We start from the raw sequence: 114696 nt of genomic DNA, 5'->3' as shown, positions 1-114696 counted from the left end.
CCACAAGAGGGGGCAATGTGCAAACTTATGTGGAAAGCAACACTCTGTAAATCACTTTCTAATTGTTTTTGGTTTATTTTTTCTAACTTATATTTTTATTTATTTGTTCATTTATAAGTATTATTGATTGTGCCCTTATTTTTGCCAGTCACGTTTCTCAGTTTGTGAGAAGATAATGACATACTGTATCATTGCAGTAGCTTCAGTTATGAATAAATAAAAAAAAAGAAATGTTGCGTTATCTAAAGTTAAATTAATTTGGAAGCAGCCATAGCACTATATTATACTACAGTGGTTGAGTAAAAGTGTATACTCTTCCAGTAACATACTAACTGCATACCTACATGCGGTACATGTTTCAAGATTGTGCACTTAAACCCCTTCTGATGAGTCTTTCGATTGCTTAAGCACCCTACCATTGATGTACACACATACAAGAAAGTGGGGGAAAACCTTTTGATATAGACATGCTCTATGTCTCTAACCTACATCTCTGTAAAGGCATTGGATTAAAAAAATCAAATGTCCAAAGCTTAGATAAAACACCAATAGTATTCAGTGTGGTTGCATGTTCGGAGCCAAGCAAAGCAAGATGGCCATAGTTCCCATGTGAGTCCTTTGAGTCAAAAGCAGGTTCACTTGAGTTGAAAGTTTTAAGGCAGCAGTTATTTACACCTGGACCCTGAACTCCTTATGTCACATCTTCTTTTAACTGTCCAAGTTAAAATCCAAGGATAATAGAACATTTTCCATTGTTTCCCCCAGCTGTGGAACAGTTTCCCTCTCACTGTCAGGGTTTCCCTCACTGTGAAGAGCTTGATAGTACTCACCTTATGTAATGTGATCAAACTCGTGAGTCAAGAGAGATGAGGTTTTGATTCATTTCCCATATGAAAGTATGTTTTTGTGATATTTGTCAGTATGAAAGCAGGTTACTTGAAAAACACCCACTCAGACTTCATACATGCACAGATACACCTATTGGCAATGTTCAAGACCACATGTTCCTTATGTCCTTATGTTTAAAATTTGGCATTGAGGAGATTTTATATAATCAGCTCGACAGAAGTGTCGATAAGCTAACCCTCTCAGTGGTGGAGATAAGTCATATATCTGTGTGTACTGTACACAACACATTCCACATTAGCTTCAGTTATGAGGCAAGCAGCCTGAGTGTCACTTATGACAGGCTCCTCCCTTTAGATAAAAGTCTTTCCAACAGGCCAGCTTGCTGAAATTTGTAAGAAATTAGATAAGTTTTTCATACAGGGTCTAATGCAATGCTGATGACACAATATCGATCACTGAGAGGAAATTTTCTTTTTGTTTCTATCTTTCACAACGTGACATTTTTATATACCGTCTATGGTAGAGAATTGATACCCTTGTGGGTTTTGGGGATTTTCCAGTAAAGGGGTGTGAAACCAGCCTCTTTAAAAGATGCTCCATCCAAAACACCTACTGATGTTTTTATTATCAGTGATTGATGCATCAACAATGAATGAAAACAAATATATTTTCAAATTAGAGTTTAATCGTTTAATCTAAAACAAGACTAAAAGTCTACTGCCATGCTAGCAGCTCTGAGACTGCTAACAGCGGTGCTTTAAGCTAAATGCTACCGTCAACATGCAAACATGTTCACGATGACATGCTAACATGTTGATGTTTAATATATATCGAGAGCCTAAGTCTCTCCCTTTCCGGTGGACCACCATAGGACCTTATTTCGGAAAAATATTATACGGTAGTCAATGGCAAGGGACAACAAATATTTTGATCCCGTTTGAATTGTGCCCTGAATTACACATATGATGTTTGTCGATTTAAAAGATAATTTTTAAAGTCAAGAACGTCGCACTTTGTTGTAATACTGTTGAGGACTGTGAAAATACATAATTACAAAGAACACAAACCCAAAAGTCGGTATGTGTAGTCGTAACTGTTTCTGTCAATGACTGAAGCTAATGTTACTGAAGCTAATGTAAAAAAACTGACATGAGAGGATGATGTATGGACCAAAGTGGTGTACTGGCTGACATTGCCATGTGTAAAAAAAAAAAAAAGAAAAGAAAAAAGAAGTCAATTAAAGGACAGTTTTTCCCTACCCGTCATCCCATTCTCTAATAAATTTAGCCCAATCAGTCTTGGCTCTGAGAGGGCCTGAAGGCCTCTCTCAACAGACCAAGCACGTCGTCTCCAGTAAATCCCGTGATATACAAAAACTCCCTCGCAACATCAACAACTATTTCTATTCTCTCAGATTTCCTTTCTGCCTCAGCAGCACAGTTAATCACCCTGGCCAGCTATAGCATACAATAGCATAACTATAGCAAAAGCTGTGACCAAAGTTCCAACAATGTCAGCACTGAAAGGATTTGGGAACAAAAGCCTTTACTTGGCGATCCAAGAATACTTTGTCAGATTCAAAACGCAACATAACAGAACTTTTTTGCGCACCTTTCTCCGTCAACAACTCTTCTATTACGTGGGAAACATGACACTTGGTAACCATCTGACTGAAGTTATGTTCAATGCCTTCTTCAGTTGTGCCTGTGACACACATCCAACAAAGATTAATCCACTTCTTTTAACATCAAATAGATGGACATTGCCAAGTTTGCCCTTAGTCGTTAGCTGCTCATATCTTTACCATCAGAATTGCACTGACTGGCCATAGTGTGGCACTACAACCCTTGTATAACTATCTGTGGAAGGCTAATGGGGACTATATTAAAATGATAATGTAAACAAAAAAATAAAAAAACTGTAATTCCACAAAAACATAATACTTTTCAATGTATGTATCTGTTATTTTAGTAAAAATCTGAATTAATAAGCAAAAATCCAAACATTTCATTTTCACATGCTCGTATAGGTGTTCTATGACCATATTAAAGTCAAAATAGAACAGCTGTTTCATATTTTGACATGTTAATGGACCAAGTGTACATTGCCATTTTAATATGGTCCACTACATGCTTCCATAGCTGTCTGTACGTCACACATAAATACCACTGCTCTGTTGTTTCTGAATAACGCTGACCCAGAGGGAGGGGCAACACATCATTTGTTGCTCAGCCATGTGTCACATACCAAACCTGACATCAAACACTGGTCAATAACATGTCTCGCCACCACATTCCTGAGTTACACTGACTGGACCGAGGGTAAATTATGCTTACAGCTCAAAATATAGAGATCTATTTGATACTGCTGCCCTGGCAAAGTCTTTGTGCCTTTTGGGGAGTAAATGTATTTACTTTTTACCTTGTAATGTATTAAAATATGTTCAAACCTCTGGAATATGTGGAATATAAAAAATCCATCCAATACTCAGTCTACTGTCTCAGTGTCAGAAAACATTTCCACCTGTTGTCATGTCTTTGTAGCCAACATCTCTCGCTGCTTTTTTCAGCTGCTTTAGAAACCAGCCTTTGTGGCCTAAACTAAACCCTGACCACTAATCCGAGAGTCACTGAGTAAACTGGAGGCTGCAGACTCACAGCACTGAACACCCACAAGGAGTGAATCTGTATTTTGCTTTTCACTGCTGCAAAACCTCTTCATTGTGTCTTTTGTCATTCCCATCTTGTTTGACTTGCCATAAAGAGCTGATTTGCTGTGTTTGGTTCCCCCTCCTATGAGGCATTTATTTAATATGTTGATTCTCAGTTGCTGTTGGCAGGCTCTCTGACACGTGTCGCTGAGTGTTTATATGAACGCTGGGAAAGAGGTTATTTGCTTCCTGCCTGTGTGTTTCTGTGTCAGCGGACATTTGTTTGCTCTATCCAGCCATCAGTTGAGGTTTCATAGCACATTACTGGTTACTTGAATGTTGAATCTGATGCCTTCACATTTATTTCCAACAATTCCACCTCTGTTTAGTCTCCCTGTTTAATCCACTGTCAGCTTCATAGCTGCTCTGCACATCTTGTCACTTCCTCCTAGTGAGGTATTTGCTCCATTGTTCATTTCCTCCCCTTTAGAGGTGGTGGTGTTTGGTTTTATGGACATTCATGACTCAAAACAGGAAGGCTGGTGAATGTTTCAGACACGTAAAAAAACGTCACACACTCAGCATTGAAAGGTGTTCTTCTTAGTCAAGGGTTTCAGGCGTATGCAAAGAGGAGGGAAATCGAGGTCTTTGAGTTAAGCTATAATGAAAGCTTATAGGAGTAGTGTGACATTTTTAGAAATACATTTTATCGCTTTGTTATTGAGTTGGATCAAAAAAAGTATACATCTCATGTCTTTACAATAAATTAGCTTTGTTTTTCATGAAGACAGGAAACGTGGAAGCAGCTAGCTTGATATGTCTGATGGTTTAAAAAAATTTAATTACTGCTCTGTGGTTGTATGCCTCTGCCAACTACTCAAGTTGCAGTTTACATCCATGTCTGTCCTGACTAATATAAAATATGTAGTGAATACTGGGAAGGAATTAAATAAAAAGTGTTGTTTGTTTGTTTGTTTTTTGCTAAATGGAAGTTATCACTATATTAATGATACACATTCCAGGACTTAATTACTATGTATAGATGGGTTCTTGTAGAGTTTAGCTGCACAAAATGTGGTGCTTTTGTTCTCACAATGCATTTTTAGATATGAAGCTTCTCTATAAAGCTCACTCACAGGGCTCACAGGCACTCTTCAATACATTGTTTGTAGTCACATGATTCTGATGATGCTCAAAATTCAGAGTGAGACGGGAAGGTGAAGGGCAGAATGCAATATTATGGCTAACATGCTATTTTGGGATCACAATGACCTTTGACTTTTGAATCATCAGTGTCTGACCAGCTGTCAAATATGGTCCCAATCTCCCTTCTGTTCCTGAGTTATGGTGTTGAATAAAGACCAAAGTGTTGATCTTTGACCTTTTGGGTAAAAAATGCCATCACTTCAATATTAGCTGTGTCTCAATTCAATACTATAGGACTTTAGCCGACAGTAATGTTAACATTAGCTGATTAACAATGTAGTTTATATGACTAATGTTATTTATCTTTGACAATAGATGTCACTACTACTGCAGGATAAACCTGAGTTTTCTTGTGCTGGACAGGTTTGTAACTGGCAGGACACACGGCCTGAGCACAGACGCTCTGTCAGCTGGACTTTCTCAACCAGGAACTGAGACACGGATGGGGTGCCACAGTTAGTTGAGATCCTGGTATTTCTCTTCTGGCTGGCAAGTGGGGCATCACAGCAATGCCTTGTTCCACTGTCCACCGCATCGTCCACCGAGTCACTGAGGAGATGGTAGCCATTCGCCAAAAGATCATCCACCTAGCGAGCACCCTGGACGAGCTGGAGGCCGCGTCCAGTGTGTTTGCAGGGCTCCCGATCGCTGAGCCTGGAGCAATAGACACATTAAGTCATGCTCTCTTCCCTGGATCTCTCTGCACTCTGCAACCTCATGTCTTCCTTAAACAGCTGAAGAAGCTCATCCTCTCTCGCTCTCTTTCTCGTCTCTGGCTGGCTTTCCTCCTCCTTTCCTCCTCCTCCTCCTCCTCCTCCTCCTCCTCCTCCTCCTGGTCACCCACTGCTGTACTCAGCCCTGGTGTGTCCTCAGGGATGGAGGCAATTACTACAGGCGGGATGGTGGAATGCCTCTGTCCCATGGCCAAGTTTCAGCAGTAGGTTTCCCACTCACACCTTCTCCTGACCCTGGACACTTCAAATCCATCATGACAGAACAACAACAAAATGATTAACTTGCATGATTAAAACAAACATAATTTCCTTTCCAAAATCACATGTACATACTTAAAATATTCCCATTTTATTAACAGGGGGAAAAGGGAAACAATTGTCAGTCGTGTTAACACACTGATGCACACTTCAGAATATTGGAAAAGGTGACACAGCATGACAGACACAAAATCCCCCAGAAATCATTTACTTAGATGCCCTGTTTTGGGTTATATAAAGGAATGAAAAAAGGTGACAGTCACAGCTTACATCCCTGTGACAGCACTACAATACAAATACAAAAAGGACATTGCCCCATCTACTAGAGTTCTCATTATGGGCTTTCTATAGGCTCAGGGCTAATTTAACTGTAACCATAAGTACAAGATGGTCAGATGGAGATATTACAAATGAGCTATTGTTGCTTTAGCTCAGAGCTGCGTACGTTGGCCAAATATTTGAAGAGGTTGTCCAAATATTTGAAGAGGTTGTCACCCCCCCACACCCCGGTACGGTAACATATATAAAAAAAAACAATATATACAGTTATTTATGTACATATCATATACACATACACGTATACACCTTGAACATTCTGCAGTGCATTTTTTTGAATTTGCATCTCGGGGTGAATGTAAACAGCAGCGACCAGGTAATAATTGTAAAGTCACAGTGACCTTGACCTTTGGCCGCCAAAGTCTAATCAGTAGTTTATCCATGAATCCAAGTGGAATTAGTGTTTAATTTGTAGATATTCCATCAAGGCGTTCCTGAGATATCGGGTTCATGAGGATGGACAACCCGAAAATATAGTGAATCTGACCATGGGCATTGGCTGCATGGAGGCATACAAATCTGCCTACTGGCACCATTCAAAGCAATATCATGCACATTAGGAAATACAATTCACTTTCTTGCCAAGAGTTAGAGGAAACGATAGATACCACTCTCTCAGGTAAATATTAAGATAGCTTCAGCAGCCAGCTAACTTAGCTTAGCATAAAATCGGGAAAATAACTAGCATGGCACTTCGAAGCTCACGAATTAGCAATTTGTATCTGGTTTGTTTAATCCGTAATAAGCTTTGGAGGTTGTTACCTTTAGACAGAGCTAGGCTAGCTGTTTGTTCCTGATTCCTGAGTTTTTATGCAAAGCTAAGGTCTACCGTCTGTTGCTTCATATTTAGCGTACAGATAGGGGCGTGGTATGGATCTTCTCATCTATCTCAAAATGTCGGACTATGCCTGTTAACATGGCTGACCCCTACGTGCTTCAGCAGGAGCCCCCAAAGACCCACAAATGTCAGCTATAATTAAATACGCACTTTTTAAATGTTGACTCCTCACAATGAACTTTTACTTCATAGAATGTGTCTTCTAAGAGCCTTGGGTTTCCCTCCTCCTTCATGACTCTGTTGACCTATATCAGGTATGTGTTGATTGTGACTGCTGATCTGCTTCAGTGGTCCGTGTCTGTCCAGTTGCTGGGTCAGATTTATGTCATATGATCTTATGTCAGTGAAGGTGTTCTTTCTAACATCTCTATTTTTATCACAGTTACTTCTTACATTGTTAGTAGCTGTACCAAATGGGGAATCAGCCTTACTTGTAATGCTCCACACGTTTAAGTAGCATTTTTCTCTGCAGGCACCTCACACACAAAAGCCCATTCTCCTGTCCTATACACAGTAAATCTCCTTACTGCTCTTAATCAGTGCAGTTTGTGTTATACAAGGTTTTTTGACATGCTTCTGAGATACAGCTGGAATTGGCTTCCTGTCAGTATGTAGTTGAAAGCTTTCCCCTTGGCAAGATTGATGTTTCTTTATTTGCACATGTTTGATTTCCCATCCAGAGTTTGTCGCTTTCATAGTGAATGACAGAAAGGAAATTCTCTCCTAAAAAGCCCAACCATTGAAGTAAGAGAGCATTTAAAACGCTATGGTTTAAATGCTATTTTACCTCACCTCTGTCCATTCTGACTTTAATGCCTGCTGGTCTCTTGGCACAAGTTGAATAACGTCTGTCACTACTACTACCACCTGTTGCACGATTTGATCAAAGATGTGGTCATCCACAGTGGATATGTTGTAACAAAGACACTTTTTCATGCATTATTTGTAACATCTGTCATGTGTAGTCCAACTCACGTGAAGCTCAGACGTACGCCAGCCAAAATGGTTCACACTAATGTTCTCCACATTCTCTAACCTTGAAATGAGCGAGTAAACATAGCCTCTGGCATTGTAGGGAAAAAACAGCACTGATCAGCACCCGGATTACCCGCATGGTTGGCCATGTGGCGTTTGGTTGTATATTTGCTGTTGAATCTTTTTGCACTCTCAGGTGAAGCAAGCCAGTATTGACTGTACACAAAATTTTCCAAGTATGAAGATTTCCTTCTGTTCACCTAAAGCCAGATCTCCCAGAGAATCTCCCAGGCATTGTGAATTTTATATTATTTTTACTTTCCTGGAATAAAACACATCTATTTATTCATGCAGACTTCTTAACACTGATAATGTTTACTACATAAAAAAACAGTGTATTGTATTAGTCTTAATAAAAATCTAAACATGCATCATTTGTCTCTTTGATGCTTCAAAATGTGTCAAAAATACAACTGAAGCAAATGCAAAAATCAAAAGATGTTCCTTTAAATAAGTCAAATAGATTGTCCTCTCTCCAAAACTAAAAATTCTAATTGGATGAGCACAACTGAAAATTTTACTAAATTCTCATGGACTGCAAGATTAAATTTCAGCCCTCCACATAAATACATGGTGCACATTGTGTATGGAAGAGTTGAGGAAACTATTTAAAGGATATTATGGTTCTAAGGTCTACAGTAGATTTGTAATCTTAATTTGAGGTCCTTGAAGTCTAGATGTGTAATCTACCATCTGTCCTATTACACTAATGGCTCTGAACTAGAGCTTAAAGGCAGTCAGAAAGAGCTTGTGTCAGACCCAAGACTCCTGGGCTAGATAAAGGTGTCTGATTGTCAAAGGACAAACACAGCTGGGGAACTGAGCAAGTGGAGATAGCCTTATCTTTCATTGTCTTGCTCTTGCTATGTCCAAGGCCAGACACAGTAATAGAACGCTTGCTATGGCTCTTCTGGCACTGGAGTACTTTTCCATTACACACTGCCAGAGGGGAATCTCAGTGCCACTTGTAAATATGCCAGAGACAGGCGGGGAAGATTCAGAGTGCACCTGTAGATGAAAATTTGTCTCACAGTTTTATCCATAAATTAATAAAAGTGAGAGAAATATTTGTATCATTATTCAGTGTTTTCTCAAATCCTCTCCCAGCGATGTGATTCAAGTGCTACTGAACACAGGGGGGGGGGGGGGGGGGGAGTCCGAGATGGAGGACACTGGCAATCAGCGCAGTTTGTCAAGAAAAACGAGTTTTGCTGCACACAGCCCAGTGTGGATGATGATGTAAGAGCCCACAATCACCGTTCTGCTTATGTCACCACTTTTGCTTATCCGTCAGTGCTTTGTTGTCTGGCTGGCTAAGAGCGACTGACATTTTACAGGTATTTACAGCAAACTGGCTGTGATACAACCTGTGAGCTTGTTCCTTCACAAGCCTTAAAACCCCCTGTGTTCTTTTCGTGAAGGGGGAGCTCAACAAATCTAAAGGCTACATGGTCTTCAAACAAACCCATAATAGTAGAAGTACAGGCAAGACTGTTGAACACCCAGCTGTACAAAAGAAAGACAATATAAAAACGAACTCAGATGCACTGGTAATGCCTGATTTCTCATGGTGCACTTACACACCTTAGTATTTATTAACCAAACTAATTAGACAACTTTGACAGTTAATGAATCTAAATTTAAAGGTTCAGTGTGTAGGTTTTAGTGGCATCTTGTGGTGAGGGTTGCGAATTGCAACCTTATTGCAACCAACTGCTCACTCACCGCTCACCCCTCCCTTTGCAAGCGCATACGATAAACTACGATGGCCGACACACTCAGTGTCAGCTCTTGTGCTAAATAATGCGTGTGGGCCTCCATTTGTCCAAATTTCACTTCTCTTCTTACTTCTAACAAACCAGACGACTTCTTCTTCCTTCTTCTGTATTCAATGTAGTGATGAAACGCACTCCATAAAACAGTTTGTACGTTTGGGTTACTCTAGAAACATGGCAGAGCAACATGGTGACTTCCATGTGGTTGTTACTGCATACTTACTAGTGCACAGTGATGAGACTACTGGTCTTCTAATCTAGCTCTTGGCATTCCCTTGAAGGTGTGGTAGTTATTTAGTTTTGCAGCAGAAGGCAAGATCTGTACTGGAATTCTGCTTCTCCAAGCTGCATCTAAGCGAACATGCAATGGCCCGCTTGGATATATTGGCATAGCAGTTTCTCTTTCTCTTGTATGTCGTACATTTACGTTTGTTGTTGTCTCTGTTTCAGCCCCGACTCCTGACAGGAGTTGAATCAACCATCAGCTTGCTTGACGTGCAGAATGGCACAATGCGTTGTAGACCCTTTTCTGCATCGGTTCACAGAGAGAAACATAAACCCAGCTTTAGTCACCAGTATGCGTCAAGCAATAATGTATCCTACACTTTCCATGCCCAGTTCTCATTTTGATTTACATATTTGACTTGCATACAGTAGTATAAGTGGATGTGGTTAATGGACAAACACGAAAAACTGGCATGTCAAAAATGTCAGCGTGCATCCTGTGAGCTCTCTTCTGTACCTTGTGATGTATTTTCTATATCCTGAGAAACTCCAGGAGTGTATCTAAACTCTGAGTCTCTGTTGGGGTTCACACAACTAAGACACGAGCACATGCTCGATGGTGTGAGAAGAGCCTGTTTTGTGTAACACAATACTGTTAGAGTCCTGCTCTTCTCTGCCTGGGCCTCTGGCCAACAGACCGATTAACATGCTGACAAGCCTCAGAACATCTTTTACACTCACAGCCTTGACCTTTCACCTGCAGGGAGATCCAGTAAAATCACAGAATAAACCTTTTAAAACAAAGACTTTCTCTGTGGCGCCATTTGTTTCTTTCTCAGATATCAACGGAAATGCAGCCACAAGCTCATCACGGCTAATGAGAGAGACAAAATGAGTGGAAACATCCGCTGCTGGCTTACTTGTCATGGATCCATTCAACTCTCTCCATCACAGGCCATAAACTGTCTAATTTATTCTGCGGTCTTTCACTACCAAGAATTCACCAATGACGAACCCAAGAGCAATAATGATGCTTTTGTCTGTAGGTGCACTGCAAGCAAAGAAAGTGAGAAAGCCAAAGGCAAGGCTGGGAACCAGTAGGTCACTGAGCTCACCTTACACCTCTTGTTCCCACAATGCTCTGGCTGCCTTCCCAAATCAAATCCCAAACTTTTTGCTCCACAGACCCAGAGGGGAAAAAGTGAGTAAGCTGTTGTTCTTAACTTTAAATCTCAACCAGCTTCTATTATCTGACACCATCATTTTGTGATCACAGGACGAACACGAGTTGACTGTGTAAACACAAGCGCAGAGCTCCCTCCTGAGTACTCAATGCAAAGAATCTTTCCCAAGAGCCAGCAACTGGGAACTGTAACACTTGGGAAGTAGAGGATTCCCATCATCTTATTTTTTATGTTTATTTCCACAAAATTACTGTTAGTTAGTTTCATCAAGGAATCCACTTGTGGAAGTCTGTTGTTTTTCTCAGTACATCAGCTGAAGAGATTCTTCTGAATGGTTTATAGAGTGGGACTAGATGTGATTGAGCTCTTATAGAAAATCTTAAAGTGCTGTCATCTTGAAAGCCAGATGAATACTCAAAATAACATTTTCATTTGTAAATGAATATGACAAAATCACAGCTGAAGACACACCCCATGCTATTAACCTGTGCCGGCTTGCCACATGTTTCTTTGTGTCTCGAACCCTCTCACAAATAACAACCTGTGAATGTTGATCACACACCTGTACAGACTGTACTGCACATGCTGCCGCAAGTGTGCCACAGGTGTGCCAGGTGAGACTGAGGTAGGCTGTCAGCTTTCTGATGCAGTGAAGTTTAAAATGAAACCCATGTTGGTGGGTCCTATGGCAGCTAACTTTTGAAGAAGAAATAATACAATCGTCCTCTTACAAATTAAAATCTGAATTCATAAGCAATCAAAAACACTCACACTAACTAGGGGTTCGCTGCCACAGGATGACTGGGTTTGGTATGACCAGTAGCTAAAGGTGGCTAAAGTTACGTGTGAAGTGTATAATTGGCATTACTCAATGTCAGTTTGCTGACTTTTAGACTTCAGTACATACTGTTACACTACAATGACGTTGCTACAGATTAACATGAAAATAAATTAAAACTGAAAGTAAACACACTGTACCTCACATGGAGACATGTTTGTTGTTTCCTTCTTGCGGTCCCATCCCTCTCACTCTCAGTCAGGTCCCTTAATGATGACTTTAAAGCAACCGAATCTTTGCGTAATGAAGGAAAATTCACTGTGCCATTATCATGTTATTATCTTGTTTTTCAGCAGAACATCCACAGTCTTGCTTTAATGATGTGAACACCAATTAAATCTGTAGGAAATCCAGCTTTTAAGGGATTGGTTAACCAAGAAATAAACCAAAACACATGTTCTTACTTACCCATAGTGTTATCTAGTCATGTGGAAATGGTACTTTATACTGAAAAAATAGACCCTATTAAAATTCCTTAGGGTCAGATCTGTTAAAGTCCTTTTTCAGTTATACTGTATATTAATATATAAACACTGCATGCAAAATTCCATTCACCTCAATTTAAGTGAAGGCTTAAATCAAAGGTACGGATATTTTGACTGAATCAACCCTTTAAATTGCTTCCCAATAGTATACATGTACTATGCATTCACACCATTATAACTCATGTCTTCTCAGAAAAGTGGTACAGTCCTGTATGTAACAAAGAGTTGGTCAAACTGAGTTGTGATGGGTCTACCGTGCACTGCAGCCCTTGTTGTCTGACATGAAATGAGGCAGCTGTTTTTTTCTTCAAGTGAGCGCAGTGGGAGCGGGCAGAGGCTCCCCAAAATAAACAGGCTATCTGTGCAGCCCCGGGGCTGGGCCAGGGTCACGCTCCACAGTGCTCACTCACTTTGGGCTCTCCCTGCCAACATCCAAACACAGCCCCTCACTTCTTCACCAGTTGAGGACAGAGCATTTTTTTTAAATTAAAACAGCATGTTAGGAAAATTATCAGACACAACTGTGCCTGATGTAATGTCTCTGAATGAGTCACTGTGAGCTGGAAATAGCTTCAAATTAGTTACATTTCCTCCCATCTGATTTAATGGTCAGCTAATTCATTTGGAAGGTAAATATTTTAATGTAAGCACTTAAGTGAAGTTGGTACTAATGCTTGATTTCCAACTGGCGTAAGTACTGTGTTATTCTCTTACTCCAGGATATCCTCACTGTAAAATAACCTTCCAACAAAAGTTGTCCCTTATGAATGGTGCCGCCCTCCTGTGGGTCAGTCAAGAGTTAATTATAAAAATATTTTATTTTTCAATACTGAACTGAGATATAGAGCTATATATATATATACTCGGTCAGGATGTTAACCAAGGATTACTTTGTACACATGCAAAAAAACTACAACTCTCATGAAAATCATTATAACTTGGTTTCATCCATATCTGTAATATTATATTATTAATATTATATAACACTCTCTTCAAAAAGAATTTCCCCCATTCATAGCTACAGACATAATTACATCTTTATTAAAAAAATGATAATCCTAAACATATGGAGTGAATGACATGAGGTTCTACTGAGAATGTTCCAAGGCTGTATTATTACTATTATTACTACATTTCAGTCTAGTCCAAAGTGGTGGACTGACAACCAAATAACATTACCACTGCATTCCATTCTGGGGTAACAGCACAGGTGCGACACAAACGATGGTTCTGTTTTCAGCTTTTAATTTATGTTTTTAATTTCACCTATGGCTGGTCAACTCACACTGTCTGCAGCTATACATCCTGGGCATCAAGCTACTTCTTCTAGATCTAGATAAGCTAGTTTTGGTACATTTTAAAACATTTTGAAGAAAACTACAAATTATTAGTATTAATTAATTCAAATTTATTTATTAGGATAAACCCCTTGAGATGCACCATCTCGTTTTCGAGGCGGTCCTAAAAGCCAGTAGCTAGTAATATTACTTTTACAGAAACATAGGTAACGTATTGACACCAGTTGGAACTAATATTGAAATACATACAATCCTCAGCTCTGCACTAGTAGTAGAGTAAACAAACTTGTTTTGGAGCACTTTCATTCTTAGCTCTGGCTGCACAGAAGCCTCAGGATCAGGCTAATAAACTCAGGCATTAACAGGACCAGCTTGCTTGTCAGTGGCAAGAAGTACTTAGGGATTGGCTGTGAGCAGGAAAACATCACATGCTCTTTTTATTCAGAGAATATTGGTGCTTGATTAAAGAGGCATTATGGTGTGTGTTCTTGTTGATCATTCTTAAGTTCAAGTGCTTTTCTTTGTCTCATCATGAAGTGACTGTTCTGTGGTGTATTGTGACATTTTACAGTAATCAGAGATAAGTTTAAGGTTCACTCATTTCATTGTATCCCTACTTTCCGTTTAGTGCAGTACTACTGTATACTTTATAAAATGTAAATGCTCCATATTTGTGTAGCACCTTTCTAGTTTTTTTGACCATTTAAAGTGCTTTTACATTACATATGCATTCACCATTCAAGGGCACTTTGACATGCAGCCTGGAGGAGCCAGGGATTGAACCACCGACCTTCCGATTAACATGCAACCCACTCTAACTCCTGAGCCACCACTATAAAGCTGCCCCTATAAAGACTCAGTAATGTATTTATATAACCATGGCTCTAGGGATGGTACTCTTTATTGGTCGGTCCACTACTTTGGTCATACTGAAAGTATCGCAACACCTATTGGACGGGTTGCTGTTTTGTACATACATTCATTGTCCCCAGAGTCCACCTGGCTTTGGTGATCTCCTGACTCCTGTCAGCATGAGGTTAGCGTATGTGGTTTTAAGTGAAATGTCTCGACAACTGTTGGATAGTTTGCCATAAAATTTAAGACATTCATCTTCCCCTCATGGTGAACCTTTAATCTAGCATCATCGTCTGGTACAATTTAGAATTTGTCCAGAATTGTTTGGACCAAATTCCTGCAAACTAATGACATTCCCACCAACGTCATCTGTTCTTTGTTTATTGCTAATTAGCTAACCTCAGATGGTGACCATGGTAAATAATACTTGCTAAACATCAGCACGCTAGCTTTGATATTGTGAGCATGTTAGCATGTTGAAATGATGTTAGCATTTAGCTCAAAGCTAAGGACAACTGTACAGTGCTGCTGGCATGGTAGACACTTAAGCTAGGTTTATGCTCGATGTCATTTTCTTGGCGCAAGGGTCTGCATGCCAAAATGACATCATTGTGTCACACCAAGACCCGTTTGAGTATAAACAAAGCTTAAGGACACATTCAGACCGACTTGAAAAGATGCAGTCCTCTTATTCATTGAAAGGAGTCGGTCCATCAGCACAGCGGCAACTTTTTCTCACCAGCTCCTTTAACAACACGCCCCACCAATGCAGCCCCCTGTGTTGCCCCCTATTGATTATGAAGCTAGTTTATTCTTTTCTATGTGCTGTAAATTAAATGTAGCATAGGGTGACTAGACGTCCCCATTTACTGGGGACAGTCCCTGGTTTTGGTGGCCTGTCCCCGTTTGGAGCTGTCCTCGTAAATTGCTGACAGCACAGCATACAGGTGTCATGCCAAAAAGTGATCGTCCGCAGAAAACTGATTGCCGTCAACGGGAGCGTTTGCAGCATATTGAAGCTATGTCGCCAAGTCCCTTTACAGCTGCTTTTATATGGATCAAACAAACATAACGTGCAAATAAACATCACTTTATGCCCGTGGTAATAGCAAAGGTATGTCTTTGCAATACTTTAATGTTTCTTTTAACGGAATAAATACAATTGTGGCCAAATAAGTGTTTGCAGTTTATAGCGTCCAGGCCTGACATTTACATGATTATAGGCAATAATAGAAGCCTGTTGTTGCTGATAGATTGTGATTGGTAGGCTTATGTCTAATACCCTTGTTTATATTTGGAAAATGGAATTTAGCCTATAATTAACATGACTTATGGCTGAGTTACAGTATATATAAAATAAAGACATGATCTATTTTGCAGTTATCCTTATGATTCCTTATAACTTGCTGTGCACCAACCAATCCAGTTCTTTTTACCTGTTGATATACCTTTAAATGGCCAATACAACCCATAACATGCAGTATTCCACTTGCCTGAAAGTGATTGCAGCCTCTGTCACTAGCCTGATTTTATTCAGAAGTTATATTTGACAAATTATAACTCAGCAAGTACTTTTTACTTCTTAAAATACCTTTAAATGGCCAAAACAACAAATAAAATGCAGTATTCTACTTACCAGAAAGTGATTGCAGCCTCTACTTATTGACTGAAAGGTAGATTCTGCAAAATGACTTGATTTCATTCAGAAGAGTTATATTTGACAGATGACAAAATCGTCCGCCTTTTTTATTTCATGTATAATAACATTATATTTTTGAATGACATATTGACCACCAAACCGAAAATGTCCTCAGTTTTCATATCAGAAATCTGGTCACCTTAATGTAATTATTTTAATTTGTATGCATATTCGTAATCATTATGTTTTGCCAAATGCTATTTGTGTCACGGTTTGTGCAAGCACAGGGAACACACGGAATCTGACCCAAATGCAGATTCAGAGGCAGAGTAGGTGCAGTTCAAAGATTCATTAACAAACAAAGTGTACAGCAGGTTTCTGGCCATGATGAGGCAGGCAAATTCAGAGCAGCCCAGCATTGCCAAACAAATACAAAGGAGCAGGCAGAAAATCCTATCTATAAACAAGTCTATAAACAGGTGAGGTCCAAGACAAGTCCACCCAACATTGGGAAACACCAGGAAACTGGCTGGACTGCTTGACATACAGACAAAGACAAAGTGAGACAAAAGAAAACAGACAAAATACACTAGTGAGGGGAGGAAAAGTAGACACATGTGAAAATGATCAGGGCAGGGCAGACAATCAGAACTGGCGAGAAACACACAAAAGCATGACGTAAAGTGAGTGAAACAAGAGGAGGTGAGTGTTACAAAATGAAACGGGAAACACTGACTGAATAACATGAAATGGAGAAGCACATGAAGTAGAGAGCATTGTGTACCATTTGCTAAGTTGTCCAACGGGTGATTACTTATGTTTTGTTATGTGTGTAATTTAATATCCTTATGTACTTGTTTCATACCAACTGTGCATCTTGATTTAGAAATGTTAAAAACAGTTAGTAGTTAAATCCCTTTTTTCTCTGGGACTTTGTTGCCATAAATGTATACTTAGCTCTTAATTATATGGCAGCTAACTACAGATTCCAAAAGTGATTGCAGTAAGGAGACTTTAATAGCTTTGTGGCTCCTCCCATAATTACAACCAATGTGAATATTGTTTTGAAAGGATTGCTTTTCATCCAGCTGTAATGAAATGTGTTGGAGGGAGGAGAGCATAGTGCAGGACAATATATCCCCCTGTCTTTCCCAGATCAGGAAGGAGGCTTCCACCACAGGGACAGTGAGTCTCTCGGGGCAGGAGGCCTCTGCAGGCGTGTGGCTCGCCACCGTCCACAGGCTCAGGGGACAGCTGTGTCGCGCTGTGGTGCTTGGCCCTGTGCCCTGAGACAGCAGTTGCCATAAACAAACAGTGCTGAAAGCTACTGGCCCAGTCCCCAGCTCTTTACAAGACGGTGTAGTGAGCTGGCTGACCTTCACCCAGCTCACTCCGTTCATTTCAAATAGATTTATACAGCACTTTGGAGAGTTGGTAAAGAAATGCCACTTGTCCCGTTCAAAACAAGTGGAATGAGAATGAGGAAAAAAGTGTCTGCCAGGCACTTTATTTTTCCAGATTTGCTGTTTTACTACTTACCTTGAATTCACATGCTATTAGATGTTTTGGGGAGAAAACACATTTCTTACTTGGAAAGGTCACAGGAACATTAAGTTGGATGATGAAGTGGAGAAGTTGGAGAACAATTTGCTACACAAGCTCTCAATGGTACAGGATAAAAGTTTAATGTGAGTCAATGGTACGAAAACAGCATACGTGCAAACATGTTTGACAAAACAAATGTAAACATGTGTTTTTTACTCAAGGTTCAGTTTCAGTACTGTATTTTTCTGAAACCTTCAACCATATTACATGATCTTTATCAGCGAATGCCGTTTTATCAGTTATTATGCAGAACGATCTGTTGACTTTCAAGCTTAGTAGGTTTTATGATGTCATCCATATCACTTTTAGGACTTCCTATATTGGCTGAAGCATTAAACTCCATACTACATGATATGATGGAAAGCTCTAGAAAAAGCAAATAAACTGAACCTGAGTTGGGATTATTTCATGCCTCAATGTAAACATGCTTTTTCATTCATTTGTAGTTGATTAACCCTCATGACTAAAAGTTCCTTAAAGGAATAGTTCAACATTTTGGGAAATATGCTTATTCCCTTTCTCAGATGAGAAGATTGATACCACTCTCTTATCCCTCGGTAATTATGAAGTTGGGGCCAGTAGACGGATAGCATAACATAAAGACTGAAAGCAGCAGGAACAATCCCCCCAGCCAGGAAATAATCCTGCACATAAGCCATAAGTAAAACTGCAACTTGTTGTTTTTACAGTTTGGTTTTTGTACAGATTAAAGAAAGAACAACTTATTACTTAGTTAACTTTAGAAGTGCATTTATTTTGTAACCGTCTGACAGAGCCAGGCTAGCTATTTCTAGCTGTTTTGAGGAGAGGACATCTATGTTCCCAGGATCCCAACCCCCTAACCCAAACCTTAGAACTGGGGGACATAGGACCCTGGGATTGGACACGTACAGTAGGTCTAACTAACTATTCCTTTGACTTTTTTAATAACTTCTTTAAGTTGCAAGATTATACATTTGTTTATATCTTTTCCTCCACTCTATCAAAGAAAACTATCCCATGAATAAAAAACAGATTGTCTGTTGATATGGTGATCCCTGAAGTCAGACCCTTGCAGCAGCATGTTATGGCAATATAAAACAGTGCTGAGTTTTCTTTCAGCCAAGTTGAGCCCAAATGAGCTGTTGATATGGTCATGGCTGAGTTCATCCCCTCTGTGCTTTTTGAAGGCTTATGCTTTCACATAGCTAGATTATCCGTTCTCCCACAAGAACTTTGTTTGTATTCACTTACTGTAATTCTCAGGAGATTTTAATTCATGTTCTTATGTTAAATGTCAATTTTTCAACATGAAAAAACAGAGTTCTTTTGCATTATGTTAAACACACTGTATAGTTCCAGTACAGTGTACTGTAGAGCTGGAACTGCCAAACTGAACAAAACACTTTAATAAAGGAGCGATGTGAAGTCAATTGAAAGCAGGTGGGACACCTTTTGTTGCATGCAAAGCTCATCTGGCCAATGATTCTGAAAGAGCTTAACATTTCTTCCAACACAAACAAATTGTTCCAAGACATACTTCCAAGATAATATCCCTATCAGCCACACCCAACAACTCACTGAATGCTTTGACCATATAAATGTTGTGTTTGGCCATCACTGTCACGTGACCTCAACTAAGAGATCTTGGAGCAGAGGCTGACGCACTGTTTTCCACCACTATGAACACAGCATCAAATAATTGAGTTTGTTTTTTTTGGAAAACCACTTTCACATACTGCTGAAGAACTTCCAGTTCCTCCCGCAACTAAATGAAAAACACTTAAGATGCGTCCGGTGGAGCCCGAATCCCCTGTAGACCCTCTGTGTTTATGTTTTTTTAACAGTTACCTTTTATGAGCAGTCATTTTTCATGCCAGAGTAAACATGTGGGGTTATACAGGCATACATCACACGCCTGTGGTCCATCCATTCATCAAAAGTAAATACATGAATGAAAACATAAATCATATCAGTTCTGTGAAATGTCAGTATTATTTTTTTGTTTATATGTGAGAGTAAATATGTATTTTTAGTTCAAACTGTTTGGTAAAAAAAAAAAAAAAAATGCTGCTTACAATCTATAAATTTTCAAATTCACAGTCAAAGTCTGTCATCCTGCACAGGATGTACTTCCACTGCCGATCTCTGAAACAAAGTAGACAAAGACAAAATCATGTCAGTTCCACCATCATAAATGACCAAACTTTATTGTTTTTGTTTGGTCTGCCAATAAATCCTGGTCCCATAGGCATAACTAGGGAGATATTTCCTTCCAACGCAGCCACTAGAGGATTTCAACTATTTTGGGATAGATTCTCCAAACTGCTGCTTCATGGGATCAGAAGTTATTAGGGAAAAAAACAGATGTTGTGAGCAAACCTTAGCACTCCACTGAATGTGGTCTGGGCACCTCGGATGAAGTACCCATAACTAGGGATCACCAGCTCTCCCTCTTCTCTGTAGTGTTCAGGAATGTCACTGGTCTTCCTGCAGAAAGCAACAAACGTTTGTGCAATGTTTTGGCGAGTTATTAACATTAACACCTTTTTCAAAAGAAAAGTTTTGGGAAACACGATTATTCGCTTTCTTGTCCCTATTTAGATGAGAAGATCAATACCATTCTCATTTCTGTACACTAAATACGTCTGAAGCTACAGCCAGGATATGATTAGCTTAGCTTAACACAAAATCTAATGCAGGGCCAAACAGCTAACCAGGCTCTGTCCAAATGTGACCAGATCTGCCACACAGCACCTCTAAAGCTCACTAATTGTTACTGTATATCTTGTTAAATCTGTACAAAAACTTATGTGTATGTTTTATGGGTGGTTATGTGCGGGACTATTTCTTGGCTAGGAGCAGTGACTTCCTCAAGTCTCCATTAGCAACCTCATAATTAAGAAATAGTCTGGCACATTGCATCTGTGGAACCCCCATGAGGTTGTCACTTTTATAGTTCTGTTTGTGTATGAACTAAACAAAAGAGATAAAATGTAATTAGTGAGCTCTGGAGATTTTGATAACCTTAGACAGTGCCTGGTTAGCTGCTTCATAATTAAAGCATCTACTGGCTTCTGCTTCATATTTAACAGACAAATATAAGAGTGATATTAATCTTCTTATCTAACTCCAAGTAAGAAAAGGGAATAAACCTACTTCCCAAAATGTCAAACTATTACTTTAGCATGCCCATGGCCCTGTGTGAACGTACATGCAGGAGTAGGGACAGCGTCGTTTGTAATAGCAGCAGTAGAACTGCCATTCCCGGTCAAGAACGGATTCAAAGTACTTGCTTTGTACGCCCGCTACCAGGCCATTGCGAGTGCATGTTGAAGTCCTGCAAAGACATAAAAGAGTTATTCCGTTATTTAAAAAAAAAAGGAAACAAAAAAGATTTAATTCATGACAGTGAAGGATATGGTACAAGATCTAAAATGACACCCCCATACTCTAACGCCATTCTTTTCAAACACAAAGTTTAATTTGTAGGTTTATACTATATTTAAAGTAAATACTGGTTTGTTGACAGTGCATTTTGTTTATGGTCCATAGGCCTACACTTTGTTGTCACCACAACACATCGAAGAATACCCGGGCCAAGCAACAGGAGATGCACGATGTGTAGACATTGTCATGACAACATGGGCACAGCCGTCGGCCATTCAGCCAATAGGGGGTAGTTCCCCAGCAGGATAATGTCCTAGCTGATATATTTCAAACAGACAGCTGTGTTAAAGGGAGGTAGGCGTACACAGTGTTTGTCTTTGAATGAGTGAATGAGCTTAACTTGGAAAAAATCTGAAGAGTTCTGCTCTCCAACCTAGAAAAAGAAATCTGAAACAGATATAGTTGAGTCTGCATTGTGTTTCGTGGTATGAGTCAAGCTGCTGTTTACACAGAGATGTCAGGCTACAATTCTCCCACCAAAGAAGCTGATCCAAGTCATTTAATTAGATCAACCTTTCTATGCAGTTGATGTTTAGTTGAACATGTTTATGTGAGGTTGTGGCATTTGTGCAGTGAAATAAAAAGATTACCTGACCTGTAAAGGAAGTCATTCATAAGTAAATTAACAGCAGGGACAATATTTTTTTCTTCACCTCCTTCAGTGGATAAAACAGATTCATGTGTCTGGCTAAACCTGCTGCATAGTCTGTTTGTACAATCTAGTTTTTTTTAATGGAACATTGAAGAGGTTCAGGAAGATGCTGTAACATGTGACCAATAAAATACAATGTATTATCTCTGAAGGGCCTTTGACGCAGCCTGTTGCATGAATCTAGTTGATGTAGTCATGTTCCCAGGAACTGTCAATTGAAGACACATATGGCTGTTCTGGAGTGAGCTGATGATTCATAACAGCCCAGGAGGACATGGCTTTGCTCCTCTAAATGAGAAAATAGTGGACAGAACTCAGTTCTTTTTTTTTAGTGAAAGGTTACCAAAAGATACATGTGGAAAGTCTGAGTTAAAATATGTGTTAATCTGGTACTGTATCAGAGACAAACTATTAAGTTTAGCTTGCTATAAAGATGGAGTTGCACTATGTGTAAGTCCATTACAAAGTTTGTGGAATTGTTCTTAGTAACAACTAGCTAGTTTAGAACTAGAGATTTCCTAGATTTGCTTGCTAATTAAAACACGGGTGCAGCTACAATCAAAAAGTATCAAATATGGAAACAAGAAGTCACTGCTGTAACAAGCTGTGACATCCAAAAAGGAGTCAGTCCTTTTGTAAATGTGTATGAATGTGTTTTATTTGTGCATACTTGGAGAACATTTCAGAGTTAGCATTTTCACTATTTCTGAAGTTTAGAATGAGTGAAAAATATCCGATCGTGCTAACCAAGCTAACATTTTGTTATATGATGTCTGCTGTGTTATTTTGTTAAATGTCATTTAAATTTTCCCAGGTTACACCATTATTAGACGGCCTTTAATCAAGTGGTCAATGTGTGGACCCACATCTCCTCACTCTAACTGGGCCATATGTTAGCAAGCTAGTGTTTTAGTTTTGTCCATTAAGCTCAGTCAGTGATCATCTCTATGTTCTCAGGGCCCTATGAGCATGTGTGTCTCTTGATGTAAATTAATATTTTTATTATATTAATTTATATTAATAAGAGATAAAGATAAAGAAATAAAATTGCAAAAGAACGTCAGGGAGATGGGTGTTTCAAGTTTCAAGTTGCAGTTTGAATGGTAAAAATCTCTTCAGCCACTGTGGAGATATTAATGTCTGAAGTCAAGAAAACCATCTTGCCCACAAATGTGAAGGCATCGGTTTCAGGGACTATAACACCAGTAATCTGTATAAGCTGTAGGTGGGTGATTTCAACACACTGACCCAGGGAAACATACATTGAACATTTGACCAAGGGATAAAAATGTTGCTCAGAACATAAAACCCTTTGAAAGGTCTCCTAAGAAGAGAGGATTATCAAGAGGATATTGAGCTGGGGAACATTGGACCCTGGGAACGTAGATACGTTCCTGTTCAGTTACACAGTAGTTACTGTTTGCAAATATATTTATTTATTTAAAAATCTTTTCATAAGAAAAGTTTTTGTGGCACACCTTGTTTTTAATTTAACACCGATAGTAGTGTTTAAATGCCCACCCACGACACACTTGCGTTATTACAAGATTAAGTGTGAGCTTGCAAAGAGTTGGTGCAACCTGGTCTTTCAATAACCAAAGACAGCTGTATCTTATGCTCTAGATGAAGACTGGAGGTCTTCCACATGTGTGTGTGTCACCCACCCACCAACAATACTTGTGGTTTTGTTCATACAACAGTTTCAGCTCCACTCTAGCCTCGGATGGGCCTTTGCTGTCTGTAGTGACCTGAAACAAGTATATCCTACACCTACAGTGAAGAGACACACATTAGTAATTAAGGCATTTTTAACCAATAAAGGAGGCCTGCCTGTTACATGGCTTTCATGTGGATTTGTCTAACTATCCTGCTAAAGATAAAGAAATGAACAAATCCAAACATATTCACAGCTGCTGTTCAGAGTAAAAAAAGAGAAGCTGCAGAAAACTGATGATTTACTCATCTCCTTTCAGTGCATTTCTGAATTACTGTACTCAGAAATCAATCTGCATTATTTATTTATACCACGGCTGGTTAAATCCCTGTTGACTAAGACACTTAGACTAATGTTGTTTGCAGTAAGATTGTGAATGGGAGAGGAATCTGCAGCGAACCGTTCATTAGAGTGAACTCTGTGCATCTCTGTGCCATATGCTAGACGTCCCGCCAAGAAAACGACTGAAATTAAACTTACCTGGATTCCTAACAATCGAATCAGTCCAACTAATGTGGTATTTAAACTTTTAACACACTCTAAATTCTATACCTGCAAGCAACAAACTTAATTTAACTGTAAAGCCTGAACAAATGTGACTTTCCAGCATAATTCAGCAACTGTAAAAGTCAAAGAAAGTAGAAAGAAGGCTTTCAAAAAATAAATACATCACTTATATACAGCAGAGGACCCACCACTCCATCCCAGCACGGTTGATGTCGTCCCACCAGCAGTCACTGGGCTCCCCCAGACCCTCAGGTGTGGCCTGGCACTCAAACGACCACAGGCGGTCCATGCCATCTTGCTCGCTGAAGTAGCTCCTGGTGGCCACAAGGACCTCTCCGTGGGGACACTGGAAGTTGAAGCCCTGGCGGTAGCCATTAACCCACCCCATGTCATGATGGTCGTGAGACTGAGCTGCCACTGTGGCCAGCAAAGACGACACCAACACCACCAGAGCAGGATTCATGTTGAAGAAATCAGTCCCACTGCTGCGCTTCCTCACAGCTGCCTCAGTTTAAACTCCTCCAAGTCTTTTGTTGTGCAGATGTTTTGTATCCAGGAGTGATGTGTGATTTGCTGCTCATGGGACAAATCCAAAAGTGGACCTCACTTGACATTTTAAGGTGGACTCAGAGACAGAGCTTTAACAAAGTCTCACCATAGATGAGGGTTTACCTTAAAAGAGAGCCCTTTCAGATTACACGTAAGTCAGATATTTATGCGACGCTTTATTTGACTCTGGAGAACGTATTCATGTGTTTACCATCTAATTTCTCAGGTTGTTAACTTTGCAGTGTGATGATCATCAGCTGGTGAGGATGATGACTTTTTCCCTGGGAAATGCAGCTTTAGCCTCAGTCCCAGTCTTTTAGCAGGAAATTATGTATGTAGCCATCAAATGCATATTTAAGATCTCTTTACAAAATCAGCTGGAAACATTAAAAAGCCAGAGATGGCCTTTTGAATCAACCCATGGGGCTAACTTAATAGGCATCATTGAGAAACTCATCATTTGCAGCTAGTCTTCTTTTGTCTATCTCAAAGACAAATTGTTTCTCAAATTTATTTCCTGTGGTAAATCTGCCATCACTGTAAACCGCAAATGTACTGTGCGAAAATGGAAAGCTTGACAGGCATAGTAACAACACACCAGAGAGCCACAGCCTTGCACTGGGTGACATGTTCCTTCCTATGAAATGTAGTTCATTTAATTCTCACAAACACTGTCCTGTGCTGTAAATACTCAGGAGCACACCAAATGTGTTTAAATCCACAATGGAAAGAAGTCCCTAACAAAAAAACTACAGTAACCAGCTGTTTCAGGAAATCACAGAGCCTTGAGAAAACTATGTATTTGAGACCTGTCACAGACCTGACCTGTAAGGTTTTTATCTGAAGTATAGGAAATACTTTCTGGGAGCTGAAGGAAGTCAGAGACGGGTTGAGAGACGGACTGGATTTGTTGAAAATAAGAAAATTATAAAACAACAACCATAGCCCTAAACGTTAATTTAACATTCAATACCAAAAAAAGACACATAAAAAGCAACATTACATAACAAACATCGAAGACAAAATCTAGTCTTCTTATCTTCTTTCACATCAGGACTTCATCAATACATCAATAATGCTAAATTAAGGTAATTGAATACAAGGTTCACAAAGGTCGTGCTTCTTGGCTTGGTGCAAAACCACTGATCCATTTTCTTCACGCCATCACAAGATAACAGCTATTAGTGTTTTTCCACAGCTTCCTCCTGTTCCTGTGAAACAGTGTTCTGTTAAAAGCTGACTGGCAGACAAATTAGGCTCTGTTAGAAATGAGCTCATATTATTTATGGGGTGTGGTGTTATGAGTAGTTTGCTAATGTAAAAGTTGCTTTGTTCATGCTTACATATTTTATGTCCTAATACATTTTTGTCCCTGGGGTTTTATTAGTCCCAGGACAAGATGTCAGAGAGGCTCATAATGAAATTTAGATTTTTAATTTGTGCAGGATGTGTGAGTCCCACGTCACACTGAGACATAGTACGTTACTACATTAGTGATATATTATATCACCTTTCACATACAGTGGAATAGACAAAAAACGTCTGGCAATGGCCAAAACAGGTGTTGTTAATAGATTTAAATTATTATTATATATTATTATTATTTAAATATGATTCAAGATTGAAAGTCACATGTGTATTCAATATGTGTAATTTAATGCAGGACTGCATACTCTTGAACTTATGCCAAAAGGCTAAAATTGTGCAATAAAGAATAATTATTAGAATACGAGTAAAAATAATATTTGGAAAGAGAAAAATTCTAACTAAAATGTATAAATTAAATTAGAACAGTGTTAAGGGAGGCTGTATAGCTTTTCAGTAAATAAAACATTTAATATGAACAAATGTTATAGTTGTAAGGCAAATCATACAATATGTCTTTCAGAATCTACATTTATGTTCCACATAAAAATACTGTTTCTATATCTACTAGAATAAAATTTACAATAGATTATTTTTGCAGAACTCAGAGAAAATCCTATTTCATTTAGTATAAACAATACAGACATATTGATTATACTGTATAATATATACACCAACACAGCCACCCTACGTTTACAATGTACATCCACATACATGTTTTCTGGCCATTAAGACAACCAAAAATTTTCTTGGCTTTAATTAGTGAGGAGAGAACTCCATTTGATCACTGTGGGCCTGAGAATCTGATCCCATGTGAGAGATCATCCTCAAAGCATCTAAAAATAAATAACAGCACATGTTCAGGAATAGTGTGTGAGTCACTGCAGGAGGAGTTCCACAAAAGTCAAAATGGAGCAGAAGCGGGAGGTATTTATAGGCACTATTGTCTATTTAAAAATCCCTATTTAGAGCAGTGCTGTTGGCACTTAGAATGTAGGGCTTCATTCACAATACTTTGATCTGACTGTGACATACAGACTGCACTGTGTCAAAGGTCACAAGGTGGAAGCAGCCATGCCTATGATTGAGGGGCCTGTCCACGCAATATCTTTGTTCAAATCACCCAACTAAGATCTTAACTGTTTGTACATAATTTGCATACAGATGCTGCAGAAGGCCTTTATAATTTAGGAAGCATAGAGAACCATTAAAAATGCAAGTCCCAAGTAAAGTGAAGATTAACTTCACCCTTCGCTGCCCGCAACAGCAATCATGAGGAGTTACATCTCTCGTTCATTTGAAAGAGAGGTTAGTAGTTGAGGCATAATGGTAGTGTAGAAAGTAAAGCTATAAAGTTTTAAACATCTTAAACCAGTGTTATCTGACACAGAAACACTTTAATGAACAGGAACATTCTCTTTATATTTGAGGGAAAATATAATGGCTTAATGCCTTGTCTGAAGACACTTTGGCATCAAGCAACACTTCTGATAAACTCATTGGTCGTTTTAAAGATTGAAACAGTGTTTTTTTTTATGAACGTCCCCTAAGCTCTCTGCCATTCAAAAGCGCCCTATTATGGGATGTCCGATGATAAGGAATAAAGAAACCCCACTGTGGCTGACCGTCACATTGAAACGTCCTTTGAGACCACAAGAGAAATGCTCTACTGTATTTATTATGATGGGAAATATAAAAGCTCAATCCAAACATCCTAACACAGCTGTTTATACATACACACTCAAAATCACTCATCTCCTTCTTACAGAGCTTGCTAGGGCAGCTCTGGTCTCTCAGCATCAGGACAGACTTTCATTGTCCCTGTAGGCAGAATGAAGTTTGTATTCAAATCAGGGGGCATCATTAGCTGCCAAGTAGATGGCATAGAAACAACCTGTGATTCTGCAATCAAACTCTCATTCTCAGTTTGGCGCGCTTCATTACTCAGCATGAAACTGTCATCTCGTCAATTATCACCACATAGAAGGCCTTGTTTAAAAATGGAGTGAAACGTTTGCCTGTAACAAATAGAGAAGTGTGAGAATTTGAACAGTATTAAAGGGAAATTAGCGGGCCGAGCTCTTCATAACCTCTCTGGTCAAAACAGACATTTAATGTTCAAATCAGGTCACTCGCTAGACAAACTCAGCATATACTAAACATCTTATCCTGCAAGTAATGTGCATGTCTGTCAAAAGCATGTTTAAATGTGATGCCACATGATGATGTCATGAATATACATGCAGGCGGTGCAATATCATAAAGTGCCCTGCCTGTATGTGTATGTGATACTCAATACTATTGAGTATCACATACACATACAGTAGTAGTAAAAAGTGTGTCCATCCTGATGTACTGATGCTAGTCAACTTACTGTCTGCCTGTTTCAGATGCAGTGGCCTTTAAAACTCCTACGCGTCTTCTCAAAATGACATTTTTGGTTCAATGTATCATGTGATCTTACAAAATAGCATGCAACAAAGCGCCAACAGCAAGACCTAGTCTCACATAAAACGTCACTTTCACACATGAAGGTCAGTTTATACTGACGGTAAAATCCATTGTGTTACGTCTTCTGTTGCTCTGAAGTTCAAGAAAATAACCCTGGTGACGTCATCAGGCGAGAACAACAGCGTCAGTCTTTTCAGTAAGTGACTCAAACACTCAGTGTGTTTACATTCAAGCCCTCTGGTGGCTGTAGGAATTATGACTTGCCTGTCTGTCTAAATGAGGAAGTCAGATGATAGAACCACAAAGAGGAAGGTGGTTAGGGTGGATGGACCAGCAACATGTTGGGAGACATCTTGCTGGTCCATCAGCATGTTACCTGCTTCCTACCTACAGTCAGTGTTTCTTTTAGGTATAATCACGATCATTCCCTAACCAAGTAGTTTTTATTTGAACCATGATGACGAAATTCCCCTAAGAAGTTGCTTTAAATCAAACCTACTGTGTTTCCCTTAACCATATCGGTGTGTCAAATCAGAAATTGTAACAGTGATTTGTAATGGTTTTGGAAGGCACTGATTGAATAATGATGTTGGCTTGCCAGAAAACATTTTGTTATTTAATTTGAAGGGCTTATTCCAACCAGGTTAACCGTCGCCGCTTGGGCTTCGAGATGAGACATTTACAACAGAAAGCCTGTTTTAGAAACTGGGTGTGGAGTTTGAAAGACGTGGTCATTTACCCAGCAGGAAGGATTTCATGACATATCAGGCACCGAGGTAGGGGTTAAAGGTGCCAATCATGTACCACAATGTCCCTGGTTAAGGTCTGGTCGGTGACCTGTCTTGTATGTCTATTGACAAGAGCGTCACTTTGTGTTGAAAAGTGGTGGGGACATAAGGGCTCAGATTAGTAGATCAGTTTCCACAATTTGAGTTTATGAACTCAAAAGTCAGAAGTTTCCAGAGCTTAAATATTTGGAGTTTGCGTTAAATGTACTTTTTGATTACTATTAGATAAAATTACTGATTAACATAACTCAAATATTTTTTAGTTAAAGCAACTCAAAAATATTAATTTGATAGATCATTAAGTATAAAACCCAGTGTTTCATGTTCAATAAACTCAATATTTTTTAATTTCTATTAATTCAAAAACACTGACTTACTGAAACTCAATTTACTAGAACTTAACACACTTGTGACAACTGATTTCCTTAATTACAATGAATACTACTAACTTATAAAAAGTGAAATTAAAAGTACAAGTCAATATTTTGTTTTCCACATATTTTTGGGACAGATTGAAACAAGAAAAAAACAAAACAAAAAAAAAATTGCAATTGTGAAGGCACACTTTGGGCCATCTTTTAACCTGCTGTTTATTTATTTCACCTCTATTTAACCAGATGATCTCATTTAGATTTAAATCTTTTCTCAATAGAGACATGGCCAAAATAGCAGCATATTGACAGCACAGCTACAAATACAAACACCAAGCACACGGCCAATGACAAAACCCGAACTCTGCTGCAAACCCAAATGCTCAGTAATTCTCAAATACAAGTACAACTCCATTATATTTCACAGAAACAAAATTTGTCAGTGAAACTTTTTCCATCAGACTGAATTAATCATAAAACCATTAGTTGCAGAACTAATCTCAGAAGCGCCGCCATTAAAATGAGAAACAAAATGATGTCAGTCTAATTTTAAACACAAGAACCCTGTTCCTTAACACTCCTGTAAAAACCTATGTTTTGAAAATTCCACGCTGTAGGCTTGTAGTAAACATACTGAGTACATGGACACAGTTCAGAGCTGCTTTTAGGAGTTTGTAATAGACACATCCATCCCCAGCCACCATTCAGTTAAAGCAGTATTACACAGACTTTGACAGAAGCACATAACGTGGATGTACCATTTATGTACTTGTGTGCATTCAAACTTCTTGTTTTCTATCATTAAGACATCATTATTTTCTGGACAAAAGTGAGCGTGTAAATTTGTTTCTTTGGATAGTCTAAATGCAAAGGATAGATCAAGCCAGACAGTACAAATGCATCTTTGAACCTGGGGAGATCACTCGGTTTCATCGTCGACTATGGACTGAGGAGAGCCACAGGTGTGTCAGCAGTGTCTGTTTCATGTTTGCATTGCAAAATACAAACAATCCAATTATGAGGATAATTTTTAAGGTCATTGTGCTTTTTGGGTTTTTATTGAGTTAAACTTTTGTGCATCTAATAAGTTTGCAAAGTGAAAAAGCCCAAAGTCCACCCCAAAGGGAGCGCCCATCTCCCATAGAAAACTCTGCTCTGAACTGCCTGAAAACAGGTCATTTGTAGTCCAGACATATCCCCTTCATCTCTGTGACGTCACAACAAAATGTGCATCATAATGCCTGAACCTGAAAATGAGCATAATAAGACCTCTTTAGAAAGTTTGCAAGTCATGCACTGTATGCTCATCAGTGCCCCCCACAAATTGAAAGCATAGGTTAATATTTTTCCAAATCTATCTTGATACAGCACTGTGTTACTGCTGCCTGTAAAGATTCCTTCTGTTTATACTGGTTCTCTTCCTAATCTGGCTCAACTGTAAGAGATTGAGGATGATGAATGCACTGTTATGAGGTCTCTGCATTTATTACAGTAGGATCAACAGGAATGATAACAACCACCAATAACTCTTTTATCGTACAAATCACATTTTAGCATTGTATTGAGATAAACTAGAAAAAAAACCCTATGAATTAGGGTTGGGCAGATAGACGATGACTGACAACATCTGCACCCTCACTGCTGCTTTACCTGGTCCGGCTTGTAAAATATCCACAGCGATTTGTAATGTAATAGGCTACCAAGTTTTTTACTAAGTGAAGTCTGTCAGTCTATGCTGGAAGAGGCATTAAAGTTGGTTTCCCATAGTACATTTCATTGATATTGAGGTTGTGTGTGAGTACGTGAGTACGCGTGATATGTGAGTACTCACATTGTGGGTCTTGAAGAAATCAGTCATTCTCTCGCAGGTCCACTGGCAGAGCACGAAGGGCCACAATGCATCTGATATGTACATCATGTTGTTCCTACAGTTGAATTGGCTCTATAGGTTCAAGATTAGTAATGATGATGATGGAACTCAGCAAACACCTGCAGACATGCAATCACAAACACATAAATGTATGTAGATTAATGCTGTTACTGCTGAGGGAAGAAGAGACACTTAATTTTTGTTTTAATAAGGAAACATCCTAGTAAGATCAAATGATGCCCATATGTTCCTTTAAATACCTTAACTCAAGTCTTTCAAAACTATGCAGCATAAAATGCATCAAGTCCATATAATCTTGAATAATTCAAAAGAAATATACTAACTCTTATGCAGAGATGTGCAAATTGAAAAAATAGATAGCTGTAGTCATTCGATACTCAGTTTAATCCTGCAGGAGCAGATTTAAAAAACAACAACATAAAGAATTCCCATTAGTCCAGTCAACAAGAATGTCATCAATTGCTGATTTTAAAAAAAATACTATATTTTATCATTTCACTTACTCAGCAATACAAGAGCTGCTTTCACAAGTCAGGTGATTATGTACATGATGAAATTCCTTCAGCAGCACTCTCTATAGTCCTTAATGGGCACACAATCCATGAACACCAACTTTTTATTAGTTTACAAAATAATGGCCATGTAAACACTTCACACAAACATGTGATACTGGCACAGTTTACTGTTGTGAGAAGACTAAGTTATCAGTTTATTAAAGACACTCTTTAGTGTAATAATGCAACACAGGTCACAACATATTTCAAAATGAACAAATGATAAAATAGTTTCAATAAAAACTGAGCGTTCTTCACCAGTTAAAAGGTTTCATTACAAAAAAAAGTCCTTTACAAATACATATTAATGTTACAGCCACTTCAGACAAGGCAACTAGTCTCTGCATTAGAAGGGCTGATGGGAATCATTAGGTTCACAGCTAAAACAATGAAACTTCTGGCCATGCATCAACACTAGTGACGTGCGGATCGATACTAAAGTATCGATATTTCTTATACCGACGTTTCCTGCTCTAGGATTGAAACACATATAAAAGGATCAATAGCTAAACACAGCCATTTGGAGTGGGTATGTATTTTATCCTAAGTATCTTACTGTCACCAGGATGGTCTAATTGTACTCTTTCAATAGGAACTACTTCTCCTTCCGCCTGTCAAAGTCATGCTTGCGCTACGGCTCTGAGATGGAGCTTCTTTGAAGTGAGCTGCTGTGTGTGCAAAGACAGTGAAATACTTTGGCAACACCGCAAACTTTGTTATACATCTGAGATTAAGTCACAATAATATGATGATATTATAAAGCAGCATTTCTGAGTAGGATATTTTTATTGTAATTAAAGAAAATAATAGTTTGATGTCTTGTCATTATGCAGCTATTATTTGGAAATGGTAACCCTACAGCCTACTCTTTATTTCCCTAATAAATACAGAAATGGGAGGGGGGAGGTCACATTAAACTAGAAATAAAATATGTAAAAATCATTGGTATCGGGATCAAGTCAACATTTACTAATCCTTTCAAACCCAAACCACAAGGTGATGAATCTTCTGTTGAATTATTAGACTACTATATTACTATACATCTGCCGTTATTTCATTGGAAGCGCACATACTTACTGCTTTTGAAAAAGCATGCCGTAAAATGTGACAATCGCTGTCAATATTTTATAGTAATAGTAGTAATTTCCCCGTTTATCAAAATAAAAACAAAGGACTTGCAGTGTGTTTTTGCTTTATGAGGTCCTTTTACACTCTTCCAAGTATGAGGAATCATAGACACAATTCTATTTGAAGATATGAACGAAGAGCACCTTTTTATCAAAACAAACGGTCAAAACAAATTCAATCTAGACATCTTAGGTTCTAATTACGAATGAATAGCGAGATACTTCACTTCACAACTATCTCTGGTATGCGGGGTTACGCAACTGCCACTGTGAGGATGTCAAAAGGTCCCTCAGCAGGGTCCATCTTCCCATAAGACCTTTGCTGTTTAATAGTGCTTCACTGATGAAATTAAGGGGCCAGCCAAAAGGCCACCATAATAACGTCTACAAAACAAATCACTTTGCTTCAGGCTGTAACCTCATTAGAACAATGCGTCGTGGTTGCTTGGAGGATGTGTCTGAGCCATGGCTGGCGAGGCAGGCGGGCAGAGATAAGCCTCACTGACAGTAGTGATAATGGAAGAGCAGGGATGATTGCCTGGAAAATAATCACGCCCAAAATATTCCAGGCGCAATGATACCCTGTTCTCATTTATTTGGCTACACTCCCAGGCCTCAAGGTTATCTGGGGGATGATATGCAAGGGGCAAAATGTTCAGCTAGATGAGAGCAAGGTGCACTTATATATTTTATTTTCAGTAAATGAACAGAAACGACCCACAAACACCACACAGTGACCTTGTTGACCTTGTTGTTATGATGTTTAACTGCACATATCTACATTTCATGTTTTGACACTGTCGCTCACAAACTCAGTGAATGTATTAGTACTGCTTGGAAAACCCGAACAATTCAATAACTCTGTCTCATCTCCTCTGACAGATCCCCAAAGGTTGGGCTACCAGACAGAGAACAAACTCATTTCCTGTGGCTCAACACCACTGCAGTGATCTCAGTAATTATTATGAAAGTCGGACTAAAATTTGAATTCCGTTTTTGGGAGAGGAAACATAAACTAAATTGTTACTGCAGCTATATCAAAGAAGGGTAAAACTGTATATAACTGGATACATTTGGCGTCTAAGCGGCATCTGAGATCTGGTAGGAAACATGCTGCCAACTTCCATGGTACGCTACTGACACACAGAGTACATCATATTGTAAACTCTGAACATTGATAAAACACATTTTCCCCCCTCCTTTTCAATAAGCCCTCATAGTGTTTAAATGTATTTAATTACTTTTAAGGCCAGGCTTGGTCTGGCACCTTCATATATCTCTGAGCTTTTATCATACTATGACCCAGGACACAGAGTGAGATCCTCTGGTAGTGGGTTGCTTGCTATTCTGAGGTCTAGGCTAAAACCCAAAAGGGCCCCTGCACTCTGTAACAGTCTATAAGATAAGATCAGGCTCTTTCAGTATGTCAGAAGCTTGATGCATATTTTATTTTTTCCAATATTTGTATATTGACTTGTTTATGTTTTATTACTTGATTATAAACCACTTTGTGATGCACAGTTTATTTCCCCCTTAACTGAACATTGACTTGTTCTTGTTCAAATTGTCTATGTTTTTCATTTTATTTTTATTTTTTGGGCTTTAAGATGCCTGTCCTCTACAACATTTAACACTTGGTAGAACCCATTGTGCTAGGTTAGGGTTAGGACCAACAGCTGGTATCAACAGCTAAATTGATAGTTAAGTTTGTAGGCTATTTCACATGGAAACCAGGCTAACTAGCTTCCACTCAAAAAGCGTAAGATGATTAACCTAGCTTACCAACATTAGCAGTGACTCACACAAGACGCTGTTTTTCTATTTTATTGTCACTGTGCTGCAAGAATAAATCACACAGTGGAGTGGAAAATGTGGTAAGTGACAATGAATCTGCTAATGCCGTATTGTTTTTCAGCCTCTGATGTTATTCAAGTGACAGAAAGAGAGACCATAAGCCATTTCACTAATCAGTGTATTTATTTTTCTTCCAAAGTCTCAGTTCAGCTTCTGTAGCATTTTCTAATAAAAACTGATGTTAGTTTCAAAGGTGAACCATGTCCAAGGCCAGTTTTCATGTCTGGGCATGGCAGGCCCGTAGGTAATATAAACAGTTTCTCCATCATTAAAAACTATATTTACTCCAACTTATTCACAGTTTCATGCAAAGAAAACATACTTGGGTTGATTCATAAATTTATTTTGTCCACATTACTATTTATGGAAGAAACAACTGAGTTATGTGATGTTTCATCAGTCCAGATACTGATGAAACATCAGTTGTCAGATAACATATAATCACTAAGAAACATGATTGCTTTCAATGAATCAAACCCATGTAGAATCAATAACTGTCTAGATTCTAGGTTGGTGCTCAAATCCAGCCTACAGTGAACTCATTGTCATGTTCAAGAAACCAATTTGAAATGATTCAAGCTTTGTGACATGGTGCATTATCCTGCTGGAAGTAGCCATCAGAGGATGGGTACATGGTGGCCATAAAGGGATGGACATAGTCAGAAACAATGCTCAGGTAGGCCGTGGCATTTAAACGATGCCCAATTGGCACTAAGGGGCCTAAAGTGTGCCAAGAAAACATCCCCCACACCATTACACCACCACCAGCAGCCTGCACAGTGGTAACAAGGCATGATGGATCCATGTTCTCATTCTGTTTAGGCCAAAATCTGACTCTACCATCTGAATGTCTCAACAGAAATCCAGACTCATCAGACCAGGCAACATTTTTCCAGTCTTCAACTGTCAAATTTTGGTGAGCTCTTGCAAATTGTAGCCTCTTTTTCCTATTTGTAGTGGAGATGAGTGGTACCCGGTGGGGTTTTCTGCTGTTGTAGCCCATCCGCCTCAAGGTTGTGCGTGTTGTGGCTTCACAAATGCTTTGCTGCATACCTCGGTTGTAATGAGTGGTTATTTCAGGCAAAGTTGCTCTTCTATCAGCTTGAATCGGTCGGCCCATTCTCCTCTGACCTCTAGCATCAACAAGGCATTTTCGCCCACAGGACTGCCGCATACTGGATGTTTTTCCCTTTTCACACCATTCTTTGTAAACCCTAGAAATGGTTGTGCGTGAAAATCCCAGTAACTGAGCAGATTGTGAAATACTCAGACCGGCCCGTCTGGCACCAACAACCATGCCACGCTCAAAATTGCTTAAATCACCTTTCTTTCCCATTCTGACATTCAGTTTGGATTTCAGGAGATTGTCTTGACCAGGACCACACCCCTAAATGCATTGAAGCAACTGCCATATGATTGGTTGATTAGATAATTGCATTAATGAGAAATTGAACAGGTGTTCCTAATAATCCTTTAGGTGAGTGTATATCACGGCCTGAAGTGTATGAACCACTCAGATTGCTTGATTTGAGCTACCCGTTTTTTAAATGGTAGCATAACAGCTAAATTCATAGTTCGACATTTTGGGAAATACATTTATTCACTTTCATGCCAAGAGTTGCTAGTAGACTGCCACTCTCATGTTTGTGAGCTAACTATGAAGTTGAAGCCAGCAGGTGGTTGGCTAGCTTAGCATAAAGACTGAAAACAGCAAACAGCTATGGGTATCTATCAGCACCTTTAAAACACATTATTAACCCTGATTTTCCTTGTTTGTTTGGACCCATTTGCACAAGAAACCCTTTGCTTTGCATGAACAACAATTTGTGGTTTTGGGGGGGGGGGGGGGGGGGCTGTTAAACTACAAATGGTTGTTTTTACTTTATCATTTTTATGCATTAAAAACCCCAGATACATCATGTTTATTAGTGAGCCTTCGAGGTGCTGGTGCAAATTTATTTCACCAGTTGGAGCGAACCAGGCTAGCTCTTTCTTCCAGCTTTCAGTTATTATGTCTTTGTAGTCTTTATGCTTTCTATCTAAGCTCACAGGCTACTGGCTCCATTGTTAGTGTACAGCCATGACAGTGGTAATCTTCTTATCTAACATTTTCCACTATAGCAAGTAAGCATATTTCCCAAATGTTGAACTAATTCTTTAATAAATAGGCATACATCAGTACATCATGCTGCCCACACTGCATGCCAGAGCCACAATCTTGGAAAACCCTGTGTGTGAATGGCTCATGTCCACAACCATGTTTATATGCAGGTTTGTCACAGTTCAGTTTTGGTATGTTACAGTAAACATGAGTTACCGTTATGTTATGTATGGATGGCTGAAAACAAAAGAAACAAAAAGTCTATGGATGACTAACCAACCGATACATCACATGTATTATGTTGATTCTCCAATATAAAAATAACATCAACTGTTTTCCATTAAGATTACTAGTTAAATATGCACATTTTAATCTACAATGTTGAAACCAAACAAAAAACATATTTTTCATTTTTTTGTATTAATAACAGAATTATTACACTTTATCCCATAATAAACATTACGGAGAATAAGTACAGTGGAGCTAGACTGGGTAATGCTGCAGAACTGAACTATATCGGTAATACTTATGATAAAAAACAGACCTGAAAAAAAAGAGAGGATGCACTTTTGCTGTAGTCACTATATGGAAAATAATGTGACGTGTAGTGTATTGATTTGGCCATGTAACGCAGACAACTGCCCTAACCCTGCAGGGTAAATGGGGGAGCATCCTCTCCACTGGCACACTCCATAGCAAATATCCTACTCTGCCTCAGTCTCTGTAATTGAATTGTCCATCTCTGTAGCACAGAACCCTACTGATCAAATGGAATTTTTTTCTGTCCATTATGCTGCAAATAATTTTGTATAAAGGAGTAATACATTTTAAACTTTAACATATCAGACCGTTTCAGAACGTTCTCATCTCAGGGTTTCCAATACCAGCGCTTTCAGAAAAAGTGACAAAGCGTAGTTAATTAGCGTAGTTATGCATTCAGTTTAAAATGAGAGGGAAATATCTGATTATGCTAACCTAACTGGTGCTGTCATAAAAGTTAAGATTTTTGATATAACTTTTCTTTAATTTGAACAGATTTTTGTGAAATCTAAGTTAAATCTTCCTAGTTCACATCATTATTTAACAGAATTTTAATCAGGTCATATATGTTGACCATATTCTTCTACCTATTTTACTCTTTAATCTCAACGGGGACCTAGCTAATGTTACTTTTGTCAGTTCAGGTAGCTACGCAACAGTTACACCTGGCAGTTGCAGGGTGTCAATATTTAATAACAACTAATGTGCACTACTTGTGTGGTACAACCACACATGCTAGTTTTAATTTAGTGGTGTGTAAATCGCCAATTAGCACTTACATTAACTAGGCTAAGCTAAATTTGAACTTGGGAACAGCTGATGCAACCGACTCCTGATGAGCTGGAAATAAAAACCAAGTCAAAGAGAGAGATAAGCTGCAAAAAAGAATGAAATTGAACAGCCTCAGACATAAATTTGTTCTTTTTTTTTAACTCTCATGAGTGGACAGCCTATAATACTGGATGAGCAAAAATGTGTTCAGTTTTGAATCTGCTACAAGTGTATTAAACATCTACAATAAATTTAGGATTTTTACTCTAACACTGACTTCACATTATCAGCAACTTGGTGAAGAAGTCTCTGACATTATGTAGTGGTATGTTTCGATCTCCTGTTGCATACATTTAAATATAGATATTTATAATCACCCTATAATGTTCAGGTGTGGTCAGCTCTATCAGATAATATTGGAAAAAACTGTTTCTTGTTGATCTTTTTGTGCAGTGTGATCGCGTGGTAAGGCCTGCTTATTCACCTGTGACACAGCATAACGGGCAGGGCTGCACACAGCGAGAGTGCTGCCCCACACATGTCAAGGTCAAACCATATGCCCTCAGAGGGTCCACTTGTGGTTCAGGAAGCTAAGAAGGAGTGGATGTAAAGGCCCCTCTTGGAATAATCCTTAAAAATCAAAAGTCAACTTTTCCAGGCAGTACCAAAACAAAACAAGGTGTGTAATTTGAAGCCAAGTAACAAATACATGCTTGTATGTGAATACAGCACAGGATACCAAGACAGTCAACCCAGTTAATGTATATAAAATTGGTTTTCTTCCACTAAAAGCTGGTAGAGGACAGTCACGTAGGATAATCTTACTTGGAATCTCTCTCTTGTCATGTCAATTCATTATCATTAAACGGTTCATTAAAGTTTGTATAATTCAAAAACTCTCAGGGAAAACTGTGTACATTTTAAATACTATGGATAATTGAATTATTGTATCATTAAAGTCAGTATTGGACATATTAACCACCTGTAATATCTTTATGGCACAAAACGGCATGAGCTGTAGGTTTATGGACATGAAGCAAATAATTAGACTTATCAAATGTGCTAAAACACACTGTCCACGCCAAAGTAGAAATGTGAAGCACCGCTGCCTCGGTGGAATGTAGTGAAAGGCTGAGACTAGTGTGAACTGCACCAACAACATTCTCAAACATTTTATGGTTGTCATTTTGTGCAGAGAACGTAGTGAATAGCACTGCCACAATTTAACTTTACTAGTCCATCAGACAAAGCATAGCTCAATCTAAGAACTACCTCTTTTTCACACCGTGAACCGGGACTGAATCCTTTTTGTCTCCTTATAATATAGTAAACTCAAGAAATTGTGGAGGATAGAAGAGTAGGAAAGGATGCTGTAAAGCTGCTAGTAAGTGGCTGATGGATTTACATTCCTGACTTGTGTGTGCAATTTGGAAGTAGTTCTAACATATTTTCTTATCCTTTTTAGGATTTTACTATAGAAACAAGTCCTGCTTTTCTTTTTATGATCAATATTTTTATACAGTGGATAACAAATAACTATGTGTAATGTGAAAGGTGTCGGTCATAGTGATAATCCCGCAGGTAATTATCACTCGACTTTGCATTTCGCCTCAGCTCTTCGAAGCACCTTGCAGTGTCATTTTCAATTTTCAATTTAAATTTGCTTTTATTGCCATGAACGCTTTTTGTTTTTGTTTTTGGACCAGCATTCATGCAGCTGCTGCTGTTTTTAGCAAAAAGCTTGGATAAACTCCCCATATGCTGCCTCTCCAGCACCAAAGACCAAATAAAGACAACGACAAACGGAGCACAGCTTTTAGCTGCAAAAGAGCTAGACATTCCCCTCAGGAGTTAGCAGAAATCAAGCAAAACTAAAACAAGAGTGAAAATTACATTTGTCAGGCAGCCTGAGAAACAACTCTGAATGAATGCTAATGTTGCTCTGTATATCTGCTGGATGTGTAACTAGGCAACTGTTTGCTAACAAGTACATCATATCAACCTTATAAGATGATAATGTGTCAGTGTTGTTTTACAACAAAGATCTGAGGCACATCATGTCACTGCTACATTCCCATTTTCATTCCAGCCATGACCTTTGTGATTCTGCTTTCTCCGTCAATGTTTCTTGTCACTTACTACTGTCTAATACAGGCAAAAATGATCAAATCATGTGGCTGTCAGACCAGAAACCATGTCAAAACAATCACCACCATCACTGTAACTCAAATGAGAAGACGTTAGAGTCTGTCCAGGAGGCCTGCTACACACAGACACACTATTGTTGATGAGCTCAAGCCCAGCTCACACGCTGCATACCAGATTCAATCCACAACCTATCTCAGAATGCTGCACCTCCTGGTAATCTTGGCAAACCCTTGATCTATGTAAACACCTGGCTGCTATGTTATCACTGCAGAATAAATAGTCTTACAAAGGAGTATATTACACTGTTTACTTATAATGGTGTGAAAACAGACCATCACATAACACTGGGTGTTTTACTCTTACCGAACAGAATTACGAATTACTCTGATAAAGAAAACAAGTTGTGGTTTACTCTATGAAGTGTTGTTTTTCTAACACAGCAGCCATGCCGCCATCTGCATGTAGCATACAGGGTCCAGAGGATTAGGAGTTACCTTTTTATATTTACGTACATAATTAGTAAAACTTTGCACATGATATGTGTTCAGTAACTGCTGTGTTTTAGCAGCTGGCACCAGAGAGTACCAAAAATGAATTTTGTTTAAATGTAAAAATTAGTAGGCTACTTGTAGGGCAGTTTCAAAAAAATAGTCAAACAAACTCATCTGTAATCAGTAACTGCATTTATATGATTGCTGTCTTTGTTAAATTTTTAACTTTCAATGCTGAGGTCATAACTTTAAACTATGAACTGAAGGAGGACTTGTTAACACTTACTGGGTATTGATTCAGCCGGTGTAACAGTGATTGATTCAACAGTGTAATGAGAAACATTGTCATCGAAGCAGCATATTTTGTTCTTGGCCTGCACATTTAACGCAACTCTTCAGAAACCCTCCCTTTACTCTTCAAGCATGGATAAATGTTAAGTGTCTTGCTCAGGGACACAAAGGTGGATGTCTCACAGTGGGAATTGAACCCAGGTCTCCCACACCAAAGTCAAGCATCTTATCTATGTGGGAAGTATTCACTTATAAACACAATGAGCAACGGTGGTAAGCGCATCTTCTGTGCACAATCATGCAGTCACCTTTCTTCTCAGCACACGGTGTCATCATTTTGTGACTCATGACCAAGTGACACTGTGCTACAGTACGAATTCAGCCTCTTTGAATTCACTCCTCCCTTCCTGTTCAACCTCTGTTCCACCAACTTTCAGTTCTCTGTGCATTTTGCCATTTAAGAGTTTGTTTCATCAGCCTCCCTGAAAAGCTGTGATATGATACTAGGCTTTTCTGTATGTGCAGATATAGGAATCTACTGGACAGTAATATTTGATCACCTCCTAATGTTATCCCAGATATTATGATTATTTTGTTAGCATTTAGCAACCACGTTAGCCATAGGTGCAGTATCAAAACTTGTAGATGCTGAGTGCTAACAAATTACTATTTTATTCGAGTTAAAACTTAAGCTTTTACTGTCTGTCACTCAAGTATGGACATTCAAGCAAAACTTTTTAGAAAGAGAGAGTCTAGGGCAAAATACATTGTCTTGTTGTGTAGAAAAGCAGCTAGCTTAAAAGTGACGCCTTTCAAATTCCTGTTTGCTAGTTTTCAACTTGTGAATGCTGTTCCTCTTCCTCAGCGAAGTTTGTGTTTGGTATATATCATTATGTTCCAGTCCGTTCCCCATATTACATTTTAAATACATTTTTGGTTCCTTTTTTAGCTATAATTTGGCTTCTTTGTAACAATTTTATGTTTCTTTATAAACAAAAGAGATAATTGCCAGACCACTTACAGCCAAATAATTATGCAAACTGACATTCAGCATAACAATATGACTATCCTTTGCAGCAGTACTGGTGGGTCTGAGGTCTAAATGTACAGGGGAGCATACCTATGTCAGACCTATGCCTATATCTATTTGATTTTGAAGGTCTCTAAAAAAATGTTACATCTGAGGTAGGTGGTTCTGTGGATACAATTTTATTCAAAATTTTGTTTGGGCTGGGTTTGATCCACAAAACTACCCTGAATGTTTTATTGCTGCATGTTTGAGTGGTAAACTTTGACCTTTGGTGATTCCGTGACTCCAACCGTTTGATAAGTTCCCTCAAGTGTAGCCCTATTATATTGAGAGTAGTGCAGGGAAACAGAAAACCCCTTTGACCAGTCCCCACAATAGCCCATGTCATACTAAGCGAATACAGAGCAGCAGGCTGTTGCACCAGCTGTATGTAAGTTCAAACTTAGCCTAGTTATAACATAAATTATTACTAAGTTGTGATTTAGGCATTTACTAAAATAAAAGTGGTTGCATGGAGATATGTTACCACATAGCTCTAAGTAACAACTTAATAGTTACACACCCCCAGGGTAGGTGTAAGTCTGTTTTTCTGCTGGGGAACATCTTCAGGTTCCCAATATGTGCTATATAGAGCTAGGGAACATAGGACCCTGGGAGAGCACATTTGTAGAACTGAGGAACAAGCGGCCTTTTGTCATGTTCCCATTATGTGCCAAATAAATCTGGGGAACATAGGAATGACCCCTAATGTCCAGTACACAATGACCAACTGTTGGATTAAGATAGACCTATTGGCACACCTGTGGTGAAGGCTAAGCTAAAAAAAAAAAAAAAAAGGGGTAACTTATGCCCCTTTTATTAGAAAATAGTGTATAGCCTATACATTTCATAGTAGATATAACTATTAACACTTATTCAAGAAGTGCAGTAAATTTTTGCTTAGCTTTGTCCTATACTTTGACTGTCTACAGCACACGTTAGTTACTATGGCGCCGGCATCATTTAAAACGTTAGTGGCAACAGTTGGACATTTTGTGTTGGCCCCGCCGTGTCTCTGTACCTTCATTAGTGTACTAGGCTTGTAGCAGCCCCCCCCTCTAGTTTCCCTCTTACGCAAAAAGCAGCGGAAGCTTGTGATTTGCTCAGCTCAGCCCTCCCTCTTCGGGGGTAACTTATTACGGGAGTTTGCAGGCGGAGCCGGTTTCCCTGAGAGATAAATTGTGTGCGGTACAATTGGTGGAGTCGGGTACGAAACTGCCCTTTTGCTTTTCCTGTGAGGGACAGTTCAGTCTAAGCTAAAACCAGCCGAATCAAACCGTTAAACCAGAAAATCCCAAAAGGGGGGAATATTACCGGGGAGCTATTATGTCGGGAAATAAAGACAGTGACGGAGGATGGAGGACATTTGTGTGGAATTCCGAGAAGAAGGAGTTTCTAGGACGAACTGGGGGCAGCTGGTGTAAGTAACTTACTCATGTCCCTTCATTTTACTGAACAAGAGTGCTGCTGCTGACAGGCGACTTTACAATGTCAAATAAACAGTGATGTAGCACTGAGGGAGTGGAAACTGCCCGCGCTCGGTGGGTCTGTCTCCATTTCCTTAACGTTACTGTAACGTTACAGACAGCACCTGTTAGATCTCACTGGCTTTGACACGCTGCGTCGTGACTTCGCTTTTCAATGGAGGCTGTGTGTAGTGAAGTTGGTCTGTCGTCAGAATAAACTCACTGGTTAAAAAAAACAAAAAACAAACGGGCTTATCTGATATAGTTAACTTGCTAGACATGCTACAGGTCGTGTAGTCAAATATATGGCTAATCATTTAACAAAAAAAAAAAATCAATTGACTCAATTCGTTCCCTTGAATATTTGCTAATACTGTTAACTCATGATTTTTTTTGACACGATTCAAGTCTAAGTTGTTGGTGGTTATGTTTAATACACGGCATTTGGAAATAACCCACCCTCGGCGTAGCCCACTTCGGGCCATTCATTAATAAACGTCCTCTGTGAAAAGGTCATCTTGAAGGACAGTGTAGTGGGCCACGACTTTACACTAAATCAAATGGTGAAAGTTGGGTTGCTGTGTGCCTCACTGGTCCCCCTCTTGTATATTAGCCTACTAAAGAGAGTAGAAGAGAAACAGGACGTTGTATCCCAAGCTGAATAGCTAATCTATGGCTCATGTATACGGGCCTGGTTGTGCTTTAACCCCCTTTTCACTCAAACCCCAGATTAATGGATCCAACTCTAATCTTTTTACCACTGTTTCAGTACCTTAAGTCAGGGGAATGCTCGCCTAATACGGTGAGCAGTGGTTGACAGGATAACTACACGCCATTATATAGCACCCTTTAAGCTCACTAAACCGTTTAACTAAATATAAATGGCATTTTGTCCCCCTCATGTGTGAAACAGCCGGGTTCGGTCGCGCTTGGCAATATGGTGCTGTGAGGAGATCACGACTCACATGTCTCAAGGGCCGCCCCTCTCTATCTGCTAGGTATTTTTTTTTCTCTCCCCCGAAAAGAAAGGAAACATTAGTCGGTCCGTCTTTGCCAGTTTAAAGCGTTCTTTCTTCAGAGCTTACTAACAGCTCAAAGAAACGGAAGACTTCAGACTCATTCTCTGGCGAGAAATCAGTTAATGTTGCCATAGTATCTCCGCCATAGCTGCTCTGTGGTAAAATAGTAAATGGCGAGTTTATTGCGAACTTACAGGAGCTACTTTGAGATGAAAGACGTTATTGGCGTAGTAACGTCACCAGTCCTCTGTCACTGTGCATCTGTTACAGGCTCACTGCTGGTCTCTCTTGAGGGAGTGTGATGTCGCACTAACTAAAGGCGGGCGATGTTGCTCTAAAAGCAACAGGTACGTCTGTGCCCTTGAGTTGCAGAAACCATCACGGTCTGTCGCTACAGCCCATTTAAGAAATGTTCACTAATAAAGCTAGAGGGCGTTTGAGGTGATCAATTTTCTGTCTCTGTTATTTAAAAAAAAAAAAAAAAAAAGGAAATGACGAGTGTCAGATAGTGACGGGACACACCTCTTCGGCTCTACCAGTGTTTGTGTGTTCGTGTCGACATTTAAGACGCATCTGTGGCGAAATGTGCTGGCGAGCCGGTGGAGCGTGACTACGCTTCAACAAAAAGCCGTCAGTTAAAGCGGAGACATGAGTGAGGTGTGAATGTGGTGACTGCCCCTTCGCAACATGCTGCAGCAGTCTGGTGGGGGAGGTGCTCTCCATTCAAACTCTGCCTCTCACCACCAGTAGGCCAGCTCCTGTGCTATTTACATTTGTGGGCAACAGCGTTGATATCTGCCATTACTGGCTACAAAATGGTGTTGTGTACTTTCACTATCACCCACGTGCGCTCATATGAAACTGATGTAATGTCGATCTTGTAAATCTCAGGTCATTGGCTATTAGTACAAGTGTGCCCCTTAGATGCCCACCAAGGCCTTGTTCTGCTTTTAACCAACTAAAAAATATTATTGAAACTAAAATGAACGGGCAAGTGACAAAAGTTAGCACCGGTTATAACTTCACACTGTCTGACACTCTATTTGGCCTGAATTTCACCTGCATCCATGAGGACATTTTTTTAATTCTGTTTTGCAAATACTTCTCACCCATAAAACAGGCGCTGATCGCACCACTTTTTACACAGCGTATTCTTAACAAATAATTGCACATGACTGTAATCCCACACAACTCAGCTCAAAGTGTCCAAGTGTCAGTCTGTAGTTTCCTTCAGGTGTATCACACAGCAATCCTGCTATGGCTGCGCAATATTTATTCAGATGTTTTACTCATGTTTTTATTCAGTCCATGTTTCTGCTCAGTTTTTGTAGCTGTGGTACAAGACACATTGCCTCATGCCATGTGCCGTCTACAGTTAATGGGTCGGGCCTCCGAGCACAAAATAAAGGGCCGCTATGGATCGCATGTGCTGGAAACACTGCTCATGTGTTCTCAGTGTGTTTTTTTTTGAATGCAACAAACTCACAGTATCAGATTAACACAAGGCGTGGGGAGGGCAGGCCCGGTCAGCCAACTGACTCCCCTGCAGACTTCTCAGTCTACTGCTTTGAACATGCAAATGGCAGCACAAAGGCATTTTGGGAAGGTGCCACAACAACAGCAGACCTGACAAGAATGGGAACGTGGCTGTCTGTCTGTGTTCAGGAACCCAAAATCAGAAACAATATGATGCCAGGAGAGGGCTGTTACTGTTTGTCGGGGATTGGGGGGAAAAGATCGGGCATCAAATACCGAATGAGAAGTTATTTAGGTAGCAAGAAGACCTTTTTCGATACATTTCAAGGCCATGTGCTCTTAATGGCTATGTCCCTCCAACAGAAACCTAAATATGCAGGGTAGTAAGATATTTACATCAATTGAAAATAGATGTGAATATATAAATATTAAAATGACTCCCATAGGTGCATGGAAAATCAGATTGACCTATTACTGCAAAAAGTGGACAGTAAAGTTATTTTGGGCTACTTTCAAGGTATGCAGTAGGATCAGACAATACACAGTTTCTGGAGATACTCCTGAAGTGTGAGATCGCCACAAAAAAACATTTGTTCAATTTACCAATCACGACCACAGTATTACATCGCAGTGTTGTATAGCTGGATTCAAACAATTGGGCTGATCTAAAGATGGAGGGGGGGGAAAGTAATTACTAGCATAAAACACACAGCCTACTGAGGGTAGTGTCGATTTATCTTTTCTCAAGAAATGCTAATTACAAGTTTCTGTCTACAACAACGGCACCAATAAAGCCAGAGAAAGTACAAGTGAAGCCTTGCTGTTCAATGAAATGAGGACGGTGTTCATGCTGAACCTGTTGTGATAGGCGACAATGGGGGTGAAGGAGCGCCGCATCAGGGTGGCTAGAAATGCCTGGTGACTCATCCATGTAGAACTGGAACTGCAGCCCTCCTGCTGTTGCATAATTGGAGTAAATTTTAAATTGATGAAAATAAAAAAACCCTGCCATTGTTGTAAAATGGCTTCCATAATGAGGAGAGAAAGGGATCATACTGTGTTGAAGTAGTTTTTGAAGGATCTATTAAATGAAATTCCCGTGGTTTTTCTTGGCTCCTGGAGGTTCTGTTGACATTTGAAGGTTTTAGGTGCCAACTGTCTAGAGATACAAGACAACTAAACTAAAAAGCCAAACCAAAAGCTATGACAATGAGTGTTAATCAGTTTAAGGCCTGCTTTAATTGTTTTGGTCTAGGAAATGTCAAATGTAAATTTTTCTAGAGTTCAAAAACCTGATAATATTCAGTTCACAAGCCAAAATCAGAAAATGTTTGGCATTTTTGCTCCATAAATGAAAACAATTTGCTGATGAATCAGTAGATCCACTTCTTGTTTTATAATTAATGAAATGTACCTTTTCCCCCTGCAGTTAAAATCCTCTTGTTCTACCTGATATTCTACGGATGCTTGGCTGGAATTTTCATTGGGACCATTCAGGCACTGCTGCTCACGTTAAGTGACTACAAACCCACCTATCAGGACAGAGTTGCTCCCCCAGGTAAATTCATTCTTTTTTACTGCCTTTTTATGAGTGATCTGCTGCATTACTTGATGTTTCAGTAGCAGCTCACATGTTAAAGCAAACAGCAGCATCGAAAAGAGTAGTTCTGATTCGAGGTGTATCAGATTAGAAATGTTCTGGGCTAAGTCTGTGTGAAGATGTGGCTGTCTATGGTTCATGCAGATAGACATGTGTGTCAGGGTGTGCCTTTAAGCAGCTACTCTATCAGAAGTCTTTCTGACCTTAGATAGGTTCAGCCATTTTGTCCTTCACTCCTCTCAGCCAGTCAATGTTTCCCCCCTCAGGCTACAGGGGAACTGTTGTAGCTTACACCCATTGTGGCTGAAACGATTCATGTGTGCTATGTGTCACGGCCGACATGTTTACATACACATGTGTGGCAGCTACCGTTTGGTAGGGAAAAAAGAAAAAGAAGATTGAGTTTAGTCCCGGCTAAGAGGCCTCTAAGCTTGTGGAGAAGAATTCTAATCTGTACTCTTGTGAAAACACACACTGCTACAGCCACACTATGGCTGTTTCAAAATTTCCTGCAAGCTTGGTGATGGTGTAGATTTTAATTGCCCAGCCTTGTCTCGCTGTGCCAGTACTTGTTTGCAGCGCACATGCTGTAGCCATGGCGGTATTTTTAGCAGCTGTTGTAAATGACTGGCTTCCCGAACGCGGGTTAGTTTGACTGCCGTTTTTCTTGTCAACCTTCCACGACTGTTGACAATGAAAGAGTTGCCTGGCGGAGAAAAAGAGTGCTGAGCACTTTGAGCTGAAGCAAGTTTCCAGTAGTGGCAAGATAAAGGAAGCAGGGAGTAGTTTTTTATTTTTTTTTTCAGAGCTCAAGCCCGCCTCTCACTCTGGGGCTAAAAGTTTCCATTGTGAGAGAGACACACGTGAGAGTGGATGGGTGGGGGCAGGGGATTGGTGGACTTTCACAAGCCACCACTGAAATTCGAATGACTAAATGTGAGTTCCCTGTCTCTGCTGCACAAATACCCCAGACCTTGCTCATAACTACAGCAACAAATAAACAGATCCAACAATGAGGCTGGGAAAAGGCTCAGAACTGTGATGTTTCCTTTCACTCCTCTTACCCATCTCAGTCTCTTCATGCCACGCCTCGCTGAGGCGCTGTGCACAAGGTCTGTGGAAAATTACTGCTATAAAGAGCTGACAGAGACCATCTGAGGAAATCCCTAAGACCCCACATTGTGTGTTGTCCTAAGATAATAGACCAGAGACTCTACAAAGAATAGCTTGCATGGTAGACAGTGCAGATGTCAGGAACTTCACTTCACAAGCAGAAAACAGTTTATATTGTGTTTTCCTCAAGTTGCTGCATTTAAATCATTGAACTCTTATAATCAATGTTTCCCCCTTTTTAATTAGTAGTTTCTTATCAATAAAATGTTCTGTGTTTTCAGGTCTATCACACACCCCACGCTCAGACAAATCTGAAATTGCTTTCAACAAGGATGATAAGTCTACATATGAGAAGTACACCAAAAGCATGATGAGTTTCCTTAAACAGTATGATGAGGAGCGTCAAGTTGATACCATGAAATTTGAAGACTGTGGAGGCAAGTATGAGCCAATCGTCAATCAAGATTTGTCATATTCATGTATTTAGCTATATTAACAATACAAAGCCTACAATAATAATATGTTCTCTTAATTTCATGTAAATACTGGTTGGAATTTGCTCTGGTTGTATTCACTTTATATACTCTGTGTATTTATAGGTGTAATGTGTCTTTTTTTGTGTGTACCATTTGCAGACACTCCTCAGACATACAAGGACCGCGGACCTCTGGAAGATAAAGATGGACAGAAGAAAGCTTGCCGTTTCAAAAGGTCTTTGCTCGGTAGCTGCTCAGGGGTGCTCGACGACTCTTTTGGCTTCAAGGAGGGAAAGCCCTGCCTTATTGTCAAGCTCAACAGGATTGTTAACTTCAGACCAAAGGTAGGTTTACTGCACACTTACAACATTATAGCTTTCATTATTGTAGGTGCATTCACACTGATAAAGGTGAATGAGTTTGACAGGACAGATAGAACACGGTCATAAAACTAGTAGCACACAGTGTAAGTGTTAACTGATGTTACCAATCTGATAAATCCTTCGGGATCAATGAAAGGAGCCACTACTTTGTTAGATGTGTTGAATTATAAAAATGTGGAGATTTTCACCTTGCAACACAAAAGCAGCACAAAAACGTCACTGGAAATGTAAATCAGCCTTATCCAGGAACAATAAATCAGGCATTGCTCATACGTTTCATTGTTTTTTTTAAAGTCATATTTGATTGCATTTGGTCTTCATTACTGGCCCACTAGCTTTACAAGCCAAATACATCCAACCACAAGTCGGATGTATTTGGACATATTTTTCTTTTTTTTTTTTATGTCACTTGAATGCAGCAACATAAAGTATTACGTGTGCATGTAGGGTGCTTACTGTAATTTCAACCCACATTTCGGGGTATTTCCACCGTATTATACATCAGTTACGTGCACGTTGCACCATGTAAAACCACATGTTGTGGCAGCAGCCTGGTTCTGCTGCCCGCCAGTGAAACCTAACATAACCACCTGCTCAGGATGTTGTTCATCAACCAGTCTCTCTTTTTCTAGGCTCCTGCTAACAACGGGTCACTCCCAGAGGCTCTGCAGGCCAAAGCACAGCCCAACCTGATCCCCATTTACTGCAAAAATAAGGTGCGTTTGATATGTGTTTTATATATACTAGTAAATTATTTGTCTATAGTATTAATTCTGTAAAAAAAAAAAAAAAAGTTAATTTTAAATCAAATTCAACCGTTGGGTTTGCAGAGAGAAGAGGATGAAGCCAAGATTGGAGAGATCAAGTACTTTGGGTTAGGCGAAGGCTTCCCTCTTCAGTACTACCCATACTACGGCAAACGGCTGCACCCCCAGTACCTGCAGCCTCTGGTGGCCATTCAGTTTACCAACCTCACTCTCGGTCAGGAGCTCCGCATTGAGTGTAAAGTATATGGAGAAAACATTGACTACAGTGAGAAAGACCGCTACCAAGGACGTTTTGATGTCAAGTTCACAATCAGTTCAACATGACCTCAGCCATGATGAGCACTTTCATTTTGAAACAAATAAAATGTAGAGCGATTCTAAAAGAGTTCAGATAAACCCCACTAGTCTCTGAACATTCATAATATACAGGGCCTACACTTAATCTGTGTGCTTTACATTAGCTTTTCTGTGTGTTTGTCGAGGGTTAGAATGTAAAATACAAGAGTAGCAATAGCAAATATTTATTCTATTGTACAAGAAAATATTCCGTGAGCCATGGGATGTGTTCATCTATTACTGTAAAACTGCAATTCCACTACTGACGTGTAGCGAGCTGTGTTTCTGTCCCCGAGTATTTCACCCTAATGTGGTTTCTATATATTTTTTGGAGTGTCCAGTGCTGTAGTCCAGTCCTGTTGTAATCTCTTCTGTCTTATGTCAGCTTTAGTGGTCCAAGGTGTGTGCGTGCGCTCGTGTCTGTGTGCAGGTGTTTTAGTTTATGTGAGTGTGTGGAGTGTGTGTTAATGTGCTCTGACTAACTGAATTACTAGCTAAGGTACTCTGAACCTTTAAGGCCCATGTATGAGTAAATGACTGCGCTCCATGGAATCTATATATTTTCTTTTTTTTTTTGGTCTGTTTCTTTATCCAAGTTGTCCAAGTTGACTGTGGAAGAATACATTTGTACACCTTTTTTTCTTTGTTGTTCACCTTAGCTGTAGGATATTGTTTGATGACATTTCTGTTTGATACTCTTACATCTGTTCATTCTTAATTCATAGTGTAGAGCTTTGTGGGTCCAGCCTAGAAGACTGTCACCTCCATGGAAACAGTGGCAACTCAGTGCTTTTGAAATCTGTTTTGCTGGAGACATCACATGACGTGATGCTACTTCCTATTGAATGTTTTAGCCATTTTCATGGTGGAAGAATTTTATATTTATGCAGTTGTAAATTTTTTTCAAAGTTTAATGTATGAATCCAATACCAAAGTCGCTGGTCAAAAAGTTAAAGAATATCAGAGGCAATGCAGTATCCCGTGTAATAAGATGTTTAGTTGGTGTGAAATACTTAATTCAATGTTAAAGATCAAAACACTTGGCAGGACTCTACTCTTGTCACTTTATTTAATCTGCACAAGGCTGAAACAATAAACAGAAAAATGAGTCAACTGTAAAGTCTTTGAATATGTAGTTGCATGTTTTCTCCTTTGCATTCACCCGTCCAAAATCTTGAAGAAATACTGCACCTGTCAAAGGAATTGAGATAAATGAATTGGAGAACCAACTGAATCAAACATTAACATCAAAGTATCAACCAGTCCTTCCTCTCTAATATTAGAATAGTGACATTGTGAAAGTTCAAGAGTAAATTCTCCTCTTCGCTTTCTTGGCCACGATGTCCCAGTCTTAGGAAAATGGCAGCTCAGTCAGTCACAGGCTAATGTTTAACAAGGAGGCATTTATCCAGGCCACAGATCAGGAGTTTTCCTGAACAATGACGCTTGATGGGTCAGACCCACTCCCTGCAAAACAATGGTTTTGTTTCAAATTCCTCTGCCATTCTTGTTCTCCTCAAAACCAGTGTGAGCTAAGGTTGCCCCAGCCCACAGAGCAGAGTCATGAGACTCGTCTAAAGGCACGGCTTGACAGAGTCAAGGGGATTTTGTTCTTGGATAAAGCTAAGGTAATTATTTATGCATGGACGGAAAGATAATTAGGAAACCTATTTGGTAGGATCAGAGGAACTACACATGAAATAATGGGTGTATTTTATGGAACATAGACTGTACAATGTGTCAGTGACATATCACCCACCTCCAGAACACCGTCTTCAGGAAGGTCTGTACAGTGGACTGCGTTTTTCACTTTGTCTTTGCCATAAAGAGCACGCAATGTGGTTGGACGAAGATGCCGGGAAATTTCCTGTTGAACAGAAACATCTAGACTGTGATTCCTTCACTGATAAAACAAATCATCTTATTTGCATGCAACTCCACAACCTTGAAACTAAAAACAATGAAATGAAAATATCAAGTCCTTTTCAAACTGAACATCCTGTGCAGTTGTATATTGGTAAGACAAAGTGTTTACTCAGCAAATGGACATGTGATCCTGTAGAGGAAGTGACAAAACACTGACGCTCAGCAAAGGTTACTACACAGTAAATAGTGGACTAGATTACCGCTGCTTCCTTTTTAAGTTTCAGAATGAAAGAAATGTTAACCATAGCATAGTCAGTTGTTATAATACTGCAACAGGTATTGTTGATACTAATACACTTACTAATAACATTTCCATACCACTCCTCTCTATTAAGTGCAGTTCTAAAACCAATCAAAAATATTTTCACTACCGTTTACATATTTTCTCATCACTGTGCACAACAAATACTTTATAGAGACACTAAGTTCTCCTTTTTATTGCTTTGTGTACATGCAACAGCTTTATCATTAGTGTCTGGATATTTCCTTTCAACATCAGACACCCCCAAGGTCAGAGCCTTGGGGGTTCTCTTGCCCCCAGGAAATGCAACCCTCCCACAGGGAGTGACAATATGTGAATCATTACTTCAGCTATGCCACTACTAGCTCTAAAGGGAAGCTAACATTATACAAGATATTGGGAAAAGCAAATTACATGATATTTTATGCTTTAAAGAAACAGTATGGTTGTTTAAGTTGGGTCAAAGAGAATATACTTAATACTGAAATGAAGACAAATGCATCCACATAACACCAGCTAAGGTTGGATTTGTGCGGGTAAACCTTTCCTATGACATTTTGTTATCCAGTGGTTTATGAGTGTGCACACAAAAGGCAGGAACACGTTTCAAGGTCATACATCAACCCACCCTCCTCCTCCAAGCCAGTCATTGTCTCTTAAAACAAAAAAGCTTGGGGAAAACAAGTCCCCTGGTTCAAATGATTCTACTACACAACACTGAAATGTTAGTTCAAGGATCGTGGGAACTGTGGGTCAACTGTTTTAGCTCTTTTCCTACGAGTGTTGCAATTTGAAGTTACAAACAACTTATTGGTTATTTTTGTCAAATATGTGCCACTATGAAATTAACTAAATAGAGTAAGATGGTGATCATGGTAAACATAATACCTGCACAACATCAATGTGTTAGTATTGTCATTGTGAGCATGTTGATGTTATCATTTAGCTTAATGTACTGCTGTGGTAAGTACAGCTTCACAGAGCTGTTGGCATGGGTATTGTTCTACAGTAGCTTCCCCATTTGCAGTTCAGTGTCATTAACAGTGACAAGAGGTGATGTGAGGCGCTACATTTGAGAACTGTTTGGTCAAACAAACGGACACATCAAATGTCTTGTGAGAAATGTTGGTGGGTGTTAATGCTTAGCAAACTGAATTAACACTGCAGCAGGAGAAAACTCAAAATGAGTTGTTACTGGCTGAACTGTAACTGCGGTTTTTTGTCAAGTGCCATCATCTGGCTAATTGTAAGCATCAGATTGTGTTAGAAAGAATGAACAACAGAAGGATTGCTAATACTAAACTAAAAACCGTAGCCTGTGCTTAACTATCTGCAAAATAGCCCTGACCAGGTGAGTCCCGTGCTACATGAGACTAAAGCCAAAGATGGCAAAGGGGAAATTAGGGGGAGATTTACTTAGTGATAAAAGAATTCTTTGCTAAGCGCTGCTCTCTGTAATTGTATTAGTTACCCATGAGTGACCTGCAGTCAGAGTTTAATTTGATTTTAATGAGTCCCGTAGTTTGCTCAACTGATGTTCACACAGTGACTGCAGGCTTTTGTCGACAGTGACCTGGTGGTTACATGACCATCCAGAAATTCGAAAAGTCTCACGTCTGATCCTTCATGCACTGCTGAATGTTCAACCGTGCTCAAGTGAGCGAGTCAGTCACATGGCATATGGCCTTTTACTGCTACCAACTACTACATCTACTACTACTGTCTGTTAGGGCCACCTAAACATTGACCAGATTAGGAAAAAGAACCTAAGCCTATTGCTATAATGTTCTATGTATATAAAAGGTGAATACAAAAGTCTCCCAAACAGGCAAAACATGAAGCTCTGTGGAAACTATTCATGGTTTCTCTGTAATATCCACTGATGTTACAGACCATGAAAGGAGCCAACATGGCAAAATCTAGTTACAATTTTCACCATTAAGTTTAATCAACAACAAACTTTACTGTTTTAAAAACAAAACTTGAAACATGAACATGTGTAATAAGGTTATATTTCTGCTCTACTCAGATGTATCTTTTCAGGGTAGTACAGTGTACTAAATTTAGCATAGTGGTCACCAGGGACAGCTGATATCTCTTTCCACAGAAGCATCACATGGGTCAAAAATCTATAGGAAAAGCATATTTTTTAACACGATGCAGGGACAGTATCTTAGCCTCATGTAACAGGATGTCCAGGCTTATTTCATCATCTCTTCCACTCATCATGTACTGTAACACAAAGGGAGGCAACACAGCATGTTGTGACTACCATGCACTGCTGCTGTGTAGTGGGGGGTGCCAGTGATTTATTAAGCTGCTGATATAAAAATGGAAATGTATACTTACAGTCTGTAAGAAAAGAAAACACTATGGACGAGGGTAGAGGGTACAGGCTGGGTCAGGACTGGCTAACAGAGGACTGTTGTGTCTGCCAACTCTGGTATCAGGACACATCACAAGACAGAGCACAATCTCATTACTGAGTGAGTGCAATGCAAGGCAGCTAAGGGTGTGGAGGTGTGAATACATGAGGATCCTTTATGTGTCATATATTTTAATGTTTCACAACTCTTCTCTGAGGGAATATTATTAATGAAATTGATATACCATCAACTCTAATATGATAAAGTGTGTTTGAGGTCACTTAATCCAGGTCAGCTGTACAGTCATGTGTTTATTCACACAAGACCCGTGTTGTTTATAGATTAGTCTTTGGAATTAATCAATAGCTTGTTCTTACCAGAAACAACTGGCCCAACAATTAAAAGATATTCTGACCTCTTCTTACAGTCTGGCTTTACAGCGTTTGTCCAGTTCAATCTGCCGGCCTGATAATGACGTCTGGAATGTCTTTACTCACCGCATTTGAAAATGTACTGTACTTTGGTACTTAGCACAACAATGTTACATGGACACACACACGCCCTGTTGGTGACCTCAGCAGCGAGCCTCTAACGCACTGAGAGTTTCTCTGAGATCTCAGTGCTGCTGTGACTTTCCATTTATCTCATATATCAAATGACTGAACTGCACTGAAAAGAGTAGGAGTGCTAATGATTAGGTTGTTAGTCAGACAATGCTGAGGTGAGTCTGGAGGTCACAGACTGATGAAACTGCTCGTCAGCTAAAGGACAGAACCTCTGGCAGCAGCCTGAACTATATGAAATATATTGGTGAATTTAACAGTAAATACTGTATACTGCTGTGGTGGCAGCCCGGCTGACGGTGAGTGTCCTGGTTTTTTTCTCCTTTTGTTTGTCTGTGATTCAGTTTTTTCCCTGGTTTTCTCTGTTCTCTGCCTGCCTCCCTGTGTGTGTGCTCTCTCTCTCTCTCTCTCTCCCTCCGCTCCTGAGCCCAGCCAACGACCAGCACCTGCATCTTGTCTACCTCCTCCTCTGCCTGCCACACCTGCCAGCGATCAACTCCACCTCTGCCAGTACTTCAACCCTGGTTCTCCACACTACCTCGGCTTAATTGTCGTTGCTCCTTACCCGGTGCCACTTCAACATTGAAAGCTTGCACGTATTTTGCATCCTTTCCATTTCCCTGTGCTTTGTCTCCGCTGTGTCTGACCCTGTTTGTTTGTCTGTCTGTCTCTCCCCAGGTTCACTCACCCTCGTCTTCAGTCAGTCAGCTGGGCTCGCTCACCTGCCCTTTCCCCCTCGGACTACCCCCATGGCGTCCTCCCAGTTCTCCTGTGCCTCCTCTCTTCCTCGGCCCCAGTGCCCCCCGGCTCTCTGGTCCCTGTCTCCTCGGTTCCCTGTACCTGTGTTTCCCCGGCATCCACCTCACCCTCAACCCCTTCTTTCTTCTAATAAAACCTGTCAAACCTGAGCGTTGCATTTGGGGCCACTCTGTCCCCACACCTGTAACAGTATACATTTCCCCCATATACAGTCAGTACACACTTATGCCACTCATCACTTTTGATATAATAATTCCACTGTAAAAACAATCCCAGTGCGATTGCCTCTTCACTGTGATTTTTCTACAATGGACAATGTATGCTATTAAAGGTAACTTGTAAGATAATACAAATACATAAACATTCTGCACATATGATCTTTAAAAGGTGCAATGTATAAGCATAAAGATACTCTCCACCTGTCTAATTGATACTCCAAAAAAATAGAGGGCAGAAAATCATTTCAGGTCATAACTGCTGATAATTGCCGTTAGCTCAGTTAGAGGTCCTATTAGCTTACAGAGTCCAGACCAGGACCGAACACAGCCTAAGAGGCCAACAGAGGTCAGTTCGACAACAGCGAAATACGGAGGGGAGGCTCAGATTATCAACTCTAAGTACAAAGTGGTATTACTACACAGGATGGGCCAGGGGTAGCTGCTTAGCATGCTAACTTCACTAGATATCTCTGCAAGACAATACAGAGACGTCTTCATAATATCAGAACTTTTACTTCTTCAGATTCTGTTAATAATGGTAGTTCATTATTTCAATGTTTTAAATCTCTTAAATTCTTAAACATTACACTTTTAAGGAGAGGGTAACTAATAACCTAACAGAGGGCAGTTGCAAAGGTGTAATTATTTTGGTATCAATAAGCTATGGTGTAGCGTCAGCGACCTGGAAATCATTAGCTGATTACTTAACAATTTTACTGCTCTGTGGCTACAATGTCAGTAACATTTTGACAGTGGTCTGGAAGGATTGATGGTTAAAGACAGAAAGAATAACAAACAATTCAGTCAGAAACAGAGGAAATAACATTAAAACTATTTTTAACTGGATTGACAGCTGAGTGGACACCTGCTGAACTTTTAGGGGAATTTGTGCAGGTATGTAGTCCCTCATTTTTACTGTAACTTAACAGTGATAGGAGGCATTAGATTTCACATCACGCACTAGCACAGCCCTGCAGCACTGGTTCCACAGTGCCTACGAACACACACACATATACACGTCTCTCTCTCTCTGTCACATACACTCACACACACACACACGTTTATTTCATGGGCAGCCAGCTCATTTATCAAATCACTTATCAAATAAGCCACAAAATCTTTACTATGTACACTCAGCAATGGCCAAAACAGCATTCTCCAAAAATATCAAGTTTTTTTTGTCTGATTCAGGATTCTTTAAAACCAACAGGTGTTTTACTTTTCATGCGATCTGCTTTGAACCAATCAGAGCTTGAAACCAACTACTGAGCTCATAAAAATACAGGGATCCTCAGTCACCTAGCTTCCAGCTGCCTGGCTGGCTTAATGACTTCTCAGCATATGTATTCAAGGCTGCGATCACTTAACAAAAAGTTAACTCCGAAGATTTTGCCAAGCTTATGCAGGATACAAGATAGAGTGCCACACGCAGCTGGCTGTACGTTCACACATAACTCAACAAACCTAAGCCTCAAGATGAAAAGGAGACAGGCTACTGAGTATATGTTACATATGAAAATGTTTTCTGTTGCCTGTCTTTAACAACATGGGCATTTGAAAAACTCAGTTCAAAAGAAAGATGATAGCTGAATTGCAGATGATAGATTGATTTTCACCACACTTACCCCACCCTTTGACATTTAACTTGTTTGAGAGGTTTCTAGTGTAGAATATAATGAGCAATCAAATAGCAAATCATATTCGATATTTGACTCACTGGATCAGCGGGCCCACAGAATTCCCTGAATGACTGAGGAGCGTCGGTGCCATGGATCTCTAGGACCATGCAGGGTCCAGAACACAGCTCGGTCACCATGCTCTGCAGAGAGTGGACGTTTTACTTACATGAAGAATTATACTGATAAGGGTAATAAACCACTCAACTTCAAACATTTGATTATTCCTCTAGAACAGGGGTCGGCAAATAAGTCTGGTATTGGGCCAAATTTTTTTCAAGTCATTAGATGGCGGACCAGAACATATTCAATTGATTATTTATGATCCAGTATTATTTATTTATGATCCTCTATCAAAGTAATCTGGCCATGGGCCAGATATTATTGCTGGTGGGTCAGCTTTGGCTCGCCCATTGCCGACCACTGCTCAAGAGCTTAACAAAAGATTAGGCGTTTGTGTTTCTTTATCAAAAGTAACAACTGACAGAACTTTGATGCAGGTACTTGCTATGATGGCACAACAGCGTAGTGTTTATACTCACAGGATACTCTGTGACAACACCTTTGTAAACTTCATAGAATTCTTCTGCATTTGCCCGGTCCACGTTGAACTGTGAAAAGGAAATATTACTCAACAATGGAATATGCATAATGCACTGAAGGAAAACAAAACAGTAGAGAGCACAATGAAGCAATTTCCTTAATCAAATAAAAATGCATTAATTACTGTATGTTTTTAATTGTCAAAACAGCTCCATTATCACAGAAGACCTTTTTTAACTTCTGTAAAAAATACTAACCAATGTTTTAACAACAATAAAAGATATGAAATCTCCTCAGAACAAAGGCACTGCATGACTTGCTAATATGTTATTTTATTCCCATTAATGCACACCACACTCTGCATGTGGCAACAGTGATTCAAAACCCTGATTGATTTATTTTTGTTCAACAGCCCAGAATGTGCATCACATCTGATGGGGTGAAACGAATGGACCGTGAGAGGTCACTGTTTGCAGCGGTGACGCTGACTTCAATTTTGAGGCAGTCAATACAGTGCACATATTGGTTACATGAGTACAGCTAGCTACGATAAATGGGCATATGAGCAGAAACCCAATATTCTTCTGGAACTAGTTTACATGAGCACAGTGAAAGGATGGCAGGCACAGCAAACGTATGAAAGACTCTGAAAGAACACAGTATAAGGAGAATTATTTGCTAAACTTTTACCATCTGAAGGGCTGAGATTTCAAATCCAGCTGATATGGAGTTCAGGATCTTCCCCGTCAGACCTATGAACACATAAAAGCTGTTCTTTATGATCCCTAGGTTTACACAGATTGGCAAGCAAGTCATATAGTGCTACAATAAACTCTTCAATCTGATCAAAGACTTTCTGTAGCAGCAGTCACAGTAAAATTCATCACATGATCAAACTAATAACATTATTCTTATACTTATATTAGTTATTATTACTGCCATCCTAAAACTCTAGTTGTTATTATTACTCTTTTTCAGACCTAAGTGTTTTCTTATTTTGCATTGACCTCACGTAGTAGTGTCTCTTCTGGACAAAGAACATTGAGATTGTCTTACAGATGTCCTGTCTGTTAGAGGAGAGGAGACATTATTTTTGTCCACAGAGTCAACACTTTGGAAAGAGACATACAGAGGTGTAGCTCTTGTCACTGTGGCCGTACATTATGGTAAAAATGGTACAACCACAGCGAGGAAAGTGCATCAGTGACAGTGGAGGTCAGACTGCTGCAGACGCACATAATTAAAAGAGGGCGCCAGTCTCATAATCTCAGTCTGACATCCTGATAAAAAGTAGCCTGTGTACTTGTCAGGAAGGATAATAGGAGTGTAATCGTGACTTTTGGTTTGGGCCTGGTGCAGCAGTGAGGGCTGATGAGTTTCTCTCTTATTTGGATAATCATTCGTACTCAGTCCAGTTATATGTGTATTAGGTAAGTATCACCTCCTGAGCTCTCTCTGCCTTCTACAGCCTGCAGCCAGCGCCTCTCTATACAGCCTCCTGAGCTCTCTCTGCCCTCTACAGCCTACAGCCTAGCACTCTGCACAGCTGCCCTCTACAGCCTGATAGGCCCACACTCTGCACAGCTGCCTTCTACAGCCTGCAGCCAGCGCCTGATAGGCCCACACTCTGCACAGCTCCTCTCTCTGCCCTCTACAGCCTGCAGCCTGCAGCCAGCCCCGATAGGCCCACACTCTGCACAGCTCCTCTCTCTGCCTCTCTACAGCTCTGCACAGCTCCTCTCTCTGCCCTCTACAGCCTCCGATAGACCCACACTCTGCACAGCTCCTCTCTCTGCCCTCTACAGCCTGCAGCCTGACCCACACTCTGCACAGCCTCCGATAGGCCCACACTCTGCACAGCTCCTCTCTCTGCCCTCTACAGCCTGCAGCCAGCCTCCGATAGGCCCACACTCTGCACAGCTCCTCTCTCTGCCCTCTACAGCCTGCAGCCAGCCTCCGATAGGCCCACACTCTGCACAGCTCCTCTCTCTGCCCTCTACAGCCTGCAGCCAGCGCCCGATAGACCCACACTCTGCACAGCTCCTCTCTCTGCCCTCTACAGCCTGCAGCCAGCGCCCGATAGACCCACACTCTGCACAGCTCCTCTCTCTGCCCTCTACAGCCTGCAGCCAGCCTCCGATAGACCCACACTCTGCACAGCTCAGAGAAAGCAGCTGCTGCTGTTGCTAGGAGATCATATTCTGGGTGCCTGGCAACAGAAGCTTCCCTATTCCAGTCATGTCCGAGTTTCAGTCACAACCTCCTTTATCACCGCTGTGATTGGCTACGACCCCAGCACACGTAGCTGTAATGTAATATTGTCTCTTAAGTGATCTTCAATGGAAATCAAAGCAATCATTTTGATGCTATGTCTTTGAATTGACCGACAATCCCAGAGTGGGCCTAGCTGCCTTATCCCTCAGACTGGGTTTCTATTTTTGGCTCAGACCAGAAGGTGTCACCTGACGTCTGATGAAAACATTGTGTTGTCACATTAAAACCCTGACAGTACTATAATTTAAGCAATTTGGATTTGCATTTTAATGATGCAAGTCCATTGCAATGTAATCTGGAAAAAAAACTGAAAATACAAAACCAACGTTATTCTTTTGCTTTTTGCTACAATATGTGTAGATTTTCTACAAAACTATTCTGATAAACTGAAACTGAATATGAACTGAATAGCAGATGAACGCCAGACCTGTCAGCTAATCATTAAGAGTAACTTGGGGCGATGACGATACCTTTAAAAGTTCGTGCCACTTCTGACCAACTGTTCAAACGAGGTAATGTAGTTTCTCACCTCAGATTTACTCAGAAAGTGATTTTGTTGGGTAGGAGGACTTTGACAACATATTCAGATCTGCCACTATCTTTTTAAAACTTGAATATCAGAAGACAATTGGCAGTCCAGTTATTGTGTTCATCATGTCTTAGTGAGCAAAAGAACAGTAGACAGCAGAGCATGCTTGAAATGATGTATGTCGCAAGCAAATAACTATTACGCTGCCAGACCGCAATGAGCTCAGAGAAATTTGTGGGCTGACTAAACTCCTCTTCAGGCACTTGAAACAAAATGTATAAGGCATGCATGTATAATTATTAGCTCTATAAATCAATAATAAAATGCTGAGCGTTTGCTGCTGTTTGAACTAATCACAATCAGCCGGTTACAGCCCTTGTTGTTTAATAGACATTAAGAAAACTAAGAGACAAAAGTAAAACAAAATATTACTTAAGTAGTGTGCATCAGTAGCGAACATAATTACAGACATTAAGACAGGCCAGTTTAGGATTTCTCTTTCCACCTAGACAAATCTCTATCTACTGTAACGTACAGAGCCGTAACAGTATTTAAGAACTAGTTACACAATCACATCAAGTACTTAATACAATTAACTGAATGAATGTAAGTAAACAGTAAATGATTAAACTTATTTCCTTTTTTTTTTTTTTGTAGTGTTTAACGGTGGAATTTATTTTGGATGTTATGTGATATTTGTATGTATAAAACTGTGTGATTTCCTTGTTGGACCCTAGGAACACTAGCTGATGTCATGGCATTAGCTAAGGGGGATCCTAATAAATAAAACTAAACTTCTGTCTAGAATAAATAATAACCATAATCAATAACCACTGGCATGCACACTCTAGGTTTTGGAGGAATTTAAGTTGCTCAGTTATGCAGGAAAACTGAGCATGACCATACATAGTTAGGTTTTTTTTATTGGGCCCTCTCTCATAGACCTTTCTTACTGGCTAACCTTTCATGTCTTAGCAGGAAAAGTTATTGGTATTATTACTCCAGTAATAACATTAAAGATGGCTTCATTCCATTTAGGTGTGGCAGAAAGTCAAACCAGCGGGCAGAATGCACAGTACCCGGGTCCCGGCACCCCTAGATATCTACAGACATTATTAATAATTAATAGGTCAAAATGTCCCGTCGCGGGAAAGGTCTACACACTAGGGATAAAATAAGGAATACTATTAATGGTAATGTTTCTGCTGCTTCCTTTCTGATGTTCCTTTTGAATAAACATTGCAAGCAAGGACGTGCATCTCCCAATCAAAATGTCATCTCCGCTCACAACGTTGCCAAGTTTGTCTCAGCTGAGTTTTGTTTGTTCGCTATCTGATGCTAAGCAAGTGTTATTTCTTAATTTAGAATGTTAGCATGCACAAAAAATAGAAAAAGAAAGCACAAATACATTTAATCAATATATTCAGTCAGTTAATACTGACCTGGTCCAAACCAGAACCATAATTTTTATTTAATCTTTATTTAATCATAAATAAAAATGAAATTAATTTAGATGGGACCACAGTGAGTTTGTTTATCGGCATAAACTGTGTGTGGGCTAATGTCTCCAGAACGACCAGTATGGGTCTCTCTTCTTGTCAACAACTTTCTGTGTGCATACTTCAGCTCTGTCCAGAGAATTTCACATTTTACAGGTCAGAGCTCTAGTGGCATGCTCCATGAACAGGGATCAGGACAGGGATTTGGAAAAATCCAAAGCCAAATTTGGTAACCATGAAGAGCCTTTGTGTGACACAAGCACATTAACGGCCATAGGTCAAGGGGAGAATATATTATGGTCAGTGGACTGCACTCATTATATCTGCATAATTTATGGACGTATTAACAGACAGACAAGGACCAAGATAGATAAATAGATACGTAGATAGATTGATTGATAATATAAATATGTGTTGGCTGCATAGTGATGGAATGGTATAATAGGTATATGTTCCCTACCTTCTGATATCGCATGAGGTTTGATGATGCAACATGTGCAGTCTGTGTAGATGGCTGTATTAGAGGGGCCATGGCCAATTGTGGATGGGAAAAAGAATTCAAGCTCCTAATAAAAGAAACAGGATAAAAACAACTTTAGAGTGCATAATAATCATTTCTGAGAATGCAGAGCGTGGGGTACAAGGGCACATATGAACATGAATAAAGCTAACAGGCTAGCTTCAGATCCTTACTCTTGCTGCTGCAGCAAGTGAGTCAGAGCCATGTCCAACATTTTTTAAGCCATCTGTTCCAAACTGGGCACGGACACTCTGCGGTGCCTCCTTCCGCGCCACAGCAGAGTCTACAGGTCCCAGGAGCCTCCTCCAGATAGACACAGCCTCATCACCCATCAGCTCCATGGCAACCACAGGGCCCGAGGACACAAACTGCACCAGGTTACTGCAAAATGGAGCAGCGACGGAATAACTCATCCATATAAGTGGAAATCCAACTAGCAGTAGCTGTGTGAAATATTTTAAATGTCACTACAATGTCATTAGGATCGTTGCCACAGGTTCTGTTAATTATAGTGGCCTTGCTAACAGAAATGTTCTCAGCTGGCTCACACTTGCTGAAAACCAGCAAATCATTTACAGACACTCACTTGAAGAAAGGCTTTGACTGATGTTCGACATAAAAGTCTGCCGCTTGGCTCCTGAAAGGTAGGAAAACCATAAACCATGGAGTTAATGTTCAAATGTGACTCAAATGCAAACTACTGACATTGACATTTACGGACATCAATAACATGTAATTTCTTTCCTGAGTAAAAGGCTACTGTGTGAATTGGTCCTCTTTGGTGTGTAAGATTTTAGCTTCTTAATTGTCTGGGGGGAAAAAAACAATGGTTCTGAGGTGACAGGACTGAAATAAAATAATATTTTACCATAACCACTGATGTCATGTTCTCAATTTGAATTTTTACTTAAAATGACAGGAGCATTAAAATTACCTTTGGTGCTCATTATACTCATTGCTATATCCGACACTGAGATGGGATTGATAATATAATTTCACAATGAAGGAGCACCCGATAAAACCTTTAGTAGTTAATTAAATGCCGACCTTGCCTGGCCCTTGGCACGCCTTATGTTCCTAATATGTGTGAGAAAAGAGAGCCATCCATCTGTTTATGTGAGGATACTGGCACCAAACAGCCTGTGTCTCCCTCTTTGACAGAAGTTTGTTTGATACATTACCACAGTGTGACTTGTAGTATTATGAGTCACTCTCACCAGTGAAACTATGACCTTACCATGTAAGCTTTGTCATTTTGGCTTTGGTCACAATCAGGTTGGAGGAGTATATCAGTTCAAGGACATCTCCGATCTTGGTAACTACATCTGGCTTTATTAATGCAAGAGTTCTGGAGAAAAGGAGAGAGCATTTGAAAAACAGATCATGTCTGACATATAAGCCAATAAGAAGCAAGTCATCAAGATCAGACACCATAAAAGAAACACTTACAATCATGAATGCTTTCAGATGTGTTTATAATCTGTAGGGCCGAGTATTGTCTTGTCAAGCCAATTTTGTTTATATAGTGAAATGTTAGGAAATGTTTTTGGAGGAAAGCAAATGAATAGAGGAAAAAAGTATTTAATGGATATTGTTTTGGTATCTGTTCCAAGAATAAATATATATAGCAAATAAATCACAAATAAAATGTGATTTATAAAGTCAAACACATACAACCAAAGTCTCTTGCTTTTATGTTAAGAATCTGATTGACAGCTGCTGATTAGAAACCCATACATACCAATATATAAGAATCTAAAAGGACCTTCCTGTAAATTACAACAATAAATACAGAAAACATATGTAGATCACACAGCAGTTTTCCTAACATTCTACAGAAAATGTAGCAAATCAAGACATAACACCTGCAATTTCCTTAATATTTTTTACCATTCTGAGGAATAAGTAAATATACAATGAGTGTATAATGTCTGTGAGAAATCCTGCACAAAATACATTCAACTTTAAAGAATTTTAAAATAAATATTAAGAGCCACAGTTACAGGGATTATCTGTGAGGTGAGACATGTAACTGGAGAAGATCATGCAGACTTATCACACACCCATACCTTTCTTTTTTGCTGCCAAGCTTGTTTGCTGTGTACTGATCCCCATAGTCAATCAGGTTAAGCTGTCGGGAGAACACATTCACTCGATTCCCAATGAACAGGTCCTCTGGATTGAGGTCGTCATATTTGGTCCTTCTCAAAAATATTCGCTGGTTTTTTACATCAAACTGCAAATAAAAACAAACACATTGGAAATTTATTAAAATTAGCTCGTTTCAGATTTAAGCAGTTCATGGTAACTATGAAAAATATCCCAGAGAGCACATAACATAGTGTTGCTGGGCCAATTTTTCCAAAATCAAAAAGAATAAACATCTTGCCGTAGAAATCTCCTTAAAGATTCACATCTTGATGGTAAAAAGCTTGATAACGACAAGTTACAGTAGCCTTGCCTTTACAAGTTGACGAAGTTGTTAAAGCAGTGTTGAAGCAACCAATCTAAAAGCAAATTTGAAAAACATTAACTGCAGTAGCAAATGCTTACCATTTCCACTGAGCCATCTTTGGGGTAGTAGAACAGTTGATAACGCCGCAGGAGAGCTGCAGTAGGGTCATACCACTCAGCAAGAAAGGCGTAGCGATCCGCCTGATAAAGTCAAGTCAACAGAAATAATCACAGTAATACGGAGGCACAAAAAAAAAACATGTTGGGTAGACCTTGGTCCCAGATATTGATGCAAATGATTTTACAATAATCCTAAATGAGAAAAGGAACACACTGATAAAGTGCAAGTCCAAATTATGAAAGTTCAAGCAGATTCTCTGTCCGAGTCAACAGAGTCAACAGCTCCATATTTGTTGCAGTAGACTTGTTGTTGCCCATTAACTACAACTCATGTCTACTTTATATTACTGTTAACTATTTTTCAATGCACGCTTTAGATTTTTGAATGTGTCACGTTGCAGACTGGGGTAGGTAGGTTTCCTCATTTAGCAAGTCTGGGTTCTTACAAACTCAAGGTTAAAGGATTCAGGATTTCTTTTGTTAGCACCGCAGCTTAATTAAAAGCAAAGAAGTGGCATTAAATGACAGTGGCTGACAATTAAGCCTGACTTAGAATTAGGGCTGCAACTAACGATTATTTTCATTGTCGATTAGTCTTAGTCTTCTCAATTAATCGATTAGTTGTTTGGGCTACAAAATGTCAGAAAATGGTGAAAAATGTCCATCAGCGTTTCCCAAAGCCCAAGATGACGTCCTCAAATGTCTTGTTTTGTCCACAACCCAAAGACATTCAGTTCATTAATTCCTGTACGTGTGTTGATTTTCCTTTTGGTGTTTATTTATTTATATATGGACTGTTCAATTCATTCAGTTGTTACTATGCTTTCAGGGTATCGGGGGGTCACAGAGGAGTGAAGAAACCAGAACATTTTCATATTTAGAGAATAGAATTTGGACTTTTCTTAAAAAATACTCAAACTGATTAATCAACGATTAAATTAGTTGGCAAATAATTTAATAGCTGACACTAATAAATGCAAATGAAGTTAATCTGTCAGTTTGTCTTAAATTTAGTGCTAACACCTCTTAGCAACAGGGTTGACTATGACGCTCCAATTTCCTCCCACAGACCTTCCAAAGTGATGCAAGTCAGATGAATGGAGTGTGTGTGTGTGTGTGTGTGTGTGTGTGTCACTGTGAAGGACAACATGTCGAAGGTGTTTCCTTGTCTTCTGCCCATTGTTAACATTAAAAAGCACAGTGTTCCTGACTGAGAAGGCAAAGAAAATAAACAACCTCTCTCTTCCGCTCTCCAAACAAGTAGGTACTTGTATCCTGTGGTTGATGCATGGAGTATTTAGATATAGGTGGACGCAAGAGTCTTATCAAACTAATTATCCATGGGCTGCTATGCCTAGCACACAAACCTTCACAAAACAGTGGAGATATGTTTGATGTTTTATCTCATTTAGCTTACCCACTACCACAGGAAAGTCAATACTCCTGGACATTGAGACCAGTGCCCCAGATTCAGAAGGGCACTAGAGGGCACTTAAGCAGAAGCAGGTGCTTTTTGTCACCACCGCAGCCTACTGTTCTTTTGTGTGTTAAAATTAAACTCACTTTTAATGTTAGTCAACAACTTAGCATTCAGGCCCAGACACATGTTCCGTCAGACTGAAACTCACTGTATTGACCTACCAACCTGTTGCACGGTGTAACTGTTATTGGTATTAACGCTAGAACAAACTGGGCCTACTGACTTAGCATAATATGCCACACAAAACATGGACATTAATGGTACAACTGTTACTCGTCATAGGGATACCAAGCCTATTTCACCGTTAAGTTTATTAACGTCATGTGAAAGTAGAAACTAACACTATTCGCACTGTAACGTTAAACAAACAAGTAAGTTACGTTACTAACGCTAACGGTGCAGCTAGCCAGTGCTCACCTAACGTTACCACCAGTTATTGTTGTTGTAAAGCTGGCTTTAAATTGTCTATTAAGTTACTCAATTTGGCTACTGCAGAATACCAAAGTCCGCCAAACGTTGTTGGTTAAGTTACCCGGTAACGTTAACTTTAACACAATGCTAACGTTAACTGTTATTCTGTGTTTGATTCGTTTAAGCGTTTTAGTTCAGTGGTGCTGGATTTCTAACTAACGAATAGGACGTTCGCATCACTGTTATAGAGAAGGGAAATGTTAACTTACCATTTTAGACAAATTAACATTTAGTCTACAACATATCTCAGTACTGTTTGCAGCTAGCAGACGTTAGCCATCCAGGGCTATGCTTTGTTTCTATAGTAACTGTGGTGACAAGCCAAGGTGCGTTCAAGGTGCATTCACCCAACAATGTACATGTCAGATGTTCAAAGTCAACGAAGTATAACCACTTCAACCTTCACCACTGAAGAAGTGCTCACAAAATTATAGATTTCAAAAGTAAAATTAAATATACAACATAAAATAAAGTAGTCGTGTACGTCAGAGACACCAGGGAATTAGCTACAAGTGAATAATATAAATAGGGTAGGTGAGTGGGGATATATTGATATTGCGCAAAAATTTCAAATTTTCATGATGCTGTTAGCTTTGTTCAAGTGGCAATTTTACATTTCAGGTTAGAAAATCACTGACACATTATTGTGCTGGGCTATGTTTGGTCAGAGACGTTTTTAAGCCCATAAGGACGTTGGCTTGGTTTCTTCTGGCTGTACCTCATTGTGCCATGTGTCATTGTTTGATGTGCCATCTAGTGGTGGCTTGGTAGTATTGCGGAGGTCGGAATCTGCTCAGTTATTAAAATTCTGAGCGTATTTAAATGCAACCTTTTGAACCTTTCGAACCCGGAACAACAACAGTCTGAAAAGTAACACGCATTTCATGTACAGTACTTAAATTTGTGCATTGCAGTAGTTAGGCGTTTGTTTGTTTTTAAAGCAGTCTGTGTTAACAGTTTTATCTCCTTGACTGTGTTTGGAAACAAAAGTGTTGGACATAATTGCACTGCCTCTTAAAGTGTTTCTCCATGGCTTCCTCTGCTCGCATAAGACATTACATGCATGATAACGGACCATTAATTTTGGATGGCGGACTAGCAACTGAACTGGAAGCGCAAGGTGTCAAACTACAGGTGAGACATAAAAAAAAAATCACTGCATTAACTTCAACTTTTTACTTTTTAGGTGGGGTTGCTTTTTTGAAAAACGCTGAAACTACTACCTTAGACTAACTGACCATGATTATTCTTGCATTTTTACAATATGCAAACTTTGACTCTATGGTTACAACATACGTCTCAAGAGCTGTGTATCCATTGTCAGCAGCATTAACTTAAGTAAAGTGAAAGTATTTAAGTATAGTCAGAAATTTTAATCATAAAAGTACCCACTATGCAGCCAAAATGTGCCCAGTCCCTGTTACATTATTATATATAATTACATATTCTTTATTATTTTTATTATTAGGCTGTAACATGTTAGCTTCATTTTATTGTTGTAGCTGGCTGCATTAAAACTAAATTTACTAATTTTAAATAGTGTTGGATGACTTAATTTACTGTAACAATGCATGTACGCCCATTATAGGTTTAAAAAATCTTCATCTGCAAAGTAATTAGTAATAACACATAATTGTAGTGGAGTAAAAGTATTACATACATTTAAATATTCAAATGCATATAAATATTAATTCAAAGATTGGTCCCTTATATAGAGACATAATATGTCTTCGTGTATCAGTTCCATTAGCAGACATCTGAAAAATGTATTGGAAAAACTGGGAAAAGTATTTCTCTATTAGTCAAACACAGATTTTAAAAGCTAGAACTGAAATAGCTATGACTGTGTGTGTCTCACACACCTAGGGAGATCCTTTGTGGAGCGCCAGGCTTTTGCATACTAATCCCCAGGCCATAGGAGATGCCCATTACAGGTAGGTACATGCACAATATTAGAGCTACAGAGATTGGTTTATTAACTGAATGCAAGTATTTAGATAATCGATTGAAAGTTTAAGTATTTTTCTTAACATTCTTTTGTTCCAGTTTCTCAAATGAGCAAATTTGCATGATCTTAGATTGAGAAGTTTGGGGTTTTGGACTATTGGTCAAATACCTGTAGAAAAATAGTTTTTAAAATATGACCACAGTTCATAGATGTGATATATCGACAGGTTTCTCCTCAGTGGAGCTGATGTTATCACAACGGCTACATACCAGGCAAGTATTACAGGATTCATCAATCACCTGGACGTGAGCTCTGAGTGCGCCAGAGAGCTGCTGATGTCTGGAGTTCAAGTGGCCAAAGACACAGTCGAGAGATTTGTCTCTGACAGTCCCCCAACAGGTACAAAACTATATAGTCTTTGATCTTTTAAAGCTGTGAAACACTGTATCTCTGTAAGCTATGATGCTATTTCATTATGTTTTAAATCTTTATCTGTCAAGGGCAAAGATGTCCCTTGGTGGCAGGCTCTGTTGGACCATATGGGGCCTTTCTGCACAACGGCTCCGAGTACACTGGGGCTTATGCAGAGGCGATGAGTATTGAAGTGAGGGACTCTCAGCTGCTCATATACTGGTTACATTAGAAGTAACTGTGCATGCTGTGTGGAGATGACAAATAGAAAATAAAGCTATGATAGCAGAATGTTGACTTACATTTTGACTTATTCAATACTCATGTATTTATTAACATGTTCAGTGTTGGTTATGGTGATGGTGCATCATGTATGTTTGCTTAGATTTTTTATAGATACATTTTCTGTAGAGTTAGGTGATAACCAAGGGTCTCAGGAGTCTTTTCTTAATTTTTTTTCTCTTCCAAGGAGCTGAAAGTTTGGCATCGGCCGCAGGTCAACTGTTTAGTCGCAGGAGGAGCCGATTTAATTGCTTTTGAGACGATCCCAAGTATCAAAGAGGCGGAGGCTCTGGTTGAGCTGCTCAGAGAGTTCCCAAACTCTAAAGCCTGGCTCTCCTTCTCTTGTAAGGTAACCATTGCTGATAAACCGTATAACCACTGTTGGTTCGTTGTTAACTGTTGTGCAGTGTTTGAAAATGACGTTTTGGTCCAAAAACACTGTCAGGATGGGAAGTGTATATCAGATGGCAGCCCGTTCACGGATGCGGTGCAGATTGCGACTAGATCCACGCAGCTGGTTGCTGTAGGAGTCAACTGCTGCTCACCAGAGGTGGTGGAGCCGCTGCTGGACTCTGCCAGGTCTCTGCTGAGCCCAGACATGACCTGGGTAGTCTACCCCAACAGTGGGGAGGACTGGGACACTGAGCAAGGGTGAGTCTGTAGTCACGTAGTTGTAATAATAAGATCACAGCTTCAACTGTCGCTGTGTTTTCAGTGTGACGTGTCAAACTCTCCTTTTAACAAAACACTGGAAATCTTTTGCTCACCGTGCAAAGGTTCTCAGTCATCCAGGTCATAGTTTTCCAAGTAGGGTTAAAATTTAACCTGGATAACCTGATTCTATTTAACAATACCGTCTCTTGTTTAGAGGTGTAGTTAATCTTTCTTTATCTTCTATATGTTGGTGGTAAAGTGTAACTACAGTACATTCTATAATGGTAAAAAGCAAAACTTCACTGAATACAACATTTAGTTGTTTGTGGCCAGATGGTGAGTTTTTAGATGGAAGTATCATTTACAATAACCAGATTTAAAATAATGTGAAATGTACACATGAACCAAATTATGAGAAAATTGGGCCCCAGAAAGGTGCCTGCTTCCTCTACCACCATAGCAGCCCATCTCCCCTGTGTCAGTCATCTGGCTTTTTTAATATCAGTTTTTGGATGAAAATCAATTCATATGATGCATTTTTAAGGATTAAATTGCCCACAGTATGTAGTACAGATCAGTCCCACCTACACAATTAAAAATGCTTACAAGAGCAAGCAATATGAAGATTATATGAATAATAATACAATAATATTACATTATATAATAGCATAACACTCTGAAAGGAGCACATCCTGCATAATGAGTACCTTTACCTTTCATACTTTACTCTTTTGTAACTTTGTGGTATTGCTACTTTTGCTGAAGTTAAGGATGTGAGTACTTCTTCCTGACTGTTCCATGTTTTATTTTTCCATACAAAAGTTGGCTAACATCAGCGAAAGCACCAGCAGCAGTACCTGAACTAAGTCGCACATGGATGAGGCAAGGTGCGGCTTTAATAGGTAAGGTGAACTGTTTTCTCTCGCTGCCATTTTTGTCCTGCTTTTCTGCATTTTCTCTGACGAGTTGTGTCTTTGCCCTTTAGGAGGATGCTGCCGCATCGGTCCCGCTCACATAGCGGAGTTACGGCGACAGTTAAAAGGAAGTTGCACGTCTCCAGCCTCTGCAGTGTGACTGGACAGAAAATGTGATGGTGTTTGTTGCGATGAATAATGTCTGTTTAACGAGGTTATAAAAAACTTAATTTATTGGAAAAATGAATAAATAAACCACTACATCAAATGACACAATGACATCTGTGTTGGGTCAGAAACAAATGGCACCACAAGAGGTGCAAACAGAATCGTGGCTGTACAGAAACATGAAAGTAACCCATGCAGGCTTCACTTTCTGTGGTTTCACATTTTGAATGGTTTGAGGGTTTCCACAATCACGTCTGTACAGCTCCCGTCTCTTAAAAATTGGGATCAACTACACGACAGACTTCCTGTACGTTTCACAAAGCACAACAAAATGTCAGCTGCTTTCACAACACTTGGACAGCATTTCCACTGAACTAACAACTGTACACCAGGTGCAAAACAAGCCCACTTTACCTGTACAATGAATTATGGAAGTGTGTTTATCTTCGAACAGAATTTAAGCAAATGTGTCGATGTCACGTTTCCTAGACGGCATTAGTTGAATGTAATGTGCACTCTTCCTGTACCACTGCAGTGAGTTTAAGATGATGCGATATAACCATAATTAAATTAAGATGTGCGTGTGATTAGTAGTAGGACGACAGAAAATAATCCTGTAGTGTGTAGCCTAATGCCCTATTTTAGTATAAAACAGGGATGGACAAAATAACAGAAACGCCTTACAATACAGTCGCCGTGAAGTTAATACCCAACAAAGCTTGTGTTGCAAGTTTTTTAAGAAAGAAGTTCATTTTTGAGGCCGTAGTTCGATGTGCTGTTAAGAAAATGCCCTGTCCCCTCTTCATATTTGTCAGTGTTACTTTTTTGTGTTTTCCATATGTCACCCTGATTTTTAAGACTTTCCCTTGTTTGCAACTGATGCAATGTGTGGAAAACATAAAAACAGTTAGCGTAAGACCTCTAGTGATGGACTGCTAAATGGTGATTTACTGTGGCTCACTCGTTTAGCTGCCGTTATTGTTATCGATTTAAAGTAGTTGTTGGTGTATCATTCGCAGATGCTGCTGAAGGACAGAAAAGCGGCAAAAGGTTTCAGATTTTCAGGTTACTTGATTTAAAGCACTAAAAACTACAATATGGCCCGCAAAATGACGGTTGAGTTGAATCTACATCTGATAGTCTTAAAAAACATTCATTCATTCATTCACCAATACGAAAGTATCAAGTCTATATTCTGTGATATTCTATTTTTTTCTAACGGTCAACATAGCCCATGAAAAGACCACAACCAACAATGAATTATAATTTTATTTTCAGTTAATCCGACATACGTCCTGCTGCCCTAAATACTCATTGGTGCACCAAATGTGTATTAATCCGCCACTGAAAATAGTCCCTGACAAATGCACTATTTCCTCTGGTATTCGTAACATTTGCTAAAAACTACAGTGTCCAGCTATTTTTGGGGCTATAAGTGATTTTTTTTTATTACAATGTATTTCATGATCATAAAAACACTGACAATGTGGAAGGGGGTTGCTTATAGTGATGAACCTACAGAGAATTATCCTGCAAATCTGTAGCACCTCTTGGCGTTATGGAGCTTTATAGTAGCTCTGGCTGCAACTTTAGTGTTTTGGTACTACCTGCTCCGCACCAAATGCCAGACAGTCACAGTTAGCGACTAGTTGAGCATTTAGCAGCTAAAGAGCCAGATATTTCCCTGAGGAGTTGGTAGAGACCAAAACCAGAGCTAAAAAGAGTGAATTAAGTGAATATTACACTCCAAATGGATGCCAATGCAACTGTTTGCTATCAAGTTCACCATATCAACTTTAAATGTCATAACATGTTTCTGTTGTCCCCGAGTGGACAAACAAATCAGTTATTGCATGTTTAAAAATTAAACTATGTGTTTAATGATTTACATCTTCAGTGGTTAGGATGGGGTTAGAAAGTCAGAGAGTACTGAGAGACAGTCCAACACATTGTTGGTTTTGGTTGTTTCATGGGCTTTGTTGACAGTAAAATATAGAACACCAGATATTATATTTAAAATGTATCCTATGGCTACTGTACTGTATTATAATGTTTGTTATTTAACCCCCCTGTATGTCCCAATAAACCTTTTCAGTCTGTAATGTCTTCATCAAGATCGCTGTCAGGGGAGCTCCTCTGTCTGTACTCTGTAGAGTTGGACAGGCGTTTCCAGCTGGTGTCTTTCTGACTTCCCATACTGTGTGAGCGTCCCAGGTAGGCCAGGCGCTTGGATGACGTTCTCTCCTCAGTTTCTTCGGCGACGCTTCCATGGCCCCGCTCTGTGCCGGAGTGGTGGAAGTCGTGGCGCAGGTTCTCCAAATTTAGAGCCCAGGGGCCGAGCTTCTGCCAGTTCACCCTCTGGAAGGCCATGATGCAGTGCAGGTTGCCACCCACCTGAGAGCCAGGGAACATTTGTCTTAGATCCAGAAATGTTAACATGATGAGCAACATTTACTTGACCAGGCGTGACATGGGGAACCTTTTTGGTTTTGCGGCGCTGAATCCCCCTCTCTGTGTGACGAATGTCCAGGTATTCTGGATTTTGTGTGTTGAGGTCAGTCACAATATCCAGCCATCTGAAAAATATAAGCTTGATGTTAAACAGCTCAACTACAGTACATGATAAAATATTGCTGAACAGAGGCAGAACTTAACTTTTTACAGTGAATAGCTGGGTGTTTCCTACTGGGTTCACCAATAAGGATCCAGTACTCCATTTCATTTGTAGGTAGAGGACCCCTTTGCACAAAAAAAGAACATTTTATGAACTCTTAAGGGCTGACACACACACACACACAGACACACACACACACACACAGTTGATCAATGGATACGTCAGTCAGCATTCAAATAATTCAAGTCAATTGTCAAAATTCTTTTTACATGAGTTCAAAACTCTTTGGATTTTAAACTCCTAGTGGGCCAAAACAAGACACCATTTCTGACACAACAACCAATCGATTAAAAAAAAAAAATCATCAGATTAATCAATAATGAAAATAATCAACTGACGTGACCAACCTATAAGCCTTTGCTGCTTTGAGCGGCGTGGCTTCAAAGCCCACCGGGCAGAAGTAGTGGTTCTGGCAGTGGTAAATGTAGGCCATAGACTCATCCTTCAACCCCTGTGTCAGTTTCATCAATGCTCCTTCAGCTAAAAAGATTTGGGTGGTTATCACTTTTGTTTTTATCTCTTTATGAGTAGGCGTGCAGATGAGTCAGACAGCCGAGGGGCTAACCTGTTTCTCCTGCTGTCTTGTGTTTTCCATGCGGTTTGTACAGAATGTAGGAGCAGCCTCGCACGCGGAAATTGTCGTTGATTTGTCTGAACCACCTGTAAGAAAAACACACCGATTACAGAGCTCCAATAGATGTCCAAATATAAGGTGCTTATTTAAAATGACAGCACGAGCAGTTTTGCGTACCGCATGAGAGTAGCATTGCCAGTGAAAGGGCCGAACTTGATTTCTTCAAAAGGCGGCTGAAAACCCAGAATATGCAGAGCCTCCTCCTGAGAGATGGGTGGAAGACTAGCAATGCAAATAAATATACACTTATAATTATTATGTTATTACTTATATTTATTAAGAAATCTAAATGTGTCTCAGGAGCTGTTTACATGAAGTCTGATAGACAACATTACGTGCTGCTCACCTCCCTGCGCCCAGAGTGCTGTACAAGAAATTCCAGCAGGACACCAATGAAGAGATTCCACATGACGTCTTGTACTGTGGCCGACTGACGCAGTACCTGAAGCAGGAAACAACCAGAATATACAAATCCGCAGAATAAATTCTATTACATTGAAAACATATTGGAACTTACAGCCCCACAGGGAAGCTCACTTCACTATGCTTCTCTTTAAAACTACTGAGGCTCTAAATATAACACTACCATCTTCTGAGGTCTAGCACTTTTCTCTGTTTGATCTCCTCCAGTGAGGCGTGAGGAAGGACATCTTGTAGATTTCGGCTGGGTCTGTCTGATGACTTCATCTTCTTTGTGCTGCTTTTCTTCACATTGCCTGAAATACAGCATCCGTGTTACAGGCTAAACCGGGTGGTCCACCAATTAAAGATGAGATAAATTACATAATGGTTTGTGGTATTTAAAACAGGAATGGCAGCTTCGGGTGAGGGGAAACAGCCAGTTTAACTTTCTGTGTATACATTTATTTAACATGCTTCTTACTTGTTCTTATTTTTCTAGTGAGCACAGCATTGAAGTCTGTGGTATCAATCTCCCAGGCCAAAATTGGCTTTGAGTGGCCAGAGGATACTTCCACCATGTCACAGTCCCCATCTGATCCTACATGGGCCCCTTCCGGCTGGCCCGCACTGAAGTCAGATGAGAGTTTGGGTTTCAAAAGTGATGGCCCATCATCCTGCTTGTTTGGGGCCACGTCCCTGGCTGAGTTTGGGGGACAGTACACAGAAGCAGCCTGGTTGAGAAGAGCATAGTCGGAGCAGACTGTGTAGAACTTCTCACGGGAGTGTGTGACCGGGCAGGTCCACTGCAGGTGGAGCTCGGCACTGGAAGCCCTCCTTACTCTCGCAGCGTCCCGGGCGAGGGAGCTGATCAGGCCGTGATCCTCCTCCCCATCGGTGGGCCTTTGCAGCCCTGACGGCTCTGCTGGCCCAGGTAGGTTTGCTCCTTGACCTTCTGATGTATTAGGCATTGAACAGCCACTTAAATGATGGATGACAGAATTAGCTGAGGCTGCTGAAGTAATGGCTGTCTTTTCTGGGGATGAAAGGGCAGGCATTTTAGAGACACTACAGAGATATTAAAAGGAAGATGGAGGTGCAGTGATAAGAGACTCAACACGGTGGACTCAGGGAACATCTGACCACATAAACAATCTTTGTACAACAAGTCATAACCCTGAACTACTGTTGTAACCTACAGCAACATTAGACAGCATCACACATTACCTTTAACCCACAATTAGTCACCCATTATGTAAATAGCCTACAGTGGCTCTTATTGCCTGCCTGTATTTAGCTGCAAGGTTACTGAACATTAACTAACATTACACCTGTAAAGCCGCTGTAGGCGAGATGAACACACAGCTAAAGATATCAGTGCCTTTTATTGGAGTTAGCAGATGTAAACACGCCCAGCTGTTACGTTATTATTATTATTTTTTAAATCATACCTTGTGCAATGTCTTAGGACCAAACGGGGCTGGGAACTGTCAAAACGCCAAGCTAACCACATATCACTGGACCTAGGTACACATTAGCTTGGGGCATGTTAAAGATGAAGGATAATATATCCGAGACGTCGTCCTCCAGACCCGAAGCCTCTTCCTGTGCAGGTTTAACGGACTGAACCATTCAGAGCGGGAACCGGCGTGTCCAAAAACAATTAAAGCTGAATAATAACATAAAGACACCAGAGAAAATAACTAGGTGCAATACAAAACACATTTTACGTTTAGAAAGTCGTATTTTAATGTTTTATATGAAAATTGCCTTAAATATACATGCCGCTGTCTGAGCGCGTTCAACCCGCCTGAGTAAACCATGGACTGATCCTACAGTTCAAACCAATCACGGGAGCCGACTGCTGTGGCTCTTTAAACCTGACTTCACAGACACAAGGTAAGTCTGGTAATCTGAGTGTACTTTACTCATTTAAAAGCTAAAACAACAAGTGCACAATGTTCTGACAACTTTAAAATAAATAAAAAAACAAATACTAAAATATCGACTTGTTACCACAGCAACGTTTAACCACAAAATGATCGAGTTACATAACTCTTGCAACTTTGTAGTCCTTAACATTGGAAACAGAAATTGTGTTTCGTTCTTCGTCTGTGTGCCCTAAATAGTTTAACTATAAAGTTTTCGACAGAACAGTGATTCCACATCAACCTGTGATCAGACAGACAGGTTGTATTGGATTAAATTCAGGTTTTATCTGTAAATTGGGTATTTCAACGCAGATCATGAGATATCTGATCCTTAAGATTTGCTGCATTTGGGTATTTACATTTTGGACCATTTGAGAGGTGGATTTTGACATATATGGACAGCCTAGGCTTCATATCTTCCAGATATTGTTAAGATCCTGATTAAACTAAACTAAAAGACAATTATGAAAGTGTGTATGCGAGTGGCAAAGGGGAAAAGCAAGGTGAGCGTTAAAGCAATTTGTGAGTAAACACTAAAATAAGTAGAATTAAAATGATAAGATAAGAAATAACCTACCTTGAAATAGGGTATCTCTAAGAATAGGGTCAAATATTTTAAAATAGTGTAGCCTGTCCCCACCACAGGTCTGTAGCAGACACTGAGCCGTGTTATACTGCAATTTATCTTCAGTTGGGTTTTAAAAGTTATTTAGTTTATTATTTAATAATAATAATTTATAAAAAATAATTTCATTGTGAACATACAATTGAATGCTCCCTGGGCAGAATAGCCAGTGTTGATTCTAATGTATTAAAACAACAAATCAGAGAATGGAAATACCTCAGTTATTACAAGATCCACAAATAAAAACTGGATTCACAAAACTAAATGTTGGGAAGATGCTTTTCATTCACTTGAATAATGAATTTCATGTATTCACAGATATTTTTGTACTTGTGGAATTTGTCTGTGTATTTGCAGATCTATTCCATATTTGCAAAATATCTTTCTGTATTTGTGGAAGGTGTTCTGCAGCAGTGGTTCTCAAACATTTTCACATCAAGGACCCCTAGACCGACACAAATTAGACCCATGACAAAATTCTGTCATTGTGTTACTGATTGATGGAATTATAGTAAAAGCAAATCATTCCCCTTTTTGCCCAGGACCGCCTGGAACCCTCTCAAGGACCCCTGGGACCCCACTCTGAGAACCACTGTTTTACAGAATACACATTTACAAAGGGATTGTCAATCTGTTCACACGAATAATTGACAAATCGATCTGCATCCATTGGTTCTTATTCTTCTTAGCTGTGTGTGTGAGTGAAATGGTTTTGCCAGCAGAATTCACTAGCTTGTTTATTCTCTGCAGTGCTCATTTGGGCTTTCTGTGGTCTTTCTGTGGTGTTGATGGCCATCAGGCATTACCTTACCAACATGTTTTGCTTCATGTTGCATTATGACAATTATCTTCTGTGCATTTAAACTATGATAAAAGGGGGATTGTTTGGGAGCAAAAGCTCTAAAACATGTTGCAAGTACAACACTGTGCATGGTGTCACAAATAAATCAGAAAGCAGGCTGTACAAATCAGGTGACCAAGCAATGTGACGACACACACAGCTTGTACAGTACAGGCTGATCCACACAAGGCCTGATTCCACATTGGTGAAGCAAGTAATGATGCATTGCTCTTTTTCTAGAAGGCTTGAATAATACAAATCATTCGATTTGTGCCTTTGATCCATATAAAGGCAACATTGTAGAACTTTAAGAACACATAAAACCTGGTCACCGGCAAGCTCCCAGCATTCAGACAAAAAATGTAACGAGACAAGACACAAACACAAACGCACCTGAGTGTCCATTAATGTTTTCAGGATGAAGAAAAGTACCCGCGAAGAACTCCGGGTAGCTCCTAAAGCCAGTAAACCCTTGGCTGAAATCTACTGTAACCAACCTCTCGAAGGGAAATAAGACTAAAACTAGTAAGTCTAATGCCAGGAGCTCGATGTGATTGAGTATCCACAGCCCCAGAGAGAGAAGCAAGTGTTCCTTCATTTGAAAAGGCAAAAGCACAGCCCCTGCCACAGAGGAACAACAGGCAGCCAGTGGGGGAAAAAGTACAAAAAAGGCAGGAACAAGACAGAAAACAAACATCATCCAGATAGACTGTTCCTGGAATACAGAAAGTTACTGCCTTCCATGAGCAGAACAAGTCTGATTTTTCTGCAGACTTGAACTGTAAAATGGAGCGAGGAAACACAGGTAGGCAGTGGAAAAAATGGGGAAATAGGCAAACAGGCAGCAACACACACAAAATAACTCAGTTACAGTTACTATTTTTTAAATGAGTGTTCAAAGTTCCACCATGCTGATAATCTTTTTTGTTACAATATTTTAAACATACTGTGTTTTTTTTTTACACATTAGGGGCAGGGTTAACAGTGACTTTACTTTGATACATGATAACATGATGGTCACTGCAGATACTTTGCGCACCGTATTAATCTAGTTGTCTGAAATTCAGACCAAACAGTCTTTGAAAGACCTTACGGATAATTCGGATTGTGATTTTGGGAATGTGAATTTTACAGAAGACCATGGCAAAGAAGCAGGTGATCATCGACACCGACTGCGGCATAGACGATGCTCAGGCGATATTAATGGCCTTGGCCGCACCCAACATTCAGGTCGTGGGCGTGACCTGTGTGTTTGGGAACGCAGCAGTTGAGAACGTGTGTCAGAATGTTCTGAGGGTGCTCTCTGTCTGTGAGCGTGAAGGGGTAAGCTTACTAAACCTTTTATTATTATATACCTGAACAGATATGGTCTGATTCTTGTGTTGAAGTAGATTTAGTGAGATTGGCTTTTCAACACGTTCTTCAACCTAAATTATAAAATAGCACGTCATTTCCTTGTCAGAGGAGCCATGTGAGTGATCTATCTGTCAACAAGCCCTGCTCAAAACTGCACTCAGCAGAACATTTGTCTGCAGATTCCAGTGTTTCGAGGTTCTGGTGGTCCTCTGGTTGGAGCCAGTAACCTACTTAGTGACCACTTTGGAGGTGATGGACTTGGGGGTGTGATTGAAGACAAAGACCCACATTGGGAGGAGAAAATCCAGAGCGAGCACGCGGTCAATGCAATGATTAGGCTGGTGACTGAAAACCAGAAGCAGGTGAGAAACCTCCCTGTGGCCTGTCTGTCATGTGTGGCTGCTCTCCACTAAAATGTGCATCCCACAGGTATCCTTGGTGGCCCTTGGCCCGCTCACTAATCTGGCATTGGCTGTCAGACTAGATCCATGTTTTCCCCAAAAGCTCAAAGATCTGTACATTATGGGGGGCAACAAGGAAGGTAATTCCTCCACATGCTTACAGTGTTTGTTTTTTAAAAAAAGGCTTGTACAATTTGTTTTTTGTTTTTGTAGGAATAGGAAATGTGACCCTATGTGCAGAGTTTAACCTTGCAATGGATCCGGAGTCTGCCTATGTTGTTCTGGAGGAGTTCCTCTGCCCTACATACCTGGCATCGTGGGAATATTGCTGCAGAAACTCACTGCCCTGGGTAAGAAGTGTGGTTATGATGAGCTATATAGAGATTTATTTCAGTAATTCCATTCAAGAAGTGAAACTTGTATAATGTATACATTCATTACACACAGACTGATATTTCAAATGTTTATTTCATTTAATTGTGATGATTAAAAACTGACAACTAATGAAAATCCCAAATTCAGTATCTCTGAAAATTAGAATATTACTTAAGACCAATCCAAAAATAGAAATGCTGGCCAACTGAAAAGTATGAATATGAAAAGTATGAGCATGTACAGCACTCAATACGTAGTTTTGCCTGAATTACTGCAGCAATGCTGCGTGGCATGGAGTCGATCAGTCTGTGGCACTGCTCAGGTGTCATGAGAGCCCAGGTTGCTCTGATAGTGGCCTTCAGCTCTTCTGCATTGTTGGGTCTGGCGTATCGCATCTTCCTCTTCACAATACCCCATAGATTTTCTACAGGGTTAAGGTCAGGCCAGTTTGCTGGCCAGTTAAGAACAGAGATACCATGGTCCTTAAACCAGGTACTGGTAGCTTTGGCTCTGTGTGCAGGTGCCAAGTCCTGTTGGAAAATGAAATCTGCATCTCCATAAAGATGGTCAGCAGCGGAAGCATGAAGTGCTCTAAAACTTCCTGGTAGACGGCTGCGTTGACCTTGGAGCTCAGAAAACACAGTGGACCAACACCAGCAGATGACATGGCACCCCAAACCATCACTGACTGTGGAAACTTTACACTGGACTTCAAGCAACGTGGATTCTGTGCCTCTCCTCTCTTCCTCCAGACTCTGGGACCTTGATTTCCAAAGGAAATGCAAAATTTACTTTCATCAGAGAACATAACTTTGGACCACTCAGCAGCAGTCCAGTCCTTTTTGTCTTTAGCCCAGACAAGACGCTTCTGACGCTGTCTTTTGTTTCACAATCCTCTCCAGGGTGGGGTTATCGCTATTGCTTGTACACTTTTTTTCTACCACATCTTTTCCTTCCCTTCGCCTCTCTATTAATGTGCTTGGACACAGAGCTCTGTGAACAGCCAGCCTCTTTAGCAATGACCTTTTGTGTCTGGCCCTCCTTGTGCAACGTGTCATGGTCGTCTTTTGGACAGCTGTCAAGTCAGCAGTCTTCCCCATGATTGTGTAGCCTACAGAACTAGACTGAGAGACCATTTAAAGGCCTTTGCAGGTGTTTTGAGTTAATTAGCTGATTAGAGTGTGGCACCAGGTGTCTTCAATATTGAACCTTTTCACAATATTCTAATTTTCTGAGATACTGATTTTGGGATTTTCATTAGTTGTCAGTTATCATCATCAAAATTAAAAGGAATGAACACTTGAAATATATCAGTCTATGTGGAATGAATGTATACATTATACAAGTTTCACTTTCTGAATGGAATTACTGAAATAAATCAACTTTTTGATGATATTCTAATTATATGACCAGCACCTGTAGCCCCGCTATATTTGATGTTCAACATCAAACTGATTTCACTGATTTAACTTCTACAGGAGTTCTTTGAAGAGTTGATCAACCAGGATGCACCTGCTGCAGGCTTCATGAAGATGATAACATCTAAATGCTGGGCTTACTCCAAAGAGGCTATGATGAAAAAGAGAGGTGTGTACTTTGGATCTGGCTTCGTCTCTTACGACGCTTATGCGATGGCAGCCTGTATTGACAACAGCGTGGTAACAGAGAGAATCGAGTGTCCTGTCCGCGTGGAGTTGCAGGGTTCGATCTCCCGTGGCATGCTGGCACTAGATCGCACAAACGAGCTGAAGAAGAGCCACAGCGTGTTTGTTTTGACTAAATGTGATGTTGCCAAGTTTGGTCAGTTACTCATGGAGTCTGTTAGACAACCTTGTAAGAAATAATCTTTTTTTTCTGCTGCGGCCTGACTCTTGGACAGAGCCACTTGACGACAATGTAGCCAACGTTTTCCAGCTTCACATCTACTGCAGATTGTTAAATTCTCATCAGTTTGTCGGAACCAGCTGCAAGGGAGAGGTTTTGCGCGCTGAATTAGAGGAGCATTGCCAGTGAAATGTGGAATATTTTAAATGCCTAAATTAAAGAAGAAATACAATTCGCATTGCATTTTCTCTTTAATAAGTAATTGAATTGTTTTCCAGTGCAACATGAATGTTCCATGTCACATTAAAATCAAATCACAAAACCAGAAAACCAAGAGAAAAGGTGTGTGTCATTTCAGTGTAGTCCAGCAGAGGGCAGCATAGACCTGCTAATATTAAATGCAAAGCATTGTCTTTAGTTCTCATGAGGAGATGCAGGGGAGCTTTTAATTTTGCGAGAGTGAAACATATCAAAAAGAAAATAACATCAACTGCAGGTGGTCACGTGGGTGGTCATCGCGGACAGGGTCTGATGTGAACCGTGACAGACACCCTTTTGCATTAAAACACCTTCCTGTGGGCTAGCCAGCTGGAGAGAAACTACTGTTGACTGTACATTCAGTCACAGTGGGGATTAACTGTCTGCAGTCTCAGTTCCTGTTCTCATCTGAGACACCACGATGGTGGTACGAGCTACCAGATGCCATCAGAGCAGGGCCGTCCCTCTCTAACTTCAAGAAGCTCTTAAAAACTCATCTCTTCTGTGAACACTTCCTCTTATTACACCTCTCACATGCACTTCCTGTGATCCTTTTTTCATCTCCATACAATTATCTCATGTTGATTGCACTATTTGATTAACTTTTACTTTCTCCCCTAGGCATTTATCCCGTAATAGTTACTATTTATTGCTGCTCTTACTAGTAGCCTGTCTATTGTTACTTGTAGATCACTTACTGTATTTATGCTTTTATGTTGTTCTTCAAATGGAAGTTGCCTTGGATAAAAGCATCTGACAAATGAGTAAATGTAAACACAAATGTAATTATTGTTTTATTAAATTAATTTCTTTGACTCAGTCAAAGTTTAGGTTCAGCTTTTCATTAAAATTGTACATCTGAATTACAACATTGAAAAAAATGTCTTTAAACAGATGTTGTATTGTTGATGTAGGAATAGACATTTTTCACAGTATTTAATAGAGATCAACCAGGCCTATATATCGTCCACTATCAGTTTATTGCAGATATATCGCTATCTTTGCAGGCATACGTCTGCCCATAAGTAACAAGAAAGTGCTGTAAAGACACAAACAAACAAATTGACTAACTAACTAACTAAACGGTCCATATAAAGATGTTTGTTAAGTTTTAATTTTTAAGAGAAATTACAAATTTCTTTTTAAATTCAAACTCCCAAATATCATTATCATCAGCCTCAAAAATCTATCAGTGGAGCAATAGCAATCAATAACTTTATTAGAGCCCTTTCCCCTTCCTGTTAGGTGTTTCAGCATCAAGACCCTGATATTGTGCACGTTGTCTTACCGGCTTTCTGAATCCCCCAACTCCAACAGTCATCTGTAATGTTACGAAGCTAAGCAGCATACAAGACTAATAGAGATTTGTACCTTGTACATAGAGCCCTGGACCCCTCTCAGCCACAAAATAGACCTCTTCTGCCTGCGCAGGTGATTCTAAACCAGACCTTTCCTCAAGCTGTGGATCTCCACTGTAAATCTCACTGACTGAATTTGCTAATATGTGGGGCAGCAGCAGGCCCCCAGGGTTTTGTGCCAGCTTCACCCAGGATGTCCGGTGCTTAAACGACCCATAGACAGACCCCCAAATCTGGAGCAATGAGCACAATACTGGTGCAATATTAGTACTTGCGGAGTGTGGTTGAGGCGCAGTCCCTGTTTCAACAAATACAACCAAAAGGGTGGGGAATTATTTTAGAGGAGCAATTTTGCCACACAGGGTTTACAGAGTTTGATTTTGAACATGTGATGAAGATAACAGAGGAGTAGATGCAGAAAAATGAAATCACAAGCTGGGACCACAAGGAGAAGATACCTAGTTTGTTAAGAGCAAAAAGTGTGAGAAATGATAATGATATATCATCACAACTTGTTTCTGCTGGTCTGTATGTTCAAATGGAAGACCATGAAAAACACACTGCTTTGCTGAAGTCCTTTATTTAAATTTGCTGACAAATAGAGGCAATGTATAATACCAACCTCAAATGTAAGTGTTCTTTGGATCACTTGACCAATTTATCCTCACGGAAGGCTTTGATATTTTTAGGGCAGAGTCCACTTTAAAATGGGGAACATGGACGTCCATGAAGCTTTGTGGGCTGTTTGGGTTCTGAAGAATGAAAGATCCCTGCTGCCAAATAAAAAAAGTCTAGTGCAATGACTTAAATTCAAATGTATGCAAATTTGACTTTTCAAACCAACTTTTAAAAGAAACCAATAAGAACAAAATTATTGTAAAAACACATGGCTATATTGTAAGAACATTAATACTGAATTTTAGAGATTCTGCGTCATGTACCAAACTGTCAGAAGGAATGCAGCATTGCCAGCATTTCTGCAAGAGCAAAATGTCTGCACGGCATTAGCATACCATGCAATCAACACTTTTAATTTAGGGGCACATGTTAAAACAAATTCCAAATAAAACGTTGCATTGCCCCCCCCTTCCCCCCAATGAATAAAAAGCTGCAGAGAACTATATTGCGGAGTTGGTAAGCAAATGGGCTACCCAATGCATTACACTTGAGGTAACCTTGCTTTGTGTTGGGATTATTAAAGAAACTGATTTAACGTACAGACTACATCAAATCCGTGACGTGCTTCTGGTAAGTGCAATCATGTGCCTTTTAACTGCCGTTGTCAGGAGAGCTAGGCCAGGGCTCAGAGCTGCGTCTGCTCAGGGTGGGGCGCCACATGCTCCACGGGTTGTAGGTCCGACTCATCTCGGTAGAAGCTGGCGGCGACGGGGTGGGACTGTTGACCAGATCCGTCAGAGTGGTTGAGTTGGTTGTTGGAGGAAAAGGGTGCAAGGCTGAATCTGCGCTTGTTGACCAAATGGAGCTGCCGAAGGGGGTGGGAGCAGACCAGGGGTTGCGGGTGTTTCCCAGGAGTGACTAAAAAAGGTGAAGAGAAGCCTCATAATAGTATCATGAGCAGGAAGAGTATCTCGGAGCTACATTGAACACAAATAAGGGACCTTACTGCAGTTGGGGCAGTCGGTGAGCTGGAGCTGCTGGGCCAGGAGTCGCCGCTTGGTATGTCCCAGATGGAGGAGGGTACAGTGGGGAACTCAGGCCAGCTTTGCTGAGGCTCTGATGACTTTTGGAGATTCATTCCACTGAAAACTAACACACACACACACACTTTGAATTAAACAGCTACAGTTTCTCTAAATTCTTCTGTTGGTTCATAAATTTGTGAGCCAGACAGGTTACCTCCGGTCAGGTTGAAGGAATTATTGGGTCCAAAAGCAGAGAATGAGTTGGCAGAGTGGAAGTTTGAAGTACTGGCTGTCTCAATGGGACTCCATAATCCAGAACTATATAAAAAAAATATTAAAATATTAAAATTGGGATTGTCTCTTGATGTCACGTTTGGATGTGCATTTTGTCTCACATTACCTGTCAGAGCTGTCACTTTCCACTGAAGTCATGGCTGCTAGAATCTTCCCTTGGCTGTCAGCTTTACCTGGGCCAGAGCCACCTGACCACAACAAAAAACATCAGTTTTCTCTCGTAAACAATCCACCATAAGAACAACGTACGCACTTTAAATCAAGTGTTAGTTTATTGTTATACCTGGGCTTTTATCATAACCAGCAGCTACAGCAGCAAAGGTGGGGTTCCCATTTTTGCCCGGGAGTGGAGTGGCTGTTGACAGCTTATTTCCTGGGGCCTTCTTTTGGTTTACCTCACTGCAAAAATGTTAGAAAAATCACAAAGAATCTTGATTAGTTTTTGGTAAAATTAACAAAGCACAGTATACCAAAATAGCATGCTTTATTATAATAAGAAATACAATAATTTATTTATAAAAAGACTTTCAGAGAGTTACAAGGTGCTTTATCTGGGAATGTCAAGATAAAACAATTCAGAACCATGACATCAAAACATACCAGACCTAGGGTTATTTGCACACAGCGAGCGAAGACTTTTTCAGAGTGACGATAGACTTTTGAGGACTTAATACAATAATTTTTTGGGACACCCAGCAGTCGATTTCTGGAAGACTTCTGGAAGCCGTCTTTAACGGGACATGTCATCCGCATTACTATGGTGTTGAATGTTGTGTTTGAGAAAATTGTGACCTAGTGAAAGCTTGTAAATAAAGAACAAAAGGCGGCCAAGGATGGAGTCTTGGGGTACTCCACATGTTAGAGGGGCCACCGAAAAAGAGGAAACCTGTTTTAATTGTTTTAATGTATTATAAATATTCATTAAAGATGTTCTGAGGATACCACTATTTCTAAAAATGTCACTAAAAATGATCATTTGGAGACGGGTCAAAATCACCAGCCATGATGCTGGTGAAATAGGAGGATCCGACATCTTTGACAGTATTTTGGTAAGTGGACATTTGTTCCTTCAGAATTTCAAACAAGATGAGCAAAAATGTGTTCATTTTATTAGCAAAGTTCCTCCACATTTGACCAAGTTTATACCTGTTACTGTTGAGTACACTGCTGTAGGAGACTCGGGACGGTAAGCTGGGGGAGGTCGGTGGAGGGGAGCAGGTGCCGGCTGAGACGGATCTCTTCAGGAAAGGGTCTGCGTTTATTGTCTGGAGGGAGATCTGCTGAAGACTATCTGCTTCTGCATGTGGAGAACAGGAGCCAGTCAGATCTTTACGAGGCTGATCAGTGAGTATTGGAAGTAGGAGAGACACTGGACATGGCAGATTGGTTTTCAGATGTCGACTTACGGACACCGTTTGCGGGAAGTGGTACATCCCACTCTGGAGACGCAAACTCCTTCTCCCCCTCAGAGCTGCTGCTGTGCCCCAGCTCTGGCACTGACCCGCTGGACAACAATTTGGTAAACAGAGAGGGGCGACCGTCTTCCGGCTTCCCGTCGACTGCCAATACAAACATGTTACAAACACATCTGGTACTGAAGCAAAGGGCAAAGTGAAAACATTTAAGAAACTCACATCTCTGTTTCTGCACAGGTCTCGTCTTCGGGATGTTGGGGAGAGGGTAGAGCGCTTTGGATGTGAAGCTCTTGCGTTGTTTGTTCTCCAGTGGTGTTACATATGGCAGCTCCAGAGAACTGAGAACATTAACCATTTATCAAAAAAGGGATTTCAAAAAATATGCATTGAACAAAAGACGACATCACGTGCGTTTAAATACACACACCTGGATTTTTCTGCTTGGCTCTCTTTCTTTGTGGCTTCTTGCTTCTTACTTTTGGGTTTGATCAGGAAATTTGAAGGTTCTTCTTTCACTTTTCCTGTGGTTACAGTCCTTCCTTTCTTTTTCACTGGTTCCTGGAAGAAATGATGGTAAAATGTAGAATAATAGCACACTTATTATGTCATTTCCATAGAGTGTGTCAAATGGTTCAACGAGATCTTGGTGCGGATCACGGACTGTCTCTCGGACATATCTGCATGGATGAAGGCTTGCCACCTTCAGCTAAACCTCTCTAAGATGGAAGTCTTGGTCATTCCAGCCAAGCAATCTATCCACCATCACATCAAACTACAAATTGGCTCCTCAGCCATCACTCATCACTGGTGAGAAACTTGGGTGTCATGATTGATGACCAGCTGTCCTTTTCAGACCATGTTGCTGCTGTCTCTCGGTCGTGCCGCTTTGCTCTATACAACATCAGAAAAAAAATCCTCTCATGTTCTGGTACAGGCTATGGTTATCTCTCGCCTTGACTATTGCAATGCCCTCCTAGCAAGTCTTCCAGCTTGTGCGGTGAAACCCTTACAAATGGTTCAGAACGCAGCAGCGCGTCTGGTTTTTGATCAGAGTGACTTCCACTGGCTCCCCTTGGCTCCCCAGGGATTTACCCCATTGATGCGATATGTGCTATTAGCTCTTACTAGTATGTACTGTCAGTTGTAGATCTGTATTTGATGCTCTGTTGATGCTTGTATGTTGTTCCTCAAATGTAAGGATGAAAGCGTCTGCCAAATGAGTAAATGTAATGTAATCACTGCTCCTGGGTTTGTTCGGAACAGACCTCTGTTCAGTCACGTTAAAACCAAGATCATTCCTGATTATGAATTTGTTACGTACCAAATCTAGCTTGTCCAGTGGTTATGTCGTATTTTTTAATGTTGCAACAACATATTTCTTACAGTGCGAGTGCTATCTGTGATGATGGCGGTGCTGTAACTAAACAGACAACTCTAAATGCACAGCTTTTGTTCTAAATGTCAGAAGAACACAGATTTATAGAAAAGAACATCTGACTCCTGTGTTAGTACTACAAAGATTTGTTAGGTCTGAAGGGGCACACAGGTTTGTGTCACGATGGACAGAAAAACCTTAAGTGAATCCTATGCATGGAGAGAGAGCTGACAGAAAGAACGTGAGCTGGACTTTGTTATTTCAGTGTGTACCTCTTTGACGTTTGTCTCCACATCTGGATTGGAGGTCTCTGTAGTAGTGGAGGAGCTGTCATCGTTGTCAGCCATGTTATCTTTAAGCTCGTCTCCCTGAATCTTTACTGTCGTTTTTTTCTCTTTCTCCTCCTTCTTCCTCTGGGCTTTTGTTTTGCCCCGCAGCTTCCCTTTGGATTCCAACACTGTAAATAATATTAACGCATACCTCAAAGACCTGGAAAGGATTACATAGGCCTTCTGCCCTTCTACGGTCTTCTGAGAAAAACAAATATGGGTACCTTTGTTTTGTAGTGACTGACAGCTCTGCTCCTGTATAGTCTCGCCACTGAGACACTCTGGACGGTCGAGGTCGTTGTCCATGGCTCCTATCAGATTGGCGTATTCTGCATCCTCAGGACCGAGGCCTCTGTGAGGCAATGATGATCCGGATAAACTTTGATTCTGCAGGTCCAGCTGCTTGGTACTCCGAGCCTTCCGGTGGGTCAGCTGGCAGGCAGCTGGAGGGCCTTCTTGGCATGAGGCTGTACTTCCTTTGGTCGGCTGGGAGGAAGTAGCTTGCATAGATGGGCGGCTGAAGACGATCTTGGACCTCTTATCTTGGCTGTCAGAGTCGAGTGCGGTGCGGGTGTTCACCGGTCGGCCTCCGACCCGAGCTGCTCCGTTGCTGGACGCATATGCTCCTTTCTGGGGTGAGTCGCCGTAATCGCTTAACCTGAACGGTGAAAGAAAAGTCTGTTAAAATACACTGAATATGCCGCATCCCCCTTCTGCAGTTACATCATCGCTCAATTCTTTAGTTAAAAAAAGCAATACTTGATCCTCAGGGGTCTGACACACTAATCTGACTTCATAGAAGCAGCGTCAACAAAAGCTCACAGATTAAATGCTCTGTGTTGCTTTACACAGTTTCATGTCTTCTATGAAAAATTGCACTTAAACATGTCACTCTGCTCGTAGCCTCTGAAGAAAACAACAAGAGCTGCAAAGATCAGCTGATTCATCGGTTCAGTCAATCCATAGCAAATTAATCTGCCACTACTTTCACAATTGTTTAATAGTTGCTAAAATATCAAACGCTGCACCATTTGATGGTTCAAGCTTCTCACATTTGAGGGTTAGCTTTTCCCCCCCCTTTTCTTACTTTGCAGTAAACTGGATATCTTTTGGTGTTGGACTATTGCTCGGACAAAAACATTTGAAGACGTCACCTTGGGCTCTCAGAACTTGTCCTGGTCATTTTTCATTGTTTTCTGATGTTTTCTAAACCAAACGATTTATCAATTGAGAAAATAGTCGAATAAAAATGAATAAGTTGCAGCCCTAAAGACAAGACAAGAAAACAGACAACGTTATTTATACCACTGTGAAACTGCTGAAATACTCTCATTACAGGCCAGGATCCAAATTAAGAATGTCTGATAGAAAGTTTAAAATGGGACTGCTGTTGTCAGCCTGTTGTCATTGGCTTCTGCAATTGAATAAATAAATAAAAAAATCGAAATAAAATCACTTATTCACCTGGATGAACAGCCAATCAGACAGCTCTCATTCCCCAACTGCTTAAGATTAAACATGCAAAGTTGCCCAAATGGATAGTGATAAGGGCCAACTAGCGGTTACAGTACCAGACACTGCAAAAACCGTGAGACAGAGATACCTGACCACAGCTACTCACTGTCTTCTCTCTGTGTCAGAGCCTTTCCAGCAACCTAATTAATCAGAATACATTTCTTAGAGCCAGACAAACGTGGGTTGCTTCAGAGCAATTTAAATAGTGATGTGGCGCTCAAAAATCTTTCCTTCTTAGATCGATCTTCCTATTCATCAGATTAGCATTATACCTTCTGTACATTGATAATATCCTATTGCTTGATCAACCTTTGCCTGGAGATGTAACTCAGTGTTTTCCGTGTTACACTTACTTTGAATCACTGTGAATTTGCACAATTTCCCTGAGATTAAACGGTCTCCCAGTCTCCAAGGTGGAGTTGGATTCCACTGACACGTGTCTCTTGAAAGGCTCCCATATGCTTTGCGCCTCCAGGTAGGCGGTGACAATCACCAACAGAAACATGGAGCTGAAGAGACACAAACAAAGCTGGTGTGAACTGATAGTTGGGTTGAAACACTAAATAAAATGCAACCGAGTGGTGTTTTATTGCTCGTGGTGCTGATGCTACGCTGCAGTACAGAGAGACACTCACCTCATGATGAGAGACACTATAATGTAGAGCTCCAGCTCCCAGCTCGGTCTGGGCAGGGTCTCCGCACATGCAGCCAACATGTGGTAGGGCAAGGAGGCGTTCAGGACAAACACAAACTCAGAGCCTCCACATGTCACCAATTTCAGCTCCCGTATCACTCGAGATGAAGTGAAGTCGGGTGTAAACCTGTAAGGAAAGGAAGTTTTAAGTTTAAAAAGACTGTTCTGAACAGTACAAAACCCTCACTAATCTAGCCAGAGAACATACGTGGTGGCTAACTGGAAGAGCTGGGAGAGATCTTTGTGCCTGCACTTCTCATACTGTGATGTTAAAAAAGACTATAATGTTTGGTAACCAAACTTCATGTAACAACAACAATGAAAGCGCTTTAAATTGTTCTGCTCTATCAGGGGAAAGTCCGTTCACGCCCACACAGTTTTGAGAAAAAAGTCTAAATCAACCCCTGCAGGCTGGACCATGGCTGTGTGGGGCTTTAAAAGCGTGACTCGCAAAGTTCAAATTTAAATCAGTGTCAGTATTATTTTTTTTTAATGCCACATTTGCCAGATTTTGAACTTTAAGAGATGAAGAAAAATGAGACCTGAGGGAAGCCAGGAGAGGCTGCAGAGACAGAGAGCTAATTCATCCTCTTGCTGAAGGCTTTCTCAGCCAGAGAGACTGAGGACAAGTATTAATAGAGCATGTGGGTGATGGGGAACACACACACACACACACACACCCACACACTCTCTCTCTGCAGCTCCAAATTAGACTCAGCAAAACACACATGGACAAAGACAAATAACCCGTGTGTTTACTCACAGAATGACGAGGTCTTTTGAAGCGTTTGGCTTAAGTGCAAATTCTTGACAGTTGAGAACTTTGAATCCATATCCTTCACAAGCTTGTCCGTTGATTTCTGCTGATCTGATGGTGATGGGGAGCAAGCCTGTGTTCTCCACTCTGAAGGTTCTTTTGAGAGTGAAGTTTGGCTCCTTGACTTTAGTCTCTGAAATAAGTGAGGGGATAATAATTAATGGGCACAGTGCGTCTCATCAGTTTTTAAAACTTCGCTCTCAGACAGGATGCACAATTTTGTGGAAATTATTATCATCTGTGAGATTCTTGGGCTAAACAGAATGTTTTTATTTGGTCACACTTGTGTCTACTCCCTGTGAACGAGCAACAAAAATTGTTGGGACACAGCTTAGAACAATGTAGTGTGTCAATGCATGCTTTAATTCTCTTTTTGTTGATCTTTGCTTATTTTCTATTAGACCAAAAGATAAGTAATGAAATAAGTACTTTTTAACAAATGACAGACTAATCACTTTGGAATATGGAGACATCAGAACAAAACAGTGTTTACAATTAGGTACACATAGTCCTAGAATATTGCCTTATTGTGTGTTCAAATTATTTAAAAACTTTGGGTAGCAAGAAGGAGCAAGGAATTTCTGATAAGACACACAATCGAATAGCTATCCCATCTTAAAAAAGCTATCTGCCACACAGAAGTGTTTCAAATGCATTCTGGCCAAATTTATCAGAGGTATATCACAATCTTTATTCCTCCCTAGTGTAACTACGTCAGTAAAAGTAGCCACTGATGATAAAGTAGCTAAGTTACAATGAATGTTGTTCTCCCTGATTTATATCTGTGGGTGAGAGAGCATTTCATGTGTTTGTGTTAGTTCATGGATAGTTGCTAGCTGATACCGCTAACTGTGATTTGCTAAATTGTTTTAAAAGCTTCTGCAGTAGGGCTGACTTGCTTCTGGATACAGCCCGGGAAAGGACAGACGAGCTACAGTCAGATTAGTGATCCGGCCAAGAGCTGCATTAAATCACATCTGGAATTTATCAGGATACTAGCCACCTGAAAAAGCAAGTGTACATGGGAGCCATGGCTACACGCATCAAGAGCGCAGCAACACAAACTCACTCTCTGTGCAGTCTTTCAGCAGGGCCTCAGTTATCTTGAACCGCAGCGAGCTGCCTTGTCCCGGAGGCTTCCCTGCAACTTTCAGGCTCTCAGTTGTACCTCGGCCGTGAAGTATGATTGTGTCGATCACAGTCAGATTGTTCCTAAACATGTTCCCAATGAAGCACACAATTTCAGAGGAGAAACACATACTGACTAAAATAAAGAATCTGTTAGTTTAGTTGCATTAAAAAAAAACAACAGACTCATACCTGACTATGAGGAGGGTTGAGACACTGTGGTTGCTGATGGGAGTGAACCTCACGCTGAACGCCTTGACTTCTCCAGGCAGCAGGAGGAGGTTGTACACAAAGGGTCTGGTTGATCCCTCTACGAACCCTGTACTGCTCTTCATTAGGGATGTCTGCCAAACAAATAGAGGGCCTGTTACAGACAAACTGCTTCCACATGCCGCCTCCGCCACAGACAAAAAGGCCTGGGATTAGCAACGCAATCATCTGCAAACCAACTGACTCTCTAAATTCCTGAATAACAGGGAAGTCGATCGTCACTTTTGCAGCACTCACTTGATTTCTGTGAACCTGGAACTCTCTGGTATTTGTGTCAATGTTGATGTTGGACAAGTTTCCTAATGGCAACCTGGAAAATAAAATCAGAGGCGATTACTGTCAAGAGTAAGATGGAGGGATGAAAAACAAGAACGTTCTGGGGTTGTGCAACCAGCCTCACCTGTCGGCCAGCTTTCCCGAAAACACAGAGGGGTTGGGTAACAGGGCCAAGGGGAGGACTTGGACAAAGACGAGGACATCTGCGGGATTGTACAGAATCACCTCCTCATCCTGCAGAAACGCAGAAAGATTTCACACCTCAATTTCAAACACTGAACTTTAACGGCACCTTCAAACATTCCTGTGTGTGTTTATGCACGTGTAGGAACAAGAGACAGACTGTTTCTACTCACAGAGGAGCTGTTTGTGTTGGTCAGAGGGAACATAACTCGTTGCGAGGAGTTGACCAGTGAAGGCCAGGTCAAATGCGCTGTTATTTTAGCATGCACATTTTTCTGAAGGTCTGTGTTGACTTCAAAGACAGCTTCAATCCTTTAGTTAGAGAAGAAAACATCTTGTTTAATTCTGGAAATACACCATCGGTGTGAAACAATTCATTTATCAGGAACGTTTGATAGCTAAAGCCCAAAGACCACTGTATCCGAACTCCTAATACGCTTACTTGTGGCCTGATCGTTCTTTCACCTCCTTCCATCGTCTGAGGAGTTTCTGGTGGAGATCCACATCAGCGTCCCAGATATCTTCTTGTAATGCCAGCCCATGAGGCTTGGACTCGGCTGTGAAGGAAAATTATACTTTTAACTCTGTTTTGTGAGATTTTAATGTTACACACAAATAAACAATAAGAAAAAAAACTTACATTTAAGCACAAACGGCAGCCCCACATAACAGTGATCACCACACTGCAAGCTGGCGTCAAAATAAATATTTGCCACCTGAAAAAGAGAAAAGAAAATAAGTTTATGTTTATAAGGACGCCTATGGCTCACTTACTTTGCACAGTGCGAAGCGGGGCTACCTTAGATTTACGCCTCGGTTCCAGCTCATCTTTGTTGTTGCGCAACCGTTTGTAATAGAAACGTATATCTTCTGTCAGGGAGCGGATCTGCTGTAGCCTCACTTTCTGCGTGAAAGAGCTCTGTATGCTGAAGCTTTGATGAACAACTTTCCCCTGAAGAAGAGCACACATATACAGACATGTCAAGAGCCATAACACCTCGGGCATCGAACAGGAAAGTGGGCTTTGATTATGATCTTTTTATCTGGTCAGGAAAAGGTGTGAAACCTTACCCGTGAATAGATCTTAATGTTACTTACAGGAAATGAAGGTGGTAAAATGATGTGTTTGGGAGAGCTGTTTAATGTACCCACTGCAATGACAGCTTTCACTGGGATTGTTAATATCTGAGGGAAAGAAAACAAACATGACCATTCCACTGAATTTTGGCTTCATTTCTTTGAAAGAAGGGCAGAAAAAGCAGATGCGACGGCTTCCTACCTCATAGTCTGTGGTTATGTGTATGGCTCCATCATACATGCCTTCCAGCGCCTTGGCCACAAGTGTCACTCTGAATGCTGCATAATAGCCAGATGCTAATATCACCTTTGTGGAGTAAAAAAAATATGCGCGTTAGATTTTCTTTACCTCACGGTGCTCACTCATGCTGCAGATTCTCAACATGAGACGCCGTCAGCTTCACATCCTAGATAACAAAACTGAAATGCATTTTTCTTGTATTGGTCAAAATAACAGGCAACCTTAATGTACTGTAAATATATAATATAAAAAAAACAAACAGGAGTTTTCACAGATACTTTTTGATAATGAGAATTTATTTCCATTTCTGCTTCGGAATAACATAAGGCAAAACAAAAAGCAAGAATTTTCCTTAAAGAGCGAGATATGATATAAGATATCTGGCCACAAGTAACAATTCAGCAACATACTTTAAATTTATACACTAAAATGAACATTTTTGGGATAGTTTTGAAATGACAAAATGCCGCCATTTAAAAAACATCTATAAATTTGTGGCGATGCTTTCTTTCCTTGCTCAACACTTTTTCCTCTATCTATCTTTCTTTCTATCTAGTGTTCTTCTTTTTTGGGCCTCATGAGTCTTTTCTGATCCTAAAAGTAATTCTGTGTTTACCTGGACACGCTAGAGTCATCACATCAAACACTGTGAATTTTATTTAATTATTATTATTATTATATTATCATCATCATAATCACACTGTATTATGTACTGGGCTGCATTGGACTGGTAACACTACTCTTCACCAACTTACCTTGAGCGAATTAAGGGTTTCTACCAAATTTAGGCTCGTGATGAGCAGATCATAAAGAAAAAAGCAGCTCTGGAATGACAATGTCGAGGTCTTACTGTTTTGTGATGAGAGGCTGAAGTGTTCTGCAGCTCTCGCAGACGACTCAGGGCCACTGTTGTGTTTCCTTTCTCCGTCTTCAGAAGCTCCATGGAAAGACTGTCTCCGGTGACCAGCCAGGACTTGATCTCCAGCTGGAAGACAGAAAGTTTAAAAGTGTACTTAACGGTGTCTTGAGCAATGATTAGGAAAAACAATCACAACACGTTGGACTACAGCAAGTAAGTTCTTCACATTTTTTTGGAATCAGCTACTGTTTTATTTGTATTTTAGCAATACATGCAGTGTGCTGCGTGATCTCACCTCTATGGGATTACTGTTGACCACCACAAAAATTATGTTGCTGGTGTCTGTTGCACTGCGAACACCAAAGTCCAGGAGGTTCTCCTTCACACTGGGAGGCAGGACGAGCGGCTGCTCACACCAGGGAACAAAAAACATGCACCAAATTACACAGATACTCATCATCATGCCTACTCTGTCTTATCAAGCAAAACGCAGCAACTCTATTTCTGGTTCCAAAGACCTGAATCTAACTTCTTGACATCTGTTTTACTATAGACGCTTTCATCTGACACATTGCCAAGGTGATGCGCCCGGCCCAAAGTCAACTTCCGTTCTGTTTGTTTATTACTGGGTTTGTGTTTACTGGCTAATATGCCGAGTGATATCCAGTACAGTGTTTACCATATATTAATTTATTTGTGGCGGCCCACCACATATTGATTTCAGTATTTTTTTCTACACTATTTAAAATGGGAAAACTTGTATTTGATTGCAGAGCTGCACGCAGCGCATATTCTCTCTCTCTCTCTCTCACACATTGACAGCTTACTTGTTATGGATTGCTTGCGGAAGTCTGCCGTTTGGGCAGTTAAGTTTGGGCCAGAGAAATGCACGTGCGCAGTACCATTTGTTTATGTTGTTACCGTTGAAAGCGTCTAAGCTTTTTAACTTAACCAAGCCAACCCAGACTCATAAATATATTCTGGCTGCAGTAACTAGCTAAAGTGTGGTCTCTCAAAGTCACCACCACACTTCCTGCACTCTGCCACAGAGAAACAACCAGCTGGACAGCTAAAGCAAGAGAGTTATATCAAGTATTGATACTTGGAAATTATCCACTTTGATGAACTGGGATAGTAATTCAGTCTGGTCTGTCCTTCACATAACTAAATGAAGCAGCAGTTAAATCCAGTCATGATAAAGACCAACAAAAAAAAAACTCCTGCTAAAAGAGCTCAAATATAATATGGTCGACTTTGATGTATTTTATCTAAACTTCACTGCTTCAGTAGTTAATGCTCTCTCCCTCTGTAGGGCAGTTCTGAATGAAGAATACAGACTCTCAATGTAATGAACACTAGAGTATCTAGTAGGAGAGTATTCAGAGTAGGTTAAATCAGCACCACTTTCACGGTGAATAAATCACAACATATGAAGAAACTGTTTTTATTCTAAATAAACTTTGTCCATTGTGTACCTCCAAGAAGCCTGTGTAGGCCCGCACAGGCAGATGAAACTTTGATGCATTTGTGATGAGCAGGATATTGCTGTCTATGTGAATAGAGGGTCGGACTGGCCGGAAGAGGAGGGAGAAGATGTAACGTGACTCATGGGGGGGAATGACGATGGGTGCACTGAAGTTCTGCACCTAAAATAAAAAAGTAGAAAAGGTGATGTCATATTGACCTCCATCCATATACAACAGTTCACAATCAGAATGACCTCTGTTAACCCATGATGCTCACATTAAACATGGTTTTAGCCTCTTCAGGCAGGGACACATTGTGTATACGGATGGCAAAGCTGAAGGCGTTTGTGAGATAGATGGGTCTGTCCACTGGGTCGACGGGGCTGTCCCTGATGTGGAACAATGTAGCTGTGTGGTCAAAGCCCAGATAGCTGCCAGAGGAGATGACAAACAAGAAAAATCTTTAAGAGCACCCTTATAGGAACATTTTTTCTCTTATATAATAATACATAAAATGCACCCACTCTGTATATCTGCAAAATAACTCACCCTTCTAAAACTTCTGCTTGGTATGGGATTTCAAGCTTGGAGTAACTCTTTTCTTTCGCTTTAACAGTTATTTTACCAGAGAACTGATATGGTCTCCTCGCTTTTGAAGCTGCAATGAAAAAACAAGATTGAAATACAGGATAAGTGCACTGCAAAAGGATACAGAGCCCCACATGAGGAAGTTGTGCAATATTAAAACCAAAAAGTGTTAAATTATTAGACTCAAAAATGCCCAGATCATTACTTATAAGTAAGTATATGGATAAACCTAAATGAGACGTAAAATGGTAGGTTTCCTGAAGGGAAGTTGATGAAAAACACGGTGTAGTAAAAAAAGGATCTTTACTTCTTGTTAAGTTGATCTTTATACGTCTGTCTGAGGAAACTGACATCATACAGGACTTTCAGTTCACACTTTAGAACTGACAGCATTTCCTTGTTAGGAGCCTGGGTTCAGTGGAACTGGTGGATCAAGTTGCACCATTTTAAAGTGGCAATGAAGAAATGTGTTTTTATTCCTGAATATAATTTTGCGTGGCGCTGCGGAGAGCCCCCAGCTGCAGTAATGCATGGATCATGCGTAATATCCAGCCAGACGGAACGATCACAAACCGTTTACAGCGCGACGGCCGTACTAGTGACACAACCCGTACCGGAGAGGGAGTGGGGCGGTGGAGCGTACTGGGCCAGGAGATCACAGCGCGACCGGCCATCTGCGGACGGTCAGTAATCGTCCCCTCTGGCTGGATGAAGTCTGACTCTCCCGAATTTACGCATGGATCCATGATGATGGAGAAATATATAGAAATTAATGGCAATAAAGCATGCTGTCAATATTTTAGAGACCCCCCCAAATATCACACAAATCATGCTTTTAGGGGAGCTGATGTCTTATTTAGGGGAGCTAAGCTCCCCCTGGCTCCCCTGTAGTTCGCACCCTGAGTATAACGCAATACACTGCAAGAACACCAAAAACTGCAGCTTCCAAAATGATCAGACAGAGAAAATCATTATAACATTCATGAAGGGAAGATTTACTGCAGGACTGCTACATTAGTATTAGCTTGGTGTATATTTCAACAGCAAAAGCATCAAATATTACCACATACAAAAAAAACACTACTTACCATCAAAACTAATACTTGCAACTTTGGTATATCTGCTCTCTCCAGCTTTGAGAGTGACTGCTTTGAAATCTATGGTGACTGCTTCATTTGATGGTGTTGTACGTACACTCTGTTGAGCATCAATAAAAGGCGGGGTTACACAAGAGGTAAGATAACCGTTGAAGCATTTTAACAAGGTTACTACGGATACCTACTGTAATTGGAACATCTTTTGTTCCTGAATTTAAAAGGTGTAAATTCAGCAGTTTCGGCCGATCTGTAAAAACGAGGCAGTTGGAGAAGAGAAGGGAGGGAGGGTGAGCAAAGAAGCTCAGGGGAAGATTGCTCAAGAAAAACTGCAAGATGTAGCTGCTTTTGTAATGCTCTATACCTTGTGACCGCAGTGTACCAAAGTCAAGCATTTCTGTGGAGGAGTATATACCAGGGGCTGCAAAAAGTAAAAACAGAAACATGTCTGCCTGACTAAAGCACACTGAGAATTACAATAAATGTTTTCACAAGGGTTAAACAGCACACCTGATGTGACCTCCACCTCAACAGGGAGGATGATGAACTGGTCCTCACTGGGGGCATTGGTTTTGATTCTGATGAAAGCTGTGTGGTTGTCCACATCTCTCGATGAGAAGCTGGCTCTCATCACCCCCTTTGTCTCAAATGGAGGAATCTCCTGGAGTGAGGGCACACGGGAGGAAGGTCAGCATGGGCGACAGCGACTCGACTCTGACTCTCTCATCTTAAGACTCGACACAAACACTGCAGCAAAGACACTGAGACACGAAACTAACCCATAATTTTCCAGTGCCTCCTTGTTGACCTGTGGGAAGCTCTAGATGTAGATCCCCACCACTGGAGTACATCTCCACAACCTGGAGACCCCATACATGGGAAATCAATTAAACAACATTAATCAGCTGTTCCATACAAAAGGACATCAAACACGTGCATATGTAACCATTAGAGATTCTAATTACTCTAAATTACCTGCAGTGGCTCACTGTATGGATTGTGGATGTGTATTAGAGGCGAGAAGCTGCTGTTCACTGGGACTCGAGCCCCAATGAAGGGCCGTAGTCTGTAGGGGTTTGGGATACCAACCCCAAAAACCTTCAGGATGGGGATGGAAAAGCAAAATCAGCACCTTGGCACTAATCAGTCAGCTTCTAAAAATGAAGTATTGTTTATTATACCTGGTATGTAAACACTCCATGATGTGATGTATTAATAAATAAAGTGTTTTCTACATTCCCAACTACTCGAGCGAGAAACACAACATCAAATGATGTGTTCCCTCCTGGTGGAATTATCTGTTGAAAGAAGAGATGAAAACAAATATACATGACGTGCAGTACAACAAACACTTTGACAGAAAGAACAGCTTCTCAAGAGTTACTCACAGATACTGACCCCCAAACAGCTGGACTAATAACACGCTCACTTCCACAACACCCGACCTTAAAGGTCCGCTGCTGCGAAAACATTACAGCTACACTCTAACTTTAGCATTTTGGTGGTGACTGTGGTTGCAGGTGATGACTTTGCCATGAATCCTCTCTTTTAAACTTCTAGACCTGAACCCTCTACAGAAACAACTAAAAAGAAATAAAGATTGATTTAGGACTAAAACATATTGTAGTTAGATGAAGAAGCACAGATCTTGTCGATCGTGTCATCTCCACTACTGCAGAATGTTCATGTAGCCTCAAAATTTGCAGATAACTGAAGGAGTAAAAGCACAGAGTAATTTAGAAAAACACTTTTACCATCCACTTCAGGGTGAGAGACGCACTGCTCACCAACTATAGGCTTCGTGGAAGAGCAGGAGTACTATTTATACACTTATGCTGTGTTGTTAATACACCAACCCTACTTAAAATTATGTAAAGTTTATGAGATGATAAGATGATCTTTCTTACAAAGAGTTCTGCACTTTACTGCCTGTGCTTTAGCTTTGATTGATGTTCTGTTCAAGCGTCTTTTCAGGAGAATGCTAACTGTAACTAACATTGCAGATTAAACTATGATTTTATTATTTGGACAATATGCAGACGAGGTGATTTTTTGGATAAACATTTTGCTTCTCATTAAGATTCCAAATTTTCCACTGGCTGTTTAACTTAAAGTGCAATTACTGTAAATTAAAATATACACCGCACAGTATGTTAGTATTGGTAAAGTTGGGACAAAGCTAATAAACACTGACAATCACTTGGTAATTCTTATGCAAAACACATGTGTCCTTGGGACATGTGACCACAGCAGAGATCTCTGGGGATTGTAGTCTACTATGTGTATGGGCAGAGTAACCGGGGGAGAGAGAGGGGAGGGGGTATATTTCTATTTCTAGTAGGTTATTTCTTTCATTATTTCACCATTTTATCCTACTTAATTCTCCACCGTTTGCTCACAAACTATTTTATCTGCTCACATTGCTTTTCCCTTCAGTTCCCACACACACCAGCTTGCCCCGCCCCTCTCTCCCTGAGTAATCTCCCCGAGGGTCTGAGTAATCTGTTCTATGCAGTTAATAAAGATAACATGTATTTGGAATTTTTTGAAAGAAAAACATCCATGTCAAACCAAACTCTACAAATTCCTATCAGTTTTTTTAACAATGGTAAATTGACTCTAGGCCTTGAAGCAAGAAGAGCTTTTGTACTTTGAGTTCTTGCAAACCAAACTGGGTGTCAAAACATCACGACTCTCTGAACTGCAAACAGCCTGTAACCCTATTCTTAAAGTCCAGAATCAATTACATTAATTACCGCATAAACCGCTGCAGATGTGATTTTGTCCACCCTAACATAGAAAGAATTTACACAAACATATTCTGTGACAGAGGACAAGAACCTCTTGAGAACCACACTGACCTCCCTCCTACTGAAACTAGATTCTAATGTCCTGAAAAAAATCGTACATTCACATTTGTCTCCATAAAAAAAGCTACTGCAGATCAAAGTGAGTTAGTTGAGCTAGCTGTAAGCCAAACATAACTTTTCACCAAAGATCGTGCTTTCAATTTGACATCTGCATGGGTGGGTGTGGCAGTGTCAGGTCACATGACCTCTTCATAAACGTGTGTTCTTAACTCTGAGAAACATACTGCAGGCTGTGTGAATCAATCAAGGCCTATCAGAGTCTTTTTACTTGTATTTACTCTAGCTGGCAATAGTGAATGGAGGTAAAAAAAAAAAATAGGCAAAACCAGAAATGTGTATGAGGTCACTTGAATTATTTTTTGTCATACACAGCAAGCACATACTTAGTTTCTCTTCTTAGCAGAGTATGTCAGCACTTTTGGACCAATGCTCTCATGGCAGTCAGTCTTGTTTTAAATGGCAATGTCAGTGTTGTTGTTTTCTAAATAAATGCAATTTCCTTTTCTTATTCTTTACACACTCATCTATTCTCTGTCTCTAAACAGTTCGGTACAGTGTCAAAAGATCTTTGGTGTGGTCACATGTTCTAATAACACATGTGCATTCGCACTTCCCACTTTATTCTCTGTGTTTAATGCATTTCTAAGGTTCTTATTAGACAAGTATTATGCGTGTTGTGACAACTGGGCTTATGACAAAAAGAGATCACAACAATTTACAAAGACAAAAAGAGATCACAACAATTTACAAAGTTCACAAATTTTTAAGCGATAAATACTTACCCTATTCTGGAAAAAGGATGCGTGAAAATGTGCTGTTGTTGCCGATATTGATATCAAACTAATTTCTTCGGCGCTAGGATTGTGTAAATAAACTTTCTCCATTTTTGGCATTCCAACAGGTCTGAAAATGAAGGAAAGACACCTTTGTCACAGCAAGTCAACAACATATTTAAAGAAATGAAACTCATTGTAGAAGAAGATATGGATGGGACATACAGAGACTCTAATGAAGATGACACAATGACACAAAAGAGATTTAAACAGAGGATGAATATACCAAAATGTAAAAGGTACTTTTGCATTTACATTTAGCTAAAGAATGAAGGCCACTAAATGTTCACTGTGATGTATTACTTCTAGGTGAGTGGTTGAAAACCTGATAACATGTACGGCGCTTTAAACAAAGTGGATAAAGAGGCACGTATGGTTCCTCCAACACAAATATGGCAGATGTAAACATTACCGCACAGTTACAAGCTCTAAAGTTGCTGATTTATTAAAACCTCTAATCCAACCGTGCCTTTGTTTCCAGTGTACTAGAGATAGAGTGAGAATTTCTCAAGGTTTCATTTTCATACCCTCAAAACATTCGCTGCTGATAAGTGGATTGTTTATTGAGGTAGTAGGACAGGGGAGGACAGAATGACACAGCTGGGTCTCTCACTGGGAGTTGGTGTAGGGGTACGCTGCTCCCCTGAGAGCTACTGAACCATTTGCACTCTGCACGCGGTAAAGAAGGCTACACTTGAAGCTGGGTCATACTACATGGGTGTGTGTGCCCACTGTCAGTGTGGAATGTGATCTAGTAGACCTTGCCTAGTTGAAGCCGAGTGACGGGGGATGTGGTTTTGTTAAGTACCTTAAAAGCTTCTCCAGCCATCCATTTATTGTTGACACCTCAGAGTAACTCAAAAGTTATATTTTATTTTTTTATTCTTTTCATCTCAAAAAAGGAAAAAAGCAACTTCAAATTACTAACAGCAAGTGTGAAATGTAATAAAAACACAGATCATACAAAAACAAAATAATACATTAGTGTGAACATTACACCAAACACTCACTGTTCATGAAAGTCCAACATTGGAGGTTCAAATCGTATAGGTCGGCAGTTCCCACGGTGCGGGGATGTGCTGTGAGAAACAGGAAGATGTGACAGCAGCAGCAGCAACAACAGGACAAAAATAATAGTATCCATTAGTGTGTGCATTTCAAAGAAATGTGCACAGACACAGCAATGTATAAAAAGCCATGGGACCTCTCCCATCTGCAGGGCACCACTCACATGAAGGCAACAACTTATGAGCATGGTTTCCACCCGCCTGGTAAGACACAGGGATAACTCACCAAACCTGTCCAACAACAGGTGTATCTCAACAATAGACAAAGCCGTCTCTAAAGAGAAGCAACTCTTCTTTGGCAGTGGTGAACTGAACTATGTAATGAGAGCCGTTTATGTAAATCTCATGGAAAGATACAGGTGTGGGAGCATGACAGCCGTTTAAGCTTTATGGTTGAAAAAAATAAAATAAAATAGCCAACGGCTGAATGTCACATGCTCATTTTACCAAGAATATACAGAACCATTTGTGGAAAACTCAAGATGGCCACAAACATATTACATGCAGGGAAACACTATAGCTGTCTGACTGTAACGGATTCATTGTCCTATCTTCTGCATTGGAGTTGCTGTGGTGGTACTAACACCATCCACTAATACATCACTTGCGTGTAATTACAACAACATTGCCCTGGTGTCAGACAATTTACCCCAGATCGTTTTCACCAATATAATATCAAGTCATGTTTAGGGGAGTGTGCTCCAATAGCAGAGATCACTAGAGACAGGATGGATTTCCATCCCCTGAGGCGCACAGTAATCCACACAGAGCGCAGACCATGCAGTGTTCCTCCTGGATAATCTGTCATCGACGGCCTGTCCTCGCTTCTCTCATTAATTAACTACTGACAAAATTCTTGTGGGATTAAGGATTCAAATGGATCCTGGCTGTGAATTCTGTGCTGCCTTTCGCTCGGTGCTTCAGAGCTAATGTGTTGAATGTCAGTGTGTAATTGGAGTAGCCGGGGAGATCATGTGGAGGGCTGTGACTCTTGGCCTTGGATCTGCATATGTCCAGTGTCAGGCTAACCATAAGATAAAGGCATTCTTTTCATAAAAAAAAAAAATGTATTAAAAACATTTTAATTGCGCTGGAAGTCAAAACTTTCTTCACAAAAGAAGAGCACACCGAGTAATAGAAAGGAGATAATGATCAACAACAAAAAGATTTCCAAAAACCACACACACACACACACACACACACACACACACACAAAATGAGGAAAAGGGGATGTTAAATATATATAAAAAAAACTGAATAAACACAGTGAAATCGCAAAATACCCTCCCCCCTAAACTCGAGGATATGGCCATGCTATGCTAGTGCAAGAACAGCGTTTTATGTATACCTTACAAATAGAAAGGGTAGCTGTATGCTGCAACCAGACAGAACACACGTCAAGTAGGGACAGAGTAATTGATGTTTGAAGGAGGCCGTCACACATAAAACACAATGTTAAAAAGTCCATTAATCAACGTTTACATGTTTTCTGCCTGAGAAACAGTGTTTACTTGTTCAAGCAGCTCTACCTGTTGGGACACACATCCACTTCGCACACTAAATACTGCAAACTCTGTGCAGTATGCAAGCATTAAGTGGACTCATACGGTTCTTTTACAATCACTATAGCTCTCACAGCGCCAAGATCTACAAGTCTGACGTCTCTCTGTGACAGATACTAGAAAGCAAACTATAACTTCCCTAAAGCCCTCTTCAGTCAGCTCAGTTTGTCTTTGCGCCCAGCTTGTCAGTTGTCACATTAGCTGGCTCCACGCTCTGCCCTGCAAGACTCAACTCTTTCAAGCAGGTGTGGCAGGAGGGAGGCACACTGGGTGTTGTCGAACAACAGGTGACAGACTGGGTGGACTTGGGCCATTCACAGCACGTGTTTTAGAGGGCTGGGTCGCTGCCTATGGGTGTGACCTTAGGGAAAAAAGTTCTTGTATCTCTCTGTCTCCACCTGATTTCATGCTATTAACCAAATGTGTTAGTTCATGTGGCTTCAAGTTGTTGTTGTCTTGCCTTGTAGGCTCTGGCAGCTTGTGATGATGATGCTCAAGCTTTTTATTTTTGGTTGTTAATGGATACTTTTTAGCCTAATTGATGCAATGAAATTCCTTCCACAGGTTTTTCAACCTTGACAAAAGAACCTTTTCGAAACTTGCTTGTTCACATGACCACACTGACTGAAAGTACATTTGCCAATTTGTTGCAGTAGAATCAACAGCATCTTTCTTTTTCTACTCTGTATGTGAACAATAGCTATGTTAAAGCTGGGATGAAGCATGCTGCGCTGTTGTTGCTTCAGTTCAGTTCAAGAACTCCTCTGGCTACACCACATAAGCTCCACTTATGTATTTATCTTGTCGTAACACCTGCCATTCAGTGTTGCAATCCAGGTATAATTTGCTTAATGTAGAAGATGTACAACCACAAGACCTGCATACCTGACCACACTCACTGTGATATAACGGCATTTAACTTCACAAAAACATGAAATTGTTTGGTCTTGCTACAAAAGAGGGAAGGATATTTGTGAAGTGAAAAATAACGTACCTTTGTTGATGATATAAACTAAAGTCAATGTCAGACTCTGCCTGCAAAAACAACAAGAAACATAAGCAATTGTTTAAATGTGATTTAACTAGACATTACATTCAGAGGTAAGTCATTTGTAAACCAAGTAAATGGCCTAATTTCAACCATTTCCTGCTCTGTTATGGTGTCTGTTATGTTTCTGTCTGTGGTGAGTAATGGTAAGCTACAATTTCAATAGCAACAAAGAGGGCGAAAAAGTAATAGCACTTACCTGCAAAAGGCTTCCCTCACCAAAATGTAAAACTTCTAGAATTGTGTCTGACTGGATGAACGCTGCAAAAAACAAAACAGGAAGTATTATCACCATCACCATCAGTGAAAAGGAGAACACCACACATTTTCAACATTTGATACGTATGAATACTGGAAGAAGAAAGTATAGCACAATTGGACAAATCAAAAAATAGACTTCTTCTATCAGAAGTCATTAGCAGTCATTATATCTTCCTGAACTGCAAGTTATAATACTTATAAAGATAACTGCCCACTTGAACGTTAATCTCTAGTACTTTCAGAGCAGACAAGAGAAAGATCTGGCTTGAGATCTGTGTCCACATTCTGCTCCACCTGGTGTGGGAGTCTGGTGTACCTGTCATAATTTATTAGGCGTTCACTCTACTCAGAATCATTTCACCCGACACCATCGAAATCCCACAGCTTGGGCTGCAAGATCAAAAGTGTGCTGTGATCACGTTCACAGCACACTTTCAGCATTGTCACCTGTCATTACGTTGCATGCATCGACAAATTAAACTGCTGCATTTGATTAAGTCCTGCTGGCTATTGAGCATGTTTTAGATTGAAACGCCAAAGCAAATCCAGGTGATCTAATCTCTTGATGCAACAAATCGTAATTTCATTTCCCTTTTAGATTTCACTTCTGACATTACACAAGTACATCGCACACAGCTAGGATTAGAGCTGTTCAGCCAAGTCAACTTTGTTGGTAAGTATAGAGTGGAAAGAAATCCATTATCTTACTGTACCTAGGCTAAATTGGGGAAAGCTGTTGTGAACGTTACACTGGAAAAGAGCTCTGAATGCAAGTCTACTCTAAGTGAAACTTGCTGTTACTTTTCTATCATATTGAATCATCACACCTCTTGTTATTCAGCATGATTTAGAAAAGCAGTGACTCCGTAAACAACAAGTAGGCAAAAATTCAAAACACCCTCCACTAAAATACTCCTTGGTGGCCAATCTGTCTAAAACATTTATTAACAGTGGGCATACTGGTCAAAACTGAAGGCCGAGTGCAATTCTTAGTTTCTTGGCGATTGCAAAACTTAAAGGACGCAGTAAGTTTGATCATGTCTCTCCTTTAAATCACTTCACTTCTCCCTGTAAGGGCCTTGGTAAATCTGGACAGATAGTTTAAATAGTGAAGCACAACTAGCAGTGATCTCGTTAACACTGATTTAGTTGTCTAAGCTTGCAGTGTTGACGTTGGCAGAAGCAGGACAAGCTGACAAAATTTGCCAGATAACCCACGCAACGCTCATTCATCACTCAAGTGCATTTCTTGGAAGACAAATTATTGGATTGTGTTTAAAGTGTAAGGAATCAATATAAACACTTTTCACCAGACACGTTTCCAAGTTGGCACAGCTTATCTTGGACGTGGAGCGCAGCCCTGTCCACTCACGACTGGTAGACTTATCACTGTGACCTGACATGATCAGCAGGTCTGACAGCTGGACTTTTCAGTCTGCTGGATAAATAACATGCGGCTGTCATTTGGCCCGTGGACTGACCAGTGCCAAGCTGAAACCAGTCTAGGGTCAAAATCAAAACGCACAGCCACGTTTACAAATAACAGTCACCTGACTGATTCAAACATTTCCTTTATTGAGTCTAGATATGAGGAAGTAATGTTAGGTAGCCAGGCAGCGAGAGGAAGACGACGTTTCCATTCATGTTGCCAATTTAACAGCTCTTCATTCCAACGCACTGCGATCAAACAGAAGCGTACGTAAGCTAACATTAGTACTAGCCACGAAGCTAACAAGCTGCTCTTTCTGTCTCTGCCTTGTACTGTTTGCATGTCTGTAGATCGTTAGCCTAACGTAGCCATATATGGACGGGCTGACAACATGACAACAAGCTACAAACGAAGCTAACGTTTACTTTAACGTTAACGTCTCAGGCCACATACAGCTAACCAACGTTACATGATTCATTCTCAAATACGCTTTGTATCAATTAAAATATGCGCTGGCTCAAATTTTCCATGTAATTTCGTTAACATAAATATAAATAACAACACTTTAGCAGTGTTTCTGATGTCTTAATGTTAGCGAGATAGCGGTGATAAAAGTTGGCCCGTAGAGGTAACCTCAACCCACACTTCGTAGAAATGTCTACGGAAGTTAGCGCTAGCTAATGCGGACGTAAGTTACAAACCTTGTTTATTGGCCCGCGCCGTCTGAATAAAAGCAATAAATAACATCCTCAATAATCCGACACATGATATTCTTGTCCTTGTGTGTGAGTGGCGAGAACTCTGGGCTCTTTCACGACTCGCCATGCTGCAAATCTTTCTGTTACTAACAACAACCGAGCGAGTGTGCGGACATGCCCGTGTACACCTCTGCTGACTCTGTCAATCATAGCCGTGAGGAAGAAAACTCAAACTCCACCGAGCAGCAGCTCACTACCGAACAGGACGACGGCCTCGCTTCTTCTTCTGCTCTTCCGCTTCCGCTTCAGGAGTGACGCGTCACGGGTTGCCACACAGCAGCCCCTGGAAATGGTTAATAATTATTTCTAACAATATACATAAGATAAGATAAACGAAAAAAAAAAATTAAAACATAATATATTTGCAGGCTGTTTAATCACTTAGTCTAGCACTTAAGTAGAAGCATAGCACTAGTAGGATATACTACTACTAAATCATTACTGTTATCATTCCTTTATTAATTTAAATAGGTACAATTATTAATTTGATGATCTCTCTTGAGCTAGTAAAGGTCTTAAGCAGGTCTTTGTACTGTTTCCTCCCATTAGCTATTAGTAGCCTACCTATCATTCTTTTGTTTGTCCTTAATTGTTTCATTATTTTATTGGATCTCCCTTGGGCCCAAATTAGTAAGACAGTAATTCACGAATATAGAAGCAGTGGACTGTAAAAGAGAGTGAAATAAAGATCAATATAGGCTAAATAATACCCACGTGGATGCTGTAGGACAATGATATTAGAATAATGGTTAATGGTTGACAGTGATAAAGCCTGTAAGGCTATGATCAGCCATGATAGCTGATATGTAAAAATGAAATAATATAATATGGATTACATGTGACAAGCGAGCCTATAGAACGTAATAACCAATCCTGTGCTTTAGGATATTTCAATTTGTCTCTTAAAGCTGATTTGGCAGTTTGTCTGGTAGAGTTTTGGTAACTTGATCCTTTCTTCGAACACCCATTCTGGCCTTAGGCCTGAAAGAAAGCTGACCTCTACTGCGAGGTGAACTAATGAATAGAAATTGGAGTGTAAGTCATTGTTCACTAGGAAACGTGAAACTCTGTTAATGTCTGCCTTTCAGCAGTTTTAGTACAATATCAACATTCAGGATATCATTTTGTCAGCTTTGAGCTGCAAGGGCAGTTTCTTTTATGTCCACCACTAACTAAAAAGCACTCAGTGAGATAAGACTTAAAAACATGTTTGATCATTTCAAGGCTAGCTATTTTCTCCTACGTGTAAGGTAGAATCATTTTAGTACAACACTGTCGATATGCTTTTTTACCAAGCCAGACGCATCGTTACTAATAATTTTCTCTAGTTTTGAGCTTTACTACTGATGATCACATTGCATTAAAATCATGTTTTCTTTACTCTATATGCACAACTGTAAGCTGAGTATGTGATACTACAGTTAGGTCAATAGACATTAACATGTCACTAGAACACATGTATTGTACTCTTTTTTTTCTGCAATTTAAAATATCAAAATTTGACTTTTATTACTAAATACAGGGTCTTTGAAATAATTCTTAACGTTAATGACAAATAATAAATCTAGACATTGATGATACAATTTTTGGTTTTACTAGTCAAACGTATGGGATCAAACTAGTCATCACTGACAATGAGGAATAGATGTTAAGTAATACATAGTAAAATGAGTTTTAGACTAGGGCTGGTGAAAATACATGCCATTCCCCTTGTTAGCAAAATTACCAAAATGCATCTCCCTTGTTCTCCATCCTCTAGTAGCAGAGAGAGTGAAACTGTTTCATTGAATATCTTAATAGCCTGCCTGACCCATCAATCCTTTATCTGACTAAGGTTTGTGCAAATGAGAATTTATGGCCCTGACCATGGCTCTGAAATATCAGTAGCTAGTCTAACTGTGCAGTGTACTGAAAAATCCATGGTGCTGTGCATGGGGCTGAACTAGCAGACAGATTTGTAATTGCGCTTTTTTCTCTCAGATTCTGTCGGTTTCGTCTTAACTCTATAATATTCACTACAGAACAGCATGACAGAAATGAACACAGCTTGGAGCAAAAGTGCCCTTTAATGATGAAAAACATATTTTTTTACTTGTTATTGTTCAAATTAAAACAATCTTTGTGCTGCAATTTTGTATGTTTTATTTGATAGAGATTTTTTTGGCATTTTTGCTTAAAAAAATGACTCGAACAATTAATCAACCATCAAAATTATTATCTATTACTATCAAAATCTACAACCTGGAATGAAAATGGGGGTCAATAGGGGCACCTAAGAGGTCCCCTAGGTTATTCATGCACGAGTGTCATTTTACAGCAGATACCGAAAGCTTCACTTTGAACATGCTGTGAAGCAAGCATCCATCCAGCAGAACGCCATGTGCAGCAGGACATGTGTTCAGCTTAGGGCAGATTTATTACTGTGTGTAACATCTGAGAAATGGTTCAAATATTTAGAATGCACGCTATCACAGCAAACATTAGGCATAAATATTCTTTGGACATGAGTGTTTACATCACACATGTTAAATGTTTTTCTCTGAACGTTTCAGTGCAGACCTGAGTGACAACTGTTACTACAAACAAGCTCTGCAGGTGTTGGCAGTGTCTCAACAGCACATTCATAATAATTACAGCTACCCTCATACCTGTCATTATTTTGCAGATGTGTCACCAAGTTACGTAAGTGTATGAGTAAAATAATCCTAGCATGCCATTGTTTGATTAATGCTCTAAATTATTAATGCAAGAGATTGGGGTTAGCTTTGGTTGGGAGAAAAAAGTTTGAGACCACCTGCCAAGAACAGCAAGCATGTAAGAACATATTTTTGAAAGAAGGTTACATCATTCATACATTCATATGATAGGACATCTTCTGACTGACATTTTGACTTGTCACACAAGTTACAGGACACCTGCTATCTTGTATATGAGCTCTCTGTCTCACCTACATAACACAGAGCCATTATTAATGTTATTTTTTTTCTTTTTCTGCCCTAACAAGTCAAAATAACACTGCAAGAAAGGCCAAATTCCCACAATGAAACCAGCTTTACGGACAGTGCAATTTATTCAGCTTCCTGCAGAGGGCAGAACATGAAATGAAATGCATCCCACAGTGTAGGTCTTTCTTAGATACTTCTATCACCATTTTGCCAGAGAACAGTGGTGCATTTGAATTTGTTTGCTACTTGTCCGACACCGGAATCTATTAAAAAATGCCATCAGTATAAATCTGATCAAATATGATTTCCAGGAGTTGTTTTTGTGTGTTAATAGTAATATAAAGCATTGCATGTTAAAGTGAAATCAGTTCAACAGCAGATTTCCAACGTTTCCATTTCCATTTTTGTTGCATTTAAATGACATTCAGAAAAATCTTTTGAAGACATGATCATTGATAGTTAAGTGCTACTTTGATCACACGCATGTGGACACACCCTCTTCCCATTTATTAATTTCTTGCACACATGAACTGTATATTACACACCTGTACATACAATTGCTATTTCTTTTTAATAACTTTGCGTGTATAGATTCACTGTAGTCATTCCCAATACTCATACGGTCCCAGGAAAAAGTAAGTGAACCCTTTGGAAATACTTGGATTTTTGCATAAAATGGGATCTGATCTTTATATAAGTCACAACAATAGACAAACAGTCTACATAAACTTATACCACACAAACAATTATAATTTTTTATGTTTTTATTAAACACAAACACTTACAGTGCATGGTGGAAAAAGTATGTGAACCCTTGGATTTAATAACTGACCCTTGACCCTTCTTTAGCAGCAACAG

General features: G+C 40.1%; 7 protein-coding genes across 10 annotated transcripts; 3 read left to right on the top strand and 4 right to left on the bottom strand.

Moving 5' to 3' along the window:
• Positions 1-17869: 17869 nt before the first annotated feature.
• Positions 17870-24633, bottom strand: dpt (dermatopontin). Its single transcript, XM_038716666.1, has 4 exons — positions 24301-24633; positions 21004-21129; positions 20172-20279; positions 17870-19937 (listed from the first exon to the last, which is right to left on the bottom strand). The coding sequence occupies exons 1-4, from the start codon at positions 24573-24575 to the stop codon at positions 19871-19873; spliced, it is 576 nt and encodes a 191-aa protein (XP_038572594.1). The 5' UTR covers positions 24576-24633; the 3' UTR covers positions 17870-19870.
• A 19013-nt stretch (positions 24634-43646) lies between these two features.
• atp1b1a (ATPase Na+/K+ transporting subunit beta 1a) lies at positions 43647-52223 on the top strand. The gene is made up of 6 exons (XM_038716665.1): positions 43647-43893; positions 47864-47992; positions 49429-49584; positions 49783-49967; positions 50639-50722; positions 50837-52223. The coding sequence occupies exons 1-6, from the start codon at positions 43800-43802 to the stop codon at positions 51095-51097; spliced, it is 909 nt and encodes a 302-aa protein (XP_038572593.1). The 5' UTR covers positions 43647-43799; the 3' UTR covers positions 51098-52223.
• nme7 (NME/NM23 family member 7) lies at positions 52160-69103 on the bottom strand. The gene is made up of 12 exons (XM_038716658.1): positions 68958-69103; positions 66777-66878; positions 66293-66459; positions 65461-65571; positions 64810-64860; positions 64397-64604; positions 64164-64269; positions 60092-60153; positions 59401-59469; positions 58900-59001; positions 52869-52976; positions 52160-52300 (listed from the first exon to the last, which is right to left on the bottom strand). Exons 1-12 carry the CDS (start codon positions 68958-68960, stop codon positions 52268-52270), a joined length of 1122 nt encoding a protein of 373 aa, XP_038572586.1. The 5' UTR covers positions 68961-69103; the 3' UTR covers positions 52160-52267.
• Positions 69104-69578: 475 nt separating this feature from the next.
• On the top strand, positions 69579-73228 carry zgc:172121 (uncharacterized protein LOC337599 homolog). Its single transcript, XM_038716660.1, has 8 exons — positions 69579-69882; positions 70615-70682; positions 70923-71095; positions 71197-71300; positions 71577-71738; positions 71835-72040; positions 72866-72945; positions 73029-73228. The coding sequence occupies exons 1-8, from the start codon at positions 69778-69780 to the stop codon at positions 73115-73117; spliced, it is 987 nt and encodes a 328-aa protein (XP_038572588.1). The 5' UTR covers positions 69579-69777; the 3' UTR covers positions 73118-73228.
• Positions 73173-78452, bottom strand: LOC119901149 (basic immunoglobulin-like variable motif-containing protein). Its single transcript, XM_038716657.1, has 10 exons — positions 78284-78452; positions 77317-77868; positions 77020-77149; positions 76780-76875; positions 76551-76655; positions 76365-76459; positions 76147-76279; positions 75781-75864; positions 75605-75701; positions 73173-75519 (listed from the first exon to the last, which is right to left on the bottom strand). Exons 2-10 carry the CDS (start codon positions 77801-77803, stop codon positions 75217-75219), a joined length of 1530 nt encoding a protein of 509 aa, XP_038572585.1. The 5' UTR covers positions 77804-77868; positions 78284-78452; the 3' UTR covers positions 73173-75216.
• A 160-nt stretch (positions 78453-78612) lies between these two features.
• si:ch211-201h21.5 (uncharacterized protein LOC555526 homolog) lies at positions 78613-84515 on the top strand. Of its 4 annotated transcripts, none has more exons than XM_038716662.1 (6): positions 78613-78731; positions 81364-81552; positions 81765-81947; positions 82015-82126; positions 82200-82336; positions 83840-84515. In XM_038716662.1, the coding sequence occupies exons 2-6, from the start codon at positions 81370-81372 to the stop codon at positions 84203-84205; spliced, it is 981 nt and encodes a 326-aa protein (XP_038572590.1). In that variant the 5' UTR covers positions 78613-78731; positions 81364-81369; the 3' UTR covers positions 84206-84515. The 4 variants fall into 4 exon arrangements, with proteins under 4 accessions (XP_038572590.1, XP_038572592.1, XP_038572589.1 ...); XM_038716664.1 differs by lacking the exon at positions 78613-78731 and adding an exon at positions 79750-80085; XM_038716661.1 differs by lacking the exon at positions 78613-78731 and adding an exon at positions 80223-80754.
• A 1847-nt stretch (positions 84516-86362) lies between these two features.
• Positions 86363-111123, bottom strand: tmem131 (transmembrane protein 131). Its single transcript, XM_038716656.1, has 41 exons — positions 110837-111123; positions 108645-108706; positions 108392-108432; positions 105779-105847; positions 104718-104838; positions 102247-102363; positions 102041-102163; positions 101845-101925; positions 101576-101726; positions 101430-101486; positions 101254-101315; positions 101060-101168; positions 99933-100041; positions 99661-99814; positions 99393-99563; positions 98213-98323; positions 97909-98043; positions 97020-97124; positions 96839-96925; positions 96540-96692; positions 96381-96456; positions 96183-96297; positions 95914-96052; positions 95682-95791; positions 95519-95591; positions 95204-95355; positions 94953-95095; positions 93830-94016; positions 93008-93193; positions 92726-92881; positions 91082-91515; positions 90801-90985; positions 89581-89711; positions 89373-89491; positions 89145-89297; positions 88885-89035; positions 88022-88137; positions 87845-87926; positions 87659-87762; positions 87426-87568; positions 86363-87337 (listed from the first exon to the last, which is right to left on the bottom strand). Exons 1-41 carry the CDS (start codon positions 110958-110960, stop codon positions 87071-87073), a joined length of 5364 nt encoding a protein of 1787 aa, XP_038572584.1. The 5' UTR covers positions 110961-111123; the 3' UTR covers positions 86363-87070.
• Positions 111124-114696: the final 3573 nt, after the last annotated feature.

This window comes from Micropterus salmoides, unplaced genomic scaffold, assembly GCF_014851395.1.
Source record: "Micropterus salmoides isolate LMB-PRFRI ecotype aquatic unplaced genomic scaffold, ASM1485139v1 Ms_hic_scaffold_13, whole genome shotgun sequence".
Classification (NCBI taxonomy): Eukaryota; Metazoa; Chordata; class Actinopteri; order Centrarchiformes; family Centrarchidae; genus Micropterus; species Micropterus salmoides.
The sequence above is the reverse complement of the archived record's forward strand: the minus strand, read 5'-3'. Positions and strand labels throughout refer to the sequence as shown.

Excerpts from the sequence above, each read along its gene's own strand:
- dpt (XM_038716666.1), bottom strand. The coding sequence starts at position 24,575 with ATGAATCCTGCTCTGGTGGTGTTGGTGTCGTCTTTGCTGGCCACAGTG. Across the intron at positions 21,130-24,300 it reads AACCGTGCTGGGATGGAGTG|GACTTCAACATGCACTCGCA; the intron begins GTGGGTCCTCTG and ends ATGTCTTTGCAG. Across the intron at positions 19,938-20,171 it reads ACATTCAGTGGAGTGCTAAG|AGATCGGCAGTGGAAGTACA; the intron begins GTTTGCTCACAA and ends ACTTTGTTTCAG.
- atp1b1a (XM_038716665.1), top strand. The coding sequence starts at position 43,800 with ATGTCGGGAAATAAAGACAGTGACGGAGGATGGAGGACATTTGTGTGG. Across the intron at positions 47,993-49,428 it reads GGACAGAGTTGCTCCCCCAG|GTCTATCACACACCCCACGC; the intron begins GTAAATTCATTC and ends CTGTGTTTTCAG. Across the intron at positions 49,585-49,782 it reads GAAATTTGAAGACTGTGGAG|ACACTCCTCAGACATACAAG; the intron begins GCAAGTATGAGC and ends TACCATTTGCAG.
- nme7 (XM_038716658.1), bottom strand. Across the intron at positions 66,460-66,776 it reads AAGATGGCTCAGTGGAAATG|TTTGATGTAAAAAACCAGCG; the intron begins GTAAGCATTTGC and ends TTTTATTTGCAG. Across the intron at positions 60,154-64,163 it reads ACCTCATGCGATATCAGAAG|GTCTGACGGGGAAGATCCTG; the intron begins GTAGGGAACATA and ends ATGTGTTCATAG.
- zgc:172121 (XM_038716660.1), top strand. The coding sequence starts at position 69,778 with ATGGCTTCCTCTGCTCGCATAAGACATTACATGCATGATAACGGACCA. Across the intron at positions 69,883-70,614 it reads CGCAAGGTGTCAAACTACAG|GGAGATCCTTTGTGGAGCGC; the intron begins GTGAGACATAAA and ends TCACACACCTAG. Across the intron at positions 72,946-73,028 it reads GCAAGGTGCGGCTTTAATAG|GAGGATGCTGCCGCATCGGT; the intron begins GTAAGGTGAACT and ends TTTGCCCTTTAG.
- LOC119901149 (XM_038716657.1), bottom strand. The coding sequence starts at position 77,803 with ATGCCTAATACATCAGAAGGTCAAGGAGCAAACCTACCTGGGCCAGCA. Across the intron at positions 76,460-76,550 it reads GGCAATGCTACTCTCATGCG|GTGGTTCAGACAAATCAACG; the intron begins GTACGCAAAACT and ends TTTTTCTTACAG. Across the intron at positions 75,520-75,604 it reads AGCGCCGCAAAACCAAAAAG|GTGGGTGGCAACCTGCACTG; the intron begins GTTCCCCATGTC and ends CCTGGCTCTCAG.
- si:ch211-201h21.5 (XM_038716662.1), top strand. The coding sequence starts at position 81,370 with ATGGCAAAGAAGCAGGTGATCATCGACACCGACTGCGGCATAGACGAT. Across the intron at positions 81,948-82,014 it reads TGACTGAAAACCAGAAGCAG|GTATCCTTGGTGGCCCTTGG; the intron begins GTGAGAAACCTC and ends TGCATCCCACAG. Across the intron at positions 82,337-83,839 it reads GCAGAAACTCACTGCCCTGG|GAGTTCTTTGAAGAGTTGAT; the intron begins GTAAGAAGTGTG and ends TAACTTCTACAG.
- tmem131 (XM_038716656.1), bottom strand. The coding sequence starts at position 110,960 with ATGGCGAGTCGTGAAAGAGCCCAGAGTTCTCGCCACTCACACACAAGG. Across the intron at positions 98,044-98,212 it reads TCAACAGTAATCCCATAGAG|CTGGAGATCAAGTCCTGGCT; the intron begins GTGAGATCACGC and ends TCTGTCTTCCAG. Across the intron at positions 93,194-93,829 it reads TCAAAAGACCTCGTCATTCT|GTTTACACCCGACTTCACTT; the intron begins GTGAGTAAACAC and ends CTTTCCTTACAG.